At 45.9% G+C, this 103,805-nt stretch overlaps 2 protein-coding genes across 3 annotated transcripts; one reads left to right on the forward strand and one right to left on the reverse strand.

Annotated features, from left to right (window-relative positions):
* Positions 1-11,895: 11,895 nt before the first annotated feature.
* CNOT8 (CCR4-NOT transcription complex subunit 8) lies at positions 11,896-30,517 on the reverse strand. 2 transcript variants are annotated; one of them, XR_014473353.1, is made up of 8 exons: positions 30,272-30,517; positions 27,277-27,483; positions 22,467-22,660; positions 14,832-14,993; positions 14,453-14,597; positions 13,996-14,106; positions 12,617-13,549; positions 11,896-12,572 (listed from the first exon to the last, which is right to left on the reverse strand). XR_014473353.1 is itself a non-coding variant. In XM_083181721.1 (7 exons), exons 2-7 carry the CDS (start codon positions 27,391-27,393, stop codon positions 13,409-13,411), a joined length of 870 nt encoding a protein of 289 aa, XP_083037847.1. In that variant the 5' UTR covers positions 27,394-27,483; positions 30,272-30,517; the 3' UTR covers positions 11,896-13,408. The 2 variants fall into 2 exon arrangements, 1 of the variants encoding a protein (XP_083037847.1); XM_083181721.1 differs by having other exon boundaries at positions 11,896-13,549.
* Positions 30,518-48,837: 18,320 nt separating this feature from the next.
* Positions 48,838-93,694, forward strand: FAXDC2 (fatty acid hydroxylase domain containing 2). The gene is made up of 9 exons (XM_083181722.1): positions 48,838-48,984; positions 66,726-66,770; positions 67,453-67,544; positions 74,903-75,006; positions 75,863-75,984; positions 85,023-85,228; positions 88,718-88,823; positions 89,941-90,107; positions 92,455-93,694. Exons 2-9 carry the CDS (start codon positions 66,726-66,728, stop codon positions 92,609-92,611), a joined length of 999 nt encoding a protein of 332 aa, XP_083037848.1. The 5' UTR covers positions 48,838-48,984; the 3' UTR covers positions 92,612-93,694.
* Positions 93,695-103,805: the final 10,111 nt, after the last annotated feature.

Consider the following 103,805-nt stretch of genomic DNA (forward strand, 5'->3'; position numbering starts at 1 on the left):
AACAGCCGTGACCCTGGGCCGTTTTCGTTCCGACAGCATATCGCCATGCGGGATTCAATGTCCGCTTGGTGATCAGTGAAAAGGGGGCGTGTATGTGTATAAACGGACGTGGAATGTCGAGATTCGGCCGTGATTGCGACCATTCATGGCCGTGATTGACAAAACGGGACTGACAGCTTTCAAAGTCGGGCCCATTCTGTCCGTCTGCCTCAATGCTGTCCGGCAAGACAGCATTGAATAGGCACCCGCCGCTATTTCCCCCCTCGGAAATAGCGACGGGGATTGAATACCCCTACCAAGATCCTGCCTACTACCACCCATATGTGTCTTTTATTTTTATTTTTTTCTGCTACTTTTGTCCAGGTTTAATGTGTTGGTTAGTAGACATTTGTGGATATAAGCATTCACCTTGATTTGTTAGAAGAGCGGAAAACACTTATTTTATAAACAACCCTCCTTCTATCGTATAATTAAAGAGCACTCACCAGACTTGCGTTCAATAATTCTTATTTAATAGTCGCATACCAAACAGGATATAGTGCAGTGGTCAGGGAACAGGGATACATTACCCCAAATGGGGTAAAAATGAAATTCCTGATACACCTCAATCAAATTAAACCGAGGCACTAGACGGGGTTGCACCCTGTCCCCAATGTTATTTTCAATTGCAATAGAACCATTAACATGTACAGATGGAGCTAGCCTCGCTCTTGCAGGGGATGGCGGAAGATTCGCCATCCCCTGCCAGCCGCCATCTGATCTGTGAAAAGGGGACGCGCACGCACGAAATGCATGCGCGTCCCCTTCCGACGGCGCTTCCTCCGGGTCCCCGCCGGTGGTCACCCGGGGTCCCCACCGCCTATCCCCGCCCGCCCAACCCTGTTAACCCTGTCCGTCTCCCTGAAGCGGACAGGGTTCCCGTTGCCCCGCCGCCCGGAAACTAAGACGCACGTGCGTCTCAGTCAGATGGAGCGGATCGCCAGCGGAGACAATCTGGCTATTCGCCAGCTAGAGGGAGGCTGGCTCCATCTGTATAATACATGCGCATTCTGAGATTAGGGGAATACAAATAGGGGAAACAGATGTCATCGCATCATATGCAGATGACTTGCTTCTGTTCCTGCAAGATTCAGGAAAATCTCTTCAAGCTATGATAGACACAATAAATGGATTTGGAAATTATTCCAGACTCTGTATAAACTGGGATAAAGTCTAGTATTTTCCCAATCTCTGGAAACATCCCCCAGATACATCAAATTACATCTCAAATGGACTCTTAAATTCAAATATCTGGGTATATGGATAACTCCCCTAGCGCAGAATTATCTGGAATTGAATGTAGACCCTGTTACAACAAACTACCAATAACAGTAACAGGGAGTATTAATATGTTCAAAATGATAGTTCAACCTAAATATCTCTATCTCTGGTAGAATTCACCAATTTATATTCCAAAACGCGTCTTTACCGCCATAGAAAAAATTATTTAATCTTTTATATGGAAGGACAAATCACCACGAATAGCAATGAAAACACTATATAATAATAAAAAAAAAAACTCAGGGTGGATTAGCTCTCCCGAATCTTAGAAATTATTACATTGCCTCTCAAATGATGCAGTTGGAAGTATAGGTAAAAAATGGGTACTCTTTACCTAGCACGGCGCCCACGATGTCCATCGCGGTCATCGGGTGTAAAAAATCGCGGGGATCAATGTTAAATTTTTCAATGGATGCGATTTTTCAGTTCAATGCCTCAATGCCCGCGATTTTGCCATAGGAAACAATGTTAAATGGGCCACAGAGCCCAAATAGGCACCCTTAGCAGTGAAATGTCCCCCACAATTGTTAACGACACCCCACGATCCACGCGAACCTGAAGCGTGGCGAGCGCAGCGAGCCCGCGTCCTCCGACCTTTTCATACCCCCACTATCCACGTCGGCGTGGAGTTGAGAATAGAATAGTGTGGCGAGCGCGAAGCGTGGCGAGCGGACACGGATACCTGTGAAGCCCGCGTAGGGCCGCGTTTACCTGTGAAGGTATCCGCGTGCGCTCGCCACACTATTCTATTCTCAAATCCACGCCGACGTGGATAGTGGGGGTATGAAAAGGTCGGAGGACGCGTACCGCCGCCCCTCGCGGGCTCGCCACGCTTCAGGTTCGCGTGGATCGTGGGGTGTCGTTAACAATTGTGGGGGACATTTCACTGCTAAGGGTGGCTATTTGGGCTCTGTGGCCCATTTATCATTGTTTCCTATGGCAAAATCGCGGGCATTGAGGCATTGAACTGAAAAATCGCGTCCATTGAAAAATTTAACATTGATCCCTATGGGAAATCGCGGGCATCGCGTCGGTCGCGTCGCACCCGTTACTTTAGTGCATGCGATGCCCGCGATGGGCGCCGTCCTAGGTAAAGAGTACCAAAAAATGCAATGGAGAAAGCATTACTAGCGTATTTTAAGGAACAAATAGGTCGCTGGGACTCCCCCTTGTTTCTACTCTCAGGCATTTCCTCAGTGAACCTACCACACATTCTTAGACCAGCATTCATGATATGGAGATTGGCACATACAATATGGAAATGGTCGGGGATAGAAATGGATTCACCTCTATGGAACAATAAAAAATATCCCAAACTAGAGAAACTATCGGAAGATAATGTATGGCGGCAGAAAAATATTATCAGTATAGGGCAACTATACTCTAACGGACTGTTTAAGTCATTCAATCAATTGCAAATAGAATTCAATATTACAAATGCAATTTTTTTTTTAGATATTTACAATTAAGACACGCTATTCAAAGTCAATTTAAATGTCTCACTTTGGTAATCGCCTATTAAATCAATGCTACAAAATCTAGGCAATAAAGGCAGAGTGTCCAGAATCTAGACGGCAATGAATGTAATCCACTGCCCTATCAAGACTGAGATGGGGGGCAGATGTAGTCCCATTGACAGTAGAGACATTGAGAAGCGCATTAGGATCCATAAAATATGCATCATCCACTATTAAATATCAACAAATTCATTATTTTATACTCCACAGAGTATATCGTAGCCCAAGGGGGATGTATAGAGCCGGTCTGAGGGGAGATGCAAGATGCCCTAAATGTGCAGAGGAGGTGGCAGGGTTTATACATCTCCTATGGGAATGCCCAGGGGTACATTCATTTCGGCAAGCAGTATGGGAAGATCTTAGAGCTACAGTTCCGTTACTAGCCCAATTTGGACCTAGAGGGTGACATTTAATAGAATGCGATTTTTTCGCACTTACAAATTCACCCATTATCGCACTTTTTAAAATCGCATTTTTTGCTGCGAATTTCCATATTTAATGAGGTGTGTATGCCGGAAAAAAAGTGCGATAATGTGCGATTTTTAGTCATGAAAATGTGCGAATTTGTGGTAATGTGCGAGTTTGTGTTTATAAAATGTATTTGAAAAAGGACCTTGCTGGTCCGTAACGCATCGGTGCTGTGGAGTTTTTATAGTTCGAGTGCTTCCAACCCCAAGCTTTTTGACCCACAGTGATATACCACCTATGGGCGATCTACCTACCTCATTACCCGGGTGAGCAAGGTATGGCCATGAAGTGAGGGGGAAGTTGCACTTGGATACCTTCTTTTTAAACAATTTTATATTGTACCTGTATTTTGGACCTTGGAATAAAATTATTTTTTACATCAAACCTGCTGTGGTCCAGTGGTTCCAGGAGATAAAGAAACCTTTACATGAAAATAGGGCCTAGTGCCAAGGTGAGCTTTTATTTCATGGGAATGTCTGGTGTGAGCTGAAAAGAAAAGAAACCTTTATGGGCACATAGGGCCTGTTATTCAGGTCAGTAGAGAAGGATTACGGTTCATTTGAAGGAATAAGTTTATTCAGATTGCCTAAACTTCAGTCTCTACTTCCATTGTCCATTCCATGTGTGATATCCATCTTGGATCGACATTTGAACCAAGGAAGGAAAGAACAAAACATCACATCGCTTCCTGACAGCGCATTCTTGTCCACCATTTTGTATTTCGTGCTTGTGTTGGATCTGGGGGTGGTATCCCAGGGTGGTACGAGGTGCAGCAGCCAGGTTTGGTGCGGTCATACCTTTGCAAAACCTTGTTGCTTGTGTATTTGTGTTTATAAAAAAAAAAAAAAAAAAAAACGGCGTGAGGTCCCCCCGCCTGAGCATAACCAGCCCCGGGCTCATTGAGCCGGAACTGGTTCCAAAAATACAGGGGGACACAAAGCATAGGAGTCCCCCGTATTTATGAAACCAGCACCGGGCTCCAACAGCCCGCGGTGTCATGCCACAGCTGGGGGGACACTTTTTTTATAAGGTCCCCCAGCCGAAACATGAGCACCGTGGCTGGTCAGCCTTGGAAAGGGTACTTGGAGGAGTGGGGACCCCCCCCCCACAAAGGCTTCACCCGTCCACAGCTGAAGCACAGGGCGTCACCGGCGTCCATGGTCAGTGGACGCCGGCCTGATAGGGTTAAATCTCACATACCTAACATTGCTTTATGTCCCAGTGCTACAGAAGCTGATTGGCCGATGCATCGCCATGGAGACGCATAGCTCAGCCCTGATTGGCTGAGCTATGTCTCCATGGGGACGTATAAGCCCAAGACGCTATCAGCCTCTGTAGCGCTGGGACAGCGCTATAGAAGCTATTATCTGCGCCAGAGAAAGTTGGCTCGTCCCGCTGTCAATGCGGGGTTAGCTGGCTATGCAGGAGGCAGACCAGTGCTGGATCCTGGATTGGTAAGTATATTGGTGTAAAAGTGAGGTGTGTGTTTGTGATCAGTTATACTTTTCTGTGTGTGTGTTTTATTTTAACATTCTTTTTACAGGTGGACTAAAAGTCTCAGCAGGCCCATTAATGCCCCGCATGCTGGGACTTGTGGTTCTCCAATTCCCAGCATGCGGGGGAGGTTTGCTGGCACTTGTAGTTCTCCTGCATAAAGCAAATGTTAGGTATGTGAGATTTAACCCTATTAGGCCAGCATCCACTGGCCACGGATGCCGGTGACAGCCCCGTGCTTCAGCCCTGGACAGGTGAAGCTGGGGGGGGGGGGGGGGGGGGGGGGGACACACCTTTATTGGGGGGGGCGGAATCCCCAGTCAGATGGAACGCTTCTGCCGATCCCCGCTGCTGAATGAGAGGCGCTCCATCTGTATCATCAATTTCTGAGGGTACAGTGTGTATTACAGTTATATGATTTCCTTCCTTTCAAATCAAGGGGGTAATGTCGGCGTATCAAATAATAAAATATATTTTAGGGTAAAAGGTAAAAAAAAAAAAGTTACCTGGCATAGTGTATTCCACTTCAAAGTCTTTCATAGATTCTTTTTAAAACCACATCACCTGCCAGTCCTTAGAAGCCATTTGCCGTTTGCATTTTTACTTTTCTCAGTAGTGTCCTTTGCTACATCTGGTCATGTCATATGTAGGTCATTTAATCCAATGCATTTAGAATAATAAGAGGGGATTTTGTTTTTTATGGGAATGCGAGGTCACAAGGAACTGGGGCTGCAAGGGAGGAATTTCTCAAATCTGCCATTACAGTTCAGGATTAAAGAATATCCATGGTAGAGCACACGTGACTAAATGAGTACCCCAGACAATTTAACCATCTTAACTCAAACATTAAAACCTAGACTGCAATGGCAGTTTTGAAAACTTTGCAATAGGGCTTTTGTCCCTCTATGTGCTAAAACAGGGTCTGCTAGGTCTATTAACATAATTATGGTTTTAAAAGCCATTTATTTAAAGGAGTGTTCAACTTCAGTTCTCAAATACCCCCAACGGGTCATTTCTCAAATACCCCCAACGGGTCATTAAGTGGTTTGTCCTGCCGCAGCAAAACCCACCTCAGAGCTGGGACCCGACAGCATGTCAGGGAGGGACGATTTGGTCCGATTTAACGGGCCAATTGGTCGCAATCGGCCCAAATCGCCTCAGTGTATGGGGGCCTTAAGATTGTCCACATTGCCAGAATGAATGCATTGCACTAAAAAGATATTCAACACAACGCTATGTGAGAGACTGTTTACTAAACTACTTGTTGTTGGACTGGGCCAGGGCTGGGCAATTGCAGCCCTCCAGATGTTGAGGAACTACACATCCCAGGATGCTTTGAATTAGTTGTGCTATGTGGCCATGCTGAAACTGATGCAAGGCATGCTGGGATGTGTAGTTCCTCAACATCTGGAGGGCCGCAATTGCCCAGCCCTGGGTCACTGGGCTATATTAACAATCTTCTTTCCACATCCAGTACAACCCGGTTTTTGATTGTATACCCACCCTGATGGGTAATTTGTATGTCAAATGCGCTCCCCCCCCAATGAACGCCAACCCGAAGCGTGGCGAGTGCAGGCAGTACGCGTCCTCCAACGTTTTCATACCCCCACTATCCACGTCGGCATGGAGTCGATTCTATATAGTGTGGCGAGCACCGCGAGGGGACGCGTAATACCTGTGAAGTAATGCGCTGCGCTCGCCACACTATATAAAACCAACTCCACGCCAACGTGGATAGTGGGGGTATGAAAAGGTCGGAGGACGCGTACCGCTGCGCTCGCCACGCTTCGGGTTGCCGTTCATCGTGGGGGTGGCATTAACAGTGGCGGGGCATTTCACATATAATTTACCATTATGGTGGGTATACAATTAAAAAGGGGGTCTGGGGGGGCATTTAACATTGGGTCCAATGTAAAATTGGGTCTCGGGGACCATTTCACATTGGATCCAATGTAAAAAAAATGGGTCCGTCGCATGCGATGGACCAGATTTTTCCAACCCGATGGCTTACAATTATAATCGGTGGCGTCATGCTAGGAAACAAGTACCGAAAATTCTCCCATGTTTACAAAGGTAGGATTATTGGTTCCGCTTTTTCTGTTAGTCAGCAAAATTGACCAGACCACCTTTTCTATAATCAAGGTGGAAAGATCTCCCACTTCTATAAGGGCCACTACAAGGTACCAGACCCACCCTTACTTGGATACTGCCAGAGGGGCTTCAGCCATTTTCAGTACCTTTGTGTAGTCCCACACAACATTGCAGCCAGCCAGCCAGCAGAAGCTACTTAATTGAAAAAGGCAGCGAGTACCAGTCATGGACACAGTCAGATTCAGAAAGTCAACTGTAAATGAGCAGTAGTCTGCGTTTGGAAGGGAAATGGTAGCAGACTGCCTACCCTTGTCACCCTCTACTTTCCTCATCGCACACTACCTCCCCGTCACTCACTGTCTGCCTAGTCGCCCTCTTCCTAACCCTGCTACCTCCATGGCCTTAACATGGGATATACATTTATCATTTACATGAATTTTTTTGTAGGAGAAAGAAAAAAATAATGAAGGACAGATGCTCCAAGAGAAGCTCAGCCCCCGGGAGGTGGAAGAAATAAATACATTAAATCACACTAGCTAGCAGTACTTTCATTCTTGTTTTGTGCCTCCGCAGTGCTACAGTACATGCACTGTCTGCTGCCCATTCTGTGGTAATGTGCTACAGCCATTTAATAAATTTCATTGTCAAACAGGGTCCCAAAGCAACATAGTTTGAGAACCATTGTGCTATGGCAAACTGTGTCCAGTCCACAAACACTGTGGAGCGATGCAGTAGCACTAAGGAAATTTTATTTTCAATGCTCCTGCTATTGGCGCAACTTATTGGTCACTCACTCTCAAATTTTGAGCAAACAACCCCTAGTAACTTAACGCAAGAAGGAGGAGGGACATGGGTAAGTGGAATACACACGGAGCGATTTTGTGCTATTTTTTAAGCAAGCTGACTAGATTGCTTAGAAAGTGAGCACAGATCTCTCCCTGTGTATGCTCCAAGAGATTAAATATCTCTTGCTAACTAAGTTAGTGCATGCAGTCAAAAATCTAGTCAAATTGCTTAGCAAGTGATTGCACATCTCTGTGTGTACAGAATGAGAGATACTGATCGAGAACTCTCATTCTGAACCACTACCCGGCCTTTTTATGCTTAAGCAAAATCGCTTAGCACAAATCTCTGCATGTGTATGTGCTCCCCATGAGAGATCTGGACATAGCTTAGCACACATCTCTACATGTGTATGTCCCTTTAGGCTGTCCTCCAAACAGGAACTGCAACATTTTTAGTATCGCTAACATTCCACCACCACCACCAGTGACCAGGACCAAATACAACAAATGCACCAAGGGGAATATGTCATCACTACACCCCACCAGTGGACAGATTACACATTGTTTCCTTTTGAAAGAGTGACTGGATTATTTTACCTACTTCCATTGTAACATCAAGTAATATTTTGTGCACATACAAATGGAACCCTTGTGCTACAAGATTGTTTAGGAAAAGAGCTTAATTCTTTGGCAGTCTCAGTATCAGAACTAGAAAAACGGCATTTCCTACAAACAGCAATACAATATGGCCAACTGCACATGTTCTGTCATCGTACACAAATTCCCTTTATTATTATATAGCAAAGCTTGACAAATGTTTTTAAAATCTGGGAGCCAGGATGAATGTGTAGGAGCCAGACAAACTAAAAATAGGGACAGTGCACGTCGAAGGTGTGGAAAAAATTTACACCGCAATGCCTATTACACATGCCACAAACCCATTACATGTTATTCCACATGCCATAATGCCCATTACACGTTATGCAACACACCGTAATGCCCATTACACATTCTACCAAACACCGGCATGCCCATTACACATTAAGCCACACTAATGCCCATTACACCATGCCACACACCATAGCACCCACTAAATAGGGTTTCAAGGTTCAAATGATAACAGGCAGGTACAGCTGGTGAAAACATATTTAGTCATCCTAATAAGACACAAAGCACCCTTACCTTTCCTTGCCACACACATGCCCCAGATAATGCCCCTCCACAGTGCCACATCCCCAATTCCCCCCAGTAGTGACACATCCATGATGCCTCCTGTAGTGGATGGGCAAAGGGGGGACTGGGCTCCCGTGGCTGGGCGGAGGGGAGTGAGTCATGTCACGGAGCTCACATGGGGGGGGGGCTGTCCCGGAGCTCCTGCAGGCTGCAACCACATGGAAGGGGGACGGAGCTTCAGCAGCCGGGGCGGAGGGGGATGTCCATTGAGCTCCCGCAGCTGGTCGGAAGGGGGACGGAACTCCTGCAGCCGGGCACAGGGGGGGCGGTCACAGATCTCCTGCAGCCGGGCAGAGGCAGGGACGGAGCTGCTGGCGGTAAGCAGAACCTCCCTGATAGGTCCCGCAGCCGATGCACTTAATTTAGAATATACCAGCCTGCGCCTGACAGGCTGGGCGGGGGTCGGGGACCACGCTGCCGCTGGCCTGAAAGGAGGGGAAGACGGGTGGTCGGGCTGCTGACGACCAGATTCTGCTTCCTCCCTCCCTGCAAAAAATCTGGTCGCCAGGAAGCAGAATCTGGTCGCCGTGGCGACCTGGTGCCCAGTATTTGTCGAGCCCTGTTATATAGAGAGACACACACACAGGAATGTAATGAAGACTTATAAAATAAATGGGAAACTCTATGGAAAGTTCCAACTTGTAAAATAGAAATTAATACCCCTTTCAGACAGAAAAAAAGACCCGGGAATTTCCCTGGTCCAGGAGGGTAGAGCCGGGTTTTTCTGTCTGAAAGGGTCAACCCGGGTCTAAAATGCCAGGGCTTCAACCCAGGAATTTACCTGGGTTTTTCTCGGGTCTATATTCCAAAAACGCGGGTCGCCGGCTGTCTGAAAGGAAACGACCCGGGTTTTTTGGATTACACATTGTTAGGCACTGATTGGCTCTCCTGGTGGGGTGCTGGCTGATTGGTTGTGAGGATGGGCCTCTCTGATTGGCTGGGAGGGCATGGCAATGGGGCTGGCCTCTGAGGTCATTAGGGAGCTGAAGAAAGGATAGCATGGCCCACTGGTAGAAGCAAGAGGTGAGAGGTGAGAGGTGAGAGCTGCTGGCAGTGAGAGGGGAGGAGGGTATCGGCAAACAGATGACTGGGACAGTCAAAGATGCCACAGTGTACTCAAACATTGCAAATATACTGACAGCCATGTGAGGTAACATGTACCTTCCAGTATATAAAAACAATAAAACTTGTTTACAAGATATCCTTGTGTCATGCCATGGTTAATGCAATGCAGTGAGCAGACACCTCCCACTTTTGATGACCTCATCTCTGTGTGCCTTTAAAACTGTCCTTTTCTTATGACACACAGAGTTTTGCCGGAAAAATCCGGCTTCTGTGTGAAAGGGGTCGACACGGGAAATACCTGGGTTTTTGCTACTGTGTGCAAGGGGGTCAGCACCTTGCTGCCTAGTTCTACCCGGGTTTTTGTATCCGGGAAATACCTGGGTTTTGGGGATTTTTCTGTCTGAAAGGGGTATCAGTAACTGGACCAGGATTATAGAGCCTTGAAAAGAGATAACGTACCAACCAATCAGCTCCTCAAACACAGCCTGGTACATTGCAGTTAGAAGCGGATAGGCTAGTACTTTACCATTTTTCAAGGCTTAGTACATCTGGTCCATAGGGGCAGATGTATTCAGCTTTAACAAGAGATAAATGCAAGGGCGATAAAGAGAGATCCAAACGTCCAGCCAATGAGCTTCTTACTGACTTTTTTCAAACACAGCTTGTAACATGGCAGTTAGCAGGTGATTGGCTGGATGTTTCTCTCTCTTTATCATCCTTGCATTTATCTCTTGTTAAAGCTTAATACATCTGCCCCATAGTGAAATAAAACTCATGCAGGCAACACAGTCACCGCTGGAATCTGTATAAGCCTGTAATTGCACATGCAAATAGTACGTTCACTGTCTAGGCCGTATCAACAAGACATGTACAACTGCTATGTAAATAAGTTTGCAATGGTTTACTTGTGAAAAAATGCTGGTCATGTTGTAAAACAAAAACCCATTCCCAAAAATGCATAAAATAAAACCCATAATTAAATAAACTGTAAACAATTACATGTTTTATCCACACACAAAGCTTAAGGTCCTGTAATAAACACACTCTGAGAAGCAAAACAATGCCATATAAAATGCCCAGAAACCAAATCAGTTTGAGTTGTACTGTGTGTTCCCAGAGCAGTAACATTTGCCACTTCCAAACTGTGTGATGCTTATCAGTCCCATTTAGGCTTAAATAACAGCCTTGCTTTCATTTACAACCAATATTGGAGATCTCTTGGTAGGTGGCAAAATACTTGAATGTACAACTAATTAGACACCATGAGGTTTATTTAAAAAAACAACAGTCACATGGAAAGGTTATTTGAAGCCGTGGCTGATTTGGTGTTTTTTTATGTACACTGTATTGCATTAAAAATAAATCCAATAATCTCTTAAATCAAGGAGCAAAACAAATCCAACATTTAGAAAACCCAAAGCTTCACACAAAGCCACATAAGAGGCCCAGGAGCCAAAGCTGTAGAATGCTAGTACTATTTAATAATAAAAAATAAAACAAAAATGGAGCATTTCCAACAGGGGAGATGGATGCAGGGCCCTATTCAATGCTGTCTTCCCTGACCGCATTTAACAGGGGATCTCGGCAGAACAAGCCCGACTTCACAAGCAGACGGGCTCGTTCTGCCGAGAACGGCCTGGAATTGACGAGCTCCCGGCTGCAGCTTGACGATTCCCGGCCTTAGCTTGTGGCTATGCCCCTTTCTCATCCCGCCTGCAAATTCTCGATTGAGCAGACCGAGAACAGGATAGGGTCACAGCTGTCGGGCCAGCCTGACAGCCGTGACCCAACATTGAATACCCCTCTAAATCATCCCTGTATCAGTTGAAGATAAGCCATCAAGGTGATGCCACCTAGGAAGCGGCGGCAGCTGGTTAAACCACAGGCAAGGCCAAAAAGACAAAAATCGCTTGACTAAAAAAAACAAAACCAAAAGAAACATCTTTATTTTACAAATTTAAAAACATAAATAATATTTACACATGTTTTAAATTCCAGCTTACAACAATAGGACATAGATTACAAAATCTGCTGGGTAAAACCTCAAGACTCAAACTTTTTTTTTTTCCAATGCTTTCAGCAATTATTTAAGTGAATTACTTTTTTTTGTACAAGGGAATTACTGGAACTGGGGCTGTGTTTGCTCTCATTTCAGTGGCTTTGAATTCAATATTATGTATACAGTAGAAGACACTTAAAAAGTTCTGAAGCCATATTTTCAGGCCATAAAATAGAAGACGGAGCCAAGGCTTTTGCAAAATTCTCAACGATAAAAACGCAGTTCTTGACAAAAAACTACTGATCGGGGCTCCTGAAGAAATATAATACACATAGTTAATCTTATTAAATCAACAGAAGTTTTCTTTTCTTTTTTTAAGTCATTTGAGAAAGTTATCTGCACTTCGCTCAAGAAAGTGAATTCATGACTGGCAGACATAGAAAATAGATTGTTTCGCTGTGGAACGTGTGCATGCAGAAGAGGCAGCCATTTTGTAGGCTATTACAAGATACACGCCAATGCCATCTACCGATTCGCTAGGAACCTCAACGTGTGAGGGAGGCGGTTTGTTCTCCGTGCCTCAGTGATGTCACTTCGCTCCTAGTGGATTTTATCCAACATTGGTACAGCTGCATTATTTCTGCCTCCACTGTGTTTAGTAAGAAGGTCAATATTAAGGCTCAATGAGAATGCACCAACTGGAAGGGGCACACAAACCCAACCCAAAATAAATTAGCCTGGCGATATATGCTAACTTTGTCAGGAAAAAATAATAATTTCATTTTGGAAGTCTACTCGTAGACAGGTGGCTTACACGGAAAACACATAAATCTCTTCATTTCATGTTCTATCCATTGCCAATTGTGCCGTTATAAAATAAGAGAAGACCTATTATTTTGGCTAAAACAAAAAAACTAAATCTATAGCACTAGCCACATCTACACAGACTTTGTCCAGCTCATTCCTCGTAGAGGCCATAATCGCTCCCTGGTCAGACAATATTAATGGCCGGAGCAGGAGCAATGAGGACAAACACCAGCCTGGGCCAGAACTGCCGCTAACACATTGAAAGCAAAAGGAAAAGTCTGCAATTGCACAAGGACAATCTGAGTGCAAAGTTCCCACGACATTGGTCACCTGTGGAAGAGTGGTCATTGGTGGTCTGACAAATTCGTTTTTGTTTTGTTTCTCTTTTCTTAAGATGCTGACATTTTGCAGTAAAAGTTTTAAAACAAAGAAAAAGCAACATACTGGACAGAATACTCATGCACACAGTCACTCCCTTACGCGCTTTTACTTTTACAGCTGGTTCCCAAAAAAAAAACGCTCTTTGTGGAAGCTGAGTGGCTGAACGTAGCAGGTAATCTCTGCTTAGTGAGAGTATTGGGAAGATGGCATGGCGCATTGTAGAGGTATAGCGATGACTGAAGGTCACCTCATTGCTGTCCATTGTTGATGAGAGACATGATGCTGATTTTCTCCTCTGCTTCCTCGCTGGACTTGGGGGCCACTCCTGTTCCCAGCCCATAAAGGCGGCCGCAATATTTGGCATCGTCGATGTGGTCCTCAAAAAACAGCTGGTAAAAAAAGAAACAAGGAAGCGTATAGCATATTATCGCACCACTAACGGAGAACAAAACTGGGTAACCCAGCTGATGTGACTCCTGAGCCATAGTTACAGACACAATATAACTAATTCATTTTATATGTTGGCCTGTTACTTATGCACGTGCCCATTACTTCTGCCTGCACTCTCCTGATGTGGCGAGCACATATCTGTATGCAGTTGTGTTCTTGGGTGCTCAGCTGCAGCACGCAGAGTACCTTGCATGTGTTAAGCTGTTTTATGCAGCTAAACCCTGTGCATTTGGGTGCAACATGCATTATAAGTAATGGCCATATGTGGCACTTGCACCAATCAGCAAAACAACTGAATATCGCCCCTGATGGGCACCGCAAAACAAATTCCTGCGCAAGACATAACTCATCTTAGAAGGAGGTCACTTTTATACATAAAGCTCACCTCTTTCATTCGGAAGAAAGCCATGCCAGTCAGCAGTGAGTCAGAACCTGCTTGATGCTGCCTACCAATTCTTTGGAGGTCCAACTGATCAGCAACCTCTTGCAGACCACCCTGTACCATCAAGTAGTTCATGGGGAGAAAAAAATATATAATGAAGCAGGTGCAAAGAAATGAAGGCAAACATAATGGCACATAGATAGGGGAGCTCTCCTGTACCGGAGGCCTTCTGTATGAAGCTAATCTTCAGAAGGGCATCTATTAGCTGACACATCTAAACCAAATGAAAGGTAGTAATGGAGGGGCTGGAATGGGAACATGCGCTTTAACCCATGGGTCATGTATTACTATGAACCATTTAGCACTTGCAGCAGATACTAACTTTTCTGCAATTCTATTCCAGACATTGTCAACATAACACAACTAGGAGTCTTTGATTTATACGAAAAACATTTCCGACCTTAAGATTTTTGCAGCTCTTCATCAAATATTTGACATCGTAGATTGATGGGAAGAAGAGATTCAGAATATGGAAGAACTCATGTTCCTCCTCCGGGAGCCGGGAGTCTGTTAAAAGTTTCACCATATATCCAAAATCATAGCCACTGCATGAACCAATCAAAAACAGCATTATTTCAGAGTTAATCTCCAAGGAATGGTTCACCTACAAATTAAACTATTTGTTCTGCAAATGTTTTTTTTAGACAACACATGTAAAAAATAAACACAAGATGTTAGTACATAACAACACCAACCAGAAAGCCACATTGCTGAAAGCAATGATACATAATACGTTGTGGCGGTCACACCCCAGCAATGCGGACGTCTATACACCTCACCTGTGGAATGAGAGCCACTTCACATTTTCACACAGAACCACACCAGAGGTCATCAGTAGCTCAGCAAAGGTCAGGGTATCGATACCTTCCTCTTCATGCTTCTGGAACTGAAGACCAGAGTTTGCCAAAAGATCAATCGAGTCTTGAGAATACATATCCTCCCTGAGAGCACATAAAGCGGACAATGACAGTAAAAGGAAATATAGCTTTATGTTGTGCAAAACTGAAATCTCTACGTATGGGAAGGCACTGGGGAGCGTATAGGTCAGGTCATGTACCAAACATAAATATACAAATCTCCCTGCATAGCTAGACTGTATAGTGTAGCACTTGTCCTCATGCAATATTACAGATTTTTTTTTCTCAAAGATGTTTTTTATTGCAATAAATAGATAAATGACAATAAAAAGAGTAGAAAATTGTAGATTGAATAATAGTAAAATGATTGCATACATTTTTTTTTCTTCATGTATTAACAATTGCATGATTGAGTTACAAGTTCTACAGTAAAGACGTTATGTAACATTTTCTTTATATAATTACTATTTGTACAATATCAAATATGAAATGTAAGATTACTAGTTATACAATGAAAATGTTGCTTACAAATAGTCACTTAGTATTAGTGTTGTGTATTCAATTCTTAACAAAGGAACATAATGCATGAGTCTATAATATGTATGTTTAGTTAAAGGACATGTAAGACCTTTCTATAATGATAATACGGTACTTGTTTCCTAGCACGGCGCCCCCGATTTTGATCGTAGTGCATCTTATGCAATCGCATTGCATGCAATATAGCGGCATGCGATGCGATTTTTAATTGTATGAGCACCCTAATGGGTGCTTACAATGTTAAATGCACCCCCATTGTCAACACCAACCCGAAGCGTGGTGAGCGGCGGCGGTACGCGTCCTCCAACCTTTTCATACCCCCACTATCCACGTCGGCGTGGAGTTGAATTTAGACAGTGTGGCGAGCGGGCACGGATTACTTTACATGTATTCCGCGTCCGCTCGCCACGCTTCGGGCTCGTATTCCGCGTTCGCTCACCACGCTTCGGGCTCGGTGGCTCGCCACACTATCTAAAATCAACTCCAATAAACTGACGTGTATAGTGGGGGTATGAAAAAGGTCGGAGGACGCGTACCGCTGCGCTCGCCACACTTCGGGTTGGCGTTGATAGTGGGGGTGTCGTTGACAATGGGGGTTCATTTAACATTGTAAGCACCCATCAGGCATGCGATGCTATGCAATATTTCATTGTACAAGCACTCCTGTTATTTAACGGGAATATCGCATTGCATACCACTAAATATGGTATGCGATGGGCGCCGATCTAGGAAACAAGTACCATTAATACTACTTTGATAAGTAATCGATCACATATGGAATGCAATATAGAGAAATAAAATAAACACTCGCCATGTAGTGTTCATTCTAGCACCCGCCATATTTGAAAACCCATGCAGTTCCTCTTCCCTGCCTGGTGTGTCGCTAGCTGCTGTGGTGTTTCTAGCAGTGTGGTCTGTATATCAGCACTGATATGCGAACCAGACCTGTGCTAGAAACACAACAGCAGACAGCGACACCCCAGGCAGGGAAGAGGAACTGCATGGGTTTTCAAATATGGCGGGTGCTAGAATGAACACTAGCCATGCTTCGGACATGGTGACCTAATGCTTGTGTCGACCTATAGCTGTGCATTGAATGCTTGTGGACTTATACCCCTTTCAGACATGTCACCCGGTATTCTAAGCCCGGTACAAATCCCGGGTCAATTGCAGGTGCGCAGGACCCGGGATATTAGTCGACTAAAATCCCTGGAATAGCCTTTCAGACATGCGCTAGTCCCAGGATGATGCCCGTGCAAGTGAGAAATCCCAGGATTTTTGCGTGTCTGAAAGGGGTATTAGAGACCACATCCCACCCGGGATACAGGACACCTAAATTGCTAAAGAGGTTCTCAATGGAATATTTTGGCAGCTTCTGCCATTTACGAGGGGCTTCTTGTGCCACCTTGAGAACCGATGATGTACAGTATACCACAGGCATGGCACTGTTTGACTGAAGTGCCGCCCTTCATGGATAAGGGGATTTTTGTAAGAACTTACGGTTCAAATCCCTTTCTCTGAATCTATCCTCACAGCTCAACCATGGGATGAAGGAGCCAGGCACCTATGCTAAAGCTTTGAAAGGCAGGCTCCTCCTTTCAGCATCCCAACATTCCTCAGTTCAGCTTCCAGAGCACACTAGGATACATTAATTCAGTACAATGCCTGAACATATTAATATGCACAATCAAGTAATTATAACCATCATAACATGACAACACATGAAACGGCATTACTTGCTGTGTCACCAGGATGGATTCAGAGAAAGGGATTTGAACGGTAAGCTCTTACAAAAATCCCCTTTTCTCTTTCATCCATCCTGGTGACACAGCTCAACCATGGGACGTTCAAGAGCCGGTCCTTTGGGAGGGTACGCTCAGGCCTGCAGTTCTCATCACTGCTCTCCAAACGAAGCGTCCTCCGACGCGAACTCATGGAACCTGTAGAATTTGGTGAAAGTGTGAAGGACCAAGTGGCAGCCCTGCATACTTGCTCCACCGTAGCCCCATGGCGCACAGCCCAAGAGGCAGCAACCGACCTGGTGGTATGAGCATTAATTCTGGAGGGCACTGGTATACCTACTTTAGTGTAGGCAAAGGCAATAACCGACCTTAACCATCGAGCAATGGTCTGCTTTGAAGCTTGCCAGCCTTTCTTGTGAACATCATACAAGACCAATAACAAGTCAGTTTTACGAAACTGCTTCACTCTGTCCACATAAATGTGCAAAGCGCGAACAACATCCAATTTCTTTAATCTGTACCTGACCTCCTCAGGAGGCCTAAACAACGGAATCACAATTTCCTGGTTTAACTGAAAAGAGGAAACTACCTTTGGCAAAAACTTAGGAACTGTTCTCAACACAGCCCTATCGCCATGAAACACCAAAAACGGAGACTTGCAAGAAAAGGCCCCTAACTCCGATACACGTCTTGCAGACGCGATTGCCAACAAAAAAGTTAATTTCTAAGTAAGAAACTTTAGGTCAGCCGACCTTAACGGTTTAAACAGTGGTTTCTGATGAACATAGAACACCAAGGATAAATCCCAAGGAGACACTGATTGTCTATAAAAGGTGGCTTGAGACAGGTAACCCCCTTGGAGGAAGGTTTGCACCTCCAGTAACAAGGCCACTTTTTTCTGAAAGAAAATGGAAAGGCCAACAACTGCACCTTCAATGATTGAAAGCTTAATCTTGAAGAAAATCCATCTTGTAGAAATTCCAGAAGTCTGGAGACTTTAAATCTAGAAATGTGAACTTTCTGTCTTTCACACCATCTAATGTATGTCTTCCAAACCCTATAATAATTAGCTGCAGAAACCAGTTTCCGTGCACTAATCATGGTTCGGATAACTGCGTCTGAGAAACCCTTCTTTTTCAAGATGGAGGTTGGAGGAGCCAGGCTGTGAAATTGAGCCGAGCTAGGTCCTAATGAAGGGAGGGCCCTTGTCTGAGTAAGTCTGGCCGAAGTGGCAGACGCCACGACGCCTTCGACAAGCTCAGAATATTGGAGTACCAAGATCTCCTCGGCCAATCCGGATTTATCAGGATGATGGATGCTCCTTGCGTCCTCACTCTCTAGAGGACCCAGGCCAGCATGGGAAATGCTGGGAAGACATATGCCATGTTGAAATTCCAGGGCACTATCATGGCATCCACCGCATATGCCAAAGGATCCCTGTTCCTCGCACAGAATGGCGTCCAGACACAACTGTCAGGTATCCAGGTTAAGTCCACTTCTGGGAGTCCCCAAAGAGCCACAATTTCCTGGAACACTTCTGGGTGTAACACCCATTCTCCTTCCAGGAGATCCGCTCTGCTGAGAAAATCCGCTTCCACATTCCGAATCCCCGGAAAGAACACAGCAGATAGGCCGGTACATTGGCAAGAGGTCATCCAAATACGGGATGATTACTATTCCCCTTAGCCTGAGTGTTGCTGCCATGACAGCCCAAATTTTTGTGAACACCCTTGGAGCTGTCGCCAGCCCAAAGGGAAGAGCCCGAAACTGCAGATGTAAATCGCCTAACGCGAAACGTAGCAAAGACTGATGTTCTTCGCATATAGGCACATGCAAATAGGCGTCTTGAATATCTACCGAAGCTAGGAATTCTCCTGGCTCTAGGCTCAAGAGAACTGTTCTCAAAGATTCCATTCTGAAGTGATCCACCCACAAGTGGAGATTCAGCGACTTTAAGTTCAGAATTGGTTTGAATGAGTTGTCCGGTTTGGGCACCAAGAAAAGAATGGAGTCAAACCCCTTCTTCCTTTCCTCTGGCGGTACTAGAACCACCACGCCCTTCTCCAGGAGAGAGCTCACCGCCCCCAAAAGGGCCTTTCTTAAGCGTGCCTCCCTGGGTAAAGGTGTAGGCAGAAACCTCTTTGGGGGAACGCCCCTCAGGTTGATCCTGTATCCCTGGGAAACCACATTGAGAACCCAAGTGTCCCGGTACAGCAAGAGGTGACCCCCCACTCTGATTCCAGACAGGGGAGCCTGCGGCCCGTCATGCGGAGGGCTTCTCCACCCCTTGGAAGCCAGATTTTTTGTGAAGGCCCCAAAACAGGACTTGGGAGCTTTACCTTCACCAGTCGCAAATCTTCCTCTACCTGACTGTCCTCTGGAGGAAGCACCCCCTCTAAAGGAGGGACAAAAGGACGAGCGAAAAGCAGCAAACCTGGAAGATCCCTGTTTGGCTGCCGGCGTGGGAAGAAACATACACTTTAATGAGATATTCCTATTCAGAGCCAAAAAGCAACTCTCCTTTAAAAGCCAATGCCTCAAGAGATTCTTGGATTCATTGTTGGCATCCCATGCTTTAAGCCATAAGGCTCTCCTAACCGTCACAGAAATGGCCGACACCTTAGAGGCCATTTTGAATCACTCTTCTCCAGCCTCACAGGTGTATTCTGCCGCCACCTTTAGCTTTTCAGCCAAGGCAAATGCTTCAGAATCAGGCTGCAGTAAAGCACTCAGGGAATTTGCCCACACCATCATGGCCTTAGAGACCCAGACAGAAGCAATAATAGGTCTGAGAGTAAACCCAACACCTTCAAACACTGCTTTTAAGCCACCCTCTAACTTTTTATCTACCGGATCCTTAAATGCAGCACCCCCTTGCACAGGCAAAGCAGTCATTTTAGACAGCCTAGCGACCTGGGCATCAACTAATGGGACATTTTCCCACAATTTTACATGCTCTTCTGGCATGGGGTACAGGCTCAAAAACCTCTTGGACATAAGGAGTCTCTTATCGGGCATTTTCCACGCCCTTCCCAGCAATTCCTGCATGCCATCATCACAAGGAAAAGTGACTGCGTCCATGCACTGTCTCTTGAACACCCCCCGTTTTGGAGACTTATCCACCTCAGATAAATCCAATGCCTGCTTAACAGCCAAAATTAAATCAACACCACCAGGGACAGAGGATTCAATCTCTTTCCTCTGATCCCATGACATGTCTTCCACACACTCCCCGTCCTCCTCAGAGTCTGTATTAGGGATAGGTGGGGTGGATAAAGGATGTCTGGGAGATACCTCAGTCTCTTTAGTAAACTGCTCCATAAAAGCATTAATCTTATGCACACTGTGAGCAGTGTCCTGCATGCCGGTATAGATGATGGGTCCCCTTGTGAGGGAGGAATAGCACCAACAGAAGGTTGTGAGGATAACAATGGCCTGAGAGATCTCACCAAATCATCTCTCTGCCTGTTTAAAGCCTGTACTAAGGCAGACACAGACCTTCCCAGAGCAGCTGCCCACGCAGGCTTTGGTTGCTCAGCCCTCTGGGCTTGCGCCCCACTGGGCACAGATTCACATGTAGGGCAAATATCCCCATGGTCCATCTGTTCAGCAGTTAATTTTAACCTGCAAAATCTGCAGTTAATTAACATGGCCGACACTCCTTCCCCCAACACAGCAGCATTACACCTTTCTGTCATGATTTTTTAACACAGTGCACTATGTCAGGCAATTGTACCCTCTGTGGTCACTCACCGGGGATGGCGTCGCCTCAGAAGAAACTTGTCACTGTCTGCAGGGAAAATATTACCTTCCAGCTCCGCACAGTGTGGGATGAAAGGACGCCAGGGCAGAGTTAAGGAAGAGACCAAAGTCCCTGCTACAGCGGGGTGGGAGGCTCTTGTGCCTTTTTCCCCCTGTGAGCCAATCCTGCTGAATGTTTCTTCTATTTCCTGTGTCTCCCCTTCAATGGGGACCACATGGAATCGCCCAGCAGCGCTGAGCTCCTGTAACAGGCTGCAATCTCCCCAGAGTTCAGCCTGTAAACCCATCCAAGATGGCGGCCGATATCGTGGGGTGCCCGTCACCCATAATCTCCTCCTATGCAGGGAGCCAGCTCCGGGGTGCCCCAGGGTCCAGGAAACCTCACTAGTGAGGAGGTTTTAAGCGATGTGCTGAGAGACTCGACAGCGTCTCTCAGCACACAGGGAGCTGACAGGACACGCTTCTGTCAGCCCCTGCTGCGCTGTCAGCTGAGGAAACTTCCCCTGGAAGCCTCACACTGTGCCTACACTAACTAAGATGTAATATTAATAAAAAAAAACACCCTAGCTACTCTATCGTATGGCTGCAGGAGCAGCCCTTCAGCATAGTACCCACTCCGGTGGGCACCTAAAATGAACTGGAGAATGCTGGGATGCAGAAGGGAGGAGCCTGCCTCTGAAAGCTTTAGCATGGCTGCCTGGCTCCTTCGGACCCTCCTACATCCCATTGTTGAGCTGTGTCACAGGATGGATGAAAGAGAAATAATGGAGGGGGCCGGTTTATTGGATTAAATAATTTACACACACATTCATAAAGTGTGTGAGATAACATTCATGTGAGATTCTTGTATAGCGTTACTGCCATCTATTGGCTGAAGTCTATTGATTCAGGGCATATAGGTCTTGGGTTATAAGTAAATCTCAAGAAAAAAAATCCCTATTTGTAACCAGTTTCTACTCTACTTCTAGTCACATAGGGGGAATTAATTAGGGAGAAAAGTTTAGCGAGGTGTAAAAACCTGATACCCGCAGTGGGGCAAACACACTGGGGCTCAGCTTGCTGCAGGATGCAGAAGACAGCCCTTCGGAAGTTGCATAATTATAGATCAAGTAACTACCTTACTGACATTGGTTCTGATCAGACAAACACCTGGCCCAATCCATCAGATACCAGACCAAATCGACCAGTGTATGCAGGCCTTTAAACAGTAAAAGCAATATCAAAGTTGATGTAAGGAACACAGGAATGCCAGTTTTTCCCAGCATTCTACATTCGGTGATATATGTGTAATGCAGGTCAAACTTTTTTTTTTATTTTTTCTAAACCATTAAACAAATTGGTGTCATGCAAATGATTATCATCACCAGATTTTTCTCCCTTATTCAGTTTTCTCTTGCAAAGTTTAGGAACTGACATTAGTTGTCCTAGCTGGTTTCTCCTACACTGGATTTGTGGACATATCACTTAGTAATTAAACAAGTCCAAAGAGCTCATAAGTCAGAGATTACAAACTTACGTGAGGTTAAACTTGAAGTTGAACTGCCACGTGTTGGTGCCGGGTGGGTATTCCCCTTTCTCATTCATGAAGGTGAGGCCCAGCTGTATAATCTTTAGCAGATCCACATTGCAGCGTAGCAGCTGGTACTGATAGTCTATAGTGCTTCGAAACTCTCCAATCGGCCTCACGACTACGCCAGGAAACTCTGTGTCCTACAGAAAAAAAACGGAAATTTAGATTCGCTAAGATCTGTGACAATTATCTTAAAAGGGGTTACGTAAAAACTGGAAATTAAAAATGTAACCAATAATCCAATGGTTTCCAAACATTTTTGAATCACGGCACAATAAAGTATCAGAATTTTTTCCACGGCACCACTAGGCAAAAAGTTTGAGAAATTTGCAAAAAGTATTTCATTAAGTTCAGTTATGTGGTGAGGGACAAGATTCTCTTCTGTCTGGCCACATATTGTATGAATTGCAGCCACAAGCACTGTTTTTACCCATCACATTGAGCATAAATTGTTTTAATTAGTTTTAGACCACCAAAAGGCACCAAGTTTGGGAACCGCTGCAATAATCCCTAGTGACTATGAGGAGTTACATGGATTCCGTTTTGTGGTCACAAGCTATAAATTATTCAAACTTGTTTACCCCGGTCTGGTCTCCTCTTGCATTTCACCTACCAGTGAGTTATTAGTAGAGACAGGATTATATGCATTTGCATATTTGCATATGCATTTGCATATTTTGCCCATTCTCACTGGTTATTGCATATTTTACCTAAAATCTAGTGATGGTGCATATTTTAGGCCCAGCCCTCTTCCCACCCGCGAGTCACAGCACTGCTTTGCACTGCTGCTGCTGGCCAGGTAGTGGTAGAGTGTGCAGGCCGGGGCAATATGTGCGCAGAGTGGGGAACCTTGAACGTACGCTATGTCTGGCACTGCTCTAGGCTGCCAATCCATGTTGATAAAAGTCAGTCAGGGCAGATGCCATTACGAAGCTCCTGAACCTTTGCCTGCCCTGGCCTGGGACCTTACAACAAGAGACAGACTTCTGCAGCAGAGGAGGTGGGCAGAAGGATTGTGACATCACGTGGCACGGAGAAAATGCTGTGTCACAGTGAGTATGCGGCACAGGGAGGAAGCCTTCCACTGCGCCGCCCTCACACGCTATGCTGACATTTGATCCATCGGTGCTGGAGATGAGGGTCCGTGTAGTTGGTGCAAGAAGAGATTTGGATGCTGCAGTAGCCAGCATACTGACATCTGTAGATGCTGTGGGCCTATTTTTGAGGTTTATTTGCAACTAATTGTATGCTGATTTTTAAATAAATAAGTTAAAAATTACTTTTTTTATTATTTAATGTAGCATATTTTAACACTTTTCATGCATATTTTAAGTATTTTTCTTGCATATTTGCATGCATATTTCAAGCTTTTTTTGTTGCATATAATCCTGTCTCTAGTTATTAGGTAAAACAATTTGCCGGGTCGACCCAGACAGGGCCTCAGTATATAAAAGCCCCCTAAAAATAGCCCAGGTCCAAAGACTGGGCAATAACCCAGGAAATGCTGCAGGTTGAAGAGCGACCGGGACCAACTTACAGTAGTGGGAGAGCCCATACCTCCCAACCGCAGTGTCCTGTGGTCATTCCAGAGGTTGAGGGACAGGTTGCATGCAGTCACCGCTGCGGTCTGCTTTGTTCTGCAGACAGCAGCGGTGATGGGAGGGAATGAGAATAGATGCCACGCTCATGAGTGCAGCGCCCACTCACCGCACAGATGGAGGTTGAGAGCAGCCCAGCAGCAGCTTTCCCAACCAATAGGCTTGCAATAGGCTTGCCCCCAGCATGACTCAGAAGCTGCAGGGATTCTGAGAGGCGGATTTCCCAGCTCTCTGAGATTACTTTATCTCAATGCATCAGCCTTCAAGACGCTGCATCTGTGCACCCGGAATATCCCAGGTCAGCAATGCATTGCAAATAGGGTAAATCCCGGGTCTAACTTGAATTGGAACTCTGTTCCAAATAATGGGTTTGACGCAGGACTTTGGATGTAAAAGCAGTATTAGTAGCCCTCTTCTCACAAATATAACAGCACATTCATACCACTTTCAGATTGCTAACCTGAGTCAGACCCTTTTACGCTGAACTTACACCACCCATGATCAGAATCAGATTTATTGGCCAGGTATACTCTCATATACTAGGCATTCGATTTGGATTGCTGGGGGTAGGAACAAGTAAACAGTGACAGTACAGTTATATATCACACGTACTGTACAGATATGCATTAAACATATCCTGGTGAGGAACACTGACATGGGGAACATATTTACTGTGCTGTACAGCACCCAGGCAGCCATTCATCGGCACCACTTTGTGGTTGCAAAGGCCAGATCCTAGGCAGGCATCAGCGGCTCCATCCTGATGTTGCTACTCACAGGAAGCAGTGGAGGGGCTCAACAGGCCGTCTCCCCATCAGCACACTGCAGGAGTCAGCTTGGATGGATCCAGAGGCTGTCCTGCTGTGGGGGGGGGAGCATGTTCAGGGCCCTGGCTGGAGGGAGAGCCAGCATGGGTGGTGGAGGGGGGGGGTTGGGAGAGAGTCAGTGAGGCTTGGGGCCGAAGTTTGGCCCTCTCTGGGCTGAGCTATGACGCCGCTGCCCCCAAGATCTGGAGCCATATCTCCTCCTTGGGGTTCCTCCCGGGCCGCTGGGTTCACCAGGTGGGGGCGGATGGGCTTCACAGGCCACCTGAGGACATATAAACACTGCAACCCACATTTATCCCTTCCTTTAACCTGTGGTGAAATGCAGTGTTGATCTACCGAGGTTATTTTACTTTGGTGCTTTCACACTACACCTTGACCCAGGTAGAACTGGCAATAACATGAATTATTTGAGCGATAGAAAAAGGTGTATAAGGAAGTTTACAGTACCAAACATACACTGGACAGTGTATAAGAATCACTTCAGTAACGACCATTCATGACCATTTATTGTGTCAACATTGTTAGCTAAATTTGACAGACATCTTCAAATGGACAGTCGTGTAATTTTGATTTGCTGATAGCTCAGCCAATCAGCGGTCGCCCAGTCTTTTGACTGGGATTTTTTTCAATTTACAGACAGTCAAAACAGACAACTTCAAGATGCCGACATGAGTTTTCATGATGTTTTTTCTGTGAAACTGATCTTCCTTCACGATCCAAGTGGGCACAGTGTTAGACTATAATAGTGTGCCTAACGCAGTGAAGTGGTACACTTACAGTGCCCATGTCAATCTTTGTCAATGGGGACACAACCCCCATTTTGAATGTCAGCATTTTGACTGTCGGTCAGCATTTTGAATGTCACGAAATCATACTGGACTGTTCACTGCAGGGCCGAATCTTAGGCAATTTATACCCCATTCACAACGCACAAATAACCACGGTCACTGTGCGATACAAAATGGCCATTTGACAAAAACCCAGGATCTCCGACCCGGGCTAAAAGAAGGCTTAATCACGGATCAGACACGGTTGCAGGGCAGTGTAAACGGGTAATGTCCTGTTCACGCTATAGGGAGGAGGCAACGTCAGCTCCACATCCAAGAGTTAAGCTGTCTTTCACAAGATTCTCAAATTGAGCTGCATGTGCAGACGACATCGCTCAAGATCCACGGGCGTGCGCATAGGATATAGCGATTACACATGAAAATGCCATTATGACTGGTAGTTATCATGCATATTGAGTCTTCTATCATGTACTGTTGCACATCTTATTGCGAACTCTCTTGGTGCTGGCAAAATCGTTGTGTATTCTTCTTTTAAAGAAGTTTTTTCCCAGCGTGTACGATCAGAAAAACACTCAGTGCATACATAGTAGATTGTGGAAAGGCAATCACTCTTCCTATCAAACATGACAGCGGCAGCTGGCAATGATGCATGAGCGCACATCACCGCTCATCGCCCAGCCATACACACTGGTTTTGCTCTGGAAACAGCTCAAATGGCAAAAAGTGAGCTGCTTTCAGCTCAAATACAACTAGTGTGTACATGGACCTTTAGAGTTCCTTTGAACTGATCCACACAGCTCCTTCAACCTGACTCTTCTAAAAAGCCCAATACTAAAGACAGTCCACTGACAAACAGAAATGTGGAGTTCTTTAATACTAAAAGGGGTATTCAACCTTGGCAGCTATTTCCAACAGGGGAAATCGAAGCCATCAACCTAACCAATGCTGCCGTTTCCGACAGAATTGAAGGCGTATTATGGCAAAGCAGATCCAATTTTTAAACAAGTTGGATCTGTTTTGTGGGAAACGCCCGTGGATTGTCAAATTCAAAGGTTTTTTTTGGACAATAAGTGGCCATTTTCGCCGACACACCCATTTTTCGACACTCAACAGGCGGACCATTGAATTATGCCTGTCAAGTATCTGTCGAGCAGTACAGAAACAGCCCGGGATTCCGACTGTCAGGATGTTACAACAGTCCGAGTTCTGGATTGAATACCGCCTGCTCTATATATAGTCACCCAACACACTACAGGACATATGGTGAATGACCAAAACAAAATACCCACAATTTGCCAAAAATACCAATGCTGTATAAGGCTAGCTTTAGCCATTAATGTTCCAATAAAATACATTTAATAAAGCCATTCTAAATATGACAATCTGGCCTAAAATTCTCAGCATGATGTTAATATTGCTTATATACAAGCTGACTGAAAAATATATTTTTTTTTCATAGATTTTTAGGTACTTGTGTATTAGCCGGGCTCCCAATTAGCATACGTATCATGATCTATTGTAGGAAAAATAACCCTGTACTCACCATTGCAATGTATCCATAAGTGCGGACTAGCTCTCGGATATTGCGCATCTCCTCCTCCAGGTTGATAGCCCAAACCTCACATATCACTTGGCTATTGTCCACAACAGCGGCTGGCATCGTGAACGGATGCAGTTTAACTGCAGGCCGATCCGTTATAAGGAGAGATGCAAGTTGAGGCTTGTCCCGGACAGAGGCGATTTAGTACACCTGTGAATTTCAGACAAAAACTTGATATAACTATGTTCATACTGGGAGTTTGCGAAGTCCATCCACAATGAGCATTGCCTAAGGCTGAAAATCTCCTCGGAAGGCCAGAGAGTATGAACACTTTGTGTAGAAGGATGTAGTGCAGTCTCTTATTTAATTTCAATAAAGTTAGATGGTGCTTAATGGAGCAATTTAATTGTTGCTCCTCTCGGGAGTGAATAGCCTCCAGCACTAGCATTGCCCCATGAAGGTGGCAAGCTGAAACGAGTGAAAAAACTATTTAATTACACCCCACACACATTCTTTGCAGGGAGACTTTCTTAGCATATAGTTATGTTTACATTAAGCTTTACATTCATCATTTTAGCCAATGTTGACATTTGGCAGATCAATTAAACAAATAAAGGACAAGTATGAAATATACAGTAGAACTCAAAAAACTATCCAAACCAATTGGAATAGTAGGCCCATCCTTGGAATTTTATATGTATTAAGTAGGGATGGCCATTGATAATTTGAAATCATCGATGGTTCATGGCAGATGTCGAATACTTTTGCCATCGATGGGGGAGAACCAGATGGAATAGCAAAACGATGTTTTGCTTTTTTTTTTTTAAAGTGCCGGGACAGAGCATAGCTCCACCCCGCCCCCGTGAAGCCCCACCCCCATGTTTTGATTGGCCCACAGGCCAATCAAACAATGGATGACCATGGATATGCAAAAATATCGATGGTCAGCCATTGCATAGTTAAGCACTATTGATGGCCAGTTGCAGAATTGCCATCAATGGCAACGATGGCCATCCCTAGTATTAAGCTATGGATGTAGGCTTTCATTCTCTGAATGTCACAATAAATGTTTTGTTTTTAATGAGATGATATACAATAAAAAAGCATTTGTCAAATAACTAGACAATTGGCATTCCAATGTATTTGAAAATATAAACGATTTGCATTCAAAAGAAAACTATATTAAAAATTGAAAAAAATATTGTAGATTTTAATGAATACTTTCTCCAGACCTAATCTGGTCTATGGGTTGTTAGGTCGACCGCAAAACTGTCAACACCTACAAAAGCTAAACATGCGTTAGGTCAATGTGGTCATCTTTTTTTGTGTGCCTATGTCGACATGGACACCATTAAGTGTACCATATCCCATTGCATGGCTCGCTGCGTGCTCCAAGCTTGAGGCACGCTATTGTACTTCCTCCTCCACTGGGATGGTGAAGTATGAACATGTTCTGTTTTGGAAACAAAAAGTGAAAAACTCATGTCAACCTTTTGATTGTTGATCAATAGTGGTCAACCTTTTGACTATCGACCTAGACACTGTCATCCTAATGACTGAATCCCCCTACTATATTACATGACTGGTATTTACCCGACGTTGGGATCCCGACTGTCAAAACACCGACAGCCGGGTTCCCGACGGCCACCTGCTAATTTTCCCTCGGGGAGAATAGAATAGGTGGCGAGTGTAGCGAGCCCGCAAGGGGCTTAGTTGCGCTCACCATGCTGTCTGGGTCCGGGCAGTCAGGATCCCGATGTCGGGCTAATGACTGTCGGGATCCTGACTGTCGGACCCCTGTACTACACCCGTATATACCATGCTGCAACCCTAGGTTACTTGCCCTTCCAGGACTCAGCAACAAGTAGCAGCAGTAACCAAGAAATGGATGCATGAACCAGCAGATATTCCTGCAGCGCTCACAGTGGAGGCACCAGGGACACATGTGGACACTTATCGGCAAGTAGGGGCGGGACCTTGTGTGTGGGATGAGCAGTACAATGATCAGGAGGAGTAGGGGGTCAGTGCTGGGGCTGCTGATGATATGGGTGAGGAGGAGGTAGATAAAATGGCTCTGCTGCTTTATACTGCGTGCTGGTGGAGGGCGGGGTCCTGTGAACAACCCTCCCACAAAATCCATGCCCAGACCCCTCCGGCTTGCTGGTGGCTACTAGTGACAGTCTACACTACACCCTAGACTGGTCAGGAACTTACATGTGCCAGGACTGGTATGTAGGGGTGTGGTATAACACAGCGACAGTCGGGATTCCGACTTTCATTAGCCCCAACATCGGAATCCCGACTGCGGGGCCTCAGACAGCGGGGCAAGCGCAACGTCACCTATTCTATTCTCCCTCAATGGGGTCCTGGACCCCACGATGGAGACTAGATGCTGCACGTCCGTCGGGCTTTGAGCAGTCTGGATTCCGACGTCTGTGTAATGACAGAATCCCGACTGTCGGTCGGTCATCGGTATATAGTGCAGCATCCTTATAGCCTGCCCATTACAGATATACAGTATATTATACATCTCCAATATGTTTCAGTTTACAAACATCAAGGCTAACTACTTCAGCATTAAGCTACAGTAATGTATAGCACTATGCCATACTAGAATAAAGCAATATATGTTCACATCAGGACAGAGAAACATACCTATACACTACATCTCCTCACAGACCTCATGCTTATGTATGCTGTGGCACTCCAGCTCTGCAGCAGATACAGGTCCAAAAATTATCTACGTCAGTCACTAAGGGGAGCTGGGACTTTTAGTTGTCCTGCATGTGTGTTTTGTGGACGGTATGAGTCAGCCTGGGGTATCCCTGACCCCATAACCCTATACCAGGACAATATACACTGAAATGACGAGGAGGAAGGTGTCAGCAGCAGGCAGGGATCACTGTAACACTACCTCCTTCCTTCATCACTGGCTCTGCCCTTCCCCAGGTAAGCCTTACATACAAGGCCTTAAGATCCCCGGCCTCTGGTCACTCACCTCCCGGGTTGTGCACTGTAGTGCCGGGCAGCAGCAGGCCGCACAGACGGTCACTCAATGGAAACGGCTGCTGGGGGTAAGACTATCAGTAACACGGCAATCTCTATGGTACCGTCTTCTCAGCGCATAGCCACCCCGGCTCTTCGTCTCTATGGTGTTGGAGGACAAGCAAAGAAACCTGCGCGTACAGCTCTACCAGCAGCCGCGACGGTCGATTTTTGCGCATGCGTAGTACAATGTTCACCTCACCGGGGTGATCCTGCGTTCGTTCGTTTAGAGTGACTATACTGCGCATGTGCACGGTTGCGGGCTATACGGATTACCTGCCCAGTGGCCGGACATGTGCATTTTTCAAATATGTAAATTAGACAACCATGTATCCATGTGTTGAGTACTCTAACCAGAGTAAAGCCACCCATACATGCTGGTTTATTATAAAGAGGCATGAGTGATGCTAATGGAACTTATGAGAAATATCGTTCATTAAATCGCCCAGTGTGTGTGCCTCAAATGATGCACAATGTTAACACCCTGCACTGTTGTTGTCTATGCCTGTACAGATGATTTTTTTTTTTTGTTCCTGCAGTATTATTAACTTCAATTACATGTATTTCCTCTCATTTCCAGTCTATTCTGAAAACGTCACACCTCACAATATTGTTTTTAGGCCAAAAGGTTACACTAAGGTAACAGGATGACATTACTAAGCGACACAAGTGGGCGGCACAAACACTGGACTGATACGGCACACTTAGCAGCACACCTGGACCAATACCATACCTCTCAACTGTCCCGCTAAACACGGGAACGTCCCGATTTTTGGGGACGTTCCCGTGGCCGGCGGTGTCCCGCTGCGGGGGGGTAGTTGGGAGTTCCCCCCAATCTGACAGAATAGACGCTGTGCGCACATGGGACACCCCTGGAATTATACATCACACTTGGCAGCACCCCTGGAATTATACAACATACATGGGGCAACCATGGAATTATACACAACACATGGCGGCACCCATTGATTTATACATGACAAATGGCAGAACCCTTGGAATTATACACAACATTTGAACCCCAGGAATTATACATGACACATGGTGGCACCCCTGGAATTGTAAAGCACACATGGCAGAAATCCTGGAATTATACACTACATATGGCAGCACCCCTAGAATTATATAGCACACTTAGAAGCACCGCTGCAGTAACACAAACAAAAAATATATATTTTTTTTAATATTTGATCATTTTTGTTGTTTAATAAAGTTGCCCTTAGCAGTTAACTACAGCAGCCCCTTAATAGTCCCCCATAGTAATCCCAAATACTAGGTCCTCCATAGTAGTCCCTCACAGTAATCCCTCATAATGTCCCCCTTTGTAGGTTCCCCCCCAGATCAGGTACGTTTGGGGGGTTCGGTTCACTGGGAACAGAAGCCGCTTATCCCTAATTACTCAATTATTTCAATTGGATACAGAGAAAATGCAGCATTTATCTGTTGCAGAATTTATGCCATACAAATAACAAAATGTGAAATCTGGGGATTTCCCAAAAAAGTGTGTTTAATAAATATGCCCTCGAGACACTTTACTGGTAAAAAAAAAAAAAAAATATTTACAAACTGACTACATTATGAAACCAGGACACAGCAACAGCAGATTGTGTGCACACCAAACAAGATTTTTCAATTGCCAAGACACACCATCCCCACGGGGGGGGGGGGGGGGGGGGACCACATGGGCCCCCACAGTAATAGTAAACAAATCCATTTGTCCCATATGAAAAAAAAAAAAAAAACAATAACACTGGTCCCCACAGGTAACAAATATAAAATACTTTGGCCCTCACATGTAAACAACAGATCAGTGAATAACAGTTGAACTAGTGGCAGGATTGCCTACCCTCCCGGATTGGCCGGGAGGGTCCCGGAAATCGGGTCCTCCTCCCGGCCCCCGGAAAGGTGGGCAATCCTCCCGGATTCTGCCTCATCCTCCCGGCCGCATAGTTTAATTACCGCGATTTGCGGTTATTCGCCAGGAGGGGCGGGGCTAAATACACAAATAGCGTAATTTAGTCCCGCCCCTCTGCGAGGCCCTAGAAATCGGGGGGAATTACAGTGCTGGGGGTGGGGCTTGATGACCTCTACATCAGGCCCCCGCCCCCACACGTGATGCTGACAGACTCAGCTTCTCCCGGAGAGGAGAATTTTAAAGTAGTCAAGTATGACAAGTGGGGGTGGCTGTAAACTGGTGTGGACATCTCTAGATCTGGTCACACACTTAAGAACAACTCAAGGCACACTAGTGAAATACTCCCCAGTGGTTAAAAAAACACTGGATTAATGGGACTGTGAATGAAGTTATACCTCAACATGACAGCTACACATAGGGCCTTATTCTTATTCCATCACTCTCCTGCATATTCACACGGGGGCGCGTTGTTTAGCAGATGTGCAGATGCTGGGTGCGAGTGAGCATGGCAAACTGCTTGTTCGCCATCCCGTTCACACCTAGCAGGGGGGGGGGGGGGCGGCAGTGACAGGCTGCGTCCAAGGGAACGGCCAGAGTTTCATGGGGGTTCCCATGAAAACGCTGTGCGTTCCCATATAAATGTTCTCATGACGTGGGTACTACCCGTCTGCTTCCCACACAGGGCACTCGCAGATGTAAGACACCAGAGAGGTGTCTTACATCTGTGTGCACCTTAGAAATCATTCGATCATCGTCGACCATCGACTGATTTCGCACTGGCACCCAAGGCTGCGAATGTGCCATTTGCAGCCGTGCGGGGGAACTCAGTAAATGAGGGGCTGCAACTCATTTTTTTTTGTACCCCCTCATCTTCTGTTTTAATTTATAAGCAAGCTTGGCTTCAAGATAAAGAGCAAACATGAATAGTCACAGCAGATGTGTCTACATATGCTGTACAAAAAAAAAAAAAAAAAATGTTTATTTGAATCATTTTAAAATAAATACTTATCTCTCCCAGTAAAATATGTTTACATACTGTAGTATAGATTTGTTACATGACCCTTCCACTGCTGTCCTTACTGACATGAAGACAGTTACATAAGAACTCACCAAACAGGACTCCTCTGTAGTCACGCTGCCATCTTGCATGGAAGCCCTTCTCAGGGCATTATACAAACAATGATCCTTCTCTCCTACTGGGACAGTTGTACTAAGCCTTGGACAGTGGTAAAGCATAGAGAGATAAACTACCAACTAATCAGCATATCACTTTCCAAGGCTTAATACATATGCCCTAGACACATGGGCCCTTATTCTGATCGGTGCGGATATATCCGCGTGCGTTCGGCCCGCCGATGTTTTGTGTCTGCGCATGTGCAGAGGCGTCTCTGCACATGTGCGAGCGGGGCGTACGGCCAAATCCCGCATGATATGTGAACACTCCGAACAGGGGGTGGAGAGGGGCGTGAAGGGCTATTTGGGCTCATTACCATATGCATACGCCCCGCGTTTCATGGGAGTTCCCATGAAAACGCTGGGCGTACATATGGTAATGCGGCCGTGACGCACGTGTAGGGGGCGGACATATGACATCGCTGGATGTCAGCTGCCCGCCCAGATCCCTGCTTTTGCACGGAAAAATGCCCGTGTGGTCTGAGGTTGCGGGAGCTGGTGGAGCACTCGGTCCTGCATTCGATGGTCTGCGACCATCGAATGATGGGGGAGGTTCCCTTAGATGGAGGAGGCGTATTCCGTGAAAAATACACGTGCGGTCCGTTCGGCCAGCTTCTTACCGCATACGGACGGAGTTGGCGATCCGTATGGAAGGCGGGGTTTTGCACGCACGGTCCTGGCCGCATAATCGGCTCTGGCCGCACCGATCAGAATAAGGGCCATGGAGACACCCTCACATCAGATCATGGTTCGCCTCAATCGATTCTCGCCTCCCCTCTTGCCCTATGCAGGGGGTTCCTGGGGCTTCCTCCCGTTTCCTGCCTCATAGAAACTCCCCCTTTCCTCAGCAGATCTCTGTACGCACCTATTTTTTATTAATTACATTCCTATCTTTACATGGATTTTTTTTCATTTGAATATTTCAATTGTCTTCTCTTGAAGTTGCTATAAAATGTTTAATTGCATGAAAATAAAGATTTCTAGATTCTATATATGCTGAATCAGTCCGCACACAGTTATCTGTAACAACTCTTTTCTACTGGGCACAGAACATTTTTGCACAGAACATTCTGTGCGAAATCACATCCTTGCAAGTCAACCTAACCCCGCCTTGCGAATGGTAGTATGCCGGCTCACCATTTGCAAGGCGCGTTCCGTCGCACTGGTTGCGAATGGAAGTTTTACATAAACATCCATTCGCAGCCTGCAGGGGAACACCCACATCATTCGATGGTCGGCGACCATCGAATGATGTGGAACGTGCACGCATATGTAATGGTGCTCTAAGACACCCTTACATATGCGTGCACATTCAGAAGGAAGTGGACGGACAGCTGACATCCAGTGATGTCACCTGCCCACCCCCGGCGCCCAAGTCACGGCCTCATTAGCATGAGAACGCCCAGTGTTCTGATGGGAACGCCCATAAAACACTGGGCGTTCACATATGTTAATGGGGACGCCCCTTCTCCACCCCCTGCCCACTGTCCTGGGTGCGTGCATACAGCAATCTCCCTGCGTATGCACATGCTCAGAAACACAACACCGGTCCCCATGTGAACGAACGGCCTTTGCGAACAGACCTGAATAAGGTCCTTTATCCTTTAAGTTCTGACCACTGGACATTGGGCCTTATTCAGATCTGATTGCAGTACAAATTTGTTTGGAAAATGGGCAAAACCATGTGCACTGCAGGTGGGGCAGATGCAACCTGTGCAAAGAGAGTTAGATTTGGGTGAGTTATTTTGTTTCTGTGCAGGGTAAATACTGGATGCATTATTTTACACTGCAATTTAGATTTCAGTTACAGCACACCCCACCCAAATTTAACTCTCTTTGCACAGGTTACATCTGCCCCACCTGTAGTGCTCATGGTTTTGCCCGCTTTCCAAACAAATTTGTACTGAGCTCAGATCTGAATAAGGGCCACAGTGTGCAGAACCTTTCTGTCTTTGCTATATCTTGTTCCCCAGGAAGATGTCCCCACCGAGCTGATTTTTCCAATTACCAAACTCACTTTATGTCACATTAGGCAAGTATAAACTATTTATAAATGACACCACTGAATAGTGTAATTATAGATCTCTTTGTCTGTTAATGTCTAATACACACCTGTGCACAGCGAAAAAGAAGTCTGTTATTTATACCTGCAATGTATTGGACCATTGACAACATAAATTAATAATCAGAGTTCATGTTTTGTTCATGACCATGAATTGATTGGTAGACAAGCACTTTATCTCTGGCTGGTACTGTAGATGATCTGCTGAGAGCACAATTTGTTATCTACTGTTGGAAGGTACTTATGAAATATCAGTCAATCGTTTTTTTTTTTACACAACAGTTCATATATTTTCCATCTTTCCTTTGGACTTTCTTCAAGGACAGTCAGTGTGGCTTATTTCTACCTTTGACCCAGAGTAAGATAGGTTTTTATTTTGTTCTTCAAGTTCCACACTGAGGTCAAGGTTAGAGAACGTGTTAAAGTGGATGTATACTGCACGCCTGAGCATTGTTGTTTGTTCACAGAAAAAGACAATCATACATTTCAGGGCTTGTTCATGTATTGCATCCTAGTCACATGTGGTGCCACATAAATGAACATGAGAAACGTTGTTGTAAAATGCATGTAGCCATAGGGATCAATGTCAATGTTAGCTCCGTCTCTGGTGTGTGACATCAGACATTGCTGGGCAGAAGAGGGAGAAGTTGTGTGGTGGGAGAAGAAGACGATGCAGGAAGAAGAGCTCCAGTGGCTCCAGCAAGAGGACAGAAGCCATCAGGTTCAAGAGAGAAGATGCCTGGCGCCAAATGTAGGAAGAAAATAAGAGGTGGCATCGTTGGTCAGTACAGGCCAGCAGCAGAAGGCAGATGCTGGAGACCATAGAGGCATACAGTGGTGGAAAGCAAAAGTGCCTATTGAAGCTCCCCACTGTAGTCCCTACCACCAGGGCCGGATTAACAATGGGCCTGATGGAGCTACAGCTCCAGGCCCAGTCTCCAAATAGGCCCATTTTGTAGCTGAGGGCCAGTGCTTTCCAACGAGCCCGGCCCGCGTTGCTAGCCCCCCGGGAACCAGAGATACCGTCAGGCAAACCTGGAACGTTTTCCCCATAGGATAACATGGGACCTGCTAATTCCGACGCCACCATGTTCCAACTGGTGCCAGTTCCCCCTCCGGCATCACAGAAGCTTGTGGTTGATTTCAAATAGCTTGGCCTTCAATCTGATACCAGGCTGTTCCATATGAGTTCATTGGTTCTAGAGATATTGCGGGTAAACCGCTTTTTTCATTTCTGAAATGTAATTTCATGGCTGTTCATGTTGTTTGAGGGCAGATTTCTCTGGAACCCAGTTTCACAGGACCAAAATCATTTGAAGCCCAAATGAAAATGGGTCAGTTGGTTCCGAAGATTCAAAGATTCAGCTGGTTGTTTAAAGGGGGGGGTCTCTCCCCCTCACACCAGAAAAAGCAGGGACTAGGCTGGTGTAAAAGGCCCGGGATTGTCCCTGCATGATCGTGGGACATATGATATTACCGGGTAATTCCCTGCATTTTCTGGTTTTAACCCCTTCCCGACACATGACGTATATATACGTCATGTGTCGGTTGCGGGGGAATCAAGCCAGCTCACGGAGTGAGCTGGCTTGAAAGAGAGCAGGTAATGGCTGTATATTACAGCCAGGCACCTGCTCTCACGGCCACGAGCGGCGAGTTCGCCGATCGTGGCCGTTTAACCCTTTAAGCACCGCGGGCAAAGCGCCCGCAGTGCTTAAATAGCTGATCGGAGGGGGGGCGCCCCCCTCCGGCGCCGATCGGGGCCCCCCGCGGCGAGATCGGAGGGTGCCGATCGGTTGCCATGGTAGCCAGGGGTCTAATGTAGACCCCTGTGCTGGCCGTGTCAGTATTCCTATTACATCCTGCCTGAGGCAGGATGTAATAGAAAGTGCTGAAAATCACTATGTTCAGCCATAGAGCTCTATGGCTGAACCTAGTACAGGCGATCGCGCCCCCTAGTGGTCAAGTACACTAGGGGGCCTTGTAGTAAAAGTAAAAAAAAAAAATAAGTTTAAAAATAAAAAAAAAATAAAAAAATATTAAAAGTTCAAATCACCCCCCTTTCCCCATTTCACAAATAAAAAAAAATAAAAAATAAAAAAAATAAACTTATTTGGTATCGCCGCGTTCCTAAAAGTCTGATCTATTAAAATATAACATTAGTTATCCCGCACGGTTAAAGGCGTAAACGGAAAATAATTCCCAACGCCAAAACTACGTTTTTTGGTCGCATCGCGTACCCAAAAAAAAATAACTAAAAGAGATCAGAAAGTCGCCCATATCCCATAATGGTATTAATTAAAAAGTACACTTCAGCCCGCAAAAAATGAGCCCTCACCCAGGTCCGTAGGTGGAAAAATAAAAAAGTTATAAGCCGCAGAACATGGCGACGCGACGCAAATTCGAAAAACCGTAAAAGTTGCTATTTTTTTTTTTAGTGGTAAAACATAACGAAAACTATATAAGTTTGGTATCACCAGAATCGTAACGACCCATAGAATAAAGATAACCCATCATTTTAAACGAACTATGAACTCCAAAAAAAGCGTAACCAGCGCAAAATTGTGGAATGGCGTTTTTTTTTTTTTTACCCCACATTGAATTATTTCCTGATTCCCCAGAATATTATACGGTATAGTAAACGGTACCATTACAAAGTACAACTTGTCCCGCAAAAAAAAAGCCCTCATGTGTCTATATAGCCGGAAAATTTAAAAAGTTACGCTTATTTGAACGCAAGAAGGAAAAAAAAAAAAAATTAACACAAAAGGCAATGTCGGGAAGGGGTTAAAGGAGTATTATTTCAAATAGCCGGGACCTGCAGTGCTCTGAATACAGCCGGGCAGCCCCCTGTTCTCTGCCCGGCTGTCAATGGCTGTGCTTTCTGCCCGGCGGCGGCTGTCCCCCAGTTACCGGAAGCATGTATTCCCCTTTGGTAATGAGCATGTAATCCCACATGGCAACGAGCATGGAACCCCTGGCAATGAGCATGTAGGTAAGCAGCACTTATGTAGCATAATTTTTAATAGGTATTATGGTGTTTGGCATAATACGTAATGGACATTATGGTGTGTGGCTTAACATTGTGGTGTAAATTTTTAATGCGCGGCTTTGGCGTGCAATGCCCCTGTTTATGGAGCTTATTGTGCATTATTGCTCAATCTGTTTGGTACAGTGTTTATTTTGTCTCAATCCATGTGTCCAAAATGTGAATTTTGCCTTAATTTGTGCGACATAACGTGAATTTTGACATATTCACAGTGTGCCATAGTGTGAATTTCTGCTCAGTCCATGTGAATTTTGGCTCATTCCATGTGGCATAATGTGTAAGAGGCAAGTACAGTATAAGGGGGTTGTGTTGCATGATTTGTATAAGGGGTATATGGTGTGGTAAACTTATGTGACCACATAAAAGGTGCTGAAATGTTGTCTACCAAGTTTCGGCTTTTAGTATTTTTTTTATGACTTTTTATGACTGGAGTGACTCCTCATCCCGCAAGTATCTTAGGACATCGGCATCCTGAGGGTGCACCTTTGGAGGGCACCCACCAATATATCTCCCTGCATTTTTCCTATGCCAGCCCCCTGCCTTTTCCAGGCATATATAAGTATTTACACAAATAGAGACACACCCATTTGCAGACCACCCAAACAGAACACTGGTCACACCCCCCACATTATTAGGTGCTGGCCACAACCCCTATCATTGCGCATAATAGGCCCTTTGAGACCTTAATCTGGCACTGCCTACCACCACTCAGATAGGCCCTCGGTGATGCCCCCCTGTGTTCTATCCCCCTTCCCTAGAACATCATGGATTGGGCATTAGGCCTGTGGGGACAGTCAGGCATTAGACCTGTGCTGCATTTCCTCGGGCCCCTTGGCCCAGGGCGTGGTAGCCAGGTACTAGGTCTAAGGGAAGGGGGATAGGGGGACCTGCAGGATTCATTGTGATGGACCCAGAACATGGTGCTGGTAGCTGTTCCTTCTCCAGGCGTGGGGTTAGTAGCAGCCCCCCCCCCCCCCCCATCCAACCAAATGTAACCAGGAGACGCTGCTGGTCAGTACCCCTTTGACCATAATGGGATGTATACCATAGTGATCATAATTTATGACATTTAGGCAAAGTCCTCTTGCTATATATAGATATATTTTGTGGTTTACAGTGTTGTTGACCAAAAAGACCCAGTTACGAAAAGAAGGACCAACTCCATCCATGTCCATGCTATAATAACCAGGGATAGTAACTTATAAACATACTTACATGTAATGACATAAACAAATTCTTCAGGGGAGAAACCAAATAGACAATAATTGAGTCAAGAAGAGGGAATGCTTATACTGTAGTGTAGTACATACACAGTCCCATATCTACTTCTCCACAACCTGACATTCCCAAAGAAGGTGACAAGAAGTTTCCTTGGGCAACCTACATCTACAACAATTGGAATCAGCCCAAGGCCCGATATTGGATAGGCTGTGTGGAGACTGAGTATAGTATGTTCTATAAAAAATGTAGCAGCGTTTTAAGGTGGCTGTCCCTATACATGTGATTTGATGTATCAAGCTTGAAAAAGTGATAGGGGGAGATTCTCTAAGAATCTCTGCCCCCCTTCGCCGCCCATCGCATTTATAATTATCGCATATGTTCTAACATATGCGATAATTATAGCAAAGGACAGCTCTTGCGTTAAGAGCTGTCCTTTGCGGTGAGAGTCGCCGGGTCCTAGCAGGTCCCAGCGGCTCCCCCCTCCATCACACACCCGGCGCTGCTGCTGCTGCGCCGGGCTCTCCTCCTCCCTGCACCCGGAAGAGGATCAGTGCAGGGAGGAGGTCACAGGTCCGGGCAGCACAGAGCTGTGCTGCCCGGACACAGGTGAGGGGGCGATGCAGGGCAGCGGGGGTCTGTGCGGGGCGGCGGGGGGGGGCGGCGCGGGGCGGCGGTGGGATGCGGTAGAAGCCCATTGGCTTCTATGGGGCATCACCAGATTTTTCTGGCGATGCCCCCCGCCGCGTTAACCCGGCGGGGGATGCTTACAGCATCCCAAAATGCGGTAAAAACCCCGATAACGGGGTTTTTACCGCATTTCTTGCTTAGAGAATCTCCCCCATAATATGGAGAGTGATAAGCAACCAGCCATTCAGCTCCTACTGTACCTGCCTTGTTGCAAGCTGGGTTTAAAAAGTGACAGGTAGGAGCTTATTGGCTGGTTGTTTATCACTCTCTATTTTATCACTTTTATCACAGTGAAGTCACTCCATTAAGGATCAAAATGACTTGCCATTAAAAGCTTCCAGTTCAATATATTCTATTTTGTTTTGACAATTTCTTAGACGGGTGCCAGATGACTCACCGACAGTCAGGATTCCGACAGTCATTACCCCGATGTCGGAATCCCGACTGCTCCCTTGGATTCCGAGGTCGGGCTAATGACTGTTGGAATCCCGACTGTCGGTGTGTTATACCACACCCGTCGAGACATGTAGATTGTTCCTATGCTTACAATTAAAACTTCTCAGATGTTATTTCTCAGACGTTATTTCTTTATATTCTCAAGAAAAACAGATTATACAAAAAAAAGTTTCCAGTTCAGGGAATCCTCTATTGTCCCATTTCTATTGCTTTTTTTTGACCATTACACTAATTATACTGTATATAACCATAATAACCTCTTCTAATTTATAGATATCCTCTAAACACAGCCAAAATAACAATCTTTGACTCTCTTGAACATCATCAAGTAAAGACGGCAAAGCTACAAATCCCAATGGACCCAAGCTGCATTATTGCTGCATGTATGCGACCAATGTACCAAGAGAAGACAACACACTGATATTCCCCCAGTGTACGCCAAAGTCATCTACAGTATACACAGTTCTGTGGAAGGTCATTTTCTAAGGATGAAATTAAAATAAGAACTACGAGGGTAAATAAAAGCTGTAGACTTAATAACATATTAGTGCTGTAGCCTTCTCTTGCATGGTAGAGGAGCAGGCCAAGCTGGACTATTTCGGTGCGGGGCTGGACCATTTTGGTGTGGGATAATTTTGGTGTGGTGATGGACTGGAGGAACATGTAGTAAGGTGGCACCAGTGTGTTCCTAACAGCCCCCTGAGCCATTGGAACAACTGGAGGAGCCTAGAACCAACCCATTCCTACCAGCAGGACTTAACGAATTGATCATAACTGCTCTGTCTGTACACTGCCTCAGTCTGTGATGAAATGCGTTAGTCATTGGCACAGTTCTGCAACTGCTGTGCACCTCTGTGGGGGGTCCCAAGGCCGGCGGTCAGAGTGTCTGTGTGTTCTGAGACAGTTAATTCTGCCCCTGCTCCAGAGTGTCATTGTTGCATCAGCCTGAGGCAGAACTCCCAGAGACAATGCAGATGCCTGTCTCTGGGTTCCAAGCCCGGAAGGGGCATCTGCTTGTACAGCAACACCTATGTGTGTAGGACCCATTACTTTCTCCCATGAACCAACAAAGTGTCTCCTATTATTTTCTCATTTCTACAAAGAGTGGCTTTATTAAAACCTACTTCAATGCTATATTGTAGTATGGGTCTGTGCGGTTATGTCGCCACTGTCACTGTGTTACTTAACACTGCCGCTTCACACACATTCCACTGTAGTTCTGTTGTGCGCTGACCGGCAAGTTACAATTCTAATTCATGACCTTTTGCCTACATTCTCTGTGTTCTGGGGTCTTACCATGGCAGAAAGGATCATAAGTGAGCTTGCCAGTTGGCACTGCCAATGTCCTAGCACTGTGTTGCAAAAGGGAAAGGCGGTTACATTCTAATTCAGGCACAGATGGTTACACCTAGCAGGCTTCTAAGTTAGAATGTATCCCTGTGAACATTACATCAGCTGAACAAGGGCCAATGTAGGGCCCCAGGCTTCATGTAGGTCCTGGAAGATAGCCCCAAACCAGAAATTGGGTGGATTTGATTGTACACACTATGGGGGTTATTTTGGTTGAGTCCACCAAACCCAGCCTTGCAAATGGTTAGCTGGTGCCACCCATTCGCAAGGGCGATTCACATGCCGGGGTTTGTGAATGGATGTTACACAGTAACATCCACTCACAGAGCAGTGGGAACCTCCCACATCTTTCGATGGTCGCCAACCATCGAAAGATGTGAAAGATGTACACATATAAAAGTGACTTTCAACTCACTTACATATGCGTGCGCGCCGGGAAGGAAATGGGCGGGCAGCTGACATCCGGGGATGTTAGCTGCCCGCCCCCAGCACCCACATCATGGCCTCATTAGCATCAGAACAACCATGAAACGCTGGGCGTTCCCATATGCTAATGGGGATGCCCACTGCTCCACGCCCCTTTCTGCCCCCGCCCGCTGTCCTGTGTGCGTGCACCCGGCAAACAGTCTGCACATGTGCAGAAATACGCATGTGCACAGCGCCACCATCGTTCCCTGTGCGAACGCATTCTGGTTGCAAAGCGACCAAAATAAGGCCCTATATCAGGGGTTCTCAAATTCAATCCCAAAGTTCATGTTTTCGTGATCACCCGGCAGGTGCACAGGTGCATTCATTACTCACTGACACATTTTAAAAGATCCACAGGTGGAGCTAATTATTTCACTTGTGATTCTAAGAGGAGACCTGCAAAACATGCACTGTGGGGGGTCCTGAGGACCGAGTTTGAGAAACTATGTACTATGATGGTCCTTTTGATCTGTCAGCTGCCTATGTACAAGTTTAAGATCAGCCTACCATATACGATATATATATATTTATATATTCAAGGATATAAAAGTAGTATAAAAGCTGCATTTTATTAGTTTATATGCAATTACTAAAAGAAGTGCACTCACGCAAAAGCAATGCTTAGTGCTTGTTAGTCCTTTAGCAACAAAGAAACATATTGTATTTGTGAGTTAATCCCATGAATGGGAACTGTCAATCATTTAAATCCAAAAGATTATTAGTTTGATAGTCTGCGCTCATTTTTCTCACCATGAAGTTTGATATAAGGAAAAAAGGTACTTGTTTCGTAGCACGGCGCCCATCGCATCGCATACCATAAGGCATACGATGGTATGCGATGTTAGCCGATGTTATACAATTTTAAATTGTATACCATTGAATTGTATGTCATTGTATGGCATATACAATAGTATACGATTTTAAATTGTATAAGCACCCTAATGGGTGTTTTCAATGTTAAATGTGACCCCTATAAGATAAATAATTGTATAAGCACCGTAATAGGTGCTTACAATATTAAAAGCACCCCCACGCAGTTGCGCACGCAGGGGGGGGGTTTCCGAGTACCCAGAAACCCCCCCAGGAGTCTAAGGACCCTATGCTGAGAGTTGAGGGTCCCCTCTTTCCATGAGTACAAGAATTTTTAAAATCGGACCTTGGGAACCGGAGATATCTGACTTCAAAGCACTGGACCCCATCCAAGCCTGTTAATTGCTCTTCCCAGTCAGATATTTCAGGTTCTGTCTGACATAGAGTTTTTATGAGGGTATATTCCAAAAGCTGAGACTCCCCCCCTTTGAAGGACACTAGAACCTTGTCTCTACTGTTCCCAGAACCAGAGATATCAGCCTTCCAGCAGCTGGTTACTGCTCCAGTTCCACACACCTGGTATGTAGTTATATATACTCGTTGGCAGATTGCTCTGCCTCCTCTACTCTGATCCCCTAGCCCCCAGTACCATTTTGTAGGTGGGATTCTCTAGTTTTTAATTCCATTAAAATCTAAAAAATCTATTTCCGGGAACTGGAGATAGACATCAAAGCATATACTGGGTCACCTAAGTGTCCATCTCTGTGCTTTGCTCCGCCCCTCTGGAAACCCCCTTCTGAAAATCCTGCGTTTGCCCCTGCACGCCACCCGTACTATCAACAGCAACCCAAAGCGTGGCGAGGGGTGGCGGTATGCGTCCTCCGACCTTTTCATACCCCCACTATCCACGTCAGTGTGAAATTGATTTTATATAGTGTGGCAAGTGCAGCGAGCCACCGAGCCCGAAGCGTGGCGAGCACAACAAGCCCCGCGAGGGGCCACGGAATACTTGTGAAGTAATGCGCGTCCCCTCGCGGGGCGCGCTGCGCGCGCCACGCTTCGGGCTCGGTGGCTCGCTGCGCTCGCCACACTATATAACATCAGCTCCACGCCGACATGGATAGTGGGGTTCTGAAAAGGTCGGAGAACGCGTACTCGCTGCACTCGCCACGCTTCGGGTTGGCGTTGATAGTGGCGGTGGCGTGGGGGTGCATTTAACATTGTAAGCACCTATTAAGGTGCTTATACAATTAAAATCGTATAGGGGGACTGTTTAACTTTGAAAAAACCCATTAGGGTGCTTATTCAATTTGAAATCGCATCGCATTGCATTGTATGCCATTGTATGCCATATACAATGGTATACAATTTTAATTTGAATACAATGTCATACCATATGACTGAATATCGTGGGCGCCGTACTAGGAAACAAGTGCCGGAAAAAATATCACACAACTTTAAAATATAAATTTTTCAAATGTACATAAACTTCTATATACCTGGCAGCGCGGACAGTGTAATGGTTAGGCAACTACTTTGATGGTCTCCTCTCCAGAAGAAGCCTGGAGAGAAGACTCTCTGCAGCTGTTTCAGGAGGCGCGTCTTGCTCCCATTAAGTCCCACCCCTTTAAGGCCCACCCATGCTCCGGTAATTGCTGGTGGTATTAAACAACGCGATTGCATAATTTTAGCCCCAACCCCTCCCCGAACAGCCGTGAATGCCGGTATTTCACTGGCAGAGGCAGGGGGTAAGGGGGGCTAATGTGGGAGGCTTGCCCAACCTTCCGGAGGGTAGGTAAGTATGTGGTTAGCATTACTGCCTCACAGCGCTGAGGCCATGCGTTCGATTCCCACCATGGCCCTAACTGTGCAGAGTTTGTATATTTTCCCCGTACTTGCATGGCTTTCCTCCGGGTACTCCGGTTTCCTCCCACAATCCAAAAATATACTGGTAGGCTAATTGACTTCCACAAAATTAACCCTAGAATGTCTGTGTGTGCGTGTAAATGTGGTAGGGAATAAAGAATGTAAGCTCCTCTATGGCAGGGACTGATGTGAATGTTCAAATATTCTCTGTAAAGCGCTGCGGAATATGTGTGCGCTATACAAGAAACTGGTAATAAATAATATTTATTTTCCATAATAAACTGCAGAATGCAACAATATTTGAATATATATTTTTTATATATAAAACTTCTTGTAACCGGTTACAATAATATCTATTCACTATATCGGTATCATAGTGTAGAAGGGGTAGATGTATGAAGCAGTGATACGGGAGGAGAGGTGATCCTCATCATCTGCATCAGCCGGTAATATATATATATCCACACAAACGTTGAATTTAAACAACAAACGGTACTTATGTAGTATCTGGGCTGCCGATTTTTTGATTGTATGCCTTAAGTTAAGGCATACAATCAGATGCGATGCGATGCGATATCGCATCGCATACGATGCGATGCGATGCGATGCGATGACCCGATTTTTCCATAGGATTCAATGTTAAAATGGACTGAGTCCATTTTAACATGGAATTCAATGGGAAAAAGGGGTCCTTTTCATACCCCTACTATCCAAGTGGGCATGGAGTTGGATATAAACCTGTGGCGAGCGTAGCGAGCCACCGAGCCCGAAGCGTGGCGAGCGAAGCGAGCCCCGCGAGGGGACGGTATTCTGCGTCCCCTCGCGGGGCTCGCTACGCTCGCCACGCTTCGGGCTCGGTGGCTCGCTACGCTCGCCACAGGTTTATATCCAACTCCATGCCCACTTGGATAGTAGGGGTATGAAAAGGACCCCTTTTTCCCATTGAATTCCATGTTAAAATGGACTCAGTCCATTTTAACATTGAATCCTATGGAAAAATCGGGTCCATCGCATCGCATCGCATCGCATCGCATGCGATATGGTCGGGTGCGATGCGATGGACCCGATTTCAAAATCGTCAGCCCAGTTACTACATAAGTACCATTGATAGCAGTATAACAGTTCCCTTTATAAGAAAGTTACTGTAGTAGTTGTTTGTTGGGTACTTATGTAGTAACTGGGCTGCCGATTTTGAAATCGGGTCCATCGCATCGCATCGCACCCGACCATATCGCATGCGATGCGATGCGATGCGATGCGATGCGATGCGATGCGATGCGATGGACCCGATTTTTCCATAGGATTCAATGTTAAAATGGACTGAGTCCATTTTAACATGGAATTCAATGGGAAAAAGGGGTCCTTTTCATACCCCTACTATCCAAGTGGGCATGGAGTTGGATATAAACCTGTGGCGAGCGTAGCGAGCCACCGAGCCCGAAGCGTGGCGAGCGTAGCGAGCCCCGCGAGGGGACGCAGAATACCGTCCCCTCGCGGGGCTCGCTTCGCTCGCCACGCTTCGGGCTCGGTGGCTCGCTACGCTCGCCACAGGTTTATATCCAACTCCATGCCCACTTGGATAGTAGGGGTATGAAAAGGACCCCTTTTTCCCATTGAATTCCATGTTAAAATGGACTCAGTCCATTTTAACATTGAATCCTATGGAAAAATCGGGTCATCGCATCGCATCGCATCGCATCGTATGCGATGCGATGCGATGCGATATCGCATCGCATCGCATCTGATTGTATGCCTTAACTTAAGGCATACAATCAAAAAATCGGCAGCCCAGATACTACATAAGTACCCTATCAATTATTTGGGAACTCTCTCACTGTTGGCTACTTAAATACCAGTATGGGCTCCAAGTGGTGTTAGTCGGAAACAATATTTTATTGTGCATATGTATGTATTTTATAGTTTTGAATTCATTGTGTATTTACTGTATTAAATAATTATTAAGTAATAATAATAACAAAGATCAACACAGTGCGCTCTCTTTTATTTTGTTATATTTTGTATTGCCACAAAGACTTATTAGTCTTTGTTTGGGAGCAGCACTTAAGCGGTGGATTTGAGTTATATACATATATTTAATTTTTCCTTTGTATATATACCAAAATTGCGCCGGATTTACCCATCTGGGTATTTGTTTGTTCGAGGTGATAAAGTGCCTGGTTCTTTATGACCGGCCAATCAGCTCCTGACTGTTAAGTTACAGACTGGGTTTAAAAAGGGACAGTTAGGGTTTCCGTACGCATGCAAGGGGATTCGGCCTGGCAGCATTTACCTCTTCACAAGGCGGCGGACATATACAGCCTAGCGAACAGGTGTGAATTAGGCCCATTTTGTGTAATCGCCGATATTTTCGCCGACAGGGACTTGGTGGGGGCTGCATGGGTGAGTGCATACACACTTGCTGATGCTGGCTGGGAGGGAGTGACGATGAGGAATGTAGTCATTATCAATGCGCAGGAGCATTATGTTGGGAGGTATAGATTTCTTTGCTGCAACAACAAGTCCTTGTGTGTAATACATTATCACTATCACTATCAGCTATAGGGCCAGATTCTCTAAGCTTCAAAAGTGATAAAATTGAGAGTGATAAACAACCAGCCAATCAGCTCCTGCCTGACATTTTTCAAACACAGTCTGTGACATGGCAGGTCGTAGGTGATTGGCTGGCTGTTTATCGCTCTCCATTTTATCACTTTTGAAGCTTAGTGCATCTGGCCCATGATGAGAATAGGACCCTTAACTAAAGTATGAAAGTCCCTTACATGGCAGTGCTCAGTGGTACCCGGCACCTGCACCTTTACTTGGTGTAATCTGGGACTAAGTAAAAACTGGACCGGGACAAGACCCCGGAACGCCGGACCAGACATCAAACTCTGCATTCCGGAGCTTATAGTGTCTGGTCCGAGGGGTGTCTCATCCGGGGGTGTCTTGTCCGGGGGGATGCCTGTGATTGCTCACACCAGGGACATGGGGAAGGGGAGATTACAGCCTCCCTGTGTGGTCTGGAACGTTCCAGTTTTTATTACACCCCCGAACTGTGCAGTGAGGCTGTATTCTCCCCCCTCTCCTCTCCCAGGTGACAGGTGTCAGAGCAGCCCCATCAGATGGAGCACCCCCGGACAGGACACCCACGGACCGGATACTACAAGCTCCGGAATGCAGAGTTTGATGTCCAGCCCGGCATTCCGGTGTGTTATCCGAGTCCGGATTTTACTAATTCTTCTAATTCCAGAAAAAAAAAAAGTAAGAACATGAATAAAACAATCGTCTGCACATGTCTGGATACTACTGTAAATCTTGCAGCAACTAGTAACTTTAGAGGAGTACCGGCACCTTTTTTTTTTATAGGATACTTAGATAAAAAAAACCAGAGGTAACATAACATAGATAGTGTGGTTGACACTGCACCTTTAAGAGGTGTCACCTAGCTCCATCCTAACCCAGACACAGCATCAGAACAGGCGGGGACTCTGACAAGGCCTGGCAGGCTGTCAAAACATCTAACAATAAAGATCTGGGGAGAAGCCAGGCTTCCTATCCCAGGGATAGCTGATCAGTCAGAGCTCGGCGGAGGAGACGGCAGAGGCAGCAGGGGTAAGGATTCCGGGCAGGCTCCAAAATATCTACTGAACTGTGAGCAAATCAGAACAGATCACTTATATGCCAGGCTGCTGACAAATGGTTATTTTCCTTACTGCTGCTGTGGTGCACTTCCCCTTAGTCATTGCTAATGCAATAGTTTGGCTTTGACAGTGACTTTTGTAGACCTGTAGCTCAAAGGCTGGAAGCTTGCACTGCGCTGTCTGCATAATGCTTTATTTGAAGTTGTGAAAAAGTGATTTGTTTGTGGATAGGAAGAATCTGTGTTGGTTTAGACTGGGAATGATTGGTGTGTGTAGTTCTCCCTGACAGGTTACCTTATTATTATTATTATTATTATTATTATTATTATTATTATTATATTTATTTATAAGGTGGTCCAAGAATTCAGTAGCCTCTAACAATGGGAAGTATGACATAAGTACAGAATAACGCAGACGGCACTTTGAACACTTTTGTTGTACTTTGAGCACTACTCGCTGCACAGAAATTGCCTCATCTACACTGATGAGCCCAAATCAGGGTTGGAATAGTTTGTAAGTTGGATTTAGTACTGGGTCTATAAGGGGGATACGGTCATATTGTCTAAAACAACTAGGTCGACAACACTAGGTCGACATAGGCATGTCGACCTTTTGACTGTCGACCTTGCCCATGTCGACCTAATGCTTGTGTCAAACTAAAGCCATGTCGACCTTGACCCATGTCAACTTTTGCCCATGACGACCTAGTGTTGTCGACCCAATGGTTGTTGACCTAGTTGTTTTAGACCAAATGATCCACACCCCTATAAAGAAGATTTAGTTTTCACAGAACAGATTGTGGATTAGAATTGATGATGTATAACAAGTCAAAATTATTTTCTAAACAGAACAACCAAGTGGATTAAAGCTGGGTACACATAGACAATGTCATCTGATTTGTCTGATCATACTGACATACCCAGCACATCGTATAATGCAGTGGTTCTCAAACTCAGTCCTCAGAACCCCACACAGGTCATGTTTTCTAGGTCACCTGGCAGGAGCACTGTGTCACCAACAGGGCCAGGGCCACCCATAGGCACCTTTAAGGCCCCCTTAAGGTGCCCATACACGTTACAATTATTGTATACAATATTGTATACAATATCGAATCTCATCGCTTCTCAGTTTTGCGATGAGATGAGATCTAGTACAAAAAGTATGTGCTGCACATACTTTTTGTACTAGATCTCATCTCATCGCAAAACCGAGAATCGATGAGATGTGATATTGTATACAATATTGTATACAATAATTGTAACGTGTATGGGCACCTTTACACTTGTCAACTTATTGTCTCAACAAATTGAACCTGATTGACTCGAGATTTATCCTATGTGCAGGAGGTTCAATCTCTTCCAATCTCTTGGTTATACTCAATGGCACAGGATTGTGGATTGTGTCCAGGCACATCAGATTTTGTCAGACGGCACATCAGATCTCGTCAGATAAATTGACTCAAATTGGATGAAATCTCACAAAATCTCACAAGTGTAAGGGGCCCTTTAGGCATTTGCCTCCGGCCACTGGAGGGCAGTACTGAGCAGAAGTAGCAGCAAAGCTCCCGCAGAGGAGGGGTGTGGTACAGGGGTCCGACAGTCGGGATCCCGACAGTCATTAGCCCAATATCGGGATCTCGACTGGCCGGACCCAGACAGCATGGTGAGCGCAAGTAAGCCCCTTGCGGGTTTGCTACGCTTGCCACCTATTCTATTCTCCCTCTATGGGGGTTCTGGACCCCCACGAGGGAAAATAGCCGACGGCCGCTGGGATCCCGACGTCTGGTAAATGCATGTTGGGATCCCGACTGTCGGGACCCCGTCCGGCACCCCGAAGGAGAGCAGGAAGAAGCAGCTGGGTGCAGGTGAGTGAGCGTACAACATGGCATCTGTGCAGTGGTGGCTCCTGCCTTTAGACTTAAGTGGGGCTGCAATGTCTGCCCTTCTGCTTCATGGAGCCTGGTGAGAGGAGGTTTCCAGCATGTCAGAGACACAAACAGCCAGCACCAGAGCTCCTGAGGGGGGTGCCCACGGGGGGATGCACCGGAGTTCTGGTACTGTCTGTCTGTGTGTCTGGTGTTGTGATTTTAACTATAGCAGGAGCCGCCACTGCATTTGAGTGTTGGCTGGTTGTTTATCACTCTCCATTTTATCACTTTTTGAAGCTTGATAAATCTGTCCTTCTGTAGACAGGCCATTCCATGTCATTCCATGCAAGTCTTATGCTGTGTACACACGGGGGCGATAGGAGCTGAAATCGCTGGGAATATGGTCGCTGAGCGACCATATTGACAGTGATTGGAGTGTGCACCAGCGATAAATCGCTCCCGTTTTCAGCCCCTGAATGGTCGCTGGTCGGAGGAACATGCTCCTCCGACCAGCGACATCCCCTGCCACTTCACCCAGCAGTGTTTAAATTTTCATCTGCGACCATCTCTGGTCACAGATGAAAACGGGACACGGGGCAATATGATTGCTGAGCAATATATTGCTAGCAATATATTGCCAGCAATATATTGCCAGCGATCATATTGCCCCGTGTGTACGCACCTTGAAGCCCCGTACACACGGGGGGAGATATATTGCTCAGCAATATATTGCTAGCAATATATTGCTGAGCAATATATTGCCCAGTGTCTCCTTTGCATCAGCGACCAGAGATGGTCGCTGATGAAAAGGAACCTCTGCTGGCAGTGCCGCAGAGGTAATTAGCTGGTCGCAGGAGCTTGCGATTAGAAAGGGGCTGAAAACGGGAGCACGCACCCGGCAATTTTATCGCCGGGGCACACTCCCAATCACTGGCAATATGGTCGCCAGCGACCATATTTCCAGCAATTTCAGCACCTATCGCCCCCATGTGTACGCACCATAAAGAGACTGTATATTTTTTTTAAATGAAATCCTATGAGAAAAAGCAATAATTTAAGTTGTCAACCTTTTTTGGAAACTTAAACATACCCAGCTACAGATATTTGTTTATAGTGTCATGGGACATTTCACTAGTTCCCTTATTAATATTAATATTATATTAAAGTGACACACACAGGACTGACCAAACTCTTTGTATAATTAGTGACGCGCACCAATAGAAACTGTCATACGAATATCAATAATAGGGGAAGGCTGGACAGCGGGGATCACTGTGTGAGGATTCAGTATCCTTTTTAACCACACTGTCTGTGTCTTACATGTTTTGTTTCAGTCTATATTTCGCAACATTTTATTAGCTATTCCAATTAAAAGTTACTTTTTAAAAAATACTCCTTTTTTCTCTGAAGTGCACCACCAAAGCGACATCCTTTCTTTCCTAATAAAAATTGTCATGTATTGGACATTTAATTGAATGGCCCAGTAAATTACTGTCACTAGATTCCTCTCTGTATTGTATATTGGTCCTCCCTAGGATGCTTTCTTTGAGGTGTAGTGATAGCTGCTATTGTCTCATATAATGGTCACTAGGTTGCTCCCTCTATTGTATGTGGGTCACTAAGGTGTTATTTTTTATATGACAGTCTCTGAATGATTTCTGTATTGTAAAGCGCTCTCAGAAATTTTGTTTGTATTGCATATGGGTCACTAGAATGTTCTCTGTGTTGTAAATGTTACTAGGATGCCCTCTGTATTGTATATTAGTTACTAGGATGCTCTCTGTGTTGTTTGTTAGTCACTAGGATATTAACTTATTTTAAATGGTATTGAGACTTCCTTTGGATTATACATCAGGAAAAATATGTTCTCTATGTTATATATGTCACTAGGATGCTCTCTGTATTATGTTTGTGTCACCAGAAGTACGTATATCTGTATTGTACATCAGTCACTGGGATTTTCTCTGTGTTGTATGGTGGTCAGAATTCTCTTTGTATTGCATAGCAGTAAATAATATGCTTTCTGAATTGTATATTCGTCTTTGGACTGCTCTGTGTATTATTTGATGGTATATGTAGTGCTCTCTATATTGTGTGGTGGTTTATGTTATGTCTTTGGAATTCTCTTTGTATTGCATATCAGTACTCTCTGTATTGTATACTGGTGGCCTCTTGAATGCTTTCTGTATTTTATATTGATTTCCGAGATTATTCCTGTATTGCAGAAATGCCCAAAAGGTCGATTACGACTGTTTGACCGCTGAAATGTGACCAGTTGACCACAATCTGAAGCAGTCAGCCCATCAGTAGCCCATCAGTAGCCAGTAAGCATTAGGCTAATTCTTATTGGCTCACTGCAGCAATCGCAGATATCTGAAGCTCTGAAGGCTGTTACTATGACAGCTGTTATTATGACAGCAATAGCAAATAGGAATCAGGCTGATTTTTATTGTGTTACATATGATGCAGCTGGAGAGCCAGGTTGATAGGGGGAAAGGGTAACAGGACATCTAGGGTCAGCACTGCCAATGCTGGGAGCAAAACAGGCAGGCATAGTGGTAACATACAGTATGTAGATACCTTATGTAAAAAAAAAGAAAGAAAGTAGTTTTAATGAGTCAGTGTTTCTGCAAGAAAGGCAATAAAATACCAAAGATTAGCAGAGGACACAGCGCACAGCACATCTGCCCATGTTCATAAGTGGTGGCACTGTAGATTTCACAAGCATTATATATTTATTTATGAAAGGAAAAAGGTCACACATTAATGAGGAACAGCCACCTACGTACACCAGGCAGCCATTTTGTTGGTGGGACCACTACTCTTGGGTAATGTGGTTAAAGCAGAATGCATACCTCCCAACATGACCCTCTTCAGGAGGGACACAATGCTCTGTTTCCAGACTACCCTCTTAATTTATGATTACTTTATACTGTTTTGAACAGGTTAAGTGATAAGAAAGGTGATTTAACACAGATGAAGGCAATCATTCATTTATACCCCTTTCACACCAGCCTGAATTCCCTGGTTGGCCCATGAACAACCTGCGACTAGCGCTGGTGTGCAAGGTTCCCGGTACAAATTCCCGGGAACATTTACTGGGAATTCAACCCTGCTAGATAGCAGGGTTTCTCCCGGGTCCAGTCCAGGAAACAGGCCATTGTGAAAGGTACTTACCCGGCATCCTGGATTGCTTCTATCTGGGCAGCGGGGTCTGGGGTAGGGACTTTGGGGATCTGGCAGCGGTGGCTGGGCCCTTGTAGAGCTGTTTGCCGGGCAGCAGGGTGGAAAGCTACCAGCCACCATTGCCGGATCCCCACAGTCCGGACCCTGCCACCTGATGCCCGGACCCTGCCACCCGCTGCCCGGGCCCCGCTGCCCCCTCACACCATAAAATGCAGGGACTAGGCGATGTGAAAGGAGCCAAACCAGGAATGTCCCTGCATAATCCAGGGACAATATTCCCGGGTAAGTCCCTGCATTTTCTGGTGTGTATAGAGGGAAGTCCAGAAACAGAGCATTGCATCCCTCCTGGAGAGGGTCATGTTGGGGGGTATGAGAATATCTGTGGATATTTCACCTATAAATGTTTATGGTTGTATTTTCCTACAATATTACTGTGCTTAGAACAACTCCTGTGACTTTGATGTATTAAAACTGAACACAAAGTGCGGCAGACGGTGTAATGCTAGGTAATTAATAGCAATAGGGGCAGATCCTACAGTAATAGCTGGAGTCTGTTGAATGCTGCGTATGTGAGGTGTATCAGCCTGTAACGCAATGTAAACATACAGTACTGTTTATTCAGCAGCTCTCACTCACCTTCCACCTGTGTCACAGTGTTGACTGAGATGTAGCAGTGCAAGCTTTCACTCACAGTAGTAAGCAGTATTGTTATAATAATAATCTGAGGCTTATTGTTGGAGAAAGGCAGGTTCCCGATCAGCTTCTGAGGGGACCAGTGACCGCTCCAGAGGTGGGGCTGCAGCACAGTCCAAAATTCAAATAGGGACCCACACCAAGTACCAGTGAGTCAGTTTGGAATGGCAGTTGGTGGCAATTGGTGTGGCTCCCCTATTTAAATTTAAACTGTTGTGCAGAGTATCCTCTGGATCCTCTCAGAGTATCCTCTTGCAGTGTTGCTGAGGGGGTCAAAAACGAGTATTTTCCACCCAAACCTCCCCACGGAAGGCAGTGTTGCAAGACCTCCATTATTTGGCCAAGTCTCCAGTTTGTGAGCTCTGTTCAGCTCTCGACAGCTCTGCTTGCCAATAATAGCAAGTCTAATATGGTATGGGTAAAAAACGGACTGGACTTCAGAACGCCGAACCGGACAGGCCCCATTCATCAATATATGTCATTCTGGAGCTTGTAGTGTCCGGTCCGGGGGGGGTGCATTGCCGGGGGCGCCCCGTCTGGTGGGGCTGTTCTGACACCTGTCACCAGGAGAGAAGAAGGGGAGAATACAGCCTCCCTGCATGGTCCGGGGGTGTAATAAAAACCAGACGGGTCCAGACCACATGGTCTGGACCGTTCTCCATGTCCCTGGTGAAAGCTATCACAGGGAGCCCCCCCGGGCCTCAACCCCTACATTCTGGGGTCTTGTTCGGGTCAACCTAAGGTATATCTTTTTCAGGCATCAACCTATGGAATGTTGACCAATAGTGGTCGACCTATTGACTGTCGACCCATACCTGGAAAACACCTGTCTTATGTTCTTAGTTGAGAAGCCGGCGATGACTTGTGCCCAATGTAAAAATCATTTGCTGGTGAGTCAGTTACGATGGGTTTGGAACATATTCGCACACAGCCATACACATCCATTCGCACAGCGACCGCAATGACTCAAGGAAGATTTCTCTGCCTGGCTCCCCCATTTCTTATCCTCTGATATCTCCACTACCATCCAGGGTGACTTCAATATTGATATTGACAGTCCACCATCTTTGCATGTTCCAAACTCCTCTCTCGGCTTCTCCCACTGGTCCGACTCCTCTACTAACGAAGAAGACCACTGCCTTGACCTTGTTTTCACCAGGCTATGCTCAGTCTCTGATTTTACTAACACTCCCTGTCCCTCTCTCTGATCACAATCTCATTACCCTCTCGCTCTCCCCCAAGCTCACTGACACTGAAATCATGCAAGCCTACTCTAACCCGCAGAAATACTAATGCTATTAATTTTCCACAACTTTCCACCCCCCTGCAACAACAGCTCTCACTAATTTCTACATTTCCCTCTCCTGACTCCCACCTCTACCAGACACTAGAAACAGCCCTTGATGGAAGTCAGGGGGCGGGATCACGGCAGCGCGAGAGTGAGGAGGTAGCAAGGGAGCTCCTTGGAGAATATCCTGCATATAACATGAGCCCGGGCTTGCCTGCCTGTTAACTGCCCGCCGGGAGAACCACAAAGTTTGATCGCTTACCTCCCCTTCCTCCGTTTCCTTGCTGCGGTCCGGGGCATTGAGGAGATCCCACGGCAGCTGAGAGCGAGTGGTGGCTGAGACGCTCGGAACGCGCCTTCCGGGAAACGCCGGCAGAGAGGGCACAGACAGAGACGCGGTGATTCTGCGCGGCGCCTGCCGGGTGACGGGTCGGCCGGACGCCAGTGCAGCTGCGACGTGGGAAGAAGCCCAGAGCCGCCGGCGGTAACCCACAACAGGTCCCCTGGAAGCGTTAGCCTGAGGCGCCTGCCGGGTGATGAGACGGCCGGACGCCAGGGCCAACACAGAGGGGCATAACGCAGGGACACATAGATAGGAGAGAGGGGGCCATCCGCCATTCGCCCTCCATTACACCGGGCAGACGCCAAGGAAGAGTGCATAGCAGGACACTCCGGGCACCCAGGCTGGGTGAAGAGGAGGCCGGACGCCAGGGCTAACGCTGAGGGACATAACGCAGAGTCGCACAGACAGGAGTGAGGGGGCCATCCGCCCACCATTACACCGGGCAGACGCCAAGGAAGAGCGCCTAGCAGTACACTCCGGGCACCTAGGCCGGGTGAGGAGACGGCCTGTGCCGGGAGGAGTGCAGCAGGGCGGAAGAAACAAGTGTGGTCCAAGCTGAGTTGAATCCTTCAGGGGTGAGAGACCTGCAGCCTCTTCTGGTGCCTGTATGGATAAGCCTGAAAAGGGAAATCTAACTCAAGCTGATCCTGGAAAAGTCTTAACAGACCTGGAGAATTGGTGATTCCCTGAAAAGCACCGAGGGTGATCAAGGTGAGATCTGCCCATGCGTGATATATTGAGTGTGCAATATTGAAGAAACTTTCCCTTTTTTTTTTTTTTTTTTTCTCTCCCTGCATTTGGATTTGCTTTGTTGACTGTCCGCATTCCAATATTTAAAGATATTTTTGGCGCCTGATACATTCAATAGAAAAGCCACAAAACTTACCTCTGATTGGCCCGAGAAGGTCAAGTGAGGCAGGTGGGTTCAGATATATCTTATGGTGAATAAGAGGAACTGCTGTGAATACAGTTTACCCCCTTGACTCAAACGACCAAAAAAAAATAAAAATAAAAAAAAAGCAATATCCCCTACACCTTTTTAGTGTGGATACCTACCCTCCGGCTGGAAAGGGCCTGGGTTGCAGGGAGAGAGAGAGAAAGGGAAAAGAGAAAAATATAAAGGAAACAATCCGGGAAGAAAAGGATTAAAGAGAAGGAAAAAAAATATATAAAAAATAAAAAACATAATAAAAAGCACAGTACTTCAGTCCATCATGGGCAAGACCGGCAATGCAACAGCTGCAGCCAGGCTGGAAAAGTTCTCCCGTTCCCAAACTACCACCAGGGCGCAAACTCCAACCAGCACTCCAGCCTCTACGCCTGTAAAAGGCAGTGAGCCTCAAGATTTGCCTGATATAACATTACAGCAGGTTTTAGAGGCAATTAAAGGAAGCGAACAGAGGTTAACAGACAAAATATCGGACATTCAGATAGATGTGACAGGCCTAAGACAAGATCTTAAGGCGGTGCAAGATCAAATCGGTGAAGCGGAGGGCCGTATCTCTAAACTTGAGGACAGTAATATTGCATTAACTGCAAAAGTGGACGGTATCTCTGGCCAAATGCGAGACATGAAAAATAAGATATCAGATTTGGAAGGGAGATGTCGCAGAAACAACGTAAGGGTGGTGGGCTTACCGGAGAGAGAAGAGGGGGCCAACCCTCCAATGTTTATGGAGAAGTGGTTTAGGGAAAAATTGGGTAGTGACACCTTCACCCCCTTCTTCTCCATTGAGCGAGCACATAGAGTACCCTCCAGACCACTGCCTCCAGGAGCGCCACCTCGTACAATGATAATAAAAATATTGCATTTTATAGATCGGGACAATCTCCTTCGAGCCGCGAGAGTCAAAGGCCCACTTGAACATAACGGGACAAGGATTTTAATCTTCCCTGATTTTGCAATTGACGTACAAAAAGAAAGGGCAAAATACTCAGAAGTGAAGCGAAGGCTACGCGAGAAGGAGTTGAAGTACTCTATGATGTATCCGGCCAAGTTGAGGGTGGTGGCAAGGGGGGAAACGTTATTCTTTTCAAACCCACATGAAGCAGCAAACTGGGTAGATAAGTGGGTACCGGGGGCACAACAGCTTGCAGGCGTGGAGTTGGAAAAATAGTACCAAACTCCAGGGAGCTCAACGCACGATGGTGGTCTGAATTAGAGCCCAATAGAAGGAAGGGTAAGGGGTAATGGGAATAGGTATGCCACAAAAGGGGTGGGCATGCAGGGAGGGGGGTGGCTGGGGAGGGAGTCGGGGATGTTATATGTTAAATGTATGTGTCTGTATGTGTCCAGTGCTGAAAAGGAAATATAGGAGGAGGAAAGTTAAAATGAAGGTACAACTATGGTAAAAATACTTGCATGGAACATAAGAGGTGCAAATGACAAGATAAAGAGATCTTTGATCATGAATCAGGTAAAAAAATACAATTCTGATATCACCTGTCTGGTAGAAACCCATCTAGTAGGTAACAAATTAAAATCCCTTAAAAAAGCGTGGGTGGGACAGATCTTTCATGCCCCCTTCTCCACAGGGTCAAGGGGAGTATCGATCATGATCAAGAGATCTCTTCCTTTTGTCATGAAAAGGGTAAAAATTGATGCATTAGGTCGCTATGTTTTCTTAGAATGTGTGATCCACTCTCTAAAATTGTTTTTACTGGCAGTATATATCCCCCCTCCTTTCTCCTATAATGTAATGGCTGAAGTGGTGGACTTTGTTTCTGCCTCCCCGGACCTACCGGTGATCTGCATCGGAGATTTTAACAATATTATGGACCCCCACCTGGATAGGTGGAGCAGATCACCGGCGGGGACGGGTAGAGGAAATGGAGGCTTTGATTCATATGTACAAAATTTGGGCTGGGTAGAAGCTTGGAGGGAAAAACATCCAGGAGACAGGCAGTTCTCATGCTTCTCCACCTCATACCAATCTTTCTCTAGGATTGACCTGGCTCTGATCTCCAGAGGATTAATATCTAGAGTTAAATCGGTCGAATATCTCACTAGAGGTGTATCAGACCACTCTCCAATAATGCTAGAATTGTCTGATGAGAAAGAGATTGGTACCGTCTTCTGGAGATTCGATGCCAGGTGGCTGGAGAGAATTGATTGCACGGACAGATTAAAGGAGAACTGGCTTGAATTTTGGGAATTAAACAAAGAATCTGCTCCCCTGAATGTTGTTTGGGATGCCTTTAAGGCTTATTTGAGAGGCTTGTTAAAGAAAGAAATTGGCAGGGTTAAAAGGGAAGGTAGGAGTAAATCAGCTGAATTAGAAAAAAAATGTAGAGAGTTGGAGTTAGAGTACCTGGGGAATACCACGGAAGAAAATAAAAACGCATGGTTAAAAGTACAGGGAGAGTGGTTAGAAGGGTTGAAGGTAGAAAATGCTAGAGTGTTACAAAACAACTCATTCACAACGTATGCCAGCTCCGATAGATCAGGGAGGTTATTGGCGTATCTGGCGCAAGCTGATCGCCCTTCAACAATAATAACAAAAATTAAAGACTCCTCGGGGAAGATGGTCGGTGAAGGGGGGGACATTTTAATTGTTTTTAGGGATTATTTTGCAAAAACTTATGAATCCAGACCCATACATAGCCCTTCTGAAACTGTAGACTTCCTAAAGAAAATAAATCTCCCTAGGATATCGGATGAGGGCAGGGAGGAGTTGGAAGCCCTGATAACATTGCAGGAGGTTAAAGATGCAATTGCCTCTCTGCCAAATGGCAAAGCCCCCAGCCTGGATGGCATACCTGGGGAGATTTATAAGAAGTATTCGGAAGTGTTGGCCCCAATGTTATTAGACACTCTAAATTATAGTTTTCAAGAAAATAAACTCCCGGTATCTATGCAAGAGGCTAAAATAGTGGTAATCCTAAAAGAAGGGAAAAACCCCTTGTCAGTTGAATCCTATCGTCCAATCTCTTTAATATCAGTTGAAGCCAAAATTCTAGCCAAAGTGCTGGCAGTGAGACTGAATCGTCATATTGCAGAATTAGTGCATAGAGACCAGACTGGTTTCATGCCCGGAAAATCTACTGCCCAGAACCTGCGAAATTTTTTTACACACCTTCAGATCCCTAGGGTACAGGACCCCTGCCCAGTGGTGGTGTCGCTTGATGCGGTCAAAGCTTTTGACACGGTTGAGTGGCACTACCTCTGGGCAGTACTGGGTGCATTTGGGCTGGGACCGGCCTTTATTAAATGGGTGAAGTTAATGTACACAGATCCCAAGGCAAGGATGGCAATTAATGGGAGTATCTCTCAACCCTTTGCCCTGTATAGAGGAACCAGACAGGGGTGTCCCCTGTCCCCAAGCCTCTTTGCTCTGGCGATTGAGCCACTGGCTTGTTTTTTGCGAAAACATTCTGAGTTGGTCGGGTTCGGTATAGGGGACAGCACTGAGGTGGTGTCCTTATATGCGGACGACCTGTTAATATTCTTGGCTGACGGAGTCAAGGCAATTCCTGTGGCCCTGGGAGAGATCGAGGATTTCGGAGACTACTCTGGATTCAGGGTGAATTGGGGGAAGTCTTGTGTCCTTCCGATCAACCCTGGGTCCTTAGAATCTCTGCCAACTCACCTACCCCTTAAATATGTTACTACTTTTAAATACCTGGGAGTTTGGATTTCCCGGGATCCAAGAGACTTTGCAGGGTTAAATCTCGACCCCCTGATGGTCCATCTGGCCGCAAAATTAAAACAATGGGCTAGATTGCCACTTACAACAATAGGAAGGGTAAATTTATTGAAAATGTCAATATTGCCTAAATTCCTATATATAATGCAACATTCCCCATGCTTTATCAGAGATGCCTTTTTTAGGAAAGTAAACAGCATGTTTTCAACTTTTATATGGAACAACTCTAGACCAAGAATAAGGCTCCAGACTTTAATGAGGAAGAGGGAGGAAGGGGGCATGGCACTTCCAGATCTTAAAATGTATTATTTAGCGGGGCAAATAAGAGCATTAGCAGGCTGGATAATGGGTGATGAGGAGTATGATAGAATAATGAATATGATAAAGCCTGCGAATAAGAAAAACACTCCCCTGCAAAAATTAATAAAGGGGCAGACTAGTATAAAAGATCCCCCGGCGGTCACACAGGCGGTAAGAGTCTGGAAGGAGGCAAATAAGATCTTGAAATTTCAAAGTATGGAGGTGGAACATCCACTAAATGATTTTAGAAGGCTAGCCGGGTTAAGAGCACTCCAGGTTGAGGAGGTATGGGGACCATATAGAATAACAATGGTGAGTCAACTATTTATAAATAAAGATCTAAAGTCCTTTACCCAGTTACAGGAAGAGTATAATGTACCTCCATCGTATTTCTTTAGATATATTCAATTAAGAAGGGCCTTGTATACGCAGTTCAGAGGAGAGCCCCCGGAATTTGTGATATCCCCAGTGAAAAATTTTTTGCAAAAGAATAGCAACTGTAAAGTCGCCAAAATATATAGCCAGTTAATGAGGGAGAAGAATGAAGGAAGCTTTCCACAATTAAGGGAAAAATGGGAGAGAGATATAGGCCCTATGGAGGATGTGGAGTGGGATAATGCTCTGTCTTCTGTCTATAAGAGCACAAATTCAATCAGAGTACACCAAGTTCAACTGTATATAGTGCACAGAGTGTACTTAACCATGGAGAAGCTGATGAAATTTGGGGGAAGAACCTCGGACAAATGCCCGAAATGTAATAATGCTGTGGGGACGTTTTATCATTTGATATGGGAATGTCAAATCATTCAAAGGTTTTGGAAAGAAGTAATATCAACCCTGGTGAACTTGGGGATAAATGAGAGCAGCCTCACTCCAGGATGTTGCTTGTTAAATATAAATGCTGCCAGCATAACGAATTAGGAGGATAGGGTGTTTGTCATGAACTCCTGTGCAATAGCTAAAGTTATAATAGCTAGAATGTGGATGGAAAAGGAAGCCCCGGAGTATGGGAAATGGAAGGCATTGATGGATTATACCGTATCACATGAGAAACACCTTTATATCAATAGAAACACATTAAATAAATTTTATAAAATTTGGCACAGATGGTTAATGAAGTGATCAATTGATATGATCCTTAATCCTTACTCGAACACTGAGTGGTGAGGTTTTACGGATAATGGGGGGGGTATCACAAGGGTAAAGTGGGTGGGGGGGGAGGCGGGGAAGGGGAATAAGTAATAATGAGGGAGGTTTCGATGGGAGGGTGGGCCACTGGATTAGGGTGAAGGGAGGTTTGGGTAGTAGGGGGGGGGTATTGCTAATGGTTTAAGGGAGGGAAATGGGAGGTTGATTTGTAGGGTGGGAGGGTGGGCTGGGAGGTGGATTAGATTGGGAGGGGGCATCACATGGAGAATATAAGAAGATGATTTAGAGTTGTCACGTTAGTTGAGAAAAGATCAGTCACGTATGTAATTAATACACAAACTATTATTGGATAGTCCATAAAGTAATAAATTAAAAAAGATTTAAACAATGAAATTAAAGTAGGGCGTTCCATATTAGCCACCTAAAAGGTTCCAGACACGGGAGAGTTAATAAATCCCTAGGAATGGGAAAAAGTGGACAATGCACCCAGAATTGAATTGTACAAGATCTAGAGGAAACCTGATTAACAACTAGTTGAAAGATAGGTAGAGTGGTTAGCACTGGACGCATAGGGGGGGTGTTGGTATGTAATGTAATGTTTTATTGTATGATACAGTGATAATTTAATCTGATGCATTATTGAAAACTTTGGTTTGAAAAATAATGGAAACTCTATAGAAAAATGTGTGTTTTCCAAGGTCTCTTGGGCTTGTATGTATCACTGTATCATTGAAATGTATATGTATGTCTTGTCTTTTTGCAAAATTTAATAAAAAGGAAGTAAAAAAAAAAAAAGAAACAGCCCTTGATGAAGTGGCTCCAGAATTACACCCCACGTAGGCTTAGATGCCAACCGTGGCACTCCAAAACAACAAGACAACTACGAAATCAGGAACGTAAAGTAGAACACCAATGGCGTAAATCTCGTAATATGACTGATTTCCTCACATATAAGACTAGCTACCACTCCTACTGCAATGCTTTGGACAAGGCCAAACAAACATACTATCAATCTCTCATCACTTCTCATGCCACCAACTGTAAGCGACGTTTTAACACATTTAAGTCTCTTCTGTACCCTCCCCCTTCTCCCTCTTTGGCTACCATCAGTGCACAAGAACTTGCCTCCTACTTTAAGGACAAGATTGATAAAATCCAAGATGAAATGGTATGCTCTTCCTCAACCTCTAATTCAATTTTATTCCGCTGCTGAACCCTCTGGCACTTTCTCTTCATTTGAGCCCAAATGAAATGAAAATGAAGTATCCACACTCTTATCCTCCTACACTACTACCTCTCTACTAGCTCTTTCGGATTTCATTATCACTTATATGCAGATGATACTCAAATCTATCTATCAACCCCAGAGTTGTCACCAGTCACAGAGTCTCTGAATGTCTCTTTGCCATCTCATCTTGGATGTCTTCTCGCCAACTCAAACTCAATATTTACAAAATGGAATTACTTATATTCCCACCAGCCAAGAATAGTTACCATCCTGATATCTCCATAACTGTTGACAACTCGACAATCTACCCTAGCCCATAAGCTCATTACCCAGGAGTCATCCTCGACTCTGAACTGTCCTTTCTTCCCCACATTCAATCTGTCTCCAAATCATGTTACATGCATATAAAAAACATATTCAAAATACGACATATCTCACACAAGACACTACCAAATCTCTTATCCATGCACTCATATCCCGCATTGATTATTGCAAAAGTCTTCTAACTGGTCTTCCCAAGAACAGACTCTCATATTCAATATAAAATACTTCTACTCGCATATAAAGCTATTAACCATACTGCACCAGCTTATATCTCTTTACTTATCACAAAATATCTCCCATCTCGACCACTCCGCTCTGCACAAGATCTGCGTCTCTGTTCTGCACGGATCACTAGCTCCCATTCACTAGTACAGGACTTACATCGTGCTGCTCCCATCCTATGGAATGCCCTTCCATGCACAATAAGACTCTCCACTAGACTCCAAATTTTCAAGCGTTCCCTGAAAACTCACCTCTAGTTAAGTTCTACACGCATAACCCTCTGAGGCACTTATGTATCATATAGCGTCCCTTCTGGACTTGTAACTTGGTGGGACTGCTATGCTATTACTGGTGCCTGTCCTTGTGTTTCCCTCCTATATCCCTATAGATCATAAGCGTGCAGCAGGGCCCTCCTACCTCCAAGTCTGTCTGTTATTACCCAGTTTGTTTTATCACTGTCTACTATTGTAAAGCGCAACGGAATCTGCTGCGCTATAAATGAAATGATAAATAGATAATAGTACATTAGGAAGGTTGATAGCTAAGAAGCATGGAATAGATTAGGCCTTCATTTTATTCCTCAGCTGTCACCTGCAAGATGCCCCCCAGTTAGGTGGCCTTACGCTATAGCCTAATCTGCCTATTGGTTAATCAGGCACTGGTTGGTAGATGTATGAAGTGGTAATAAGGGAGAAGTGAGACAGAGGAGAAGTGGCCCATAGCAACCAATCAGCTGCTCTGTATAATTGGAAAGTATGCAAATTATAGATGTCACTTCAGTGCTGATTGGTTGCCATGGGCCACTTCGCCTCTGGCTCACTTCTTCTCCCTTATCATTGCTTCATACATCTACCCCTGGGTGTGGTACTGCGCCAGAAGAAATCAGACACATCTCCAAACCAAGGGCAGAACAAGAACTCTGGACTTTCCCAGGAAATTGTTATTACTGTTATTACCATTTATTTATACTGCGCTGTACAATTATAAACCAGGACAGTTGGCAGGCACTGTACGCACACACCCTGTGCATGCTCCACACACATCTGGCAATGGAGGAATGAGAGGTAATATCACCAAGTGCCTTGGTTTAGGGTGTTTGTTACACCGGAGCTTATTATTATTACTAAGGTTTTATTTATTAACAAATGACACATGTATAAATGTATCGTACCCTATAAGGCGCCCAAGGGATTATGTTGGTTACCCTTTGTTGTTACCCTTACATTACTTCCTAGAAATAATTCACGCGGACACCTTATCTAAAAATAAGACTCAGACAACCATGGCATAAGTTTAAAATGGTCAAGTTATTTATTTAGGTGGTATGACCCTTGTTAGTCTATCAAAGGGATGGCCAAGACAGCACTTGAGACCAGCACCAGTCAGAGGTGTATGCCAATGGCAGCGACTGCATCGCTCCAATCTAACAAACACACCCCTTACGTAAGGTACAGCCTGCACCGTGACGGCTCTCCGCCCCCTCTAAGGTAGGGCGCGGACACCTCAAGGAAGTGCCCACCGTCCCCGCTCATTTCGGGACTCGCCCACCGTCCTGGCAAGGGGGGTTAATACCGCACGGTGACCACCTGACACCTCACCCGACTGCTGGTCGAGAGCGCCTTCTCGCCGATTTTTAAACTAAAATAAATTTTACCGAATTGTTTGGACAGCCCGAAGGCAATGAGCACCAGAGAGAGGAAAGAAAAGAAGGGATGGGAGGGTGGGGATCCGGATTCCAAGAGGAAGTTCCTACCCCAGAGCTGGACCCTATATACCCCACTTAAGCTACCTCCCCTCTTGGTGCTGATTGGCCCAGATGCACCACATGCTAACTTGCCTAAGAATTATACACTGCTCTGTGCTTCATGTGCATCTGCGTTTAACCCCCAAATCCCCGGGCTCTTAACTGCACTCTGGCCTATGCTGCCCTCGTTTTGCCTAGTAACTAGAGGGTTATTAACTTTGATGGATATTGGTCATTGAGGGACAGCCCTGGACCCTCCGGTGACCCAACTCTACTTGCTTCAGAATTGTACCATACAGTATGCCCTAAACCAGGGGTGTGCAACAGTTCGTGGGTTTTTTTCAGGCAATCTGTGGATCTATAGTAGGAATGAATGCAACAAGTTTGAAAATGTGTCAGTTAGTAATGACTACAGCGGTGCACCAGCTAGGGAGTCTGGGAAATGTTAGTAATGACTATAGAGGTGCACCAGTGAGGTGATTTGAAAAACATGGACCGTTAGTAGATCTTGAGAATCGGTTTGGCTACCACTTCCCTAAACTGTCATTGCCACAAAATACCCAATATGTCCTGAGACCACTGCCAGACCTGTTACCAGATCGGTTTGGCAAACTGAAATTCAGGTCCAGATAAAAGTTTTCTAGGGACCCAAGTTCAGTGCTGGTCAGACCTGTATAAATTGTAGCTATTCTGGTGATGACTGGATTTCTTTTTGTTTACAGATGGGAAAAAGTGAGACCTCCGTCCTCCCAGAACGCAGAAATCAGGTACATGGTAACATGGGTAAATAATGGGTAACTACTGTATATTGACAAACATCTGTATTAAAACTCAGTAATACAAAATGTCAATTTATTCCACCTAAAGCAACTCCAAAAATGTAAGTACTGTTGCTCAGCATTAAATGGTTCCGAGCCACTAGGGCGATATTACATACAATCATTCGATTTCGACCGCATTGGCGCAATAAATGGCATGATTGTATGCATATCGAATGTGTCCCCGCGATGCACGGCCACGTTGGTTGGATCTCGCATCTCAAGATAATATGTGCTGCACATAATATTTATCGCATTGCATGAGCGATCGCATGTGGTTTTTAAACACATGCGATTTATCGCAATGCGATGGGCAATCTGTCAGTTTATATAACCCAAAGATAGCCCAGCCCTCATTACATCACCAGATTTCAGGTTACATGGGGCATACGATGTATCGCATGATTGTATGCACATCGGGGGGAGGGAAAAAGCACTTCAGATGCGATTCATCGCAGGGGAAGCTTCAAGGGAAATTGAAGCTCGGTGTCGCATCACGTCCAATCGCCCGAGTGTCTGGGCAGCATAATTGGGTATTCAATTTCTGTTGTCAGGGCAGTGATATAATATGTATATTACATAATGTTCCTGCTACAGTGCCAAATCACCATGTATGTGCCTCTCTCCATAGGACGGTCAGGTGTGGGATTCCGTGAAGAAAACAGCCTTTGTGTTGGGAACAGGGCTCCTGACTTTCGCAGCGTTCAGGAACACGGTCACATGGTGAGGAAATGTGATATTGGAGCAGAGCACTGGGTAGCAATATGTTCTGCTACAGTAAGCACAGTGTACTGCCGCTATTCGGCAAGAATGCATTCACAAATCATCCTGGTAACATGGACAGAGAGAAGAACTTGCCCCACTAGAATGACCCAGCTACTAAAGTACTTACTGTGACAAGTCACAACATGCCAGATTATGTTATTACCTTAGAAATAATCATTTATTATGCTGAATGATATTAAAGAATGCCAGCCATCCTGTGACCCACGCTGAGCATGCCAACGGTGTTGTGTCTCAGTGTTGCAGCAAACAATTCTAGCACAAGGCTTTGGTTCCCATGTTGTCTGACAACCAGGTCTTGTGACTATAGCTTACTGTTACTACAGACCAATGACCCGGTCACTTCTACAGCTGAATTCTCTTGATACAGACCTGAACGCTATAAATTCAGACAGCGGCTGATTATCAATGCACTGCGAATGCGTATGGCCTGAAGTACGAATGTACAAGGCTATCCTGCAATGATATCACCGTTTGCAAGGTGATTGACAGGAAGTTCACGTCTGGGGGTGGTGCAGGTCAGCCATTTAGTTGGAGTGCTAAGAAAAACGTAGGCGTGCCTAGGAAAAAGCTGGGAGTTTCTGGGAAAACGCTGGGAGTGTCTGGGAAAACGCTGGGAGTGTCTGGGAAAACGCTGGGAGTGTCTGGAAAAACGCTGGGAGTGTCTGGGAAACGCTGGGAGGGTCAGGGAAATCTCTGGCAGTGCCTAGGAAAACACTGGAAGTGTCTGGGAAAATGCTGGGAGTGTCTTAGCATTTTAGGGGAGGGTCTGTCAGCAACAGGCCGGATATGCCTTCATCCATCGCAGCCGCTGAGTAAGTCCAGGGCTACGCACTGCCTGCGATGACTGGTGCCCAGTGTAAAAATCATTGGATGGTGAGCCTGCTACAATGGGTTTTGGACATTTTTGCTTAGCTACAGTACGAATGTATGTGCAACTGAATCAACCATTCGCACACCGAGCACATTGATTCGCCAGGAGGGATTTCACTTTAGTGGGGCAGTGGCTTAACCAATCGCTAGCGGATGCGAATAAGCGGCCGTGCGTTCAGGTCTGAATCGGGCCCTAGGGACTTAAAGCATTTAAAAAAAAATTAGTGGTCACTTTGATTTTCTGGTACGTTCGTTTTGCTACTTTCTGTACTTTCATGCGAGGGGACGCGGTGGTGCACTGATACGATGTCCATGTCGACTGTGTTGACATTCGGGTAAAAGAAAAAGTGAAAAATCCCATGTCGACCCTTTGACTGTCGAACTAGACCATGTCGACCTAATGCGGGTGTCGACCGAATATTATAGGGAATTCTGCTGTAGAGAAGGACTTGGGGGTCATCATAGATAAAAAATTGGGTAAAAGTGCACATGGCTCAAGTGCAGCAGCAAAAGCAAACTGGACACTGGCATACATTAAAAAGGGTATGGATTCAAGGGATGCCAATGTGATAGTGCCTCTTTACATTGGTGAGACCACACTTGGCATATTGTGTTCAGTTCCGGGCACCGCACCTTAAAAAGAAGGGCGACTAAGCTAGTAAAAGGTCTTGAATCACTAGAATACAAAGGTAGGTTAACCGGGCTGAATATGAGGTTGAGAGGTGATATGATTAGTATGTTCAAATACAGGATTGGGAATCATATGGAACTGGGAGATGATTTGTTCAGTAACAGGCCTATACTTAGGACACGCGGACATGTACTGAGGCTCGAGAAATTCCGTACTGAATTACACCGCTGCCTTGCTGCCCCCCCCCTAACCCTGGGACAGGGTTCCCGTCCCCCCGCCGACGGGAAACTGAGACGCGTGTGCGTGTGAGACGCGCGCGCATCTCAGTCAGAGGGGGCACCTCTTCGCCAGATTCTGACACTGGCGCAGCGCCAGCATAGAAGAGACCAGCTCCATCTGTAAGAAGAGGATTCTTCACCATTAGAGCAGTCATTGCCGGTGGGGGTGATTACAGCAACTACTGTTAATGAATTTAAGTCAAAACTGGATACATATTTGGCCACTAAGGGAATCCTATAGATATGACTTATAGTGTGTACACACGGTACAATTTGCCTTCCGATGTTGACGATATAGTCAACATCGGATCGGCATCGGATGCAGATTGCAAGGGTTTTAACCCTTGCGATCCGGATCCGATCCCGATGCGCGTTTACATATCGCAAGCCAGAAAGTCTTGGCTGCCTTGACTATATAGTGCAGATCTGCACTATATAGTCAAGATTGTATGCAAATCGAATGTGCCTTGCGATCCAATTTGATCATATCGGGGATCGCATCTCAAGGCACATCTCACCGTGTGTACACACCATTACTCAAGTCAGTAGTTACAAGTCAAATAGGTTGAACTCGATGGACTAACGTCTTTTTTGCAGCCTTAATTACTATGTTACTATGATATATAGATAAAATATGTAACTATCTATCTATCTATCTATCTATCTATCTATCTATCTATCTATCTATCTATCTATCCTTAGAAAAGAAGGCCCAGGACATGTTGAGGAACCCAGTTCCTGATGAGGTCATATTTAATGAGAGGTTCGGGAACTAAGGGCCTAATTCAGGTTTACTCGCAAAAGTAAAATCTCTCTCTAATGGACAAAACCATGGGCTCTGCAGGTGGGGCTGATGTAACATGTGCAGAGAGAGTTACATTTGGGTAGGGTGTGTTCAAACTGAAACATAAAATTGTAGTGTAAAAGTAAAGCAGCCGGTATTACTCATTACTCTGCACTGAAATAAAATAACTCACCCAAATGTGACTCTCTCTGCACATGTTACATCTGCCCCACCTGCAGTGCACATGGTTTTGTCCATTAAAGAAGGTTTACTTTTGCAAACCAACCTGAATCACCCCCTAAATTGATACTAATTAAGCTGAAAATGTGATCAAAATGTATAATCCTGGAATAGGACATCACTTTTAGAACTTACTCCAATGATTGTAGCTAAAACAGGTTGATAATTATGGATGAACGTCTTTATTCAACCTTACCTACTATGTTACTATATTACTGTGAGATGTGACTCGCTTGCATGTGACACTGCACGGCTTGTACTTGCATATGCTTGGTTGAAAACTTGCATAATAAGCTTTGCAAACTGGTGTAAGCTCATCCCTGGCTTGTGTTTCTGTGTCATGGTGTTCAAATTTTTATTTTGAAAGAGACATGCCTGACCATGTGTACCACCTATGCAGTGAAGAACAGTGGTAGTAATGCATGTTCAGAGGGGAACAGTGGTAGTAATGCATGTTCAGAGGGGAACAGTGCTAGTACTGCCTATACAGTTGGGAACAGTGCTAGTACTGCCTATACAGCGGGGAACAGTGCTAGTACTGCCTATGCAGCAGGGAACAGTGGTAGTACTGCCTATGCAGTGGAAAACAGTGGTAGTACTGCCTATGTAGCAGGGAACAGTGGTAGCATAGGCGTGCGCAGCCCGTTTTATTAGGGGGTGCACCATTGGAGGGGGCGTGTCCATCACTATCTACTGGGCGTGTTCATCATCTCCTATTATTACACATAATGAAACACACTAGACATAATGTCACGCACAATAATGCCCATCACACATGCCACACACCGTAATGCCCATTACAAATTATGTTAGGGCTTAAAAAAAATATTATTAAAACAGGGACAATAGGGACTGTGCACGTCGAAGGCGCGCGCCAAAAATTAACACATACTTACATGCATATTACACATCACACAGCCATTACATAGTATACCACATTCCATAATGCCCATTACACGTTGTACGTGTAATTCCCATTACATGTTACGCCTCACACCATGATGCCCATTACACTTTACGCCTCAGACTGTGATGGCCATTACAGATTATGCCATGGGGGGGGGGGATGTGAAATGTTCTTTGCCAGGAGTCACATGCTCCCTGGGAAGGGGGTGGTTAAATGCTCGTTGACAAGGGGAGTTTCATGCTCATTGCTGGGGGTGCGCATTGCACACCAGCGCTCCCGTGAATCCGCACTTCCGGGTAGCGCTGTGCACTCTTCTTATAAGATGTCCACCGGAGCCGCAGCCTCCTTCCCTTTTGAGCCGCTGGCCGGATGCTGCACGCCGCACACTGAAGCTACTTTACCTGTCAGCGGCAGGCAGCATCTGGTCAGCCGCTCAAAAGGGAAGGAGGCTGTGGCGGGCACGGGACACTTGTACCCCAAGTGCCCAGGGGCAAATGCCCACCCGCACACATAGTATACACACACACACATACAAAAAAAAAAAAAAAACGGTTTAACCTCAATATCCCTGGAATCAAATAATCCATATGGATCCGCCTGGTATCAGATTGAAGGCCCAGCGATTTGGGTTCGACTGAAATCAACCTCGAGCTTCAGTGATGCCGAAGGGGGAACTGGCAGCCATTGAACTGGGTGGGGGTCGGAATTAGCGGGTCCCATGTTATTCTATAGGGAAAACGTTCCAGCTTTGCCTGGCAGTATCTCCGGTTCCCAGGGGGCTAGAGACACGGGGCTGGGCTCGTTGGAAAGCCCCATCCCTCAGCTATGATTAGGAGGTGCCTGTGCACCCCCGGCACCCCCCTTGCGCACGCCTATGAGTGGTAGTAATGCATGTTCAGAGGGGAACAGTGCTAGTACTGCCTATACAGCGGGGAACAGTGGTAGTACTGCCTATGCAGTGGAGAACAGTGCTAGTACTGCCTACAAAGCGGGGAACAGTGCTAGTACTGCCTATACAGCGGGGAACAGTGCTAGTACTGCCTATACAGCGGGGAACAGTGCTAGTACTGCCTATGCAGCAGGGAACAGTGGTAGTACTGCCTATGCAGTGGAGAACAGTGCTAGTACTGCCTACACAGTGGGGAACAGTGCTAGTACTGGCTATGCCGCAGGGAACAGTGCTAGCACTGCCTATACAGTGGAGAACAGTGCTTGTACTGCCTACACAGTGGGGAACAGTGCTAGTACTGCCTATGCAGCAGGGAACAGTGGTAGTAATGCATGTTCAGAGGGGAACAGTTCTAGTACTGCCTATACAGTGGGGAACAGTGCTAGTACTGCCTATACAGAGGGGAACAGTGCTAGTACTGCCTACACAGCGGGGAACAGTGCTAGTACTGCCTATACAGTGGGGAACAGTGCTAGTACTGCCTATGCAGCGGAGAGCAGTGCTAGTACTGCCTATGCAGTGGAGAACAGTGCTAGTACTGCATATGCAGAGGAGAACAGTGCTAGTACTGCCTATACAGCGGAGAGCATTGCTAGTACTGCCTACGAATTGGAGAACAGTGCGAGTAGATGCAGTGTTTGGCAGTGCTAGGAAGTAATTCCTTAGCCCTGTGGGCAGTCCTAGAGGTACCATTTCCTACTGAGCTTTCCATGGCTGACCTCTACCTTGCCTGGCTGAAGATCAAAAAAACAAAAAGTAAAGATGGATACGACACACAGGAGGAGTGAAACAAAATCAATGAGGATCTAGATAGACGTGAGGAATAGTTAAGAACGTGGAAATTGCAGTTCAGTGCTAAAAAAATCAGGCATTTCTGTCTAAATATCCAAAGATTAAATATAGTATGAACAGAACTATAATGGAAACTACTGAGGAGTTAAAAGATCTAGGAGTCTTCAGGTGACAAAGTCAGATGCTTGGTTGCATAGGTAGTGGAATCGGTAGCAGAAATAAATAATGCCACTTTATAGGTATGTCCTCATATAGAGTACTGTGTCCAGTTCTGGAGACCATATCTCCAGAAGAATATAAATAAATTAGAAACGGTACAAAGAAGGACAGCTACAATGGTGCATGGCCTACATCACAAAACTTACCCGGAAAGACCACAAGAACTTTATATGTATTGTTTGGCCCAGAGAAGGGAAAGGGGGGACAGGATAGAAACTTCCAAATATATCAAGGGTTTTAACAACGTCCAGCAGGAAAACATTCTTCAAAACAAAGTATTGGAACACAGTAGATTCAAAGGAAACTTGAGGAAAAATTACTACACAGAAAGGGGGGTGGTTAAGTGGAATAGATTCCCAGCAGAGTTGGCAGAGGTGGGTGACGGATGACGGCCCGACAGTCAGTATAACGACATCGGAGTACCGATGGTTGGCATTCCGATGTCGGTATACAGACCGTCAGAATCCCGACTGTTGGGCCGTCACACCCCACTCGTAGAGGCTAAGACATTAGAGCAATTTAAACTTGCTTAGGATAGACATAAGGATATTATTACAAACAACTAAAGATAAAATAGGGTTGAGGTTACCAAAAAGTAAAAGAGATCAGACAGAATAGAAAGATACTTAAAAATCTTTTACCAGATGTATTACACCCCGGCAAAGATCAATAGATTTTTCCCTCAACAGCCAGATGTATGTTGGAGGTGTGAAGAAAGAGGAGATCTTAAACATATTTTTTCGGCCTGTAAAAAACTAGAGAATCTCTGGCGGGAAATGGAAAATTTCCTCTCTGAAATCTTGGGACCTAGTTTCCATTTGACATCGCAGGTGGTACTGCTACATATAGTCCCACCAAGCTTAAATAGCGCAAAGAAATATGTACTAAATCAAATTATTAGCGCTATAATAACTGCGATTGCTCAGGTTTGGAAACAACCAACCTTTCAGAGAGTAATAAATAAAGTAGACTTTAACTACAAGATGGAAACCCTAGGGAAAAATGGTAACTCCAAGATAGTCAAGCTATGGAGAGAGTGGGAAATATATCGAGAAGGAATAGATATAGAATGACTTAAGGTCCCAAAAGGGGGAAACTGTCAAGGAGGTAGACCAGGTAACCCTCGGGAAAGAGCTCTAAGGGCTCTAATACCCACCCTAGGGATTAACTTACCCACTAATATAGACATATATTTAAAAAAAAAAAATTAAAATAAAATAAAATATGAAAACATTGATTAAGATAATATTACGTCTTGTCTTGTCACTGTTAAGGCTTGGTGTGTTTTTGTACTGTCTGTATGTTTTGAATGTTTTTAAGGGGATTGTGTATCCTTTGGATTGTTATATGAAAATCTGACATAATAAAGAAAAAAAAAAGAGATCAGACTAGATGGGCCGAGTAGTGTTGTTTATATGTGCCGTCAAGTTCTATGTTTCTATGTAAGGCAGGTAGGGACAGGTTACATATACCTTATGGGGGTGTAAATGTTTATCCTGCTTATCTCATCTGTCAAAGATTAACCCCAGGGCTGCCAAGGAGTCTGAGAAAGGAAAACATTTTATGTGTTACTATGGGAATATGTTCAACTAATTATATTCTCTTTCCTCTTGTATTTGATCCAGGCATATGCAGCGTTTTTGGGGTGCATCAGGGGACTTCTGGCAGACGCAGTGGGGCAAACTACACAGCCACTATGGTGGCAATGAATTAGCTTTATTCTGTTTAGGTGAGTAACCCAAATCAGTACAACTATGCCCAGACACAGCCACTTGGGGACAGCTGTGAGATAGTACAGTGCTGAGGGATAGAACTAGAGGGAGGAGGGAAGGGAAGGAAACTACAGTGAAAGGGGAGCAGTGAGTGTGTTATTCCAGATGTGAAAGGGGGACAAGCTTATCTGCATTGGTGGGGTGGTGGTATATAGAGGTGAGGAAGGTGCATAGGTCACACCTACAGAGGTATTGGAGGTTTATAGCTCACTCCCTGGGCCAGATGTACTAAGCTTTGAAAAGTGATAAGTGACTAAGCAGCTCACAACTGCCATTTTTCAAACTCAGTCTGTAACATTGCAACATGGCACTTACGAGGTGCTTGTCACCCTCCACTCCGTCGGGTGAGGATAATGCACTCCCATAATGATAACATCATCTTTCGTACACAAAGGTGATTTGCGGGGCCCCTTAACCACGATAAAGGGGTGAAGCGGTACGGGGCCCCTAAGGACCGATCAAATTAGAATGATAAATCTACCCCTCAGGGACTTATTATTTGTTTATTAACAGTTTGCGCTTTACAACAGGATTAGAACATCAAACACAACTACTACCATCAGCCGGATGCACCCGGAGAGTCTGCCACTTTTCTGCATCACGATACAGGGGGATATTTATCAAAGCTTGGAGAGAGATAAAGTGCCAGCGGATACTTTATCTCTCTCCACTTTATTCCCCCCCTCAAGCTTTGGTAGATCTCCCCCTTTTATAATCCTTAGTTGCGTTGCGCTTCTGTTGACCTTTTCTTACTGTGTATACTTTATGCTTTGTCCCCGGTGGCTTGATACGTGGTTTCACCATACTCTTTAGGTGCGATGGCGGTACCCAGTGTTTCCTTTTGGCTGTATAATGCAGTCCTGATGCTGATTGACCTTACAGGAAAACCAAACTTTATCACCAGATACCGAATTCAACTTGGAAAGAATGACCCGGTATGGATGTATTGCAGAGTACTGTACTTATCTAGAAATGACTAAATGCTAAATAGAATTGTGAGGTTCCATACAGAGTGCTTGGGGAAATCACTGCTCAGTCCATTTTCTTCATTGCTTTAATGTCCATATTTGTAACTAGGGATTCAGTACTGAATCCCGGCGGTCGGGATCCCGGCGTTCAGAATCCCGACAGCCAAAATCCCGACAAGGGGGGGACGTGGATCGCCCCCCTTGCGGGCTCGCTGCGCTCGCCACGCAGCGGGCCCGGTGCCTCGCTACGCTCGGCACACTAATTTATTCTCCCTCCAGGGGTGTCGTGGACACCCACGGAGGGAGAATGTGTCGGGATTTCGGCGGTCGGGATTCCGGCGTCGGGATTCACTATTATATTCTCCCTCTATGACCACTTGGATAATAAAGTATGAGGGGGGGGGGGGGGGGGTGGGGGTGGATGGAGGTGAAAAAGTAATGTTAACCTTTTTTCATTTCAACCTTTACCATGACAACCTAAGGTATGTTGACATTTAGTGGTCAACCTATTGAGTGTCAACCTATTTATTGTCAACCTGCCGACCCCATCCCGTTTAAAACCGCCACATTGGGAATCATGTTTTATAGTAAAACAATTTATTATTATTTTTTTTGAATCTGTGGTTGATACAGATTATTTTTATATAAAAATCAAAGTGCCTCCATATAGAATATATTTTTATTGACTGCCACCAGCCTTCTGAGCTCCTGGCTGAGTTAATGGGGTCAATTTACTAAGATGGGATGCAGCAAAAAATGGGCAATCGTTAAACATACTAATTGCACACATTTCCATTTAGTTTAAGAAGGAGCACTGTTTGGTTTCATGCCCCCAATGTACAGGCCAGATAGATGCTCTCCCCCTCACGCCCCCAATGCACAGGCCAGATAGATGCCCTCCCCCTCACGCCCCCAATGTACAGGCCAGATAGATGCCCTCACGCCCCCAATATACAGGCCAGATAGATGCCCTCACGCCCCCAATATACAGGCCAGATAGATGCCCTCCCCCTCATGCCCCAATATACAGGCCAGGTAGATGCCCTCCCCCTCATGCCCCAATGTACAGGCCAGATAGATGCTCTCCACCTCACACCCCCAATGTACAGGCCAGATAGATGCCCTCCCCCTCATGCCCCAATGTACAGGCCAGATAGATGCTCTCCCTCTCACACCCCCAATGTACAGGCCAGATAGATGCTCTCCACCTCACGCCCCCAATGTACAGGCCAGATAGATGCCCTCCACCTCACACCCCCAATGTACAGGCCAGATAGATGCCCTCCCCCTCATGCCCCCAATGTACAGGCCAGATAGATGCCCTCCCCCTCATGCCTCCTATGTACAGGCCAGATAGATGCCCTCCCCCTCATGCCCCAATGTACAGGCCAGATAGATGCTCTCCCCCTCATGCCCCCAACGTACAGGCCAGATAGATGCTCTCCACCTCACGCCCCCAATGTACTGGCCAGATAGATGCCCTCCCCCTCATGCCTCCAACATACAGGCCAGATAGGTGCTCTCCTCCTCACGCCCCCAATGTACAGGCCAGATAGATGCTCTCCACCTCACGCCCCCAATGTACAGGCCAGATAGATGCCCTCCCCCTCATGCCCCCAACGTACAGGCCAGATAGATGCTCTCCACCTCACGCCCCCAATGTACAGGCCAGATAGATGCTCTCCACCTCACACCCCCAATGTACAGGCCAGATAGATGCTCTCCACCTCACACCCCCAATGTACAGGCCAGATAGATGCTCTCCCCCTCATGCCTCCAACATACAGGCCAGATAGATGCTCTCCACCTCACGCCCCCAATGTACAGGCCAGATAGATGCCCTCCCCCTCACGCCCCCAATGTACAGGCCAGATAGATGCTCTCCCCCTCATTGCCTCCAACATACAGGCCAGATAGGTGTTCTCCTCCTCACGCCCCCAATGTACAGGCCAGATAGATGCTCTCCCCCTCATGCCTCCAACATACAGGCCAGATAGGTGCTCTCCTCCTCACGCCCCCAATGTACAGGCCAGATAGATGCTCTCCCCCTCATGCCTCCAACATACAGGCCAGATAGATGCTCTCCACCTCACGCCCCCAATATACAGGCCAGATAGATGCCCTCCCCCTCATGCCCCCAATGTACAGACCATATAGATGCCCTCCCCCTCATGCCCCAATGTACAGGCCAGATAGATGCTCTCCACCTCATGCCTCCTATGTACAGGCCAGATAGATGCTCTCCCCCTCATGCCCCAATGTACAGGCCAGATAGATGCTCTCCCCCTCACACCCCCAATGTACAGGCCAGATAGATGCCCTCCCCCTCATGCCCCCAATGTACAGGCTAGATAGATGCCCTCCCCCTCATGCCCCCAATGTACAGGCCAGATAGATGCCCTCCCCCTCATGCCTCCTATGTACAGGCCAAATAGATGCCCTCCCCCTTATGCCCCAATGTACAGGCCAGATAGATTCTCTCCACCTCATGCCCCAACATACAGGCCAGATAGATGCCCTCCCCCTCATGCCCCAATGTAAAGGCAAGACAGATGCCCTCCACCTCACACCCCCAATGTACAGGCCAGATAGATGCTTTCCCCCTCATGCCCCCAATGTACAGGCCAGATAGATGCCCTCCCCCTCACACCTCCAATGTACAGGCCAGATAGATGCCCTCCACCTCACGCCCCCAATATACAGGCCAGATAGATGCTCTCCACCTCATGCCCCAATGTACAGGCCAGATAGATGCCCTCCCCCTCACGCCCCCAATGTACAGGCCAGATAGATGCCCTCCCCCTCATGCCCCCAATGTACAGGCCAGATAGATGCCCTCCCCCTCATGCCTCCTATGTACAGGCCAAATAGATGCCCTCCCCCTTATGCCCCAATGTACAGGCCAGATAGATGCTCTCCCCCTCATGCCCCAATGTACAGGCCAGATAGATGCCCTCCACCTCACACCCCCAATGTACAGGCCAGATAGATGCTTTCCCCCTCATGCCCCCAATGTACAGGCCAGATAGATGCCCTCCCCCTTATGCCCCAATGTACAGGCCAGATAGATGCTCTCCCTCTCATGCCCCAATGTACAGGCCAGATAGATGCCCTCCACCTCACACCCCCAATGTACAGGCCAGATAGATGCCCTCCTACTCATGCCCCAATGTACAGGCCAGATAGATGCCCTCCCCCTTATGCCCCAACGTACAGGCCAGATAGATGCTCTCCACCTCATGCCTCCAACATACAGGCCAGATAGATGCCCTCCCCCTCATGCCTCCAACATACAGGCCAGATAGGTGCTCTCCACCTCACACCCCCAATGTACAGGCCAGATAGATGCCCTCCCCCTCATGCCCCAATGTACAGGCCAGATAGATGCCTTTCCCCTTATGCCCCAACGTACAGGCCAGATAGATGCTCTCCACCTCATGCCTCCAACATACAGGCCAGATAGATGCCCTCCCCCTCATGCCCCAATGTACAGGCCAGATAGATGCTCTCCCCCTCATGCCCCAATGTACAGGCCAGATAGATGCCCTCCCCCTCATGCCCCCAATGTACAGGCCAGATAGATGCTCTCCACCTCATGCCTCCAACATACAGGCCAGATAGATGCTTTCCCCCTCATGCCTCCAACATACAGGCCAGATAGATGCCCTCCCCCTCATGCCTCCAACATACAGGCCAGATAGATGCCCTCCCCCTCATGCCCCCAATGTACAGGCCAGATAGATGCCCTCCCCCTCATGCCCCAATGTACAGGCCAGATAGATGCTCTCCACCTCACGCCCCCAATGTACAGGCCAGATAGATGCCCTCCCCCTCATGCCCCAATGTACAGGCCAGATAGATGCCCTCCCCCTCATGCCCCAATGTACAGGCCAGATCGATGCTCTCCCCCTCATGCCCCTACAGGCCAGATAGATGCCCTCACGCCCCCAATGTACAGGCCAGATAGATGCCCTCACGCCCCCAATGTACAGGCCAGATAGATGCTCTCCACCTCACGCCCCCAATATACAGGCCAGATAGATGCTCTCCACCTCATGCCCCAATGTACAGGCCAGATAGATGCCCTCCCCCTCACGCCCCCAATGTACAGGCCAGATAGATGCCCTCCCCCTCATGCCCCCAATGTACAGGCCAGATAGATGCCCTCCCCCTCATGCCTCCTATGTACAGGCCAAATAGATGCCCTCCCCCTTATGCCCCAATGTACAGGCCAGATAGATGCTCTTTCCCTCATGCCCCTACAGGCCAGATAGATGCCCTCACGCCCCCAATGTACAGGCCAGATAGATGCCCTCACACCCCCAATGTACAGGCCAGATAGATGCTCTCCACCTCACGCCCCCAATATACAGGCCAGATAGATGCTCTCCACCTCATGCCCCCAATATACAGGCCAGATAGATGCTCTCCACCTCATGCCCCAATGTACAGGCCAGATAGATGCCCTCCCCCTCACGCCCCCAATGTACAGGCCAGATAGATGCCCTCCCCCTCATGCCCCCAATGTACAGGCCAGATAGATGCCCTCCCCCTCATGCCTCCTATGTACAGGCCAAATAGATGCCCTCCCCCTTATGCCCCAATGTACAGGCCAGATAGATGCCCTCACACCCCCAATGTACAGGCCAGATAGATGCTCTCCACCTCACGCCCCCAATATACAGGCCAGATAGATGCTCTCCACCTCATGCCCCAATGTACAGGCCAGATAGATGCCCTCCCCCTCACGCCCCCAATGTACAGGCCAGATAGATGCCCTCCCCCTCATGCCCCCAATGTACAGGCCAGATAGATGCCCTCCCCCTCATGCCTCCTATGTACAGGCCAAATAGATGCCCTCCCCCTTATGCCCCAATGTACAGGCCAGATAGATGCTCTCCCCCTCATGCCCCAATGTACAGGCCAGATAGATGCCCTCCACCTCACACCCCCAATGTACAGGCCAGATAGATGCTTTCCCCCTCATGCCCCCAATGTACAGGCCAGATAGATGCTCTCCCCCTTATGCCCCAATGTACAGGCCAGATAGATGCTCTCCTCCTCATGCCCCAATGTACAGGCCAGATAGATGCCCTCCACCTCACACCCCCCAATGTACAGGCCAGATAGATGCCCTCCCCCTCATGCCCCAATGTACAGTCCAGATAGATGCCCTCCCCCTTATGCCCCAACGTACAGGCCAGATAGATGCTCTCCACCTCATGCCTCCAACATACAGGCCAGATAGATGCCCTCCCCCTCATGCCTCCAACATACAGGCCAGATAGGTGCTCTCCACCTCACACCCCCAATGTACAGGCCAGATAGATGCCCTCCCCCTCATGCCCCAATGTACAGGCCAGATAGATGCCCTTCCCCTTATGCCCCAACGTACAGGCCAGATAGATGCTCTCCACCTCATGCCTCCAACATACAGGCCAGATAGATGCTCTCCACCTCACGCCCCCAATGTACAGGCCAGATAGATGCCCTCCCCCTCATGCCCCAATGTACAGGCCAGATAGATGCCCTCCCCCTCATGCCCCAATGTACAGGCCAGATCGATGCTCTCCCCCTCATGCCCCTACAGGCCAGATAGATGCCCTCACGCCCCCAATGTACAGGCCAGATAGATGCCCTCACGCCCCCAATGTACAGGCCAGATAGATGCCCTCCCCCTCATGCCCCAATGTACAAGCCAGATAGATGCCCTCCCCCTCATGCCCCAATGTACAGGCCAGATAGATGCCCTCCCCCTCACGCCCCCAATGTACAGGCCAGATAGATGCCCTCCCCCTCACGCCCCCAATGTACAGGCCAGATAGATGCCCTCTCCCTCATGCCCCAATGTACAGGCCAGATAGATGCCCTCCCCCTCATGCCCCAATGTACAGGCCAGATAGGTGCTCTCCACCTCATGCCCCAATGTACAGGCCAGATAGATGCCCTCCCCCTCATGCCCCCAATATACAGGCCAGATAGATGCCCTCCCCCCATGCCCCAATGTACAGGCCAGATAGATGCTCTCCCCCTCATGCCCACAATGTACAGGACAGACACTTAGCAAATAAACCAATTTGTGTTTATGAAAGCCATACCACTTTGCCTCATTAGCGCACATTTGCATTTGAATGGAAAACTATTTTAATTTGAAGTTAGCAGCGCCTGATAATGTGGAATATTTATCCCATTTTGCAGAAGCCATCATTACATCAAATATAAAAATGACTTACCCCATACAGGTATATATACCCTATTCACATCGAACCTAATTACCGGGTTAATGCTGGTTTCTTGCCGGTTTGACCCGGTAATTGCTGCTATGTGAAAAAAAGGGTTACCGTGTCCCGCAAACCGGTAGCAAAACGGCAATATGAACCGGTAAAAAAGAAGGGTTCTTACTGGTTCCTTACGGTGTTGCTTTGCGGTGTGAACGGGTTAATCGGGTCGAGCGATCCGTTTCCCGTTCACACTCAGGAGGAGACAGTGCTTGCACCATCGCCAGCTCTAAGCGCTGCCTCCTCCCCCGCCCCTAATGATGCTCTGCCCCGCCCGCGCATGACGTCAGCGGGTTCGCTGAAGTGATGTGAACGGACCAAAATGCAGGGACACAGTGGGACTGAACTGTTTGAAGGTCCTGGTGTGACCCTGCATTTGCAGTCTGAATGCGGTATCAGTGGTGCAGAGCTGTACTTGGTCAATAAAGCATGGGCGCCCCCCTGTGGTTTAAAAACAAAAATCATTTGTTTTCATTTCAATTAGATGTCAATTGCATACCTCCCAACATGACCCTCTCCAGGAGGGACACAATGCTCTCTTTCTGGACTTCATTCTTATACCGCTTTCACACTGCCGAAACGTTTCAAAAACTGGTATTTTTAAAAGGTATTTAAAACGGGTCTGAGCCTTCACATTGCAGCAGATTACCGTTTTAAGTACCGTTTAAGTACCATTCACATCAGTCAACCCATTTAATCCCCTGAACACATTTCAAGGCAGAATGCAGAGGACAGCCTATCACAGGTCTGTAATCTGTTGTTTTTGCTAAATACCGTTTCAGAGCCATTCTCACTGCCTAAAAAACGGCTCTGAAACGTTTTGAAATACCGGTTATCTTTAACCGGTAAATCAACTCTGGCGCTTTCCCACTGCAGCCTTAAATGGGGAAAAAACGTCAATATACTGTTAAACAAGTGCGGTGTGAAAGGGGTATTAATTTGTGCTTGCCATCTCCTGTGTGGAAGGACCTTTCTTATCAATTAACCTGTTTTGAACAGGTGATGGCAATCATACATTAAAAGTGAAGTCCAGGAGCAAAGCATTGTGTCCCTTCTGGAGACGGTCATGTTGGGAGGTATGCAATTGCAAATTGTAGTGGCCGGTGCACAAAATACTTGTAAAGTACTCCCCATAGAGGTGAGGCGCAACATTAGCCTATTAGTATATAGGATACATCTATGTCATGTATTGTCAGATGATTTCAATGAAAACTGTGTCTGTATAATACTTTCCCATTAAAGCAATAATTGTGATGAAATCGAAATTGAAATCTTGTTTTTAGTTGATTGTTGGGACTGGAATGATGCAGACAATGGACAAATGTATCAAGGGATAAACAATAAATCAGCTCCTTGCTATCATATTTCAAACCCAGCTGTTAACATGGCAGATAGGAGCTGATTGGCTGGTTGTTTATCACTCTCCATGTTATCACTTTGTTAAGGCTTGATACATCTGGCCCTTTGTGACATGAGCTAGGCAATTTCCAAACTATGAAATGAACATTCCCTGTATTGAATACAGATTGCATTTAAAGTAGCTATATAGTACAAAAATATCCTTGTGTTGAATGTAGGAGGTCAATACAAACTGCTTCCTATTAATAATTAGTACTGGGATCTAGTCGGGGCCATCTTCCCCTATAGGCACACCGGGCAGCTGCACGGGGTTGGTGGCGGTCACACAATCAGTATGGCGGGACAGCATTCTCTACACTCCTGTCAGTCTGAAGCCAGGCAGTAAATGGCTGTCAGCAATGCTGATTGGTGGATGGCTTGAGCTATCCACCAATCAGAGTTCAGGCAGTCATTCACTGTGTGGAAGAATGTAGAGAAAAGGCCCCAGTGCTTTGATGTCTGTGATTGGGTGGGTAGTGGCCCCAGTGCTCTGTGTTTAGCACCATACCTCCCAACTGTCCCTCCCAAGGGTGGCAGTGTGTGTGTTGGGGGATTGGTTTGGAGCTCTACAGCGTAGTCGGTGATCGCATACACAAGCACACGGCATCTCTTCAGTGCAAGGAGGAAGTGCAGAAAGAGAGTTGGGGAGGCACAGGCGCTAGACCATATCCCCTTTGGCTAAAGCCACGCCTACTTGCTGTGGGTACGGATCATTAGGTCACCAGCATGTTGGTCGACAGTCATTAGGTCAACATGCATTTAGGTTGACATGAGTCTAGGTTGACAGGGTCATTAGATGGACATGGTCATTAGGTCGCAAGGTTCATAAGGTCAACATGGGGAAGGGTGACAAGGTCATAAGGTCGACATGGGGTTTTTCACATATTTGTTGTCCCGAATGTCGACACAGTCGACATGGATACTTAAACGTAGCACTATTCTGTTCTCCCACCACGCCCCTAATGGATGGTAGGGCATGAAATACCACCTGTCGGCACATGTTGGCTCAAAAAAATGTAAAAAAAACCCACGTCGACCTTTTGACCGTCGACCTAATGACCATGTCGACCTATACTCATGTCGACTCCTGCATGTCAACCTAAATGCATGTCGACCTAATGGTATCAAGCTTATGACTGTCATGCTGGTGACCCAATGACCGTATCCCCTTGCGGTGTAGCTCCACTCTCTTCTCAGGCCAGCCACGCCTTCGGAGCAGCAGGTCATGATTTTAAAGGCACAAGAGTTGGGATGTATGCTGTATATGCCCATGGTCTGACCTGCATGCCGGTCTAACAGCTGTCACTATTTAATGTTGCATGTACCAAGGTGGACCCCGGAAAGCTCAAACATGCAGTCAAAGTTGTGATGTTTAACCAGCTCTTCCTGTCATTTCCCATGGTTTTACTCATGTACCTGTTCATGAAATGGAGGGGCAATCCCTGTGGCACGGAGTTGCCCACATTCCACTGGGTTCTTCTGGAACTCTCCATCTTTGGACTGATTGAAGAAATACTTTTTTACTATTCACACAGGTAAGACAATGAATAGCACAGCAAGTGGAGTTGTCACAGGCACAGTGGAGGCTCCACCAATATCCATTATAGCATAGGATGTATATTTCCTAGCATACAGGGATATATCCAGTAAATTGTTACTTTAAATTAAAATAGTGTTTCAACCTCATAAATGGCCGCCACCTTAGTGTGCCTCATGAAATAGGCTGCTTTTTCATAAATATCAGTTCAGTCTACAGAAATATCAACTTTAAAGCAGTTTAGCGCAGAGAAGAGAAAGGGAGGACATGATAGAAACTTTCAAATATAGCAAAGGGTTTAACAAGGTACAGGTGGGAGACATTCTTCACAGGAAGAGGAGCAGCAGAACACGAGGACATGCACTGACACTAGAGCACGGGTGTCAAACGCAAGGCCCGCGGGCCAAATCCGGCCCGCCAGACCTCGTCATGTGGCCCGCGCGAGGAGATAGCACGCAGGGGCAGTGTGTCTAAAACAGGAGTGCTGCGGGCTGCGTCCACGGCCGCCTTACCTGTTCCTCCACTGTCGGCGGCCATGTTCCTGTAGGCACATATGTATGCGGCTACAGAAACATGGCCGCCGGCCTCCACGGCTAAGTGGAGGAGGGCCCGGCCGCCTGTTCCCTCTGATGCCCGGCAGTGACAGACACTGGGTGGGGACATCATGACGATGACGCCGCCCGCCCATGCGTCTGTAGAGAAGTAGGAGCAGGCAGGGAAGCTGGACCGGGAGTCAGGGACAGTGTGGCCGCAGCAAGCAGTGAAGAAAAGCTGGAAGCCACAGCAGCTGCAGGACAGACGGAGAAACAGTAAGGGCGAGATGTATCAAATGGAAAATGCGGTAAAACCCCGGTTTTACCGCATTTTCCAATGTATCAAAAATGATACCGCAGTGTAGGGGGGATGCAGTTAAGATCCCGGCGGTCGGGATCCCGGCGTTCAGAATCTCGACGCCGAAATCCCGACCGCCGAAATGCCGACACTTTCTCCCTCCTGGGGTGTCCACGACACCCCTGGAGGGATAATAAATTAGTGTGCCGAGCGTAGCGAGGCACCGGGCCCGCTGCGTGGCAAGCCCAGCGAGCCCGCAAGGGGGGGCGATCCACGTCCTCCCTTGTCGGCATTTCGGCTGTCGGGATTCCGGCGCCGGGATTCCGACCGCCGGGATTCAATACTGAATCCAGTGTAGGGTATCGCCACCTTTGGGTGGCGATACCCTATAGAAGCCTATGGGCTTCTTTTCGCCGACGCAAACCCGCCGCCTCGACGACCCCCCTCTCGCTTACCTTTCTGAAGGGTCCTCCTGGACCCTGGAAGGTAAACCCCTCCTCCCCCTAGTGACGCATCCGGACATCCTTCCGGCTGCAGGGGGGAGGAGGAGGCGCCGGGGACAACTTGCTTAGCTGTCCCCGGCGTGAGGGATGCAGGAGCCAGCTGGGAGGTGACGGAGACCCCCCGCACACCACATTCCAGGTATCGCGGGGGGCCTCTGTCACCGCATCGCGATGCCAGCCGCATTTGTTAGTACATATGCGGCGGCATTGCGGCGGGGGTGCCACGAAGGGCGGCTATATACATCCCGCCCTTAGTGAGGATCACACTCACAATAAAAAATATATATATATCTGCTGTTTCCTGAGGTGTGTCCCCGTGTATAATAATAATAATGCCATGACACCACAGGCTGCTCCTCCTGTATAATCATTTATATGTCATGGCATTACTTTTATTATATTATACAGGGGGAGCAGTCTGTGGAGTCATGGCATTGTTATTATACAGGGGGAGCAGCATGTGGTGTCATGGCATTCATTTTATATTATACAGGGGGAGCAGCCTGTGGTGTCATGGCATTATAATTATACAGGGGGACCTACAGATACAACCGGCCCTTTGAGGGTGACCAAACCGCTGATGCGGCCCCCGATGAATTTGAGTTTGACACCCCTGCACTAGAGGGAGGAAGATTCAGTGGAAATTTGAGGAAGAATTACTTCACAGAAAGAGTAGTGGATAAGTGGAATAGCCTCCCATCAGAGGTGGTAGACACAAATACAGTAGTACAATTTAAACATGCTTGGGATAGGCATGTTGATATCCTTACAAAGAAATAAGGATCAAATATGGTTTGAGGTAACATATTTAAAAAAGGGGCAGACTAGATGGGCCAAGTGGTTCTTATCTGCCGTCACATTCTATGTTTCTGTGTTAAAGCTGTGTTTCCCAGCTACAGACCTCAGGAACCCAGTGTCATAACAAAGTTTTAATGCGACCTGTGCTGGCCCCGCCCCTACACACATGACATCATGATGTCAGGACTAGGGGATGGGACTGCCGGCTCTGTCAATGTAGAACTCAGCATCTGCAATTTCTCTCGCTGAGGAATACTTCTCCTCTTGCAGTGTTAGTGAATAACAATGTGATAACCGCACTTAGCATAAGCTTGCTGTTAGCTGTGTAGATGGAATTGCGGTCTTCTCTTGCACCCAGGATAGCGCTGGCATAAATGCATGCTATAGGAATGGTGGCTACTTGCACCAGTTCATAGAAGAGTTGTTGGACTTGCATCTATAGGAGGCTGGACGTATGTATTGGTAGGCTGATGTCTGTCCCCTTTTCGCAGGCATGTACAAACTGTGGCCCTCCACATCCCAGCATGCCTTGCAACAGTTTTACTAATCCCCAATATCAAAACTGTGGCAAAGCATGATGGGATGTGTAGTTTCACAACAGCTGGAGGGCCATAGTTTGGACATGCATTCCTTACAGCAACATTTCTCACCTGGCTTTAGCTGGTTTGTGATTAGATTTACAAAAAATCTGGAAAGCCTGCATCCGACTGTTCATTTCAAGCTGTGAAAGGCCTAATGCAGCGGTTCTTAAACTTTTTTTATGAATCACAGACCCTGAATATCATAATTTTTTTCACTGCACCCCTAGGACAAAAGTTTATCATTTATAAAATCAGAAAAAAACAAAACATGAGGTAAATTGTGTTTGTATTCCATCCTTTTGGGGCTAAAATTACTAAGATGGAATGTTGTCCATAGCAACCAGATTCTATTGTCTTCTAGAAGATGTGAAATAAATAAGAAGTACAATCTGATTGGTTGCTATGGGCAACATTGCATCTTCAATAGAACTCCCAGCTTAGTAAATTTACCCTTTAGTTCCAGGTGGTAATGAACAGGATTCACTTCTGTTGGTCCACAAGTTGTCTATTACCTGTACATTGGTCATAAAATAATTTGAATTGGTCATGGACCACCAATTCAGGGAACCCCTGCAAGTACCCCAAGGCACCCCCAGGGTGAAACAACTGGCCTAATGCATTATAATAATAATGAAAAATATTATTATTATGATAAAGGCTAGTATTCTTAATTCTATATATGTACTTATGCCATTGCTGAAAACATAGTGATGGTCCTTTATTGGGGACAGACAGGTTCGCACGTTGTAATTACTCCATCTTTGTCTCCCGCAGATTGTTCCATCACCCTACATTATACAAGCACATCCATAAACAGCACCATGAGTGGACCGCCCCTGTGGGAGTGGTGTCACTGTACGCTCATCCACTAGAGCACATAGTAAGTAAAAACAACAATGGCTGCATATTACACCTGGGATTAAGGACTAGTGTGTCCATATAATGCTCAAACAGGAATAACAAGTTTACTATGTCAGCTACATAGAGTCTCCTCCTGAGGGACATATGCTTGGAGAGTTTTGATACAAAGAAAAGAGACAAAGTACCAACCAATCAGCTTCTGTCACTTTGCAGGCTGTGTTTGAAACTTACAGGTGTTAATTGGTTGATCCGCATTATCTCTCTCCAAGCATTGATGCATATGCCCCAGAATGAGATCACATCTAATGGCATTGTAATAGAAATCGGTTGGGATCATTTGGTCCACAGCAAGTTGGTCGACAAGCATTGGGTCGACACCATTAGGTCGACATGGGGATAAGTCGACATAGGCCAAGGTCGACATGACTTTAGGTTGATACAAGCATTAGGTCTAGGTAGACAGTCAAAAGGTCGACATGGGGGTTTTCAGTTCTTTTGCCAAATGTCGACACAGTCGACATGAACACAGTTTCAAGTGCACCGCATCCCCTTGCATCGCTTGCTGCGCTCACAATGCTTCGGGCACGGTGCCTCGCTACGCTCAGCACACTATTTTATTCTCCCACCACGCCCTAGTGGATGGTAGGGCATGAAATACCACCTGTCGGCACATGTCGGCTCCAAAAACAGTGAAAAACCCCATGTCAACCTTTTGACTGTCTACCTAGACCATATTGACCTAATTCTTGTGTCGACCTAATGACCTAGACCCATGTTGACCTTATGGTGTTGACCCAATGTTTGTCGACCATCATGCTGTAGACCAAATGACCATATCCCACAGAAATAGTTCTAAATGGGGGGCCTAAAGTCACAAACCTGCATATGCAGATTACATCTCGCTCTACCGTAAAATAAATCTAACATAAGCTGGTAAAGAAGATGTTTGCCCGGCCTAAACTGGTCTCTGCTAACAGTCTGAGCTTTGGCTTCCTTCAGAGCAGCCACACAAATGTCGCTCAGCAAATTAGCGGACGCTCCAAGCCCCATCAGCCCCCATACAGGCTCCTCCCTGATATCCAGTATAACCCAAGAGCTGCTGTTCCATGTTCTAGTCAACCTCTTTCTCATTTCAGTTCTCCAACATGTTGCCATCTATGGTTGGACCAATGCTGATGGGCTCCCATGTGGCCACCATAATGTTGTGGTTTTCTCTGGCACTGTTCATCACCACCATCTCCCACTGCGGCTACCACCTGCCCTTCCTGCCATCATCCGAGTTCCATGACTTTCATCACCTTAAGTAAGGAAATTAGGGAGAGAACGAGCTGAGCATTGATTCTTGTAGAGGATGATCACTAAAATAGACCCTTTCCTCCATATAGCTATCGTTGGGTTCTTCTATTGTGGCACCCTCCCTTTCCCACCATTGGGGGTTATATACTAAGATGGTCCATAGTAACCAATCAGAATCTAGCACATTCTAGAAGATAATTGATAGACGGATTGGTTGCCCATAGCAACATCCCATCTTTAATAGAACTCCAATCTTAGTAAATAAACCACATTGGCTTCAATCAAATACTTACAGCCTTTGTTTAACAGTGAGGAATTCCAACAGGATGAGCCTTGTAGTAATGGTGGCCATACAACTTGAGATGAAATGTACTATCAGACAGACCAATAATTTGACATTACCATAGACGGTACTCTTTACCTAGAACGGCCACAGCGATTTAGATCTCGGGCATCGCGAGTAAAATAAAATCGCGTCGGTCGCATCGCATGCGGCTAAAAACGCATGCGATGCAACCGACGCGATGCCCGCGATTTTACATAGGGAATAATGTTAAATGGATAATTGAACTCAATTTAAATAGGGAACAATGTTAAATGGGCAATTAAACCCAATTTACATAGGGAACAATGTTAAAGGCACCCTGAAGTGTGAAATGGCCTCCCCCAATTGTTAACGCCACCCCACGATCAACGTGAACCCGAAGCATGGCGAGCGCTGCGAAGGGCGGCGGTACGCGTCCTCCGACCTTTTCATACCCCCACTAACCACGTCGGCGTGGAGAATAGAAAGTGTGGCGAGCGCAGCGAGCCACCGAGCCCGAAGCGTGCCGAGCGCAGCGAGCCCCACGAGGGGTTGCGGATACCTTCACAGGTATCCGCGTACCTTCGCGGGCTTCACAGGTATCCGTGTCCCCTCGCAGGGCTCGCCACACTTTCTATTCTCAACTCCACGCCGACGTGGATAGTGGGGGTATGAAAAGGTCGGAGGACGCGTACCGCTGCGCTCGCCACGCTTCGGGTTCACGTTGATCGTGGGGTGGCGTTAACAATTGGGGGGGGGGGGGCATTTCACAGTTCAGGGTTTCTTTAACATTGTTCCCTATGTAAATTGGGTTCAATTGCCCATTTAACATTGTTCCCTATTTAAATTGAGTTCAATTATCCATTTAACATGTAAAATCGCGGCCAACGCGGTCATTCTAATTTAACATTATTCCCTATGTAAAATCGCGGGCATCGCGGTCAATATACATTTCACATTATTCCCTATGTAAAATCGCGGGCATCGCGCATGCCATTATAAATTAGCCGCGATGCCCGCGATTGTTGCCGTTCTAGGTAAAGAGTACCCCATACACTGTTAGATGATTGGCCTATGTTCCGGATGGTGAGTATATCTACAGTCAGATCCAAGCAGTAATTATTGCTTCCATCAGTGAATGCTGAAAGCTTTCTCGTGCCGGCAGGGATCATTGGTACTCAGCAATGCACTGTATAATCATCAGGCCTATCAGCCAATTAGGGTGATTATTGCATATAGTATTGCCACCCTAACTGATATTCCGCATCATGGAATCAGCCGAGGAGCTTACAATGAGCGGATCCATAAGATCACATCTAGACTTACTCAGTGCTGCAAAAGGCTGTGGGGAGGAGGCCACTGATGATCTCCCAATGGCCGGGCAACGCCTGTGTTTTCCAAGCCACTCCCAAATGCCGGCTCTTGTCACTCAACTTAGGAACGGTCACCGTACGGATGACATGCGCGGTCGTTCGATAATTGCTCGGCTGCTGAATCAGGCCCATTGTCCTTTGCTCCTGCACGTTCCAGATTTTTATTCCAACCAACCAAATTGTACAGATATATCTGTAGGTATGTATTCAGCTTAAGGGGGATATTCAACCCCAGGTCCCGACTGTTGGGCTGGCCCAACAGCCATGATCCTGTCCCATTCTCGGCTAGCTCGACGAAGTATAGGCAGGCGGGATTCAATGTCCTGCCTGCCGAGCATCGAAAAGGGGGCGTGGCCGCGAGATCTGGCCGTGGATCGTCGAGCTGCTGCCGAGAGCTCGACAATCCATGTCCACGTCCATTCTCGGCAGAACGGGCCCAACTTCTAAAGTCGGCCCCGTTCTGCTGAGATCCCTGTTCAATACTGTTGGGAAAGACAGCATTCAATAGGGCCCCACCGCTATTTCCCCCATCGGGAATAGTGGCGGGGGATTGAATACCCCCTAAGAAGCACTACACCCCTGATTGCAGTAACTAATTGAGCAGCTGAAATAAATACACAATGTAAAGTAACTGTTGTAGATAACAATGCCATACTGACGTGTTCCCCCTCTTCCAGGTTTAACCAGTGTTACGGAGTGCTGGGAGTATTTGATCGGCTGCACGGCACAGATCTGGTGTTCAAGCAATCTAAGGCTTATGACCGACATATATTGCTGCTAAATTTGACCCCTCTGACACAAAGCATTCCTGAGCCCACCAAAAAATCAGAGTAACCAACGGCTTGGAGAAACTCACACCAAGATGGGTATTAACGCTCTAGAGAAACTTACTCAGCCTCAACAATTAATATGGAATAGTTTTTAATTCATTTTAATTTGAGGGATGAATGACATAGGTGAATAAACCAGCTGCTCAATGAAAGAGGAACAATCAGATGTACATTTTTTTATTTGAAGTCAACATAATGTGGACCAATAAAAGAGCAGATGCTTCGCCAAGAACCAGAAGCATTAACAATAAAGGCCCTTGAATTGTTCTCTTCATTATCATGTTGTGATCTTGTGCAATATTCCTGTATTTATGGTGTCAATCCACTGTACCCAAATTCCACTGAGCCCCAGTAATACCAAGCAGAATGTTGTGTGGGGTAATGGATCCAGCTTGGATGTTCATACGAAATATATGCAACCAATGAAATGAGTGCCTGACGATGCTCCTCACATAGGGCCTAATTCAGACCTGATTGCTGCTGTTTGAATGTGCAGCGGCTAGCAAACAGTTAGATGCTGCCCCGCTGTAGCGAAATCCCGCCTTGTGAATGAATGTGCACTATGTACGAATCGATGTACATACAGTTAGATGCTGCCCCGCTGTAGTGAAATCCCGCCTTGTGAATGAATGTGCACTATGTACGAATAGATGTGTACGACTAGCGTTGTATTCACAGCAATGCGAAAATGGCCAAAATCCTTCGTTAGAGGTTCACGATCGAATGCTTTTTCCACTGTTCACTACTCATCACAAGCTAACATGCATTGCACATTCTCAGTGTATTCATAATCAGCCGCTGTGTGAATTCGCACAGCAGCAATCAAGACTGAATCAGGCCCATAGACCATTAGATATGGTCCGAGGAAGCTACAACAAGATACATTTACAACTAAAATACCTTTCATTTAGCAATTCGATTGGAAATCTGTTTTAATTATGTTAACATAACATCCTGATTCCGTTCCTTGACCCAAGGTTTATATTTGAATTATGTCTGTTAATAATTTTTGTAACCAGTGTTATATAATCTTTCGTAAGAATTTTTGATTTCTTGTGTAATATTAATAAATGAATGCTGCACTTTACTCTCTTACATAAGATAACGTTGTATACTTTCAGCAATGATACAGTTCTACTTTTCTATGTGTTTTACTCTATGGCGACCTTAACATGAACACAAGTAGCATCAGTTACTTCGGGAAGCAGGTGTAGGTTATTTTTTTGTGAAGAGCTTAAGGTCCTAGTTTCAGGATGTTGGCCTATAACAGCCATATTTTTAAAGCAGCAATCATTTACAAGGCGAAACCAGGTAGGTTTTGCTTAGTAAATGATTGCAGCTTTAAAAATACAGCTACGGTGCGTCTGGAAAGTATTCACAGCGCTTCAGTTAAAAAAAAAAAAAAAAAAAAAGTATTTCCCCCCTCAGAATTCTACACACAATACTCCATAACGACAACATGAAAAATTTTTTGGGAGATTTTTGTGAATCTATTTAAAATAAAAAAAAACGAAGAAATCACATGTACATAAGTATTCACAGCCTTTGGCATGAAGCTAAAAATTGAGCGCAGGTGCATTATGTTTACACTGATCATCTTTGAGATGTTCCTTCGGCTTAATTGGATTCCTCATGTGATAAATGTAGTTAATTGGACATGATTTGGAAAGGCACATGCCTGTCTATATAAGGTCCCACACGTGACCGTGCATGTCAGAGCACAAAGAGACTCCCATGGCGTGGAATAGATATGCACGGATTCAGTATTGAATCCCGGCGGTCGGGATCCCGGCGTTCAGAATCCCGACAGCCAAAATGCAGACAAGAGGGGGACGTGGATCGCCACGCTCGGCACACTAATTTATTCTCCCTCCAGGGGTGTCGTGGACACCCACGGAGGGAGAATGTGTCGGCATTTCGGCGGTCGGGATTCTGAACGCCGGGATCCCGACCGCCGGGATTGTAACTGCATCCCATATGCACAGCTATATCTGTTTGTTAATAAGGAATGACCACTTTAATTCAGAGCATGATGGAAAGATATAGCAAGTCCTAAAGACTGAGTAAAAAGTAGAGATGGAAAAGGGTGAAAGGGGTGTAACAAGTGAAAAAAGAAAAAGTTCTGCAAAATGAACATAAGAAGTATGAAATCTTCAGAAAAGCTACAGCAGTTAAGGCAAATGGATACATGACCACAGCAAGATGTCCGAAAAGCCCAAGGGAAGTGTCCCATGAGGAGTAGTATTATTGTATAGGTCAGTCATGCCAGATAGCGAGGAATCTATGGGAAGAGATATGAAGGCAGGCTGATATTTTCTCCATGGCCGCCAAATTTCAGATTTTATTCATAAGTTGCTTGTGGGGAGGAGGATCAGCACATTTCTATCTCTTAGCAATCCGACAAGCAACAAGCCACATTAATACCCCGTTCTCACTGCCGCAAAAACCCAATCATTTCCCGTGTCCTGTCAGTGTGAAAGGGTCTTTATGAAATTCCCAGGTGTTATGGCCCGGTAATTACACACAGGTTTTTTGCATGTTTTTTTCCTGGGTAATACACGGGTGTATGGCAGTGTGAACAGGCTAGACTCGGGTTTTTCTCACAAAATGCAAAAAAGCAAGTTCATTGCATTGCTCAAAGCAGCTTTTTAAACAGCCAATCAAAGATACTTTTTAAACATCCAATCAAAGCTGCTCTTAGATGCCACACACTTGATGGAAGGTATACCTGGGGAAGCAGTGTGAACGGGGCAGACACAGGAATTTCCCGGGTCTAAGGTGCAGTATGAATGGGGTCTGTAGAGCTGAGATGCTCTATGCCCCGCCAAAAACACAGTAACAAAAAGCCGGGATTTTGCAGGGGCGGCAATGAGAATGCAGCGGGAGGGCAGCCAAGGAGGACAGAGTAGGGTGACTTATTTAATGGCATCTTGAGAGCCCATGAGTAGCCAAGTCACCTTGTCCCAAAAGTAGGTGCCATCTCCCATCCAGCAACAGTCTAAGGCAGAGCTATACATTTTGCACATATGGTACGGCACTAGATATGTTCGGTAACACATTTTGTATGCATTTACTTTAACAAAGGCTTTAAAAACACCTCTTGCATATCAAAGAGCAAGTACCCTTATCAGATAAGCTCCCCAAATTGCTTTCCCACCAGAGTTCATTGCTTGTAGTGACTGGAACTGGTATAGTGACTGGTACAGAATACAAATTATTCCATTCGAGTCAGGGTTAAGGAGGCATAAGTACTCAATTAGGATGAAATATCTAGCCATAAAGCCTATGGAAGAGAGTTAGAAAAGTGGCAGATCTGAATAAAAGCAAAAAAATTGTGTAAGGATGTTTTTTTTTTATGATTACATTTTATTTATAAGGTGCTTCAAGGTGTCCTCACTCCATACTCACAGCAACAGTAGGATACACAGAACATTACACTAACCAAAACAAACAGAGAACAAGTAACAGTACCACCACTGTCAATACAGCTGGGAGAAAAGGTAAGCGAGAGAGTAAAGGTTTAACCAGTCTCCAATAGCGATGGCATGACTATTAAGAGTGGAGTTGTTGGAAGAAGAATGAGCAAGGAATACTGTGCTAAATGGCCACTGAGTAGGTAAAGGCTGTCATTGAAATACTAGCAGAAGGCAGTAAGTACAGGAGGCAGGAGGACCCTGCTCAAACAAGCGTACTATATAGGGGAGACAGGCAGATGACATAAGGGATAAGCATGTAGATAGACTAAGGCAGAGGTTCCCAAACACGGTCCTCAAGGCACCCCAACGGTCGAGGTTTTAGGTATATCCATGGCTCAGCACAGATGGTTCAATCAGACTGACTGAGTTACTAATTAAGTCACCTGTGGCCAGGCATGGATATACTTAATACCTGGACCGGTGGGGTGCCTTGAGGACCGTGTTTGGGAATCTCTGGACTAAGGGCAGGAAATAAGTGAGGTAGGAGGGTGGGGTGAGACACCTGGTGACGAGGTCTCTATACATATATAGTTGAGTGGACATTTTGAGGAGTATAAAGAGGATTCTGTAGGGCAGTAGTTCTCAAACTCGGTCCTGAATTATCTCTATATGAATGGTGCTAGAGAGGCTAATGGTCCGTAGGTTTGCAGAAGAGAAGATTATTATGATGCAGAGAGGTCCAGGAGGATGAGAAGCGAGAAATGGCCCCTAGATTTGATTAAAAGCAGGTCATTGATGACTGAACAAATTAGTTTCAGTGGCGTGAAGTGGGCAAATAGCGATATTGTAGAGGATCAAGGATGGAGTTTTCAGAGGTAGCTGGTGAGATGGTTGTAGACTAAACATTCAAGTGGTTTGGAGGCAAAAGGGAGAAGAGAAATGGCTCAGTACCAAGTTAATGGGGATGGGTGGAGGGTTTTTTGAGAGAGAGAAAGTCAAGAGGTTTTTTTTTTTAATATAATAGGTGAGACAAGAACATGTATGAAAAGTGAGGGAAAGACGCCAGTGGATAGCGATAAGTTGAAAAGGAGAGCAAGGTGGTAGCAGGCAGTGGCGGAGAGGAAGACGATCGAGTGGACTTTGTTACCTATGGTGGAAGGAGAAGGAGCACATTGGACAGATCTCCATTTTGAACATAGAAATTTGTGGCAGTTAACATTCACTTGACCCATCTAGTCTGCTCTAAACACATGTACATACACACACTAGGGTTCAATTTTGACTGGAGCCAATTAACCTACCAAAATATTGAGTGTTGAGGATTTTCACATGGTGAAAAATTCAGCAAGGACGGAATACCCCCTTTAGTGGGAATTGAACCCATAACCTCAGTGCTTTGAGCCCATATTGTGTAGCTTCTGTGCAGAGCATGGATTATTAATAGTGGATAATGATGTTAAGCATTAGAAAGTTGCAGAAATTGGTAATGCCATGAATAAAGACACTGGGTTTAGCAGTCTGAATATCTACACAACACATGTAGCAGAATATGTTATACGGTACGGGTATACGGATAGCTGATAGACAATGTCTAGGTCAACATATCTCAACACCATATGGTCAACACTGAGTTTTGTGGGATTTTTTCCATTTATGTGGAATTCGAGTTGGAACTGTAAAATGAGTGCAGCAAGGCACCTGGCACGTAAAGCCATAATCGGTGATGCAGCGCGCACACACACACTGGGGGACCATGTACTAAGGTTGACACCAAAAATGTGAAACGCAGAACAGTGCTACTGCAAAGGAAAGGGATATGGCACGTTACATCTGCCCCACCTACAGTGCACATGGTTTTGACCATTTTGAGAACAAATTTGTACTGCGATCAGATCTGAATAAGGGCCTTAACGCAGTAACCAAACAGTTGGCCCAGTGTTTCCCTGTTGTAGATGCGCTGCCATTGGATTCATTTGGTCATTAGAAGCTACAGTGGATACCTTCATCCAGTACGTCTAGGATAAACTTGCTTCAGACTGGTCCAGCGGCTTCACTGAGTGACTTGAATGCATGCAACTTTGCACAGACAAGTTTACTTTGTTTGTAAACAGTTTTTGTGCATCTAGAAACTTATTGCACACCCCTTGTATGTGCTTACCTGCAAAATCTTTTTCAACAATTCCATAGGGGACACATGCTTTACAGGTTGGTGGAATAGGCACATATTGGTTTACTTTTCTTTCCTAGCAGCCATGGCTCCCTCCCCTCCTTCACCCTTGGAGGCAAGACAAGGCCCAGAAAGCCAGCACCCTATGAAATCAAAGAAAAGGGTACTTATGTAATATCTGGGCTCCCGTTTTTCTTATGAGACCGCATGCGCTCGCCATGCTTCGGGCACAGTGGCTCGCCACACTATATAAAATCAACTCCATGCGTAGTTGGATAGTAGGGACATGAAAAAATGGGGTGCATTTAACATGGAAGCCCAGATAATACATAAGTACCAAGAAAAGTATTTAATAGGTAAGCAGATAATTTTCTTCATCCACAGGCTTTATGCTGGGATGTGTTAAATCTATTCTAATCTGAAAGGTTAGGGTGTAGCCTTGGGAACCCAAACCTCTTAATCAGACATCTGTCATGGTCACATCCAAGAAGTGGAGAAAAGCAGAAGCAGCCTTCTGCACTAGGGTTCCCCAGGTGGAGGCTCACCCCATCACAGCTGGCTTGATGGCAGGGTAACTGGTGGACCAGGGCTGATTATCTCAGGTTTCTGAGCCCCTGGAGAAGGACCCTGTAATCTACAGCGATGTCCTTGGCTTTGATCTGAAGCTCAAAAATGACAAACTGTTGCCACCGCCATAGCCACAACATTGTTCAAATGTGGACCTGAATAAAAGAGCAGCAACCAGAGCGGTTTCCAATTTTGGCCTGATCCACAGGAGGTAGCGGATAAAAGGTTGCCATGTGCTCAAAAACTTGGAAGCCTCTCAGGTCATCCTCTAGCTGTGCATTAGGTGATTCTGCAATTACCCTCATTTGACGCATAACTGATGCACATTGCCTGCTCTAAATCCTTGATCAAAATCGCAAACTCGACTATACTGGTCAGGGCCTCTACTTTGTGAAGAAAGCCCTCTGGGATAAGGACTCAGATAATTTTCTTGTGGGCATGGAAATCTGAATCATAATCAGACAGGGTCATAGAACGGTCACTGTAAAGTCTGCATTTGCAGGTTGTCTACAAGCTGCTTGAAAAATGTTTAGACCTGCATCCTCAGTCGATAATGCATTAATGACCGGAGCCGCAGCACTAAGTACACTGGCAGTGGGAGTAGGCCTAGGGGTTGCTAACTGATTAACCACACTACCTAACGCATAGAAGTCCAAGCCATTTCCTGACTGGAGGCTGTGGCTAAAAGGAACCCCCACTTCATAGCTGTGAAACACGAGACATAGAACATTCTGGACTTGTACTGTACATTTACAGCAACTGCTATGATACCCTCAGGTGACCAGAGGTCAGAATACAGACACCGGCATCCCAAATGAGGAAATCTGGACATGGGTCAGGAAACTGTTCTGTGCTAATAAGTAGTATTTATGTAACACAGGAACAATGCAAAACCGGTACGGACAGGAAGTGCTCAACAAACTTGAGACCAGTAGGGGAGGAAGGACTTCTTGTATGTCCGGACTCTGAAAAGGAGATCTACAAAGAGAACAGAACTCCTTGTGCTCTCCGGAGAAAAGCGGAGGCAGACAGGGTCTAAAATGGCTTCTTAGTCTCGAAGAGAAAGAAAACCTAGTGACAATGACGTAAAAGTAAAAAGTTCCAAGGGGAGGGGGCAGGGCTAACCGTTTTTTCACCCCCCTTCCAACATGGACCAGCAAGCCACCTACATGTCTCCCTGCTGTTGCTACTGAAGCATGCTGTTCGAACCTGGCCAGACATTGACAGTTGCCAGCCCTAGATGCAAGTTAAGCACCAGTGTGGGCATCCTGTATTACATCTAGCATGGTCAACTCAGTTAAAATTAAGTGAAAAGTAGAAGCTGCTTAACAGTAGCCTCATAAATCCATGCTCGATACAGCAGGCACCAAACGAAAACTGGGTGCCTTTGGTTGGCAGCAGGGCATAAAAGAGCCCATGTCCCCTATAGAAAGGTCTCATAAGGTTACCCCATAAGTATGAGGTAAGCTCATTTTACTGCAATCTATGGCATAATCTATGGCATAATGACACCCCAAATTGAGTGCATATTCTGCTTCCTATAGTCCTGTGTATCTCCCCCCTGCAGTGAAAAGTAGGCAGCGGTATTAATCTTACCGGTGTTAGCGGGAATCCTGGAGATAGTACACAACCAGTGTCTAGACACAGAAGGGCATGATTCCTTTATTTATACTACTCCTCCGCTCCTCAATATAAGGACATGCATAAGGATCCGCATACCGCTAAGTACTGTCCATATTTCAAAATGAGAGGAGGGGGTACTTATCAATGAAAAGCCTAATCAAGGGGTACAGGAAAGAAAAAAGGTTGGGAACCACTGCCTTAGACCCTTGATATTACCGGAGCAACCCAAGTCATGTCTCATGTGAAAGGGTAATCAACAAAATATGACTGCAGATAACTTGACCCATCTAGTCTGCCCTTTTTTAACGTTATGGTATCAAACCATATTTGATACTTATTTGTATGGATATCCTTATGTTTATCCCAAGCATATTTAAAATGACCCTACTGTAAAATAATCTACCACTTTTGATGTGCGGCTATGCCACATGTCCACAATAATAATTTCTTTAACTTCCCTTGAACCCATTTCATTCCAGTTTCAGAGCAGGTCAGTCGGCCAGATGTACTAAGCCTTAAAAAAAAAAAAAAAAAAAAAAGTGAAGTGAAACTAGCAACCAGCGCCTGACTTTTTTTTTCTCAAACACAGCCTATAATGGGTCAGTAAAGCATGGATTTGGTGGCGTTATGCTGTGGGGTGGTTTCAGATAGTTTTACAGAATATTCATTAATCCGGATTGACTGGCCTAGCTCAGAGTCCAGATCTTTACCCTATTGAGAACCTCTGGAGGAACTGGAGAGACAGGTGCATTCTAAGCTGACTCAACCTCATTCATCCAGGAATGTGTGGTCAGAAGGGTGTCTGCAGTAACCACTGCATGTGGTGGACATACAAAGTACAGATCTTCATCTATTTTTTTGTCAGTGTTCAACATGGTGCAGGATGACAGTTATATAATTCAAACATCCTAATAAAATAACGAGAGTTACGGTAGGCTTACGTTCGGTTAACTTTCTTTGAGGTTCATGGGACTCACAGGGTGACATCGGGGGGCTGTAGGCGGATCTAGAGGACCATGGCAACAATCAAAGATTTTGAGACATCCCAGAATTCACGGCTCCTCTCCCCTATTACCCCGCCTCCATGTATTTTGCATAATTCTATTAAGTTTGAAATCTCAATTAATTCTCAAGACCATGTTAAGTAGAAACAACTACTTTGTGCTAAAAAGGCTGGCAAGTCACACCGGACCTGCAGTAATGCAGGACACCTGTAACTGCCCAGCACAAATGATCTTATTTTTTAATGGTAATTTAAGGGGGGTATTCAATCCAGGATAACGGTTGTCGATCCCTCCCGACAGCCGTGATCCGGTCTCGTTTGTGGTCTGATCGACTGAATCCCGCCTGTCGTTCTGCAGTTGATCACACTGGAAACGAGCCAGGATCACGGCTGTTGTTCTGCAATGTCCCGCCTGCCAATTGGTGCAAAGGGGGCATAGCCGCAAAAAAAGGCCGTGGCTTGGCGACCTGCGGCCAGGATCGCGCCAATCCACGGCCATTATTGGCAGTACGGGCCCGACAGCTTCTAAAGTGGGGCCAGTTCTGCTGTGATCCTGCTTCAACGCTGTCGCTAAAGACTGCATTCAATAGGGAGCCACCGCTATTTCCCCCGTCGGAAATAGCGGCGGCAGATTGCATACACCCCCCCCCCCCCCCCGTAAAAAGTAGTAAAAATTAACAAACCCTTCAACAACTCAATAACAGCAACACAGAACTGGTCTTTTAAGGTTTTTATTTTTATACATTTTTTTTGTATTAAAAAGGAAAAAGTAGAATTACCACAAATTACCATGACTAAAGCACAGCTATAAAGCAAATCATAACGCAATAAGAATGGATACTCTGAATAATATTAATGTTATAATACAAGCGCTCATTCAAGTATTTTACATTTTATATATATTTCTTTTTTTTTTTTAGGTTTTTATTTTTCTTCTGTTCTCTTATGATTTATTGGAGTATAACGGGCAAGATTATGTAGTTGTAGCATTCCATGTTGAGAGGCAGCAGCTTGCATGGATTAAGTCAAAATCAGTGACCTTTGCGTGTGTGGTATTTCAACGTTGGAAAAGTATGTGTGAGAGGGGCGATCAGGATTTATTGAGACGCCAAGTGCACAATGCATGGCGGAGTCTAAGGACCAAAACGCTGTGAAACCTAGAACATCTGAACCTAGAATATGTGCTCGCTCTTGGTCAATATTTGGAGAGCCAAATCCAAAACATTGGTCAGAATGCATCCACTAAGTCTTTCATTGGAGAGAAGAGAAAAAGTCAGGAAAAATGGTATGAAAAAAAAAAAGGTCCTGTGCGGACATTACGTAGCCTGGTACCATTACAAAGTAAGGGTCACCGGTGCTAAAGTAATGAAAGTTTCCTGTAAGGTGCAACAAGGTAGGAAATGTAATAGTCCTTCCATTTTGCCTGATGCCAAATACAATTTAAGAGAGGAGCAGTTTAAACTAAAAATCAACGGAACTGTCAAATTTCCAACATAAAAACAAGACATAGGCCAGAAAAATGGATGCGAGCAGCTATCATGACTGAAATAAATATATCTCTATACATATGAAGAGATATAAATTCCTTAGCACAAACATACCCCAAAAAAACCAAACCACATTTTGGGCTAAGATTACCCTTTCCGCTGCATTCCATATAAATGAAGGAGGGGGTACCGAAAGGTATTCTTAAAGCACCACCCCAGAAATATTGGTACTCTTCCCCCAACCCCTCACCCATACCCCCACAGTGGACCACGCTACTATATAAAAGTAGGGAGAAATGGCATGCTGGCACCTAAACACCAGCAATGGTGAACGCTTTGGGTAAAGTTGTTTTTAACTGCAGGGAAAATAAACGAAACCCATTAGCACTGGTTGTGTAATCAACAGTAAAATATTTCATTAAGGATCCAGCCCTATATTTATGTGATGCAATCTAGCCATATTGCATGATTATCGACTTTGCACTTATTGAGGGCAGGGGTAAAAAAAACAACAACAATTAAACCAGAAAAAACCCCACCTCCACATGATTCAATTCAGCAATTGCTGACACACCAAGAGGTCCCTTCGAACACCCCCTTTGAAGCATACCCATTGCCAAAAGGAAGTGGGGGCAGCTATTCTATATGCTAAATCAATATTTAGCCCATCCATTCCCTTAGTGCCTTATGATACAGTGGCTCCACTAATGCCTAATTCATGGACTGGCTGCATCAAGAAATTTGTCCCGCCCATAAAATGGCTGCCTTCTTCACATGCAGACTGCAGGTATTACTTTAACTTTTCTAAAAAAGAAAACCAAAAGTTTCTGGTGAAGCAAAGGCTTAAGGATCATTTCTTTCAATGTGAACCCCTTAAGGCTTCTTCATCATCACAACCACATTACCCCATCTTTGGGGTACCCTGACCACCATAC

Source organism: Crinia signifera, chromosome 4 (assembly GCF_055691185.1).
Source record: "Crinia signifera chromosome 4, ASM5569118v1, whole genome shotgun sequence".
NCBI lineage: Eukaryota > Metazoa > Chordata > Amphibia > Anura > Myobatrachidae > Crinia > Crinia signifera.

Coding starts and splice junctions, on each gene's coding strand:
- CNOT8 (XM_083181721.1), bottom strand. CDS start 27,393: ATGCCAGCCGCTGTTGTGGACAATAGCCAAGTGATATGTGAGGTTTGG. Junction 14,994..22,466: donor AACTTCAAGTTTAACCTCAC/GTAAGTTTGTAA, acceptor ATGTGCTCTCAG/GGAGGATATGTATTCTCAAG. Junction 14,598..14,831: donor AAGTGGCTCTCATTCCACAG/GTGAGGTGTATA, acceptor TGGTTCATGCAG/TGGCTATGATTTTGGATATA.
- FAXDC2 (XM_083181722.1), top strand. CDS start 66,726: ATGGGAAAAAGTGAGACCTCCGTCCTCCCAGAACGCAGAAATCAG. Junction 75,985..85,022: donor AACTTGGAAAGAATGACCCG/GTATGGATGTAT, acceptor GCATGTACCAAG/GTGGACCCCGGAAAGCTCAA. Junction 88,824..89,940: donor CTCATCCACTAGAGCACATA/GTAAGTAAAAAC, acceptor TTCTCATTTCAG/TTCTCCAACATGTTGCCATC.